The 144,179-nt window shown below is 41.5% G+C and overlaps 2 protein-coding genes across 5 annotated transcripts; both read left to right on the forward strand.

Annotated features, from left to right (window-relative positions):
• The first annotated feature begins 15,985 nt into the window (after nucleotides 1-15,985).
• Nucleotides 15,986-66,109, forward strand: CPEB4 (cytoplasmic polyadenylation element binding protein 4). Of its 2 annotated transcripts, XM_033927107.1 has the most exons (10): nucleotides 15,986-17,720; nucleotides 34,898-34,979; nucleotides 35,981-36,031; nucleotides 45,753-45,776; nucleotides 52,038-52,211; nucleotides 54,158-54,247; nucleotides 54,724-54,842; nucleotides 56,407-56,521; nucleotides 56,956-57,137; nucleotides 60,287-66,109. In XM_033927107.1, the coding sequence occupies exons 1-10, from the start codon at nucleotides 16,632-16,634 to the stop codon at nucleotides 60,512-60,514; spliced, it is 2,154 nt and encodes a 717-aa protein (XP_033782998.1). In that variant the 5' UTR covers nucleotides 15,986-16,631; the 3' UTR covers nucleotides 60,515-66,109. The 2 variants fall into 2 exon arrangements, with proteins under 2 accessions (XP_033782998.1, XP_033782999.1); XM_033927108.1 differs by lacking the exon at nucleotides 45,753-45,776 and having other exon boundaries at nucleotides 15,989-17,720.
• A 7,567-nt stretch (nucleotides 66,110-73,676) lies between these two features.
• NSG2 (neuronal vesicle trafficking associated 2) lies at nucleotides 73,677-111,988 on the forward strand. Of its 3 annotated transcripts, XM_033927523.1 has the most exons (6): nucleotides 73,692-73,794; nucleotides 78,471-78,550; nucleotides 86,292-86,439; nucleotides 99,298-99,417; nucleotides 108,326-108,436; nucleotides 110,708-111,988. In XM_033927523.1, exons 3-6 carry the CDS (start codon nucleotides 86,314-86,316, stop codon nucleotides 110,897-110,899), a joined length of 549 nt encoding a protein of 182 aa, XP_033783414.1. In that variant the 5' UTR covers nucleotides 73,692-73,794; nucleotides 78,471-78,550; nucleotides 86,292-86,313; the 3' UTR covers nucleotides 110,900-111,988. The 3 variants fall into 3 exon arrangements, with proteins under 3 accessions (XP_033783415.1, XP_033783414.1, XP_033783413.1); XM_033927524.1 differs by lacking the exon at nucleotides 78,471-78,550 and having other exon boundaries at nucleotides 73,677-73,794; XM_033927522.1 differs by lacking the exons at nucleotides 73,692-73,794; nucleotides 78,471-78,550 and adding an exon at nucleotides 85,618-85,745.
• The last annotated feature ends 32,191 nt before the right edge of the window (nucleotides 111,989-144,179 follow it).

Raw genomic sequence — 144,179 nt, forward strand, 5'->3', positions numbered from 1 at the left:
CATAACCACTGATCCTCAAGCCTTGCAATGAAGAATGGAAAGGGGAAAGGAAAGGGAATGGGACATGTATACCGCCTTTTCATGTATTTATAAAATCACACTCAAAGCGGTTTACATGCAGGTACTTCAAGCATTTTCCCTGTCTGTCCGAATGGGCTCACAATCTATCTAATGTATGTGGGGGGATTAAGTGATTTGCCTAGGGTCACAAGGAGGAGTGTGGGGGTGCTGAGGCTGTAGCTTTAACCGCTGCACCATACTGTCTTCCAATACAGTATCAGAAGTGAGCCAAGTATAGAACAATGAAGCCACTGTGACATCACTGATGAGGTTGGCTCTTATTGGTGGAATGAGGTATTATGACATCAGGGAAAGGGATTGGGACTTAAAATAAAAACTAACTTTGTTCAGATGGAGGATTACATCAAGGAATTGTTGTCTGGATGGGAACATCTGGAAGAAGTAGGAAAGCATTGGGCAAAACTGAAAGGAGCCATTGTAAGCGCAACAAACCCTTTTGTAAGGAAAGTAAGTGAAAGTAAGAGGAAAAGAAGGCCGTTTTGGTTCTCAAAAGTAGTAGCTGAGAAGGTAAGGAATAAGAAGTTAGCTTTCATAAGCTACAAAAGAGAGCAGAAAGAGGCAAAAATATCTGGAAAAGTTAAAAGAGGCAGGTCGAGTAGTCAGGAAAGCAAAGATGCAAATGGAAGAAAAAATAAATAGTTGGCATGGTAAAACGGGGGAACAAGACATTTTATAGGTATATTAGGGATAGGAAAAGGTACAAAAGTGGCATTGTGAGACTGAAAGATGAAGGGGAGAAATATACCGAAGATGATAAAGATCAGACTGAATTGCTTGACAAATATTTCTGTTTTGTGTTCACAGCTGAAGTGCCGGAAGCGGGACCGCAAAAGACAAATGCAAGTAGGGATGGAGCTGTGGTAGACTGATCAATTTTTAGAGGATTGTGTTCATGAGGATCTAGTTAAACTAAAAGTGGACAAAACGACGGGGCTGGATGGTGTGCACCCGAGGGTACTGAAGGAACTTAGGGAACATCTGGCAGCTCCACTGGCTGATCTTTTTAATGTTTCTCTAAAATTGGGAGTGGAACCAGAGGTGGGAGCAAAGAAAAAGCAGGGCCAGAAAGTCTGATTTTTGTGGCAAGTAAATTAATGGACATGTTTTTAAAACAGAGAATAGAGGATTACAGGTTCTGAGGCAATATGGGTTCACTTGTCAGACAAATCTGATTAATTTCTTTGACTGGATGACCAAAGAACTGGATAGAGGGAGTGCGCTAGATGTATTTAGATTTTAGCAAAGCCTTTGACAGTGTTCCATACAGACGTCTAATAAATAAACTGTGTGCCCTTGGGATGGGTCCCAAAGTGACGGGCTGGGTCAAGAACTGGTTGAGTGGAAGGCAACAGAGGGTAGTGGTCAATGGAGATCACTCTGAGGAGAGGGATGTTACTAGTGGTGTGCCTCGAGGTTTGGTTCTTGGGCCTGATCTTTTCAACATTTTTGTAAGCGATATTGCTGAAAAGCTATTGGGTAAAATTTGCCTCTTTGTGGATGATACCAAAATCTGCAAGAACAGACACCCCTGATGATGAGGAAGGATCTACCGAAGCATGAAGATTGGTCTGAAATCTGGTAGCTAAGTTTTAATGCTACGAAATGTAAGGTCATGCATTTGGGTTGCATAAACCTGAGAGAATGGTACAGTTTAAGGGGTGAAGAAATTTTGTGCATGAAAAAGGAGTGGCCAAGCAGGTGGGAAAGGTGACAGCGAAAGCTAGAAGGATGATAGGGAGCATAGGGAGAGATATGGCCAGTAGGAAAAAGGAGATATCGATGCCCATGTACAAGACTCTGGTAAGACCTCATTTAGAATATTGTGCACAATTCTGGAGACTGCATCTTCCAAAAGATATAAAAAGGATGGAGTTGGTCCAGAGGAAGACTACTAAAATGGTCAGTGGTCTTCATCATAAGGCATATGGGGACAGACTTAAAGATCTTAATATGTATACTTTGGAGGAAAGGCAGGAGAAGGGAGATAGTATGATAGAAAGATTTAAATACCTACATGGCATAAATACGTATGAGGCGAGTCTCTTTCATTTGAAAGGAAGCTCCGTAATGAGAGGACATAGGATGAAGTTAAGAGGCTCAGGAATTATCTAAGAAAATTCTTTTTTACAGAAAGGGTGGTAGATGCGTGGAATAGGCTCCCAGTAGAGCTGGTGGAGACAAAGTCAAGAAAGCGTGGGCCAGGCACTTAGTATCACTTAGGGAGGAGAGTGGATACTGCAGATGGGCAGACTGGATGGGCCATTTGGCTTTCATGTTTCTATGTGCAGTCCATGTCATTTAACTATAGAGTTAAAAGGTTAATAAAGATGTGCACATTAATGACAGTTTTAAACACTTTTGAAACAAAGATTCTGGTGAAATTTCCAGTGGAGTCATGTTCCAAAGAGTTGAGGCTACGAGAATGTTGTAGCCAAAATGTGAATTTATCTGGTGGTATTTAGGGACCTATAGCAACTGATGTTGATATAACACTAGTAAGCTGGTTAGAGAGTATGGGCTAAAGAGAAGTGAAGCAAGTCCCATGCGGAGAATCTGATAAAACAGAATTAAAGTTCTGAGAGTGAGGCAATGGTAAATAGGAAGCCAATGTTTGGCAATCATGAGGTGTAATATAGTCATGGTGTTTAGCAACATTTAGCAGTTTCATTGACATATTTTGTATAAGCTAAAGCCCCTGCACTTGGTATTGCGTCAGACCATGAAAGAGAGTTTCGGTAGTCCAATCTGGAGGTTACCAAGGAGTGGATCAGAAATTGTAGAGATTTAAAATAAAATATATATTTTTTTAAAGAGCAATCTTCCCAGGTCTGTTCAGAGTAAAGAAGGACCCCCCCCCCCACACACTTTTTAATAAAGATATGACCTGGAAATTTGAGACGGTTGTCAATTATAATCCCAAGGTCACCGAATATTCTCTTGAAGGACAATAATGAAGCGTTGCTCCATTCAAATGATCTGTAAAAACACTGTATGCGTGCTTGAATCACTATTTTAGAGCGAAAATAAGAACGTGCACTAAACCCCGAGTACAGAACACATGAAAAGTGCAATGACCTCTAAAGGAAATCTCACCCACTGTGTTGTGGCACACATATTACATAATTCCTCTTTATAATGGTCACAGACGTTGGCTCCCTGTCCCTTTGTTAGACACTGAATGCACCTTGTGGACAAAATCCCTTTGCATTCATTTTAGTGCTTGTGAAAGAGGGCAGACGAATCGGCGTTCAGGGAGGAATAATGCTGGAACTACCGTACCTTCCTTCCTCCCCCACTCTCAGGCCTCTGGGCCTCTCATGAGCAAATATTAACAAATGGGTCCAGCTTTTAATCGGCTCAAATGTTCACATGGCCAAGACCACTTTTCAGGATAGACGCTCTGTGGTTTATACAAGGAAAAACAGGACAGTTGCACACAGCAAGTACAGTAGTGTGCTTACTAAATTCAGTTCAGCTAAATTATTCACACTGGAGGGGCCGACAGCAAGACTTTGACTTTGATAACAGGTGACCACACAAATTGCTGTTTTGAAGTTTCCCTGCTAAGAGGCTGATGTACATGAAAACAACACACTAGGCTTCCATGCACGTCAAACAAGGCACTTTGATCTCTTGAATTGTTTTCTAACCACATTAGAGAAACAAATGCAGGGAAGACGTTTGGGTCTTTCTGTTCCATGTTGCTGGCTTTTGGACACGGTCCTTTGAGCAGTGGCCCAGAAGGATATGTACTAGTTTTCAGAAAGGCAAAACTCACCTCCTCCACATCAGCCAGAAACACATTAACAGCAGGGTTTGTCCTTTGCAGGGACCTAAAGGCAGAGTCAATGAAAGGAGAGAGGATGCCAACTTCGGCAGCCCTGTCTTGAGTTACAGGGATTCGCCCCTCAGTTTGAAACCTGTGCGAGAGGGTTTTAAATAATAATAATAATAATAACTTTATTTTTGTATACCGCCATACCCAGGGAGTTCTAGGCGGTTCACATCAATTAAACAGATTTACAAGAATTACAATTAATCAGATTTACAAGCAACAAAGTCATTGAGGTAAGCATGAAGGAGTTGTACAAGTCATTGGAGTTAGGTTGGGAGAAAACAATAAGAAGGAGTAAAGGGAGAGTTCAGATTGTTGGTGGGAGGGGTGAGAGAAGTGGGAGAAGGGGGGATTAGGGATTCTGTCCATGGAATAAATGAGTTTTGAGAAGTTTTCTGAGATCGAGGTAGGTGGGGGCCTCGAGCATAATTTGGGCTAGCCATGGGTTCTGTTTGGCCGCCTGGAAGGCGAAGGTTTTGTCGAAGAACCTTTTGAGGTGACATAGTTTTGGGGAGGGGAAGGCAAATAGATTGATTCTACGGGAGTTCTTTTTGTTGCAGTTCAGGTTGAAATGAGGGATGAGGTAGCTCGGAGATAGACCAAATAAAGTTTTGTAGCAAAAGCACGAAAACTTAATTAGGATTCTAGATTCAAAAGGTAGCCAGTGTAGTTTGTGGTAGAAAGGAGTGATGTATTCCCATTTGTTCAAGCCAAATATAAGGCGGACGGCAGTGTTCTGGATCAGTTTCAGTCTTCTGATGGTTTTCTTCGTGGAGCCCAAGTAAATGATATTGCAGTAGTCAAGGATGCTGAGAATGGAGGATTGTACTAGAAGGCAGAATGAGGTGTCGTCGAAGTATTTTTTTATGATGTGTAGTTTCCAGAGCACCGAGATGCATTTCCTGAGTGCAGTGTCCCCCGAAGAAGGTGTCTTCTAAACGCCAATACTGGGATCTTTGTTGGAACGTATTGTTCTGAATAAGGGACTCACTGTTTGAATGATGACTTATTTTGGTTGTTTAAGATATTCTCCTTGTCTTTCCTTGTTGTTTCGACCCGGAAGTGATGCCCGAGAGGGCCGACACCGATGTGGGCAGCAAATTCATGATGTGCCTGGCACCGGGAAAATGAAAGAGGTACAAGGGAAGGGACGTGCACATGCACGGAAAGGGGGGTTGGAAAGGAGTGGGGGGGGGCAGAGAGGAGCATGCGCCCGGGGCGGACCACCCCCCATTACTGTACACTATTGTCAATCATTGCACCCGTAGTTAGAATATATGTGGCGTGCTGTGCTTCTCGTTTGGCACCCTTGCTTCAAAATTCGCTTTTCCAAGATTTGCATCTGGAGCACTCTTTTCCCAAATTAGATTTCTGTATAGATTATAGACTCATCTTTTTTTTTTTTCTTTTCTTTCTTTTTTTCCTTTTTGTATTACCTACCAAATGTGTTCCCCGCTAAATGTTTTCTTTCTCTCTTCAAAGATTGTAGTTCATCCCTTTCACCTTCCGTATCAGTTATGTATTAGAATGGATAGAATTTGATTGTAATTATGTTAAAGAGTTTTGTTCTACCCCCCATTTTTAAAATGTTATACGCTTTGAAGCTTTTGATATTGCGTACATAACAAAAATTTAATAAACTTGAAATTTAAGGATGGACTCAGTCAGGGTTGGACTGGCATTTATCTGGACCCTTGGGCAATAAGGGTCATGGGCCCCTACCTACCCTACCCATCGAAACTGATTAAATTTAATGAAAGCTAGGGGAGAGTGCGCCCCCTACTGCTTTGGGCTCTTGGGCACTGTCCAATTGCGTCAATGGTCATTCCGCCCCTGGACTCAGCCAATTTGTTCCTCTCAGAGTTTGCTTGTAGGTGTTAGGGGGAGGGGATACTGGCTCTGGTGTATTATTTATTGCTTCTTATTGTTTTTATTTATTGGGATTTATGAATTTCCTTTATTAAGAGATTCACCTAAGGAGGGAGGTATACAGCAGGTAAATCTCGACCTGAAGCTTACAATTCTGTTTACAGAACAACAATATGGGAATGATCAAACAGAAACATAAATGCGATCAATTACTGTAGGTAAACCTGGGAGATGGCAAATTAAATCCTAGAAAGAGGAGTAACATGATACATGACTAATTTTATAAAACACTTTAATCCCGAGTGAATGGTAATCTATTAAAGCCTGCAAAACACAATAATAATCAACACAGAGCCCTCGTGCATGCCCCCAGCAGAAGACTGTCAGAGTTACAAATGAAGTCTCACGGTGGAAGATCCTGGCTCTGGCTGCAAATGAGCTGGAAGCCTTTGGGAGCAGGGGAGGATAGATTTTTGATTTAGCCCCTGCCTTTGTCAGTAGTATTTCAAAGTATCTGATTCTGGGGTGCATAGGGAGAGGTATGGCCAGTAGGAGAAAGGAGGTATTGAGGCCCCTGTATAAGACTCTGGTGAGACCTCATTTAGAATACTGTGTACAATTCTAGAGGCCGCACCTTCAAAAAGATATGGAGTCGGTCCAGAGGAAGGCTACTAAAATGGTGTGTGATCTTCGTGATAAGGTGAATGGGGACAGACTTAAAGATCTCAATCTCTATACTTTGGAGGAAAAGCAGGAGAGGGGAGATATGATAGAGATGTTTAAATACCTACGTGGCGTAAATGCGCATGAGTCGAGTCTCATTTGAAAAGAAGCTCTGGAACGAGAGGGCATAGGATGAAGTTAAGAGGTGATAGACTCAGGAGTAATCTAAGGAAATCCTTTTTTACAGAAAAGGTGGTAGATGCTTGGAACAGTCTTCCGTAAGAGGTGGTGGAGACAGAGACTGTCTGAATTCAAGAGGGCCTGGGATAGGCATGTGGGATCTCTCGGAGAGAAAAAGAGATAATGGTTACTGCGGATGGGCAGACTAGATGGGCCATTTGGCCTTTATCTGCCATCATGTTTCTATTTGGGTACAGATGGTATTTCCCTGTCTCTTGAGAGCTCAAAATCTAAGTTTGTACCTGAGGCAGTGGAAGGTAAAGTGATTTGCTCAAAATCTCAAGGAGTAACAGCAGGATTTGAACCTTGATGGTTCTCAGTCCATTGCTCAAACTGATTTTGAACACCATCCAAGGGGGATAAGCACAATTGCGTACCCTGTAGAGGCTAAAACCAATGTTAACATCTTATGATTTCAGGATGGTGGTACAAGGCTTAATCTTGTCAAAAATGGATCATTGCCATTCACTGTATCTTGGACTGACACAAGCAAAGAATAAGGCCTTGCAGTTGGTAATGGATTTGGCTGCTATCTGCTTACAAATACACCTAGAATGGAGCACATTTCATCTGCCTTGGCTCCCAATGAGGCAGAGAGTACAGCATAAAGTCCTCACGAAAGTACACCAGGTTCTATATAGGTCAGCCCCAGCATGTTTTAATATGTTGTGAGAGATCTATAAACCTGGAAAGACACTGAGATCGGGGGGGGGGGGGGGGGGGGAGGGAGGGGGATGAGTAACAGCTATTAAGGAAATAGGAATGTGATATGTGACTTAAAAAATGAAAATGTTTTGTATCTGTGGAACAATTCTCTGCCTGGATATCTGAGATTGTGCACAGAACATATTAACTTTAAGACATAAGAATAGCCCTGAGTCAGACCAATTGTCCATCAAGCCCAGTAGCCCGTTCTCAAGGTGGCCAATCCAGGTCACTAGTACCTGGCCAAAACGCAAAGAGTAGCAACATTCCATGCTACCGATCCAGGGCAAGCAGTGGCTTCCCCCCATGTCTTTCTCAATCACAGACTATGAGCTTTTCCTCCAAGAACTTGTCCAAACCTTTCTTAAAACCAGCTACGCTATCCGCTCTTACTACAACCTCTGACAATGTGTCCCAGAGCTTAACTATTCTCTGAGTGAAAAAATATTTCCTTCTATTGGTTTTAAAAGTATTTCCCTGCAATTTCATTGAGTGTCCCCAAGTCTTTGTAATTTTTGACGGAGTGAAAAATCGATCCACTTGTACCCGTTCTACTCCACTCAGGATTCTGTAGACTTCTATCATGTCTCCCCTCAGCCATCTCTTTTCCAAGCTGAAGAGCCCTAACCGTTTTAGTCTTTCCTCATACGAGAGGAGTTCCATCCACTTTACCATTTTGGTCGCTCTTCTTTGAACCTTTGAAACTATTGAAGACACAACTGTTGGTTGATGCCTATATGCAAGATGAAGAAATGATTCCAATGTGGTTTGGGGCATATTCCCGACATTTATGTTGTTTATGTCTATAATGAAAATTATGTTTGTGGATTTTATGGAATTTTATGACTGTTTTGATACTGGAAACCGCCTAGAATTGGACGGTATATAAATAAACCTTAGGCTGCTCCTCATCTTGAAGGTGCAAAACCAAACATACCAAGATGGCGTTTGCCAATAAGATTGAGTTTCTCAATAAATTTCTAACATGCCACCTAAATCTAACCATGCCATGCAAATAGATGGAATAAGGGTCCTTGCCCCCCCCTCCCCCCGGTGGGAAAATGAACCAAGTATATACTTACTAATAGTCTAAACTTAGGAGATAGTAAGGCACGCTAACCGATTTAGCGCACGCTGATTTAACACACGCTAAAAGGACCCCTGTATTTCAGGAATCATTTAAAATAATCATAAAAATATTGTGCCTTGCTAAATTTACATTTTATGCAGGCTGTTCTTTTTTTCTTTCTCCTTTGGACTTCCTGCTCAACTAGAACCCGCCCCAAATCAGGCTACAGAACAAAGAACCTTCATTCACAGCCCCCAGGTTCTGTTTTCTCACCTTTTCTCTCTAACACCCTCTCAGTAGAGGATCAGAGACCAGTGCATATGCACCCTGAATTCTACCAGCTCCGCTTTGACTTGGATTCTCCCCCCCCCCCCCCCCCCCGTGAAATCTGCTTCCACCTTCTTTCCCAGCAGCACAATGCCCAACAAAGACCTGAAAGAAGATCTACTTGGCCTGTTTATTCTTTTTAACTATCTCATTAACATGTTTCAATCGTAAGTTAGGGATTCTCCATGCAGCATATAAAAAGAGAACATATTTCAATTTAGATAATACGCAAAAGAGGCTGGATTTGTAATGACCTGCCTTTGCTGAATACAATCACCCTGGAAAGCTCTATTACAGGTTGTAAATAACGGCATCTTATTTTAATGATATTTCTGGCTTTGGGCCTCAGCTGTTCTGCACAAGGCACTCTGTGCTCTACGACCCACCAGTGTATGCTTTCACCAGTAATGAGAAAGAACCTATTTCCAAACATGGGGAAAAGTGGAAAGCATGTCTTCATTCTACTAATATAGCTAAAGCCTTTTTTTTTACTGCACTGAGGAAAGGGGGATCTTAAAATATACCGCCCATTTTACATTTCTGAATGATGAATGTGTTTCTTCAGATGCTATGCAGGCCCTAGGCATTTTCAAACCGTGTCTCTCGCAAGCAGCACATAAAAAAAAAAGAAAAATTATGTAAAGTCAATTAGAGTACTAAGAAATACAATGTGTATTTCTTATTAATAATATAGAATGTGTTTAAAATAGAACTTTGAGAGCACTGACTGTCTTGTAAAAATTTGAGGGCCGAGGACTCCATTAAAATGTTTTAGCACATAGGATGAAAACCTGCCAATAAGAGAGAACCTTAATGCGGTATCAGAAAACATATTGAGAGCTGTTCGCCAGATGAAGCCATCAACATGCCGAATGTGTTTTGCACAAGATTTAAATGGTTTCTGAGTTGAGGGAATTACACTTCTGTGCCTGGTGATGTGATCGAGTGCGACTCCATCATTTTCCACGCTAAGCATGCTGCGCTAATTTCATAAGTAGAACTGGAATGCCATATTTTCTCTGAAGGTTGGATAATAATAATAATAATAATAACTTTATTTTTCTATACCGCCATAGTCAGGTGACTTCTAGGCGGTTCACACTGTAAGAAGGCTGGACATTCAGCGAATAACAAGGTCACAATACAATACAATAAGTCAACATACAATACAAGACAAAACACAATACAATACAATACAATACAATACAATGAGTGTATACAACACAGTACAATATAATACAACGAGTCTAAATATAATACAATACAATAAGTCTAAAGACAACATCATACATAAGTCTAATACAATATCGTACAATGAGTCTAAATATAATACAATAGTGAAGAGGGGAAAGTTACAGATTGGGGTTCAATGGGTAATGAGTAACTGAGTATTTCTTTAGAACTTCCATTTGAATTGGAGTACTATGGATAGCGAATATCTGAGTACATGAGGGGCATCTTGAGAAAGAAAGAAAGGCGTTTAAAGGGAGGGGAGTCCTAGTGCGGGAGGGGACGATTTTAGTCCGTGAATTTTTCGAATAGGGCGGTTTTGATCGATTTGCGGTGTGCTATTTTAAATTCTCTTCGAAATCATTTTCCTCTAACTTTAGACTAAGGGCAGCTTTTCTTGGTTTGCTGGAAGCATTTCAACTGTTTAAAGCAAAGGGCCACAGATTAACAATCCATAGCAAATGTTTTGCAAAAGAACATATGGCAGATCTCTGTTCTGGTATATTTATTTGGGGTTGAACTTGATATACTGTGATTACAATTAAAGTGGTTTACATATTACTGTATATGCAAGAACTTATTTTATAGCTGGGGCAATAGAGGGTTAAGTGACTTGACCAGAGTCACAAGGAACTACAAGAGGAATTGAATCCAGTCACTGCATTAACCAATAGGGCTATTCTTCTGTGCAATTCACCCAAGGCAGTGCACAGCAAGAATAATCTGGTCATTGGCAATAAAGAAACATTCAAATGACAGTACACACTATAACATAGTACGAAGGGCGTTCAAGAATTTATTTATCTCAGTAGGAAAGAAGAGAGTTTTCAAAAAACGTTATTTTTCAATATAGTCCCCTGATAGCAGCTCCACTTTTCCTGCAATGACTTTAACCTCTTTGAAAATAATTCTTCTGTTTGACCTTCAAACCAGGATGTCAGAGCTTCCTTCAAGTGATGTCTTCATCACTTGAAAACAACTGTCCACGGAGAGATTTCTTCAAAACCCGGAAAAAGAAATAATCCGAGGGCGCTGGGTCAGGACTGTAGGATGGCTGGTTCAGCTGCTGAAACCCATGTTCTCAGATGACAGCCTGTGATTCTCGTGACATGTGCAGCAGCGCATTGTCGTGAAGAAGCAGCAGGCCTGTTGTTAAGTTTTTGTCTTTTCTCCTTGATTGACTCCTGCAAAGCGATCATTGTGTTGACATAACCCTCTACGGTTATGGTTGTCTCGTGTAACCCGAATTCCAGAAGCAAAAGTCCTTTATCATCCCTGAAGACAATTACCATGACTTTGCCTGCAAATACTTCTGTCTTGAACTTTTTTGGGGTGGGGATGACTTGTGCTTCCACTGCATTGACTCCATTTTGGACTCAGGATCTCTGTGATAGACCCAAGTCTCATCTCCAGTCACCAAATGATGAAAAAAATTTACTTGGGCTTTATGGAGCATCTCAAGTTCTCCTGACAGCTCTAGAGCCTCGTGGCTTTCTTACAAGGAGTCAACATTCTTGGAACCCATCTTGCACATGCCCAACTTTTCATGAATTCTTTCCCAAATTGTACCTGCCGAGATGCCCCTTTCTTCAGTTATTCAGGAAACCTTAATTTGTCTGTCTGACAAAATTAAATCCTTGACTTTCTTGCACATTTCTGTGGAAGTTGCTTCCACAGGACTTCCAGTGTGAGGGTCATCTTCAATGGACTCTCTACCTCACTGAAACTGCTTGCTCCAAAATTTTACTTTGTAGGATGATGGGGCAGACTGGCCAGAAACTGCAGTCATGCGTTCATGGATCTCCTTTGGCTTTCTCCCTTCTTGTGTGAGAATTTTTATCATTGAACGGTGCTCCAAATCTAGCAGTTTCTTACTTGATTCACAAGAGGACTCTCCTGACATCCTGTCTCTTGGAATAGTGGACTCGCAATGAGCTGCAACTGTGCATTAGTAACCTTGAGATATGTCACAACATGCACAGACAGACTTGTTTCAACATACTTGCTACTTTCTTTCAAACAGATAAATTTATTAAATGCTCCTCATGTTACTTCCAATGTCAACACAACACAACACACATAAAAACATTTTTACTAGACAGCACAGGGGGTGGCGGTGAAACATATAGACAAAATAGATAGGGAAATAGGACTGTTACTCCTGACAAAAACTGCTTACAACACATGCACCTTTTATGACTCCATGAGCAAGTCCTGTTGCAGTAAGTGTAGCCAACATTAGTCTTTGTATGTGTGACTAGTTAGTTGCTTAGTTCATCAAAGACTCAAAATAATTTCTGTCTGGCTTGATTTTGCCTACTGCTCTCTTCCTCCTCCTGAGCTGTAGAAATGTGTTTGTATGATGCATGCAAATTCCCTGCACATTATCCTAGCATCCTCTGACAGCATTTGCAAAACTCTTGTTTATTTAAGCTATCCACAGTCAAGTTTCAAGTTTTATTATTTTAAATATACCGACCATCAGCATGTATCTGGCCGGTATACAATGCTAAAAAAATAAAAAATAAAAGGTAAAATAATAATTATAGAAGGGGGAAAAAAAGGTGCCTGGAGGTTTCCAAGTGTAAAACATTCATAAAACTACATTATCAACATAAAATCCTAACCACAGTTTCAATCATGTCATAATAAGCACCTCCTGAATATAAATTAAAATGAAGGGATTTTGCATTTAGCTTGTGCCTCATTCAGCTGCAGCTCAAAGTGAATTACATTCAGATACAGAAGATCTTTTTTCCTGTCCCTGAAGAACTTACAGTGGGCCAAAGGAGGGTTAAGTGACTTGCTCAAGATCACAAGGAGCCACAGAGAGGTTAGAACCCTGATGTATCCTGGTTCTCAGGTTGCTGTTAGGCCACGCCTCCACTCCACACCCATTGACAAGGTATTTATTACCTCCCAAACTACCAAGGCAGTAAATAATGTCCTTTTCTAGAAAGGAGCATAACTTTCTATCAGTAAACACTGGTAACGATATGAAACCATGATAATACTACAGCAGAGAAAAAAGAATTGTGCAAATTCATGTACCTTGCAAAATACGGAAGAGAAAATGCAACCCAGCAATTAACTATTGGAAGACAACAATGTTTCCCAGATAAAGAACAACATTTTCTTGGCCACAGATGGGGTATTTTTGTAAGGAGCTGCCAGGTTTTAGGCAGTAAGAATGCTCACAAAAGCTGGTAATCTAGTTAAATATGGGTAAAAGTAATCAGATTTCAGCAACACACTTTTGAGAGGTATGAGCAATATTTCACAGCACTTATTCTACAGGTGGGCATTCACAGGGGAGGAGTTTGGGTAAAGGGTGGGCAGGATGCATACTTATGCATGTAATTATAGAACACTAGGATTATGTTTTTATGCAGGCATCTTATCAGTCACTTGTACCAGTGGTCTATAAGAAAAAGTAGGGTTCGACTTTATGAATAGCTTCAAATGGGCACTTTCCCAGTGCCTAAGTCTAGGATGATAGAATGACCCTCAAAAAATGCATACTCAGGAAGGATCTTTACAGCTCAGCTACCAACATAAGAATTTTAAAAAAAAATCCTGCTTAAACATTTACGTGACAAAAATAACCTAAATGGTTCACTGAGAAAAACAGGGTGTTAAAATAACAAACCAAAGTCCTGTGGTGTTAAAGATGGAAGGTGAGTTTTTGAACCCATGGTTCTTGCCTGAGATTGGTTTCTGACAAAAATGCTGGGGCTGTAGGTATAGTTGGGATCTGATGTGGACTTTAGCAGGACAACTCACCAGACAATATGAGCTAAACATATCTTACCCAGAGCAGTCCCAAGAGCTGTGTGAACAGTGCGGACTCACAAGGCACAACTGAGGTAGAGGTACAAAATTCACTCCCCATCCTGTCTCTCTTGTGACATAGGGGGTGAGGTGGGGGGCACTAGGAGGCATATTGCACAGGGCACGATTTGGGCTCAGGATGCTCCTGCTGTCTAACCTTTGAGCATGCTTGAGGCAAGGTCTCGAATGGTGTCCACCGTTTATTTGACAGTCTTTCCTTTTTATGGACTTCTTATTTGGAAAGGAAATATGGACCGGAGAACAAAGAGACCATTTTAGGGATTTTAAACGCAGACTGGTCCACAGTTCCCTCCTCTATGTATCTTTGCCATGAGGGAACTGAGTAGGAAGAGGGGTAGTGTGCAAGCTAATTCACACGAAATCATTTTGGAAAAGTGCTTTGTGATGGATGCTATGCTCTCTGCATACATTTAGATAGTACAAATGTATGAATGCCCTCTCAGTCTTACTGAAGAGCTGGAAATAAAGTAAAATCTGCACAGTGTAATGCAATTTTTTTGCTGAGGTTCCAATAAAGTCTTATCCTTGTCTTAAAAAAGACTGTAGAAAATCACCAGAGAGTAGTGGCTGTATCTTGCTGTTTATTTGTGCACTGCTGTCAATACATTATGAGTTGATTTTAAAAGGCCCGACATGGGCTGTGTTTCGGCCAACAAAGCCTTTCTCAAAGGTCCGGTCTATGCTTCAGCGGTCAGCTCTGCTCCGTTCTCCACATTGGAATTTGCGATTTGGAAACCAACTCCACAATATTAATGTATTATTTAACGACCTGACCCTTGAGAAAGGCTTTGTTAGCTGAAACACGGCCCGGCCAGGAAGTATTTCTTTACAGAAAGGGTTGTGGATCACTGGAACAAACTACCGGTGCAGGTGATCAAAGCCACTAGCGTGCTTGACTTTAAGAATAAATGGGACATCCACGTGGGATCTCTACGTGGGTCGAGCAGCACTCTGACTTAATGGGGTGGGACAGTAGAGTGAGCAGACTTGATGGGCTATAGCCCTTTTCTGCCGTCATCTTTCTATGTTTCCATTAGTTTTTAATACGGTTGATGTGGACATTATTTTTATCGCTGATTTATTGATTGAAGAAATAAAGGAAAGCCAAGAACATTGTGTTTCGTCCACAGTTTGTTTCATTGTTGGATTGCTCCTTTTTCTGTGGAACATTGGGTCTTCCTGTTTGTGATTTTAAAAGAGTTATTTATAAAAATAAGGGTCCATGTACACATGTAAATTGTGGCATATATAGGAATTTTACCATAGACAATGGCATACTTATATTTCAAGAAGGCCTATCAGGGCATTCAAAGTATATGGATTTTGTATTTCATTATGACAATACATGTAAATCTGGGGCAAATTCAGCTTCTGCATTCCCTTCAGCTGCTTTGTGTGACACACATTATCACCTGATGTTTTGTTTGGATAGCTTGCTGGAGCATTTGCTTGGCTATTTAGGGGAATAGGTATTAACATGTACTACAGTTAATAATTGTTATTTTACCACCAACCAGCGCTATTTTATACAATGAGACCTGGCATTGACAGAAAAATAACTTGTGCCAATCACGCTTTCTTTAACAACAAAAGACTTCTATTGTGCATCGAAATACACCTACGTTTTTCCATAGTATTTTGCAAAAAGCCACTGCATCAGCCTTTTGTAAACTGCGAGTTTTTAAGCACCTAACTTAGATGCCCTCTAGACTATAAATAACAGTTCCTATATTAACAAGGTTGCCAGCTCCCAAGAAAACAAGCCGCCCCTCCCTGTGAAAGCTGCAGTTTGCAACCAGCACCTCGCGCGCCCGTCGACGCGCCCACGTACGTCACACATTCCTCAGCTGACCTTGCTCCGTAGTGGCCGAGGAGAAGGGCGGAAGCAGCGGCCTTCCTGCCGACCTTCAGGGGCGGGGCCGGACCCTGCTGTTCGCCCGCGGCACGACGGGGCGGGGCCAGGCGATCCGCGCGACGACGTCACGCGCCAGGCGCGCGCCGGGGCCGGTGGGCGGGAGCTAGGGGGGGCCGCCCTCGCAACCGGAAGTGTCTCGCGAGCCAGCTGGTTGTCATTTTTGCTCCGCTCGGCGCTGAGGAGACGCGGCGGCGGCGTCGTGAGGAGAAACGGAACCAGAGGGCGCCGGGGGGGGGAGGGAAGGGGCTCGAGCTCTATATGTCTGCTTCCCGCCGAGAAGAAGCCGCCGCCGCCGCCGTTTGTGGCCGGGAGCGCGGGGCGTCCGCGTCGAGGGGCGTGAGGTAAAAACAAAAACACCCCCCAAATCGCCGCCGGGGCTCTATGAGGAAGCGGAGGGCGACGGCGCGTTGAGGCCGGGGACGGAGCCCCGCTTTCGAAGGCCTTTGCCGTCAACGGAGCCAGCGGCCGGCGTTTGAATGCCGCTGTCCTGAGGTGATTCTTGCGGAGGGAGGCCGCCGCCGCCATGGGGCCCTGCCGCGCTCTCGGGGCCAACTGATCGGGGCAGCCGACGTCATCGGCCCAGAGCGCTGTAAAAGGAGGAGTCCGAGAGGCCTCGGGGACGGGGGGGATTTTCTCTCTCTCGCGCGCGCGACGTCACGTTCCGCTGACCAAAAGCAGCGGCGTTGACACCGTTTCCCCCCCCCCAAAAAAAACTTTGCAGCGGATTTCTCCCCCCCCCTTTCAGCAGCTGTGATCTCGATGTAAGAAGTGAGGGGGGGAGAGAGTGACAAGTAAAAAAAACCCCCAAAAGACCCTGGGATCGACCCCCCCCCCATCTGTCCTCGATGGGGGATTACGGCTTTGGGGTGCTGGTGCAGAACAACGGCGGCAGCAAAGCCACTTTCCCGGTGCGCTTTCACCCGCATTTGCAGCAGCAGCAGCAGCAGAACGCCAGCCCCGGCCCGGCCGCTTTCCTCAACAGCACCGCGGCCGCCAATGGCGCTGGGGCCGGCTCGCCCTGGCTCTTCCCTGCCCCGGCGGCCCATAGCGTCCAGGAGGAGATCCTGGGCTCGGACAAGGCGAAAGCGGAGCAGCAGGACGCCCTAGAGAAGCAGCAGCTGTCGCCCGGGCAAAGCCCGGAAGCGGCGATGCTGCCCGAGGCCGAGAAGGCGAAGGCGGAAGAAAAGCCGGGCGAGCCTTCGGCGGAGAGCGGCGGGGGCAAGGAGAAACTGAGGCTCGACTCGCCGGGCTTGACCGCCTTCGACTACCAGGAGGCGGCCAACCCGCCGTTGACGTCGGCGGCCTCGTCCCTGACCGCTTTCAGTAACTGGTCGGCGGCGATCGCCCCGTCGTCTTCCGCCATCATCAACGAGGACGCCAGTTTCTTCCACCAGGGAGGGCTGCCCGCGCCTTCCGCCAACAACGGGGCTCTGCTCTTTCAGAATTTCCCCCACCACGTTAGCCCTGGCTTCGGGGGCAGCTTCTCGCCCCAGATTGGACCCCTCTCGCAACACCACCCTCATCACCCCCATTTCCCGCACCACCACAATCAGCAGCAGAGGAGGTCCCCTGCCAGCCCGCATCCGCCACCCTTCACGCACCGAAATCCTGCTTTCAGTCAGTTGCCTCATTTAGCAAACAATCTCAGCAAACCTCCTTCTCCGTGGAGCAGCTACCAAAGCCCCTCGCCTACACCTTCTTCTTCCTGGAGCCCTGGTGGTGGATATGGAGGGTGGGGAGGGTCCCAAGGTCGTGACCACCGCAGAGGACTCAATGGAGGAATAACGCCCCTCAACTCCATCTCGCCCCTGAAGAAGAATTTTGCGAGTAATCACATTCAACTTCAGAAGTACACCCGGCCCAGCTCGGCCTTCACACCAAAATCGTGGATAGATGACAGTTTAAACAGAGCTGACAACATGTTTCCTTTCCAGGTGAGCATCTAACATATTGTAAAAACATTTATTCAGCTCATGATTTAGCCTCATGATTTAGCCATTGATTTAGCCTCATGATTTAGCCATTGTTATATGAATCCTGCTTATACTGTATAACAGGTGAGTGAAATCCAGTTCCAGCCTTATCAATTTCCCAACACATATGGGCTATTGATATGATGAGTGTATGTGTGTGTAAGTGCAAATATAGAGATAGTGTTTTCTAATGAGTTTTTAAATACTGACAAGATTTGTGGCATTGAGTTTACTGTGCACCAAAAGGAATATTAAAATTATGTTAAAGTTAGTTGCTGTATGTATGTGGCTTACTTATAGCAGGATCCAGTTCTCTTTGATATCTTGACTTAATGTGATGCATAGACCTGTAAAGGTTGACATTTTTTCCATAATAATTACTGGTCTGATATGTGGATGATTAGAAGGCAATTTGTGCAGTGAGTGTTTTATGACTGATGATTGTCTGTTTACATAACCTTCTTGCTGTATTGTTTGGGGCTTGTAACCATTAAAATTCCTTTCAGTATGGGTCAGAGCAGTAGAATTATTTTTATTAAAAGTGGGCAGACTTGTGCTTCAGAAAGTTTCACGTGATAAATTGAGTGTGCCAAATATTTACAGTGCATTCCAGTCTTGGTGTGAATAGCAGAGTGATCTGCTTCCAATGAGAATCATGGGAAACAGAGATCTCGTTACCAGCTAAACCCAGTTCCCCAGGAGAGATGCATGCATCTTTTAACAACCTTTTAAAATTGCAGGTTGGCTAAATTTTTACCCCCTCCCCCTTTCTTAAATTATTTATTTCTCATTTGGCTGATCATTGGTATGCGTAGTTCTACAGATAAGAGAATAGCACCTAGCACTTGCAGAATTTTTTTTAGTTAGTGCAGAGTAATGTATGTTACAAGAGCCAGTGTACTGGGATAAATATTTAGATGAAAATAACCACTTCTTTTGACTGCCTTTGTGTGTGGTAATATGTCATATTCTATGCAAAACAGTTAGGTTTGAAACCTTCATTCATTACATAATTCTATGTAATGCATTTGAAATTTGAAAAATTAAAGGTGCTTATAGAGAGAGAACTGAAGTAGCATTAGATCACAATTTAATTTGTTCTTTATTCTGATATAATTATTGTAAAGTAGCAGCATGAGACCAACTGTGTCCTTGATATTTTCAAGGTCCAAATGCTTCAGCTCTGAGGGCAGGTTTACTCAGCAAATTGAAAAATTCATTAATGGAGCTTAAACAATTATATAATCTTTGGTTTATATTTAGACTTTGAATTTGGTTGACGTATTTGTACGTAGTATATTGCCTTTTGTTGGCATAGAAACAGGGCATACAGTCGGGTGAAGCTATCTGTCGAGACCAAGTTTGACAGAAAGGAAAGAGAACCGTTTTAGATGGAAATGCATTCCAACCTTTCTATACCATTTATATTCTGTACAGAAGAGAAAAGGGAAGGGAGCAGAATTCCAATACTTTAGATTTCAAAAGGATGCTTCTTAATATTAGAGCTTGAATAGATCTTATTCACTAAGGATTTGTGCCATAGTTACAAAATGGCAGAAATCCTGTCTTAGATAATGCCTTCAAGTCGATGTAAGGCCATGACCTTTTTTTTCCCCTGGATTGCTAAAACTTTGCTGTGGATGTTTTTATTTATCATTTGGTTCTATGCCTGAAAATAATAGGAGTGCTATATACGTAAGAACATAAGACTAGCCTTACTGGGTCAGACCAATGGTCCATCAAGCCCAGTAGCCTGTTCTCACGGTGCCAATCCAGGTCACTAGTACCTGGTCAAAACCCAAGGAGTAGCAATATTCAATGCTACAAATACAGTATTTATTTGGATAAGAGGAAAAATGATATATACTCATTTAGTGTGGACAGGTAGAGGACATATTCCCTTGTCCTCACAGAATGACAGCATTCAAAGTAGAATTTCTATGATAGTTTAGTTAATTAAGAACTGAATTCTCTTCCTCCACACACATTTACATGTAAACAACATTAATCAGTTCAAGTTGTCACTTCTGTTGAACTATTGCTAGTATTCGGTTTGTAACTTTCATAGGTATGAAACTAGCTAGAAGAGAGTAAAGAGGAGAAAAATGAGTTAAATGATCAGTGACTTTCTCCTGCATTTCAAAATCCAGAACCTGATTCAGGATTATTTTTTGCAATCTCTCTGTAGGAAAAGGGCTTGATTAATTGGACCCTTAGTAAAAGCTTTTTCCTCCAAATGAGAAATATATGTTGACCTTTAGAGAAAAACTTGAAGTAGAGTTTTATAAAGAGTTCCGTATCTTTAAGCGTGCACTATTCTGCAAGGAAAATTGATAGCCTGCGGTGAGCCATTTATTTTGTTTTTAACACTACATGTAAAAATAAGACTTGTAAGATGTGATCTCTGCTCTCTTTTGTCATTATTTCTATATACGGTAGTTAAGAAAAACTGCCTTGGCAAATACAGTACTTATGTTATATTTAGAAATAGAATAAATAGTTGCAAAATATAGTACTGTACTTTTACCAGCACAACAGAAGTTTGCAACATTTTCCCGTTATTTCCTAAACCAAGTACACACAGGTTTGTGTGATGGAAGTTTTTCATTCTAGGTTCATTTGTTGGCCCACATACATTAAATTTAGTAGTATCAAAATTCAGTTATCCTGTTAGAATTAGTTTGGATATTACTGAAAATAAACCCTAGCATGATTTTGGGGGTAAGTCTTAATATAAGCCCTAGTCGCCAGCAGAAGCAGCACTCCTCCCCCCCACCCGACCCATTTCTCCCTCCCATCTGAACCGCAAGACCGAAATAAATAACCTATAACAAACTGGCAGTGTCGGAAGCAATCTAGGCAGGCTGCTTCGCGGCCTTCTTTCTTCTGGGCATTCCTCTGCCGTGTTGCTGATGATGTCATGAAAGAGTTTCCTCCATACTGGAGTTGCTCTATACCTACTGGAACCTCAGAATCACTGTCAAAATTCATATACCATGACAATGATAAATCACACTCCAAGGTTTATAGATTATAATATCTGTCCTTCACGTCTGCTTCCTCCTACCACAGTACTTGCATTGTGCAACAGAGAACTCCCTTCTTGACTTATAAGATACAACACATACTGTATAGGCAGCCTATCTTTATATGCATTCTTAACTTAAAATGCTAAGCTTGTCTGTGGTGTTCTTTGCTCACACGTTTAAAGACAATAGACTGTTTTCAGTCCAATTCTTTATATGTGAGTTTGGAAACCATTGGACCCCTGAGGAAAGCGTGTTCGCTGAAACACGGACCGTGTAGGGTCCGGGTGGATTTTTATCACCATATTTTTTAGCATTGTGCTTTTTAAATTGAATTTTCAGTGTTTAATAAATTATCTCCAGAACATCTGTATCCACAGTTTTTGTTTTTGTTTGCACCTAGATAGAATACATCACTTCCTGTTGTTGATCTAATAGTAAAACAAATAGTTGAGACTATTTGTGAAATTCTCTGAGAAAAGGTGACTAAAGTCTTAGATCCAAAATGTTGAGAATAGGTGATTTTCATATCATGGACCCATAAACAGTCTTTAAAAAATTATATGTTTGAACTTCTGTAACTTTGCTTTCACGTTTAAAGGATGGAGTGTAGACTGTTGTTTACCAAATTGTGTGCTCTAACAAAATTCATTAATTTCATAGAAATGGTCATGTTTATCTGTCCTGGCAGTATCTGAATACGTTTCATGGTTTCAGAAGTAGATGAGTCATGGAAAGTTGTACATCGATTCTGCTACCACTAAGTTTGGCAGGGGATAGCACTACAAACCTTTAAGTATATTAGAAGCCAGGGACATAATTATGAAATTGCAACTGACCAGGAAGAACAGCTGATGGAGAAATGTGTTGCCATTCTTCTGGCATTCATTGGCATGGAAGCATATAAATTGTATGAGTCTCTGACCTTCAAGAGTGTGGTAAACAAAATTTTGCAGATTACATTATTGGAGAAACAAATGTGACTTACAAAAGGTGTGTCCTGAATAATAGGCTTTAAGATACCAATGAGTCTCTTGATATATATGTAGCGGAAGATAAACATTTAATAAAGTCATGAAGTATGAAGATTAGAAGACTTGATCACATATTATAGAATTATTTTTGGCATCAGGGACGATGCTATATAGCTGATGCTCCTCCAGATGAAGAGACTAAATCTGAATGACCTCAATAAGTCATACAAGATTGCCTCTAAGCACATGAAGGTTGTAATTGGCAAAAAAAAAGTACAGTGGCTCTCAGCACAGGTGCCAGGGTTTCAGGTGTCTTGAGATAGGCCAGAAGGGCATATGCTATTACTACTGTATAATGACAACCATGAAGCAAAGAAGGAAGCGTATCCTATATGTGGGAACTTTGCAGGCTCTCCATAAAAAAGAAACCCTTTGATATTGCATTCTGAATCCAGCTTAATGTACACTCCCTTTTATCCTTAATAAATAAAAACAAAAACCTGAGTAAGTTATACACATCCTTAGTTTGGAGAAAAGCTGGAGACGTTTCAGTTGGATACAGTGGCCATGATAAATCTTTTGCCAGAAGAGATGGCTAGAGAAGCTCTCAGATTTGGGATATGCTCCTTGAAGGTCTCCTGAAATTGTTTGACAACACAGAGCTACAAACAGATATGTTAATTGTCAAAGACATGGTTGTTTACCAAGTATCTGTACTAATATTCTATTTCAATCAATCTGAAATAACGTTGGTCTAATTAATATAACACCAGGATAGTCTCAGGACTCAAGGATCTCCTGTATGAGGAACAACTGGGTAAGTTGCAGCTGTACTCACTCGAGGAACACAGAGAGAGGGAAGACATGATTGAGACATTCAAATATGTCACGGGCTGTATCGAGGTGGAAGAGGATCTCTTTTTCCTTAAAGGACCCACGGCAACAAGAGGGCATCCGTTGAAAATCAGGGGTGGGAAATTTCATGGCGACACCAGAAAATATTTCTTCACCGAAAGGGTGGTTGACCGCTGGAATAATCTTCCACAACAGGTAATTGAAGCCAGCAGCGTGCCAGATTTTAAGAAAAGATGGGATTGGCATGTGGGATCTCTTCATGGAGATAGTTAGGGGGTGGGCCATTAGTGTGGGCAGACTAGATGGGCCATGGCCCTTTTCTGCCGTCATTTTCTATGTTTCTATGAGCTAAAAAGAGGACATGGTATATACGTACTCTGTTTAATATTTATTCTTGTGAAATAGGTGTATCATTCTGGACAGATGGGTAATATTCTCATGCTCATGAGCCATGTAGAAGAAATCCACACCAGTTTTTGAATCCCTCCTTCACTAGAGGGCTCTTCTGCCCCCTTCAGTTTTAAGAACATAAGAAATGCCTCTACTGGGTCAGGCCTGAGGTCCATCGTGCCCAGCAGTCCGCTCACGCGGTGGCCCAACAGGTCTAGGACCTGTGCAGTAATCCTCTATCTATACCCCTCTATTCCCTTTTCCAGCAGAAATTTGTCCAATTCCCTCTTGAACCCCAGTACCGTACTCTGCCCTATCACGCCCTCTGGAAGCGCATTCCAGGTGTCCACCACACGCTGGGTAAAGAAGAATTTCCTAGCATTCGTTCTGAATCTGTCCCCTTTCAACTTTTCTGAATGCCCTCTTGTTCTTTTATTTTTTGAAAGTGTGAAGAATCTGTCCCTCTCTACTCTCTCTATGCCCTTCATGATCTTTTAAGTCTCTATCATATCCCCTCTAAGTCTTCTCTTCCCCAGGGAAAAAAGTCCCAGTTTTTCCAATCTCTCAGCGTATGAAAGGTTTTCCATCCCTTTTATCAGACGTGTCGCTCTCCTCTGAACCCTCTCGAGTATCGCCATATCCTTCTTAAGGTACGGCGACCAATATTGGGCGCAGTACTCCAGATGCGGACGCACCATCGCTCGATACAATGGCAAGATAACTTCTTTCGTTCTGGTTGTAATACCCTTTTTGATGATGCCTAGCATTCTATTTGCCTTCTTAGCAGCCGCTGCGCACTGTGCCGTCGGCTTCATTGTCAAGTCCACCATCACCCCCAGGTCCCTTTCTTGGGTACTCTCATTTAAAAACATCCCTCCCATCGTATAGTTGTACCTCGGGTTTCTGTTTCCCACATGTAATACTTTACATTTCTCAACATTGAACTTCATCTGCCATCTCGTTGCCCATTCCCCTAGTTTGTTCAAGTCCCTTTGCAGTTTTTCACAGTCTTCTTTGGTCCGAGCTCTACTAAATAGTTTGGTGTCATCTGCAAATTATTATCTCACACTTCATCCCTTTTTCCAGATCATTTATGAATACATTAAATAGCAGCGGCCCTAGTACTGAGCCCTGCAGGACCCCACTCGTGACCTTCCTCCAGTCCAAGTAGTGGCCCTTCACTCCCACCCTCTGATATTTCTTTATTTTCTTTCGGCCTTTCTGGATTTTTGTTTTGTGAATCTGATGGCTTTCAGTGCTCAGAGCTCTCCTCCTCAAGGGTTTAGCCATTTGATTGGCATTGCAGAAGCAGAGTCTGGAGGGACAAGTGGTTGAGTCTTCTCAGACAATGTTATTGCAGTAGCTTATGTCAGTTGCATTTATTGTAAAGTAGAACTTCTGTCCAGTTAGGCCCAGATGCCTTTGACATCTGACATTTGGTATCAATGAGAGAGTTTTAAGTGGCTTTATAATAATTGGAGTTTCATGAGATTCTGGTTAAGATGTGGGAGGGGGGGGGGGGATATTGGCACTGCTGTTGTTCAGAAAACCTAATAGGAACATCAGATTATTTATAGACCCAAAACTATTCAATAGGGCTTGCTATCAAAACTATTACACTATGCTGCCTTGTTGCTAGGTGTCATTGACTTGTGTTTGAGTCCTATTGACTTGATGAATTGCAGATCTAAAAAGAAATTGGTTTTATGCTAGTCCAGAAAAGTCCTCTAGTGTCATCCCCATGATTGTTTTCAATGTGTCCAGCCATCTAATTGCAGGTTGAGGGTAGTGGTTAATGGAAGTCGCTCGGAGGAAGGAAAGGTGAGTAGTGGAGTCCCTCAGGGTTCGCTGCTGGGGCCGATCCTGTTCAATATGTTTGTGAGTGACATTGCTGAAGGATTAGAAGGAAAAGTGTGCCTTTTTGCAGATGATACCAAGATTTATAACAGAGTAGACACTGAAGAGGGAGTGGAAAATATGAAAAAGGATCTGCAAAAGTTAGAGGAATGGTCTAATGCCTGGCAACTAAAATTCAATGCAAAGAAATGCAGAGTAATGCATTTGGGGATTAATAATTGGAAGGAACCGTGTATGCTGGGAGGTGAGAAGCTGATATGCACGGACAGGGAGATGGACCTTGGGGTGATAGTGTCCGAAGATCTAAAGGCAAAAAAACAGTGTGACAAGGCAGTGGCTGCTGCCAGAAGGATGCTGGGCTGTATAAAGAGAGGCGTAGCCAGTAGAAGGAAGAAGGTGTTGATGCCCCTGTACAGGTCATTGGAGAATTGTGTTCAGTTTTGGAAACCGTATCTGGCGAAGGATGTAAGAAGACTTGAAGCGGTCCAGAGGAGGGTGACGAAAATGATAGGAGACTTGTGCCAGAAGACATATGAGGAGAGACTGGAAGCCCTGAATATGTATACCCTAGAGGAAAGGAGGGACAGGGGAGATATGATTCAGACGTTAAAATACTTGAAGGGTATTAACGTAGAACAAAATCTTTTCCAGAGAAAGGAAAATAGTAAAACCAGAGGACATAATTTGAGGTGAGGGGTGGTAGATTCAAGAGCAATGTTAGGAAATTCTACTTTACGGAGAGGGTGGTGGATGCCTGGAATGCGCTCCCGAGAGAGGTGATGGAGAGGAAAACGGTGACTGAGTTCAAAGAAGCGTGGGATGAACACAGAGAATCTAGAATCAGAAAATAATATTAAATATTGAACTAAGGCCAGTACTGGGCAGACTTGCACTGTCTGTGTCTGTATATGGTTGTTTGGGGGAGGATGGGCTGGAAAGGGCTTCAGTGGCTGGGAGGGTTAAGATGGGATGGAGTAGGTTTTAACGGAGATTTCGGCAGTTAGAACCCAAGCACAGTACCGGGTAGAGCTTTGAATTCTTGCCCAGAAATAGCTAAGAAGAAAAAATTAAAAAATTTTTAAATTGAATCAGGTTGGGCAGACTGGATGGATCATTCGGGTCTTTATCTGCTGTCATCTACTATGTTACTATGAGATAATTCCCCTAGATTTATATCACACTAAGATCTTTTTTTTCTGCTGTGAATCTACGAGAGGGTTCTGGCATGTGGTCCTAGATGAGCAGGAGAGCAAACTGTTTGAAACTCCTTTTAGGAAATATACATGGTGCAAACTTCCCTTACGAATATCTGTTCAACTGGAAGAATTTGAGGGGCCTTCACACTGTCTGGCCTTAAGAAGGGGTAGCCTGTATAGTATTGAGCATGCTCAGGTGGACTGTGTTCATAATCTCAAAACTCTTAGATGAAGGCAAAATTATATTAGTTTAAGCCTAGAGAAGTTGCATATGAACTGCAAGTTTGTAGAATTTATGGGACATGTGCTGTAGACAAAAGTATGAAAGTGCGACACAGAAAGGTGGTAAATCAGATCCAAGATGGCCGCACACTGGTAGTGCTGAGGAACGCTCCTCAGAATTTGCCCGATACAGAAAAATTTTGGCGAGTGAGATCAATGACAAAAAGACAAGGACGGAGTGCCGCTGCTGCCTCTCGGCACACCGGAGGAACTTTGACTGGTACTATAGACGAACTGCTGAGGAGGATGCAAAGTGCCCCATTGGCATCAGTAGTTAGCCCGCTGGAGACGCTGAGAGAAGGTGGGACCGCGGCGACTCTCCTTGGGCCGGATACCACTCTTAGCCCTGACGCAAGAGCACTGCCCTCAGCCTCGGACCACAAGCTATCCACGGAGTCAGGAGACCCCACGGATCGGATTGTCTCCTCCTCTGGATGCAAGTTTAACAGCAGAGAGCCTGGGAGATGGGGAATTTCGGCAGGAAAGCCCCATTATGGAGACTGAGGCAATATTAACGCTGAGTGATGGACATTCCCAGAGGGGAAAATGCCAAGCAGATTCAACTGACGGTGAGCATTTCTTCACTAAGCAAGGGGAAATTCCTATAATTAAACCTGCTGAAGTGACCCTGGAATCATTATGGGACCTTGTGGCTAACCTTGGTAAAGCCATAAGTCCCCACTTTCAATATATAGAAGGGAAACTAATTGAACAAACTAAAGAGATAAAAGACTTAAAAATGATATGCTCTCTTCTAAAAGAACTTAAAAATGATATGCTCTCTTCTAAAGTAACTAGTGGAAAAATGGAACAGGACTTGGTATCTTTCAAAAACATTCAAGAGACACTAATTAAAGATAATACAAATCTTAGAAGAAAAATTGAGTCTTTGGAAAATAACGCTCATGGTAACAATTTAAGATTGATTAATTTCCCAAGGATTGCTATGGTGTCCCCTAGAGAAATGATTAAACAATATTTACAGGAAATACTGGGAGTTTCAGAGGAATGTTTACCTCCACTCTCTCAGGTTTACTATTTGCCTACAAAAAATCAAGTTCAACGTCAAGCGATTAACAACTCAGAGGTATTAGATGTTTCAACTTTACTTGAGACATCAGATAAAGAAATGGCAATTCCAGCGACATTAATCTTAACGGTGGCTCTTCAGCCAGATAAAGCATGGATTTTGAGATTATTCTTCAAAAATAGACAAAAAGAATTTCATGGACTTAAAATTCAGATGTTTCCTGATCTCTCACTTGAGACGCAGAAGCGTCGATGTGAATTTCTTCTCTTGAAGCCAGGTGTTTTAGCTTTAAGGGCTACATTTTACTTAAGGCACCCTTGGAAGTGTATAGTGCATCATCGTGAAATTAAGTATGTTTTCTTTGAACCTTTTCAGCTAACTAATTTCTTGGCATCATCTCGTTTGAAGGAAGAACATCATTAGCTCTTTAGAATAATTTAGGCATTAGCTCTCAGCTCTACAGTTTTATATCCTTGACTATTTTCTTAATTTTCTCGCATTTTGTTAATCTTGGATCCTATTGTAGGACTTGAGTAAAGTTAACATATATATATTTTTTCTCTCTTTTCTGTTGTAATGTCAACTTGATGGAATTTGTTTAACTTCTTACTGTACAAGTTTATCTCATCGTTTAATCTATTACTTCAAAGTTGAAATGTAATTCTTGTTTTAGTTTGGATGTAATCCGTCTTGAACCGCAAGGTAATGGCGGAATAGAAATCACTAATGTAATAAGTTTGAAAATGATAAATAAATAAAAAAAGTATGAAAGTGCTCCAGTGCATAAACTATGACTAGAAGTTCTCTTTTAAATTTTGATATAGGTTTGCTCCACCTTTGTCAGTTTTCTCAAGATGAATATGCAAGTGGTTTCCATTGCATTCTGGCTAACATTGCATCACAAGATCATTGCTGGCATCATAGAGTCCCATCAAGAGCCTCTCTCAATAAGCACTTCAACTCATCTAGCGCTGTGCCATCTCTTGGGTTACCATATAAACCCTTTTGCTCACTCAATCAGTTTTCTAATGGGTGAACATACATATTTCAGAGAATCCAGGAAGAAACTCTGCTAGATATGTTACCATCTGAAATAATCTCGAGACCTCATGTTTACCTGTGGAAGCAAGCATATTGTCTATCACTTCTGCCTTCAAGGAACATAAGAATTGCCACTGCTGGGTCAGACCAGTGGTCCATCATGCCCAGCAGACCGGTCCCATGGCGGCCTCTAGGTCAAAGACCAGTGCCCTAACTAAGACCAGCCCTACCTGCATATGTTCGGTTCAGGAGGAACTTGTCTAACTTTGTCTTGAATCCCTGGAGGGTGTTTTCCCCTATAACAGAAGAGTGTTCCACCACTCTCTGGGTGAAGAAGAACTTCCTTACATTTGTACGGAATCTATCCCCTTTTAACTTTAGAGAGTGCCCTCTTGTTCTCCCTACCTTGGAGAGGGTGAACAACCTGTTTTTATCTACTAAGTCTATTCCCTTCAGTATCTTGAATGTTTCTATCATGTCCCCTCTCAGTCTCCTCTTTTCAAGGGAGAAGAGGCACAGTTTCTCCAATCTCTCACTGTACGGCAACTCCTCCAGCCCCTTAACCATTTTAGTCGCTCTTCTCTGGACCCTTTCAAGTAGTACCGTGTCCTTCTTCATGTACGGCGACCAATTCTGGACGCAGTACTCCAGGTGATAACCTTCTCCAATCTGTTCATGATCCCCTTCTTAATAATTCCCAGCATTATGTTCGCCCATTGCGTGGACGGCTTCATTGTTTCCTGGGGGGTCTCTCCAAGTACCGTCCCGGACATCCTGTATTCGTGTGTAAGATTTTTGTTACCGACATGCATCACCTTACATTTATCCACATTGAACCTCATTTGCCATGTCGCGGCCCATTTCTCGAGCATGTTTGTCACATTACAGGTCTTCGAAATCCTCCTGCATCTTCATTACTCTGAATAATTTCGTATCGTCTGCAAAATTTAATCACTTCACTCGTCGTACCAATTTCCAGATCGTTTATGAATATGTTGAAGAGCACGGGTCCAAGTACCAAATCCTGCGGCATTCCACTCATGATGCTTTTCCAGTATCCATCTTCCAGTATCCATCGTCAATAAATCCCTAGCCACAATGCATAAATGACTACAGAAAATGATACTTTGACTTAAGGCATATATCTTTGAATTACAATGTTAGGTGCCATCGACTGATCGAGTCCTAAGAATTGATGTTGAATTACAATACCTACCAGGAAAAGAGGTGGTCATTGCTGGCACATTAAGCTGGGATTTTCTATTTGCAGCCCAACACAGTTGTAGATTTTTATGGAAGAATTCCCCTTACTGATCTCAAAGTGTCTCGCCTGGAGATAGCGCTGGTCACAATGCCCAAAATGATAGATACTATTTGGCAAGTTGGAGAAAGATGGGTCCATTAGCCAAAAACATTTATTTCCATTGGTGGGCAAATTTCAGCACTTATGAATAGGTCTCATTGCATGTTGTTTATCCAGTATAAAAATATTTATTTGATAAGCAGTCTCCTGTTTCAGGATTCCATTTTTAGAGATGTGAGGTATGTATGATTGCAGAATTGTTGCAACTAGGCAAAGTGTAACAGCTGTATTTTTCAGCAAGGCTAAAAGGGTTAACATAAATGGCATTTATTCATTCCCCTCATCCAAAGAAGTGCATAGGGATATATTAATAGAACACAGGTGGAAAGCCATCCCAGTGGCTCTGTGCTTAGTGCAGTGTACTGCTATGTTTGGATATGAAATGACATGCATGTGACACACTCTTGCCAGCTAAAGACAGTTGTAGCATGGATTGTTCTATATCTTCTTGCAGCTGACTGTGGAGTGTTAATTGCAGTTCGGTACACTTCCTTCTAAAGGATAACTTTTTATACGAGAGTCATTTCATAAACAATGCACACTATTTTAAAATTTACATTTTTTTTCCAAGTATTTCTTTACAATCCTTCAATATAGTCTCCCTGCTTTGCAGTGACCGAGTCCCAACATCTGGGAAGCTTCTTTTTTTATTTTGAAATGTCAAATAATGTTTACAAAGAAACATAACAGGATATGGAAACATAACAAATCATTTTACATTATTATCATTACAAAATCAGAAATTCCATCTAGCCCTCATTAAAAGAAGAGGTGCACTATTTAATAACAGAAATCTATTTCAAAGGAAAATAAAAGGAAGAAAACATCTTCCTTCTATATAAGCATCTTTTTCAAATCAGGCTCCTCAATTTGAGAATAGCCATCTCAACCAAGAAAATATATAATCACCCATTATTTTTGATCGAGAAATTGTATTAACTGAGCCGGATCCCAAAAAATATAATCTATACTTTGAAAAGTCACCAAACACTTGCAAGGGAACTTCAGAAAAAATGTGATTGAGATACAACCTTTTTCAATAATCTCTCCATCCTCGTGTTAAGCATCCAAATTAGAGAATAACACGGTGACAAAATTCATCACCGTTCCCGTCCCCGCATCTTCTAGTGTCTATTTCAACCTCGGTCCTTCTACACCAGCATTCTTCAAAGCAGAGCTTGCGGGTCAGTGGTTGTGCCCAATTATACTCTGATTCTTCCCTCTCTCCTTAAAGAATGACATGAAGATGGTTTCCCGTAATTATCCGCGGGGACGGGAATGGTGATGAATTTTGTCACCGTGTCATTCTCTAATCCAAATATCTTTCACGTCTGGGAAGCTTCATTCAAGACACTGTTTTTGTTAATTTGCCAAATGGCTTGGGTACCGGCAGAAAAAAGCTCTTCCAGAGATGCAAAACAATGTCCATGCATAAGTTCTTTCAACTTTGGAAAAAGGTCGAAGTCTGGTGGAATCATGTCTGGACTGTAGGGAGCATGAGGTAACGCCTTCCAGCCGTATTTGCATAATTTTTCAATGACAACATTCCCGTTGTCGAGAAGAATGAGTGGCCTTGCCAAGAGCAACTGAGGTCAGGTTTTGTGCATTTTTCTGCACATTTTTTGCAAAAAAATCACGATAATACACTGCTGTGGCGCTTCTTCCACATGGAACTTTGTCTGTAATGATGATGCCTTCATGATCATAAGCAAAAATCATCCTTTATTTGACTTTTGAGCTTGTCAAAATTTTTTTGGCTGTGGGGAAGATGGAGCTCTCCACTCGTCATTGAAAAACTACACAAATACGGCTGGGAGGTGTTTCCTCATGCTCCCTACAGTCCAGATATGAGTCCACCAGACTTCGACCTTTTTCCAAAGTTGAAACAACCTATGCGTGGACATCATTTTGCATCTCTGGAAGAGCTTTTTTCCTCCGGTACCCGAGCCATTTGGCAACTGAACAAAAACGATGTCTTGGATGGAATAATGAAGTTTCCCGGATGTTGGGACTCAGTCATTGCAAAGTAGGGAGACTATATTGAAGGATTGTAAAGAATTACTTGAAAAAAAACAAAAACATAAATTTTAAAAATAGTGTGCATTATTTATGAAATGATCCTCGTACATTTGGTTGAAAATGTAATACTGACTTTAAATGGTGGGTCATAATTCATTAAATGGTGGGTCATAATTCATTAGTCTGCTTTTGTTCTTAAGTCAGCTATTCAGATTTGACTTGAGTTAGATAGCTTAGTAGGTCTGAAGATTGATTGTTTACGGTAGCTCTTCCAAAAAATGTGTTCTCTGTCACTGTGTACTCTAATGTTTAAAAATATTTCCACCAGTAGCATTTGTAGATAGAAATATTTAAGGTGTCACAGGAGGAGCAAGCTAGGTATTGGGGGGGGGGGAAGTGAGCTAATTTTTGCACATAAATCTTTTCTACCATTTGTAAATTAGCAATATAACATACCATGAGCTTCTATTTATTTATTTGGATTTAGAACACACATTTTTGAAGTAGATTGAACTGCAGGACACCTGTTCAGAAGTAATTGAATTGTTCAGTTTTCTTATTTTGTTAACCACCTAGAACTCTTTGGGTGTTGGCGGTATAGAAAAATAAAGTTGTTGTTATTATTAACTAGTTTATTTCCTTTGGGGTCTAGATATTAACCCCGTCATTCTAGAAAATTGTATGCCCAAATTGCTGACTAGAATGCAAAATTGCAAATGTAACTTATAGAATAAGGTCAGTTGTGGTGTAACTTTAAATAGATTAATTAGCCAATATTTGACACACCTAGTGCATTAGAAGGTCATTCTAAACAAACGGGTAATATCCCAGTTCTCACGAGCCGTGCAGAAGGCATCCACTTCACTATAGGGCTCTGCTGGTCCCCCTCAGTTTTCTGCATGTGAGCCGGAAGGTGACTTTTTGATCTGCTCTGATTATTTCTTTATTTTTGTTGGGGTGGGTTTTTTTTTTTTTTTGTCTTTTCACAGTTTTCTTTCATTTTGGTGCTAAGAGCTCCCATAGTTGAGGGTACAGCTCTGCCTGCAAGGAGAAACATAGAAATAGACGGCAGATAAGGGCCACGGCCCATCAAGTCTGCCCACCCCAATAACCCTCCCCTACCTTTCTCTGTGAAGAGATCCCACGTGACGATCCCATTTTGCCTTAAAATCAGGCACTCTGCTGGCCTCAATTACCTGTAGTGGAAGATTATTCCAGCGATCAACCACCCTTTCGGTGAAGAAGTATTTCCTGGTGTCACCGTGTAGTTTCTCGCCCCTGATTTTCCATGGATGCCCTCTTGTTGCCATGGGGCCTTTGAAAAAGAAGATATCCTCTTCCACCTCGATACAGCCCGTGATATATTTGAACGTCTCGATCATGTCTCCTCGAGTGAGTATAGCTGCAATCTTTTCAGCCGTTCCTCATACGGGAGACAGGTTGGAAATACTGGGGCTATTTTCCCTGGATAAGCGGAGACTTAGAGGAGACATGATAGAAACCTTCAAAATCCTGAAGGGCATAGAGAAGGTAGACAGGGTCAGATTCTTCAGACTGTGGGGAACCACAAGTACAAGGGGGCACTCAGAGAAATTGAAAGGGGACAGGAATGCTAGGAAGTTCTTTTTAACCCAGAGGGTGGTGGACACATGGAACATGCTTCCGGAGGTTGTGATAGTCCAGAGCACGCTACTGGGGTTCAAGGATGGTTTAGATAGGTTCCTAAAGGATAAGGGGATTGAGGGGTACAGATAGAAGTAGAGGTAGGTAATAAGAATAGTCAGGGATCACTTCACAGGTCATAGGCCTGATGGGCCGCCATGGGAGCGGACCGCTGGGCGTGATGGACCTCTGGTCTGACCCAGTGGAGGCAACTTCTTATGTTCTTATGGGAGATCCTTGAGTCCCGAGACCATCCGGGTGGCCATTCGCTGGACTGATTTAAGTCTCAGCACATCTTTGCGGTAATGCGGCCTCCAGAATTGTACACAGTATTCCAGATGGGATCTCACCATGGATCTATACATGAGGTCTGCAGCTAACAGACCAATCCCTTGTAGTACCTGTTGGCCAGCAGATCCTGGCAGGGCATGGCATTTTAATATTAAGCCCCCGTCTTATATTCAAGTCAACTATTTTTCCTCCTTTTGGGGGAGAAATGGGGGTCTCAACTTATATTTGAGTATATATGGTATTTGTTTAACAAGTTAGCTTTTTCCTCATCACTCTTCACATATTGAAACATATTCACAATTCCATTTATCTTCTTCCTTTCACTAATATATCTGAAAAAATTTTTGTCTCTCTTTTTTACATTCCTATCTATTTGCTTTCACCAGATGTATCTCTCTTGGCTTCTTTCAGTTTCACCTGTAGTCTTTTCTGTACTCCTCCTCTTGGGTATTTTTATATTTCACGAACGCCAGCTCTTTTGCCTTTATTTTCTCCACAACAAGTTTAGAGAATCTCTACTGCAGTTTAGTAACTGCTTAAAATATTTTTGAACCTATATTAGTAATGCAGTAGCAAAATCATTTTTCCAGTCCCTTTAGCCCTTTATTTACTGTTGTAGTTTAAAAAAGTTCCATGAACAAAGAAAACAGCAAAAGCTGATTATTCCTGCACAAGGAGGGTAGTATATGCTATCTGCTGCAGGGCCCATAGAAATAAAATGGACCCTTCCAGCACATAGCACACACTGTTAGTAAATAACCCACCGAATACTATTTTGATTATTCATACTATGATATCTGGAATATACTTGATGGTTGGCTTTAATTGAATTCTTTCAAAAAATGATTTTCATAAGAAGCAAGCCAAAATGACCAATGTGCATAGGACTGAAATTATGTAATAGTCCATATACGTGAGATAAAATTTTTTAAATAAAACACACCACTTTTGATTTACACATTCTAAACTTTGTTGCAAAGAAATGTATGAATTTCTACATTGCAGTTAGATAATCTGGAATGTTCATTAAATGTTTAATTTGTAGCTGGTTTTGTATGTTGAATTTCTCTACATCTGTCCTTTTTTGTGTATGTAATAAGATTGCAGAACATTACAGCATTAGACACTCATGTTAAATCTGATTGTTTGCAGGACCGTACAAGGACATTTGACATGAATTCACTGGAAAGCTCCCTGATTGATATAATGAGAGCAGAAAATGATTCACTTAAAGGTAAACTTTTGAAATTTTGTAATAGGTTTTCTTCAGGAAATATATAGACTCATGGTCTTGCTTAGAATGTTAAGCCCTTAGTCTACTAAAATATTATTTCCAGTGCAGTGGCGAGACATTCTAGACAAGTTTTCTCTGTGCCTCTTCTGTACTTCACTGAGCTCCTTAGCTCCACACACAGTTTATCCCTTCTTCATGCGTGCCTGCAGGATTGTTTGTGTCCGTTCTGCTTGCCACATTTTAATTTTTTTTTATTCAGTGTTTTTAGTCCTTTTTCTTCGGGATTCTTGTGCTTGGCATGTTTCTTTCGCTTTGCCTGCATTGAGAGTACACAGACTTTGTAGTTGACAGGTCAGTCCCAGTGGGTACCTGTTAGCCAACCTGCTTAGTTTCTTTGGAACTCAGGCCTGTCCATGAAGTTGTCTCACCTACTGTTGTTTCACCTACTGTTAAGCGTAGCCGAAAAATTGCTTATTTTAATGATGCAAGAAAGAAAAAGATTGGAGGATGTACAGTTACATACATTTTCTTCTCGATTGGGATGGGTGGATATCAGGGGTTCGGGGGGATGGTGGCAGTTGGGAGTGGGCATCCCTCCTAACATTTTGTGATGGGAGTGTGCCGGGTAGTGTTAGGCAGGAGGGATGCCCACTCCTACCTATCTCCATTGAGAGGTGCATGTTGGGGTCTTCTACTGCAGCTCGCTTAGATGATTGCGATAGGGATATTTCCCCCTGATCAGCTGAGCCGGCTGCATCTACTTTTAGGATGGAGAAAGGTTTCTAACCAGCACTGGTTAGAGAATTGTGTGTGTGTGTGTGTGGGGGGGTGTTGGTTGGTTAAGCATCCGCTGAGACTAGCGTCCTATACAGAATCGGGACCTAGATGCATAGAGTATATGTTATGAGAATATATTAGTAACAAAGTTATGAAATATATTTGAAGAATCTGTTCCATCTTTGAAAAGCAGCAATAATAATTTGCATATTTTTTACTTGCAGGTCGTCTAAATTATTCACATCCTGGATCTGATAGCTCTCTTTCAATTAATGGTAAGTGCTAATTGATTTAACACATGGAAATTTTTGTGGTGGAGAAAAGCATTTGTGCTGGCTGTGAGAGTCCCTGCTAAACTGTTGTGACTCAGATGAATGTGTTGCAGTTTGTCGTTAGCGTTATAAAGCAACATGAAGATAATAGATGTATCCATATTCATTTTGTTAGAGCACATACGTAAAACTTCCCCACAAAATTTAAATTGTAAACCAGAAAAACTAGATGAAAGCAGAACAGTATCTGTAAAACAAAGTAATGCTATCTTTACCCTTTTGTTGCATACATTACCTGTTTAGGATATGTCATATTTTCTTGCCTACAGAAAAAGAAATCTCAGGATGGTTGGGTAGCAGGGATTAAAAACAGAAAAACACCACCTGATCAACTTATTTGTGCATGCTGTTACAAATGGCTCCTATGTTATTTTCATTCTACTTCTTTAGAAAACTATACAAAAAACATAATATAACAAAATTAGAATCCTGCTAAAGCCTGGAACTAGTATTCTTGGAATTTATATTTTTTTGGAAAAGTTTGAAGATTTTATTAAGGATGCAAATGTTTAAATAGTTAATTTCAAACAACTGCAATTTAAACAAGAGCTATACTTGACTAGAGGCACATGCAGCTGTTGGGGGGGGGAGGAGGGGATTCATCAGTGTGCCCCTGTAACCCAACTGTTTGTTGTGCTTGCATGCTTCCTGGCTATCTCTTTTCCTCCAAAATGTCTTCTTTTGTATGTTAAAGCTTATTACATATGTCATAATATGGGGAGCCATACAATGTACTGTGAGAAACTTAGAAATAAGCCATACTATGACTCGAGCAAGTTTCCAAGTTTGTTAAAACTTTCTATCCTGCAAATTATGGTTAGACTTTCTAGGCGGTTTACAATTCTAAAGGATTAAAATAAATGGGGGAGTGCCTTAATACAAACTGGACAGCAAGAGCAAACAGCGGAAAGGGGAAAGGAAAACATAAGGTAATGTGCTAGTTTATCAGTTGTCACAATTCACTGATATGCATCTTCAAAGAGAGAAGTTTTTAAGTCCATTTTGAATTGTCCCAGATTAATTTGTAACCTTAATGTTTTGGTAGAGAGTTCAAAAGAATGGGTCCTTGTACTGAAAATGAAGAATTACATTTGCCTCTAATTAGCCAACATTTATCACCTTAAGATCTCGACAACTCTTTGGTAATTCTTATTACCCAACATTTATCACCTTAAGATCTTGACAACTCTTTGGTAATTCTTATGTAACTCTTATGACATCTCTTATGCTATTCCTGAAAACTTTTATGTAATCCGCCTTGAACCGCAAGGTATTAGTGGAATAGAAATCACTAATGTAATGTAATGTAATTTCTTGTACAACCCCACTCTGTTCCTGAACCTTCTCCGCCTGGAGAGTGTCTGAACTTCAGGCTTAGTGTAGAGATCCTTTTCTTAGAATTATGAATTCAAGCGTGACTTTGCGCACAGTTCCTTCTTTCTTGCCGAAAATGGTTTCTAGCTTCCAAATCAATCAACAAGTGTGCTTGCTAGACTACACACTCTCGGGTTCAAGAAAACAAGACATTGTGTTAAAATCTCTGGATGTCCACTTTTTTTGTTCCATTGGAAAAACATGGAAGAAAAAAAGTGGAAAATCGCTGGACTAAGTGTATAGCCCTCGATGGAGACTGCCCCAACTTTGTTGATTGGGCTGAGAACTTTTCAGCGGCCCCTCCTAAGTCTCCTGAGGCAAGCTTCATACCATAAGAATATAAGAATTGCTATACTGGGACATCAAGCCCAGTATCCTGTTTCTAACAGTGGCTAACTCAGGTCCCAAATACGTAACTAGATTCCAAGTAATAAAACATATTTTATGCTGCTTATCCTAAAAATAAGCATTGAATTTCCCCAAGCCATCTCAATGTACTTCCCTCTCTGAATCCGTGGTTTCAGCATCCACGGATTCGATCATTCGTGATTTTTTAACAAAAAAAAATATTTATTTTTTGGGCTATTTTAAGCCCTGTAAGCCCCCCTTAAGCCTTACCTGGTGGTCTAGCAGATTTTCGTGGCAGGAACGATCTTCCCATGCTCCTGCCCTGTGCAGATCGCTCATAGGAAATGGCTGCCTTGAGCTCCCGTAGTCTCTCGAGACTACGACGGGAGCTCAAGGCAGCCTTTTCCTATGAGTGATCTGTATGGGGTAGGAGCGTGGGAAGATCGCTCCTGCCACGAAAACCCGTTAGACCACCAGGTAAACATAGAAACATAGAAACATAGAAATAGACGGCAGATAAGGGCCCACGGCCCATCTAGTCTGCCCACCTTAATGTCCCTCCCCTACCTTTGCCCTGTGAATAGATCCCATGTGCCGATCCCATTTGGCCTTAAAATCAGGCACGCTGCTGGCCTCAATCACCTGTAGTGGAAGACTATTCCAACGATCAACCACTCTTTCAGTGAAAAAGAATTTCCTGGTGTCACCTCGTAGTTTCCCGCCCCTGATTTTCAACGGATGCCCTCTTGTTGTCGTGGGACCCTTGAAAAAGAAGATATCTTCCTCCGCCTCGATGCGGCCCGTAAGATACTTGAACGTCTCAATCATGTCTCCCCTCTCTCTGCGCTCCTCGAGCGAGTATAGCTGTAATTTGTCAAGCCGTTTTTCGTATGGTAGATCCTTGAGTCCCGAGACCATCCGGGTGGCCATTCTTTGCACCGATTCCAGTCTCAGCACATCCTTGCGATAATGCGGCCTCCAGAATTGCACACAGTATTCCAGGTGGGGCCTCACCATGGATCTATACAATGGCATAATGACTTCCGCCTTACGACTGACGAAACCCCTTCGTATGCAGCCCATGATTTGTCTTGCCTTGGACGAAGCCTGCTCCACTTGATTGGCAGACTTCATGTCCTCACTGACGATTACCCCCAAGTCTCGTTCTGCTACTGTTTTTGCTAGGATCTCGCCATTAAGGGTATAAGACTTGCATGGATTCTGGCTGCCCAGGTGCATAACTTTGCATTTTTTGGCATTGAAATTGAGTTGCCATGTCCTAGACCATCGCTCCAGTAGGAGTAGGTCGTGCATCATGTTGTCGGGCATTGAATCTTCGTCTGTTGTGCATTTGCCCACTACATTACTCAGTTTGGCGTCATCGGCGAATAATGTTATTTTACCTCGAAGCCCTTCTGTCAGGTCTCTTATAAAGGTAAGGCTTAAGAGGGGCTTACATGGCTTAAAATAGCTGGGGGGAGCGGGGGTTAGGGGTAGAACCAGCACAAATATTATTTGTGGGTTTTTTAAATATTCGCAGGCCGGCTTTGCCCCTAACCCCCATGTATATGGAGGAAGAAGTGTAATATTGACCACTTGATTCATATTGTATATAGATATTTCAACTGGAGATATTTGTGGAGAACATTTTGATGTTTCTTTATATAAGTGTTCTTTCGTATTTTTTTAAATTAATAAGTAATTTACTTAGCTTTCATATTTATGCTAATATTTCTGTTTTAGTGTTCAATTGTTTATAATTCCCACTGCTCTTGTTTGTCCATGTTGCTTGTGCAGTGGGGTTGCAAAACCCAGAAAAATGAAACAAATGAGCCAAGATGATGAAATAGAAAGGTAGAGAAAAACAAAAGGTTTGCAGTGATAGCAGAAGACAGACTAAAAAGAGCAGACAACAGATTAAATGAGGGCATTATTATGTATTATTTTTGTCAGGGCTTTGGAGTCGGTACACAAAACTTTCTGAGTCTGACTCATAAAAACATAAGAATTGCCATACTGGGACACCGAAGGCCAATCAAGCCCATTGTGCTGTTCCCAACAGCGGCCAACCCAGGTCCCAATTATCTATATAGATCCCAACACTCTAGACCGACATAGGTTAATCTTACAAGGGGTTATATCTCATCATGATCAGCAGGTGGAGACTGAGACAAAACTTTGGAACTGTACATATCATGTGACCCCTCCCTAATTACTTCAGTCTTCTCTCAGTCTCCAGCAGGTGTGGTGAGCTGTACCCATCTCCCTTGGTAGGGCTGTTGGAATTTGTTTAGGAGTTTTTGTCCCTTTTAGTTGCCGGACTGAGCTTGGGTGGACCCTGTTTGGGGGGGTGTAAATAGCAGCTTTCTGAAATGACTCATTACAAATGTAAAATGTGCTAGTTACCTATGCGTTTCTAAAATAATGGCCATAAAGGGCAATTCTGTAACCTGGTGTCTGTTACGCACCAAATATGCATGGACATTATAAAATACTATCTTTTGTGCCCATCATTGACACCAGTAATTGGCTTTTACATGCATAAGTGCTAAGCACAAATTTATAATTGCCAGAATTACTTAGCACTTCATAGCAAGAGGAGGTTTATAAATGAGCAGAGTATTGGCAGGCCATGGGTATGTTGCCAGGAGATGTGTACAACTTATATAATACTATTGGTTGTTCACTTTGCACGTGCGCCAACTTTGCACGTGCGCCAACGTAACATCAGCCATTGACCTGCCTGTAAATCAATAATGAGCATTTACACAAGTACTCTATAATGGCTTAGGTGTGCCTAGGTGCCGTTTTAGAATTGGTACAAAGCATGTCCCAAAGTGATTTAAGCTGGCAGGGGCCTCTCCTGCTGCTTAAATTGCTTCCTTAGTTGCATTTAACCAGAGTGCCACTGACCGCTTGACCAAAAGGTGGACAGGAGTTGCACTGAGAAACAGACTGGGATTATGCTGGTGCTGGTAGTATTCAGTGCTGGTACCCACATATCTAAGCAGCCTAATTTAGGAACTTGCAGCAACCATTTTGGAAGGGCACTGCAAGGAGCAGGAGTGAGGATGCTGTGTTCCTGCCGCCCCCTCCCCCTGTGAACACTGGTGGACCAGGGATTCAGGTAGGTCCAGGGGAGGACTTGGTTGGGGGGGGGGGTGTTCCGCAGGGGAGCTGTCTTATCTGCGAGTTGAGAGAAGGGGGATTTGTTGGGGGGATGTAAAGAGCTTTGAAGGGCTCAAATAATTAAAAATTATGTAGGTACCCAGCCCACATGTATTTAACCCCCAGTATTCAGTGCCGATGCCTGACATGACCTAGCATTTTATATTTGGGTTAATTTAGCTGTCGATGGTAAGCATTTAAAAAATCACTGACCTTTGCTGGCAGAATATCGGGGAGGGCAAGTTATAAATTGTCCTGGTAGTGATTTAAAATAATAAATGAAATCTGATAATGTCTCTTAATATGTACAAGTTTTATTTTGCAAAACCTATTGTTTCATGGATCACTGAATTGGTGAATGTAAAAACAATGATGAAGACAAAACACAACATAAGCATTATGAAAGCTTTATAAAATCATGTACAATGTGGAGGGGAGTTTTAGAATTAGCTGGGAACCGGATTATGGATGAGATGGTTTACAGCAAGCATAGAAAAAAACTGGTACAACAAAACATCTGTAGGTTCTGTGAGAAAGCTAGAAATGGTCACTGATCTAAAAGCTAGCTGCAAAGTTCTGATAACAGAAAATGCCTAAACAGAAGGCACAGCAAGGTGGCACATATTCATTGGAAATTTAAACAACTTCAACATTATTGTACTGGAATACCATTGGAACAATGTTCAAAGAGAATTATAGAGAACGAAGAGGTTATGATCCCCTGGGATATCCACAACCTGACCAATAAAAAGCTGAATGAAAGAAAACCAAAGTGGTGAGAGGAAAACTCTAAAAGGCATTGAATATAAAGGTCTCAGTCCCAAGTGATTACTCTGTGAATCGGGTTGAGAATGAAAAGATCCTGAAATACCAAGAAATGTCCATCTTCTAGAAAGATAAAGAATTCCAAGCACACTTGGCTAGGTTGTCATGAACTCCAAAAGAAAACTCTCTTTGACAAGATGCAAGTTCAAAAAATATTATGGTGGCTTTGTAACTCCTAAGTGCTAAGGAATCTTGAGACTGGAGTTCAATTAGGGTAATCACATTTGAAAAAGATGTAGCAGAATTAAACAAAATATAGTGACCAAAATGATAAAGGGGATTGAGCAGCTAGCTTCCCTTATGAGGAAAAGCTAAACTGATTAGGGCTCTTTAGGTTGGGAAGAGACTCCTGAGGTCTATAGAACCATAAGTGAATAGGTAAACTTGAATTGGTTGTCCTTTCAAAAAGTTCAAAGACTAGAATACATATCTTCAAGTTACTAAGTAGTACATTTAAGTCAAATCAGAGAAAATTATTTTTTTTCATGCAACACTTAATTAAGCTCTGGAATTTGTTGCTGGAGAAAGTGGTAAAATACTGTAGTGTAGCTTAGTTTGGCCAGGTTCCTGAAGGAAATGTCCATAAACAGATATTAATGTAGTTTTGGGGAATTCAACTGCTTAAGCTACATGTAATCTGTTTCCTTTTTTGGATCTACTACTACTATTACTACTACTACTCCTCTTAATTATTTCTATAGTGCTACCAGACGAACGTAGCACTGCACAGAGTTGCAAAGAATAAGAAAGTTCCTTCTCGAAAGAGCTTATAATCTAAATAGGCAAGACAGACAAACGGGATTTCATGGATACAGTGAAGAGGAATGGTCAATCAGCGGATTGGGTTGGAGGGTTGGTTCCTGGTTTGACAGTTGTTGGAAAAGGCTACTGGGGTTGATCCTTGGCTATTTTATATTCCTGTGTACTCAAAAGTGGTAGGGAACCAGAGAAGATGACTTTTGAGAACTGGATAAGGCAATTGGGCATTATCTGCTGTCATTGACTATATTACTATGGAAACACACAAGAAAATCAAAAAGCCAGGCTGTTCTAGTGGTGTAGGTGGCAATTCTCTAGATCAGGGATGTCAAAGTCCCTCCTCGAGGGCCGCAATCCAGTCGGGTTTTCAGGATTTCCCCAATGAATATGAATGAGATCTATTTGCATGCACTGCTTTCATTGTATGCTAATAGATCTCATGCATATTCATTGAGGAAATCCTGAAAACCCGACTGGATTGCAGCCCTCGAGGAGGGACTTTGACACCCCTGCTCTAGATTGATTCTTGCGTCGGCTTTTCTGCTCCTCTGTTTGGCTGTGGCAGGGATGCACAGAGACAGTTACCCCCTTCCCTCCTTGCTGTGGGGGTGGGAGGGTCAGGCTCTGGGATGTCTGATGTGGAATCATGGTCATTGCTGAAGGGTGACAGCTAGCTGTCAAATTCAGGGCCCATGATTGCAAGATTTCGGAAGGCCTGTCACTGCAATCACAAAACTAGGTATGCTGAAGGCACAGGGGATATATAAAAGCAGAAAAATCCATGGCAGCTGGGAATGAATGATCATGGCACCAAATCCTTGCCCCCTGTAAAATGCTAGAAAAGGTAATTGACTTTACATTAAACAATAGACATTGTAATAAAACAGCATTGCTAAAGTGGTATGGTTGTATTTAGTGTTGACACAACCTGCTTAACTAAAGTGTGTTGATATCTGTCTCACCGGACTATTTTATGGCTTGTTGCTGGCAGCTTGAATGGGAATATAAATTGAATGGGTGGCCTAATCTAGCTACCAGTAATGGGCAGAGTCTTTTCTTTACTGGTTGCATTTCATTTCAGTGAACTTAATATATGTTTTAAGTGTATATCCTTGTTCACAAAATACATAGACATAGAATTCTATTTCTGAAAGGTTGCAATTATTATTATTTTTTAAGTATGGCATTCTTAAAACTACTGCTTCCTTATGAGATTGATGTTACTAACTACCAAAAATGGTGATAGAAGACATTTCACAGAGTGTTCTAGAAGTTTGACTTCTCCAGTTCTTAGGAATGAGTTATCAACACATCTTATGTTTCATTAAAATTTTTGGTACAGCTACAACGTGAAAATTAAAGCTCCAGGCAACTCTTATTGGAAGACTTTGATAAAAGCTTAAAAGACAACCAGTCTTTCATTACTTAATGAATGTTAATTGCTATGAAGAACTGATGTTTCCCTAGGACACAAGACAAAACCACCTTTTACTAAGCTATAGTAAAAAGCCTCTCTAGTATATTGCTGCACAGGTTCTTCCTGAACACTAAGGCCATTTTTACTGCAGCCGGAAAATGTAGATTTCCTATTCTATTAATGGCCATGTGCAAATGTTGCCGTTAGTGTATAGACATTAAAAAGCATTAATGTGGGAACACTTGCACTTATTTTGTAGACAGCAAGGACGCATGCAGTACTCCTACACGAACCATTTAGCATGTGATAAATGCGGACATACTAACTGATTAGTGCAGGAATACCTACTCTCCGCCCTCCCAGATATGCCTCACCAAAAATCTAAAAATATTTTTAGTGCATGCAGATTTAGACATTACTGCAGGACACATATTAGTGCTTACCACATCTTAGTAAGAGGACCCCATAGATTCCACATCAAATAATCAGGATACACTCTAAAAATATATAATATATTTTAAACCTGCTTAGGAGGATGGATAGGTGACATAATGTAGACACTGTGTTTACCAATTACCATGTTTTTAACTGCAAATATTAGCATGCAGTAACTGTTGGGAGCATATACAACATGGCCTTTGCAGTTAACACCCTGACAATTGCTTTTTCTACACATTGACTTTTTGCAGTTAATGCAGAGGCACTTCCACTCATGCTACTTGCACAAATGACTATAGTACACTGTATTATAGTTCTAATGCATATATAGTACGATTGGCTAGACAAATTCTCATGACAAAAGTAAGGCAGCAACATTATTGCTGTTTGAATATTCTGGTTCTATTTTAAAATGCGTTTGATATAGCTATTCTTAGTTTTAGAACTTTCAATATTTCATAAACCATTGTCAAATTCAATGTTTTATATGGAGCTACCTGAAGACTGCCCACTGGTATTAAAATTTTGTATTGCATATGTATTAACTATGCATTAAATCAAACTCAAGTCACTGCTATTAAAAATATGTAAGATATGGTGAGTATATACACCCAAAGAAAGAAACAAACAAACAAAGATGATGATGAAACCCTTATAAAGCAATACTCGGTAAGAAAAAAAAGTAGGGGAGGACCAGACCAATTTCAATTCAAGGTTAAAAACACTTTTATTAGTTGGATTCAATGCAGATTTGTGTTTTGACACAGAGGCTTCAAATCAAACCAGGTGGGAATAGATAGCAGTGTGCAAAAGTTCACGCAGACACTTTACAAGATGTCTGAATAACAGTTTTCTTGGTAATACCAAATGTCAACCTAGTAAAATATTGTATGCTGGTATTGTATTGTAGGTGGAGATACCATAAATAAGAGTCTGAGTTGAAAGGTTTTGTGTACTGACTCCACAGCCCTGGTCTCCACACAGAAACGCAGATCTACATCTTGTCAGACAAGTGGTTTTTACCTTGAGTTGAATTTGGTCTGGTCCTCCCCTATTATCGTTTTTGCTCTGAGTACACACACAAATAATTTAGGGATTCTATTGCTTTTCAAATCCTGCTTGATTTTGGTGAAATATTTCATTATCTGCTGAAAGCAGCACTGGAGAGAGAGCACACACATGAAAGATGCATGGAGGCAAGATAGGAACAGAAAACAGGCCTACGTTCATTGGTTTAAGTTCAGAGATAATGGAGCAGTCCAGAAGAAGATGTTAGATTTTATAATCATTATAACAATGTTTGAAAGGTTCTTTTCTTTCTCTGTTGACATGCAGCGAGGACATATGGGCGAAGGCGAGGTAACAAAATTCACTGTTTTTGATGATTCTGATTATTTCAACTGTGTAGTGTAGCCATTCTTAGTTTTCACTAGCTGCAATGTTTCATAAACACAATTTGAATCTGAGACGAGTTCTCAGTATTTGACATAGCAAGCTGTAATTATTTTCATATAAAAATTTTCTACCTAAAATGTAGGTAGTACCGTATATACTCAAATATAGGGTGAGATTTTGGGTCTAAAAAAGTGGCCCAAAAATGGGAATCTTGTCCTATATTCGGGTCATCACCCAGTGACCACCCAACACTCTCCCGTCTCCCATCCCAGCCAATACTAACAATTTTTACCACCACTTCCCCCAATGTACCTTTCTTCGCATCCCTCCTGCCCGCGCTGAGCCCTCCCGTCCTGGTTGGTGTCGGGTGATCACTGAGTGATGATCCGAATATAGAATGAGACCCCCATTTTTGGGCCATTTTATTGGGAGGGGACACTGGGTTCAGATCCTAGCAGGGCATGGCACTTGAATATTAAGCCCCCGTTTTGTATTTGAGTCAACCATTTTTTCTTCTTTTTGGGGTGAAAAATGGGGGTCTCAACTTATATTCGAGTATATATGGTATATCAAGTTTTAATAAACTAAAAAATGTATTTATAGTAATAATTGGTATATAAATATAATATCCTATACAAACTTTGAGAAACAAATAAGTAAACAGAGCATATTGAGCTGTGTTTGTAAAGTTCCCACAATGCTGAAAACCAAAATTCTTTCTTGGGAAGCTGCCTGAGCCAGTGGGAGTTCAAAAGAAAGAACAAGTGGGTTATATGTCTTTAAAAACTTATTTAGAGAAAATAAAATAGCATCTTGATCCTCTAATTTCATTACGTTCCTTTGAGAAAAGCACGTTTGCTTGTTGTGTAGGAGGACATTAATTTCCATTTTAATTCTAAACAAAGATTTAGTATCTCGTTACTCAGAAGTTTATTCTTGAGGAGATTTTGCTTTTATACGTATTAGTTGATATAATTGCTGTGTTTTTTTCTCTCTTTCTCTAATTTTGTGGAGATAATTTGGGTACAACTTTGTGAAGTTAAACAGATTGTTTATAGCAGTTGTCTCAAACTCAAACCCTTTGCAGGGCCACATTTTGGATTTGTAGGTACTTGAAGGGCCGCAGAAAAAGTTAATGTCTTATTAAAGAAATGACAATTTTGCATGAGGTAAAACTCTTTATAATTTCTAAATCTTTCCTTTAACTGTATGCCGGGACGCCTGCATTCACATATCTGCTGAATAGGCAAAGGCAGGAGTCCTGGCATATGCGACGGCTGCAGGAAGTTGCAAGTCAGCTGATGCCGGCGCCTTCCTGCCTAGAGTATGAGATCAGGTACAAGACCACGGACCGCAAAATAGCACCTGGGGGGGCTGCGAGTTTGAGACCGCTGGTCAATAGCTTATTGTGTGAGAATTTGCTGATGATGCATGTGGAACTGGCAGTTGGACTTTGATATGCATAGTTAACATTGTGCTGGAGACATCTTAAAAACATGATTGAGAAGTTGTCTTGTGAAAATGCTGTATATTGGAGAAATCTGAGTCCAAGTTTGTTTTGATGTTGGATAGTTGACATGCTTTATAGATTATGAGGAAAACTTGGTGAAGCTTTTGTTTGACATAGTGAGTTTTATTGAGAATTGAGAGACCTGCTTTGGACCACTTGAATGGCTCAGATCACATAGTCATCCCTTTTGTCATGACTTAGAAGGGATGTGTGTATGGTGAGCATTCCTTGCATATATCATATTTGGATACTGCTTGCATTATGTAAAAGATGTCACAGCCTGCAAAAAATGTTTCTTCCCAGTATTGCATTGCATAATGTAATGATCTGAATTAGTTTTTCGCTTTTTCTGGATATGTTTTGTATTTTGAAATCAAGTAGTTGATGAGCCTCCACATAATAAACCACATTGTTTGCACAGCATATATTTTGGATTCAGAGAGTTAACAATCTATGGGACTGATCTATTAACTCACAGGCTTTCTTTCCTGCAAGGGTTGGCAGCTTTGGTCCTGCAAATGTTTTGACACAGATGTCAATAAGTTCCTTACCAGGAACTTATTGACATCTTTAACTATCCATGGTAGGATAGTTTTGTTTTTCTTTTCTTTTGTGAGAACGTGTGTATAATGAGGGTCTTAGGCTCATCATAGGATGCACTGGAAAGGAGAAGGCCCGTCATTTTGAAGAGGCGGACCTGCTGGCAAGAGGGAATGGGTATCCCTCCTGCTGATTTTCATCTGAAAGGTACAGGGGGGTTGTCCTCTGGCAGGGGGGGGGAGTCGGCATCCCTCCTGCAGATCATTGGGTGGGGGTTCTTGGGGCCAGTCTGGTATTTTTGAGGTAGAGGGGAGCTTGGCGGGAGGGGGGACTTTGGAGGGGCTCAGTTGACCTTTTTTTAATGAGCACAGCTGTTGTGCTCTGCTGATTCAGCAGGCAGGGAGAGCAGAGGCTGCTTTTTTTGACAGTTTGGGCATGCAGGAGGGGAGGAGCTGTGCTAGTGATTACTTTTCTGAGCAAGCACCAGGCACTGTTCCTCTCCCTTTCACCAGTGCTGTTCCACACAAATAGTATGTACATAATTTGCATGCTATTTGTGCTGAGCATCATCTGTTGGGGAAAAATCGTTCCTGCCACAGTAACTTTTTACCATGGCGTCTCAGCATTGTTCATCGGGCCCTTGGTGGGCAGTTATGAATTCAGCCTTTTGATTTACTGCACTGCAGGTGGGGTTGGTAGCCCTTTCAAAGAGAAGCACATTCTACTTGTGGTAGTTGTGAAAGCACCCTCCATACTTCACATTATCTAGGGTAAATCAAAGTTGACCTGCCACAATTTGAGATTCATCAATTTAGCAAATGAGCTCACAGGAAAAGTAACACTGATATCAAATAGCATACTACTGGCTGGCTTGCCTTAGCAAAATGGTCAAGGCTTCCCCAGCTGACCGAGCCCAGTCAGTGTCACCAGGCCCTCTTGAGCTGGTTAATTTAATACTGTAAGTCACTGGTCTTGTGCTTCACTGACCTTCTTGACCCAAAATATTAGTATTTCTGCAATTTTTTTACAGCTCTGATTTTTAGTTTCTTCTCTGAAATATTTGCATTGGTCAAAAATGCTTTATGTAGAACCAAAAGGAAACATTTTTCTAATTTTATATTCTGACATTCTTCCAAATTATGCCATAATTTGAAAGGCCACTACTGCATATTCAAGACTTTAAGTAAACACTTTATCTGCTGTGGGAGTGTGTAATTTTGAAAACAGTATGGGTTAAATTCTTTTGAAATATTTTTCAAAAATGAAAAGCATCTCTAAATATATATCTTATCAAAAACAACATGCAATACTAGAGAACCAGCCTCACAGGGAAGACCAGCAATGGAGAGTTTAAATTGCATTGGTTGCCAATCAAGGTTTGTGTGAAATTTAAATTTGGTTGCATTTGTTATAAGGTATTGTTCGGCCTTGTACCTAATTGTCTTGTGAATTCATTCATATTTGTAAACTCAAAGCACTCTCAACACATGCATGCTGCGTTCTTTCCTTTAGTCAAAGGTTGTCAATATAAAAAATATCATCGTCTTCTATTGTTTCAAGCTGCAATATGGGTTAAAGATTTGAATTTTCTAATAGCAACCTCTTGCTCATATCAGCATTTTTAGGAGTCAACTAAAAACGTATTTGTTTACAAGATTTTTAAGAAATTAATGTATTATGTTCAACTGTATATGTGCAGTTTTTAAATTCTGTTTTGTAAACCACCTAGAACTTAATGGTATTGCTGTATAGAAATTTTATGTTATGTTTGGATAAGATACTTACATTTCAGGGAGGAAAAGCGAATGACTGGCTGAGTAAGATTGTACCGCTGATTGAGTCTTAACATCTGTTTAGGAAATTATTGAAAACATATTTATTTGAAAAATTTATTAACCGATAGTAATCTGATCTTTTTGTATTTTCCTAAGATTTGTTTTCTCACTGATTGTCCAGTTCTCTTTGTTGTGGACCGCCTAGAACTTTGCGGTAGGGGTGGTATATAAAAATGATGTTTGTTATTATTATTAATATTTTTATTATGGTAGTGGGAACCTGGTTTTCAAGTTCATCCATATGAAAATGTATTAAAACTAAGGCCAAATTTTTTAAAAGATGTTTCCAAAAGCACAGCTTCCATATGGTAGGTAATAAAAGCAACAAAGTCTACAATCCAGCACACTATTATTCACCAAAATGAGCACACTCCAAAACTTGAATAATTGGTTAATTAATTGTACAAGGAAGGCACTCAACTTGTATTACACCTTTAAGTATTTATGCAACAAAGACCAAATGTCAGCATTAAAGCATATCCTTAGGAGACCTTTTTATTTTTCATCGGACCCCTTGGTGAGCACCAAAGTGAAAAATAAATAACCGTGCTACTTAAAAATGCAGGATCAAAATAATGTCATAAATTCAATATGCTGAAAAGTGCGTAGTCACTTATAATGAAGAATCCACTTGCAATCCTCCTAGTAAGCCTGACTCAACAGATTTCGTCCGGACTGACTGCCTCAGGGGTGCAAAAAATCCTGCTAGGTTACACAGAGCTTCTCTTGTTAAACTCCTGCTCACAAAAACAGCATGATGGCATTTACTTCAAACTGGCTCCTTTTAACCCCTGGAAGTGACATCAGAAGAAAAAACTTTATTGCTTCTCAAAATCATGACCAAATGTTCAATGGAAAAATTATTATAAAGAATAAATGAAAAATAAATAAAAACCAACTACCCTCTTCAATTAAAGGATTTCATAAATGTAATAATATTTAAATCAGGGGTGTCCAAACTTTTGGCTCCCTGGGCCACATTGGAAGAAAAAAAATTTGTCTGGGGCCGCACAAGCACTAACACTAGCTGATGAGCAAAAAAAAGTTAAACAGGTCTCAATTTTGCAATCACTAATATAGAAGATGTATGTATCTAATAATAAACCTTTATTAAAGGGACACTGTGGAGAGGAACCCAAAAATGCAGTAATACTTACCATGACTGACTGATACTCCACGTGCGCAGCTGACAGCGGAAGCCTGGTTCTCCCATTCACTTCTATTAAAGCTATGGTGAGCCTCTTCAGAGGCAAGCCTCAACAGAGCGGGGCTCTCCTGCTGATTTTACATTTTCTTCTTTCTCTGTGCTCACCATTCATCTTTCATCTCTGGTCTTCCCTTCCGCTGCCATATCCAACATTTCTTTTTCTTTCCTACTGTCTACTATATCTCTTTCTCTCTCTCCTTCTATGTCAGATCTCTCTCTCCCCCTCCATGCACCATCTCCCTCTTCTTCCATGATTAAAGCTACAGCATCAGCACTCCGAGGTTGTGGGTTCAAACCCACACTGCTCCTTGTGACCCTGGGCATGTCACTTAATCCCCCCCATTGCCCCAGGTACATTAGATAGATTGTGAGCCTACTGTTCTGAGCTCCCCTGGGAGAACGGTATAGAAAATTAAATAAATAAATAATTTGCAATTGTATCCTCTCTCCTCAACATGCATCTTCCCCCTTCGCCACCAACTTTTCTTCCTCTCCTCCCCTGTACGCCAAGGTTTGCTTCTTCAGGTTGCAGTATTGGCAGTGACTCTCACATTCTACCTGCCGCTAACCTGGAAGTCTTTCCTCTGCCGCGGAGAGGCTTCTGGATCAGTGGCAGGCAGCATGTGGGAATTGCATAAATACTTAGGGAGCAATACAAACTATCTGAGGGCCCTCCTTGTTAACCAGTTATTCAAGTTTTAGAGTGTATTCATTTTGGTGGACAGTTGCATGCTGGATTGTAGATTTTGTATCTTCAATATTCACCAGTACAATATAGAATTGGCAGATTAGGTAATAAAAGCAGTCATTTATGATGATGGTAATCCTTAGTTGAAGGCATTCAGCTCAAATGTTTCTGTATACACTACTTTAAAAGGATGGAGATTACTTTGAAATGACCAACAAGGAAAGGGCAACATAGAGGCGATAGCTGGCAAGTCCCCATTAGGAACACAACATAGAACACGAAACAGGTCTTATGTGTGCAAATGCTAGTATTACATACATAAGATGATATTTTCTTTATTCAATTTATGTATAGCTATTTGTATTCTGCCTAGTTGATAGGCGGAATAGACATTTTTTTAAATAAATAAATATTAATTCTTCTACTTGTGGTTATTTTCTTCTAGGTCAGTCTTCACTCTTCCCAATGGAAGATGGATTTTTGGATGATGGACGTGGGGACCAAGCTCTCCATAGTGGCTTAAGTTCACCTCACTGTTTTCCTCACCAAAATGGAGAAAGAGTGGAGCGGTATTCGCGCAAGGTTTTTGTTGGTGGATTGCCTCCAGATATTGATGAAGGTAGCTTGCAAAACAATTAATCTTAGTAGATGCATCCTGATGGGGTGTATGCGAGCGAGCTTTGTTGGATAGATATAGATGAGTATGGAATAATAAGGGCGGTAAATCTCAGGAATTTTCCTGTTTAAGAAAATCTTTTTTTCCTTACCATTCTGCTAGGCCAGTTTAGATTGATGGGCTATGTTGCTTTACTAGCTGATAGGAGGCAGATAATCTGAACTATTCCACTGGCATCACCAGTAAATGAAGTGGTGCAGCCTGGGACCTCTCAGAACTTCTCTGTCTCCAGATGGATTAGTACAGCAGGACTTCTGAACAGGCCTTTCTCTCTGACCTGTAACCCTTGAGGTTGAATCTGGCCTAAGCATTGCTCCCAGGGAATTTCCTCACTTGTTTTACATGGTAGCAGTACAGACATATATCAGTATAGATTCTTTTAATATCAAACATAGCTATAAATAGCTGTGTTTATGATGGTTACCAGAGCCTAAATTGGTAGGCTATACCTTAGTAAGAAGTGTAGATTTAAATCTCCTTTTGAAATATGCATACATGCAATGAAGAACATATATAAGCAAGTGTTGTAATTAGTGTATTTAATTGTAAACTACTTTTGTTATAAGTGAACATGTTGGCCCAAAGTTGGCCTTCCAACCAAGCTTCCTGAAAGTGATTTATTTTCATTTCTAATGTAATACAAAATTCATATACTTAAATTACTTAAAAAGCTAGTTTGAATTTTGAATTGGAAAGAGAGAAACTATGAGTAGAGTGATATATTGTGCAAGAATTTCATACAGCTTCTTATTCTCTGTGTTTGTTTCAGCTATTTCATAATCACATCCTGTAAAAGCTGGTCTGGGTTTAGTCATGATGGTTCAATCAAAAAGACCATCATATGTGATGCGAGCAAATAGATTTATTTTAGGTTTTTTTTCCCCTCTGATGCTTAATTTTTGACCACAGAGCAAAGTTGAGAGAGAGCTGATGATAGTTTAACAATCCAGATTCAGTTTTCATGGGAGAACACCTCCAGCTAGAATTGAAAAGCTTTAGTTAGTGCCTAATGCAATGTCAATATTATAAACCCTGTTTATAATGTTTAGACCTAAAAAAAAAAAAAAAAGACCTGCCATTTTTACTTGGGTGTTTTCTCCACCAATTTGTGCCAGAACCTGTTCTGACCTGACTGTGAACTAATATGCTGTCCACATTTTTATATGACCAGTTATTACTACTCATTTCTATAGCGCAGCTAGACATACTTTCTCTGTCCCTAGTGTGTTCACAATATAAGTTTTATGCCTGCGGCAATGGAGGATTAATTGAATTTATTTACTTACTATACCGCTACACACTGACTTGCAGAACTATGCAGTTTAAAATATTAAAAACTTATGGTGTTACATGATGTGAATGAGTAAATGAATAACTGTATCCTGTAATGTTTGTAACCTTTTGATAATAGTTGTTTATTGTAATATCGTATTACTTGGTGTAATCAATGCAAGTAATCAGTAACGATAGAAGTAATGTATGAAAAGAGATTTTATCAAAAAATGAACAAACCATACAAAGCTTTTTTAAAATAAAATATCCTGTTTTACAAAGACTTGACACAAGCTCATTGAATATCAATTTTGAATCTAATATGACTCCTAAATAACAAAATTATTATACAGGTATAACGTTCTTAATAGGTTAAGTAGCTCAATGGAAGATGGGCGATGACCTATAAGCCAACAGGCTGTGGTTTTATCTCAATTTAACACTAATTGATTTAATAAAAGCCATTGGGCAACTTTTTTCAAGACATTTTTGTCTTGCGTCACATAGAGTTGCTGCACAGATTGAACCTAGTTCTCCAGGATCTAAGTGTTGTGCACCAACCATTAGGCTAGTCCTCCACTGCTATAATTTTTTTTTTGTCTTTTTATGTTCTGCAGATGAGATCACAGCTAGTTTTCGTCGTTTTGGTCCTTTGATTGTAGATTGGCCACATAAAGCAGAAAGCAAATCCTATTTTCCTCCTAAAGGTAATGCTCTAATATGTACATTATATTGTATAATTTGAACAGGGTTTTTTATCTTTTGTGAATGACCACAGTTCTGCAAAAATAATCAACATTTTCAGAATAATATCCCCTAAGAATAAAACTTTTGAACTGTTCGTTCCTTTTACTATTTCAGAAGCATCTTTATTTGTTGTTAGAAATAGAAATAAAACAAAAATAAGAAAATAAGATATCTTCTCTATTTGACTAAACTTAACACATTATTTTGATTAGCTTTGGAAGGCAATACCTTCATCTGAAGAAAAGTGTTTTGCCTTCCAAAGCTAAACAAAAAATGTGCTAAATTAGCCCAATTAGTTTTATTTCAATTTATTACCGTTTAAAAGTAGACTAATAAAGTTATCACAATCATGTATTGTTGAAATTAGAACTATTAAGAGACTAAGAAAATTGAGAAAATCCTGTAAATCTGATATTTGTTCTTTTGCTTTATTTAGGATATGCATTTCTGCTTTTCCAGGACGAAAGCTCTGTGCAGGCTCTCATCGACGCTTGCATTGAAGAGGATGGGAAGCTCTACCTTTGTGTGTCAAGCCCCACTATTAAAGATAAACCAGTGAATATATTTCTACAGTACAGATCAATTGCAAGAGAGTTTTGCTGTTTAAACTTGAAATTGTTATTAACATAATCACTTTGCAAAATTCAAGCAGCCCATTGGGTCATCCTGTAGGCTCAGCGACAAGGCAGGCTAGCATGCAGAGAGACTCCCTCCAAAACTTCAATACCCCTTTACCTTTGTTGGCAAGAATGCCAAAGCCTGTCGGCTAAATAAATACAGTGCTGCTACTGACTTCTATCTTAAGGAAGCAGCTCAAGGAGGAGGGGGGTAGAGATACTGTATTTATTTGGCTGGTGGGGTCTTGGCATCCCTGGCAACAAAGGTATGTTTTGGTGCATGGGGAGGGGGAGAAGGAGGGAGTAGGGCATTGCCCCCACCCTTGGGCACCACCAAATTGGGGGCCAATGCAGAAACATAAGACTAGCCATACTGAGTCAGACCAATATTCTGTTTCCAATAGTGGCCAAACCAGGTCACAAGTACCTGGCAGAAACCCAAATAGCAGCAACATTCCATGCTACCGAAAGTATTCCCCTGTAACTTCATTATTATTTCTTAGTCTTTGTAATTTTTGATAAAGTAAAAAATCGATTCACTTCTACCTATTCTACACCACTCAGGATTTTGTAGACTTATTAATACCTCCCCTCAGCCATCTCTTTTCCAAGCTGTAGAGCCCTAACCTCTTTAGTCTCTCTTTGTACGAGGGGCGTTCAATCCCCTTTATCATCTTGGCCACTCTTCTTTGAGCCTTTTCTAATTTCGCTATATCTTTATTGAGATAATGGTGACCAGAATTGAATGTAATACTCACACCGTAGAGCGATAGAGGTTTTATAATAATCTTAGTCTTATTTATCATTCCTTTTCTAATAATGCCAAACATCTTGTTTGCTTTTTTTGGCTGTCACTACACATTGGGTGGAAGGCATCAGTGTATTATCTATAATGACACCTAGATCTTTTTCTTGGATGCTCACCCCTAAGGTGGATCCTAGTATCAGGCAACTATGATTTGGATTATTCTTTCCAATGTGCAAAACTTTGCGTTTGTCTATAATAAATTTAATCTGCCATTTAGATGCCCAATCTTCTAATTTCCTAAGGTCTTCCTGCAATTTTTCACAGTCCGCATGCGTTTTAACAACTTTGAGCAGTTTATTTTAAAATTTCTATTCTGCTTAGTGTTTAAGTGGATTGCAAAAAAACATATATCTTATCACATCAATAAAACATCAATACATCACAAACATTACAAAACTGCTACAGAACTGTTAGCTGCCAGAATATCCTTAATGTCGTCTACAAGTTTAATCACCTCACTTATCCCAATTTCCAGATCGTTTATAAATATATTAAATATCACTAGTCCCTGTGGCACTCCACTGTTTACCTTACTACACTGAGAAAAATAGGCACATTTTAGTGTGTTGTAAGCACACAGCTTCTAATGTGAATTTAACATGAAAATGTTGCTTTCTGATGTTGCTGTTCAGACAAGTGCTTTTGTATATTGATCTGTTAAACTGTTTTACAATATCACTTTTTCACTTCCCAGGTTCAGATTCGACCATGGAACCTCAGTGACAGTGATTTTGTGATGGATGGCTCACAGCCTCTGGATCCAAGAAAAACCATTTTTGTTGGTGGTGTTCCTCGACCACTGCGAGCAGGTTTGTAAAGTCTGACACAGTATATTGGCTTGCTTAACAGAAGTCTGCTATTGTATATTTCAGCAATTATTTTAATAAGGTTATTTGAAAATAAAATAATTTGACTAAAAGGTGTGATTTTAAGGGTGGATTTTTAAAGGAAAACCTGTGTAACATGCCTTAAGTTACAGCAAGGTGTAAAAAAAAATAACTGTTGCACTGAATCTTCACAGAGAGAGATGAAAATATTTTAGCTGCCAATAAATTTCAAGAATAGCTAAAACTGAATTTGTGAACACATTTTTTTTTTTTTTTTAAATATAGTTGTGTATATTGAAAACTGAAAATATTGGGAAGGGCATTCATGGGCAAGTCATTTGATACAAGCGAAGGTGTCTCTCCTGAAATATAAATTTGGCTAATTATAAGTGTGCCTGTGCTCTTTCTTGCTTTAGTGGAGCTTGCAATGATAATGGACCGTTTGTATGGAGGAGTGTGCTATGCCGGTATTGACACAGATCCTGAGCTGAAGTACCCAAAAGGAGCTGGGAGAGTTGCATTTTCTAATCAACAGAGTTACATAGCTGCTATCAGTGCCCGCTTTGTTCAGCTGCAGCATGGAGAGATAGATAAACGGGTAAGAGAAGATATTCTGTTTACATTTTTTTTTTTTAATTGTTTGTCATAAAATACCAAATAACGTCATAGACCATGGAAACAAACCAATTCAGCCCTCCATGTAACTAACAAAAGGACCCCTTTAATCAAGCTGTGCTAGAAGTTTGTAGCGCAAGCCGGTGTAAATGCATGAGCGTTGGAGCACTTAACTCACCAGCCCGCGCTAAAATCCTCTAGCACAGCACGCTAAAAGGTTGAAAAATTTCTGTCCATTGTCGCCATCCAACAAGTGTAACCCCATACTATTAATTCTCCCTTTTTTATACAATTCTTCCCATACATTGACGACATCCCTTTACTCTACCAACTCAACCCAAGAGGCCAGTAGTGTCTCTTCACTAACTCCTCAGGGCTTTCATGCTTCTGTTAAGGAACAAGTATTCTCTTTTTCACATTCTATACATATCTTACCCTTTCTTTGACTAATTCTGCCCATCTCTTAATTTTGGTTTACATTTTTATCTAGAAAATTATTATTTTCTGTGTCACCTGCTAGACCAGTTTAGTTATTCTGTATATATCTCACTATGACCAGCAGGTGGAGACTGAGACAAAAACTTGTAGTATATTAGCTGAGGCTCTCTGTAGCAATCCAGTCTATCTCGGTCTCCAACAAGTAGAGGTAGGAAAAATCTGGCTCCCTCTGTTAGGCTGTTGGAATTTGTTTTAGGACTCCTGGTTCCCCTTTCAGTGCCGGATGGAGCTTGGACAGGTCTTGTTTGGGGATCTATCTGACCTCGGGGGTGTCAAACCCGACGGGTCTCGTGCTGGGACCCTCCTCCCCCTTCTTCCACCTCCCCACATTTTTGTAGAGGTGCCTCAGCCGGCAGCCTGGCCCCCCTGGTTGTTCGGGCTTCCAGCTTTGAGAACCGTGGAGTCTGTTCTGAAAAAATAAAAAATTCTGAGGCTGTGCCGGTCTAAAGGGTTCTTTCCCATTAAAAGTACTGTATTTTACTGTTTTTTTTTCTGTTAACCGGCACTTTAATTCTGGTTAGGTTGCGTCTGGAGCAATGAGCACTTTTGCAAGGGGTAAAGTGCTCATTGTAATCCAGCTGCGAGGCAGGCTGCTGCAAAGGGGAATCCATGTCGGCATCGGGTTCCAGCAGCCAGGGATCCCCTTTTCAAGTACCTCTCGGCCGGCGATGGAGGCGCGTTTTTCGGCCTCCTCTTCTGTTCAGGTCCGAGGAGACTGTTGGAGCTCACGCATGTGATGGACCCCTTGCTTTAGGGGCTCCGCCCTGTTTCCCACTCTTTCCCTAAGCATCAGGATATTCGGGATATTATGCTCGCATAGTGGCAAGTGCCGGTGGTGGACGCGATGGTCTCGGCCATCTTGAAATGGTTTACCGTGCCTGTGGAGGGCGGTTTTGCCTTGAGGGACCCGAAGAACGTAAGTTAGAGTCTCTCCTCAAACAGAATTTTGATGTGACAGCTCTGGCATGTTTTTTGTTGGGCTGTGCGTGTCCTTGACAGTGAGTCTGATAATTGGGACATAGTAGAGCAAGAAGTAGCCAGAATTGAAATGGGTGCTTATTATCTCTCAGATACCTTGTATGATCTCTTGCGTGCTTCTACTAAGCCTATGGCTTTTGGAGTGGCAGCATGCCGTACCTTGTGGCTTTAAGCATGGTCTGTGGATGCAGTGTCCAAAGCTAAGCTGATGAAATTCCCCTTTAGGGGGTCTTTCTTGTTTGGTGAGGATCTGGACAAGTTGGTTCAGACCTTAACAGATTCTAAAGTGCCTCGTTTGCCTGAAGATAGAGCTATGCCACTGGCACAGGGTGGTACTGCTCTTGGGCGTGATTTCTGCGGTCTCTGCCCTGGGTGAGGGGACTCTTCTTTTCAGACCCCTGGGCTTTCCAACACATGCAGTCCTTTCGATGGGCCCGCCGGGGTGCTGTTGTGCCCCCACCAGTTCCCCTGCAGCCTGTCCTGCCCAATGACTCCTTCCTGGTGCTTGCTCTAATTCCGGTAGACGTCCGGCTGCGTGATTTTAATCTACAGTGGGTAGAGCTCATGGCCGATCAGTGAGTACTGGAGGTGATTCGGGACGGTTACGCTCTGGAGTTCGCCCATTCAGTGCCAGATCATTTTTCGCTTCTCCCTATCAGGCAGCATGGGAGGAGCAGTGGTCTTCCTGGTGTTGGGTAGTTGGGAGGAATTTTCTGAGCAGAAACAGTTGCTCAAGTTGGATGTCAGTCGGGTCCTTCACGCTTATGTTCAAAGGAGATCAAGAAGTCAGATCATCTTTGTCCTTCTGGCAGGTCTTCGACAGGGGGATGGTGCTTCCAAGGCTACCATTGCGCACTGGATCATGGAGACTATTGCTTCTGCTTCTTGAGCTGAGTCTTCTCTTGTGCCTTCGGTGGATATTTGGAGGACTGCAGTTTAGTTTTCTCTGCATTCCTTTGTCAGACACTATCATGTGGATGTTAAAGCGCGTTGGGACATGGTATTCGGTAAACGTGTTCTGGCGTCGGCCCTTCGGGGGTCCCACCCTTAATGAGTACTGCTTTGGTACGTCCCATTCGTAAGGATTATATCAGTCTGCCAGGCGCTACAGAAGGAGAAATTAGGTTCTTACCTGCCAATTTTCTTTCTGTTAGCCTGTAGACTGGTTTAGTCTGTCTTTGTGCAGTGATTGCGGGTTTTTGTTTTGCTTTCGTGCAGATTTTGTTTTTTCTGCAGGTTCTAGAATTTTTCTAGGGCTGGGGAGAATTAAGAACAGCGGCTATGGCTCAGCTGGCTTAGCTGTGGGGATATTTTCTATACCAGGGTTTAGTTCTACACATGTTCCAACAGTTGTTTACCAGTGTTTATTGTTTTTACACTCGTGTTTTACTGTTTTCAGTTGAAGCCTTTCCTAGGTTCTGCTTGGCTATTCAGCAGACTGGATTGCAAGAGGGGAAGCTATCCTGATATACAAGTTTGTTCTCAGTCTCCACCTGCTGGTAGCAGTGAGGTATATAACCCATTCATAAGGACTATACCAGTCTACAGGCTAACAGAAAGAAAATTAGCAGGTAAGAACCTAATTTCTCCTTCATCTTTAAATGCTTCATAAATTACAGGAGAATATTACCTTTGTTTGTCTCTTTTTGGTTTTAGGTGGAAGTTAAGCCATATGTTTTGGATGATCAGTTATGTGATGAATGTCAGGGGGCCCGTTGTGGTGGAAAGTTCGCTCCATTTTTCTGTGCTAATGTTACCTGTCTGCAGTATTACTGTGAATATTGCTGGGCTGCTATCCATTCTCGTGCTGGCAGGGAGTTCCACAAGCCCCTGGTAAAGGAAGGAGGTGATCGCCCAAGACATATCTCATTCCGCTGGAACTAACGACTGCTGCAAGGCTCATATGCAGGCATCCCCAAAATAAGTGCACTCTTCTGGTATTCTCAAGCTTGCCTCCCCCAACATCTCTGACATAGCATGTCCTTTTGTAGTAGTCTGTATTTTAATAATAGTATAATGGAAGAATGACCTATAACAGGTATTTTGTAGATTCTGGTGTCATTGGAACTCCTTTTCATATTGATATCATTCTGTTGCATGTGAGTTTCACTCTGACTTTATTTAAACCAAGAGAGCAGAGAGACTTCTTGCAATACTTTCTTCTAAAAGAGGAGAGCAAAAACAAGTATAAAAACAGAGGAAGAGAAATGAAACAAAGTATTTTGTTTGTGATTTAGTTAAAAATTATTAACAAAGAAAAGTACACAAGAAAGTGTATATTAAAATAACCATACACAGCACCACCAGAATAACACTATGGGGTAGTTTCAGGCAGCAGGAAAGTGCATAAATCGCAGTATTCTAGTGATTTACACAGATGGGTACTTGCACATGGAAATGAACTCTTATAGAATACCAACTTGCAGAAAGGAATGTATCATGCTTTTCTATTATGCACTTTGCCAGTGGGTGGAATTTGGGTGGAGAACACATGTAAATAAATGCCTGCAACTGAATATGTGCACATATACCAGCTATAGGCCTGGTTTAAGTGATCACACCTAGATATATATGCATGTTCTCTGCTGCTTCTCTAAAGGAAAGTAGGCGCTTGCTTTTCTTTATAGAATAGGCTTAAAATAAACACCATAATCAGCGCCCTGTTAATAGAACTACAGCCCCCCCCCCCCCCCCAAATCTGTCTAATGTGATACAGTTTTGCCCTGGGAAGATTTCATTTACTATTCTTTTCTTTTTTTCTGTTTACTCAAAAATGAAATTAGTGAGAATTTCCTGTTAGAGTGACAGTGAGCAGATGAGCATGGTTAAGGGAGCATTGTAAATGAGCTACTACTTGGGGTTTAGTTTGCTTTCATTTTCAATGGATTCTGAGAAAAGTAGTTTCAGCATGCCTCCAAAATATAACCCTCAATATAAGAGAATCAAACAATTACTAATCTAGTTAGAGCTTAAAATATTTTAATGAAAATAATTACATTATAAAAGTCCTTTGAAGAATGTAAGCATTGTGTAAAGATACTACTGAAAGGAGAGCACTTGTTTATTTTTTAAAAAGGTAAAAAGAACTAAGTTACGCAGTTATAATCCCTGAGATCCTACCAAAGTTAGAATAATTAGATTGACTAGTAGAAGACTGGCGATTTTCTCTCCTAAGGAACAGATGTATAAATTTTATTTTTGATGTTTATATATCAATATATCTATATCTATCATATATTTTATATATATATATATATATATATATAAAATATGTGTGTGTATATATCCTAATTTACTAACCTCCATCAGGTGTCAGCCTTTGCTCTCCATTTTGACATCTAAAACCTATAGATACCTCAAGGATAATATCTTGATTTTATTAAAGTCCAGTAATCCACTGTAACAATAACAATGGACATAAAAATTGGCTGCTAATTTATTTACTACTTAGTGTTATGTCAGCTTTGTAATCTCTCATCATCTTGTCCAGTAGACAACTCAATAGAAAAAAAAGTTAAGTAGTCTGAAGGCATTTTTTTTGCACCATCTCTTGGAGCTCAAAATATTTGCAAATCTGCATATGTATAGTTTACTCTTCCTATAGAAAACAAGAAACCTTGTTTTGAAAACTTAGCATGGGACAGTGAACAGCAAGTGTCAGATGGGCTAAGCAAATGCAAAAATAAACTGTAGCTCGACGACCATAGCACAGTCCATTCAACTGCTTCATGAGAACACTATTCAGAATGATCAATGGAAGCCCTTGTTAAAGTACACTTGCTTGCTTTCTTCCTCCATGCAAAATAATAACCTTTATGGATGCATCTGTACAGATCTGCATATATGTTATGAGTAAAGTGAAAAGTTAGCAAATGTGAACAGTAACTGAAGACTAGTGAAGAGTTACCAGTTTCTGGATAATATTCACATTATCCAAATTCCCCACTTTGCTCATATATTTTGGATATTCTGATGTGCATTTTCTTAATAATGTCCCTTCCATTTTAAAGCAATTGTGTAGCAGTGTCCCAAATTAAATCCATTTGATGGGTCAGTCTTCTAAACTACCATACCACTACCATCTCAGGCTGTGGGAAACCAAAGACTTGCCTCAGCAGTGTTGATGGTGATATCTCTTTTGTGGCCCACTACAGTTTATTTTTCTCCTTTCAATACAGGCTTTAATGAACTATGCTTTGTAAGTTCCAAAGGTCAAAATGGAGACATTTGCTGTCAAATAGTCCAGTAGAGAAAGGGACCTGCTCTTAACTGAAATTCCTGAGGGCACTGAAGCAAGTGGAGGATGCTCTTCCGTAGCTTGTCAGGGATTTATTTTCTGAAGTACATAATTCTAGCTCAGTGGTTCCCAACCCTGTCCTGGAGGAACACCAGGCCAATTGGGTTTTCAGGCTAGCCCTAATGAATATGCATGAAGCAAATTTGCATGCCTATCACTTCCATCATATGCAAATCTCTCTCATGCATATTCATTAGGGCTAGCCTGAAAACCCGATTGGCCTGGTGTTCCAACAGGACAGGGTTGTGAATCACTGTTCTAGCTGATATGTTAATTCAAAGAATTTATTTTAAACTATTTTGTTTTCAAAATGCTTGTAGGTGGCTTGGAATGTGCTACATTTGCCATTTCTAGCGGTAAACAGGTATGATAACATTACAAGAAAATAACACTGTTTAAGAACTAGCATTGGAAGAAGAATTTTTCCTTTGTACATGACCTGCTGAATTTCGGTACAGTGTTTTTGTAGCTAACTTATTTTGTCATGCACATAATGTATATTTGTTATGCACTACTTTTGTATATCTTGTTTTTCCAACAGTGAGCATTTTTAGGCACACTTTTCACTGACGGATATCTCTTTATGCAATACCTCAATTTTTCATATTGCAGAGAGTAGCTTTTTGTACTTTTATTACTAAGAGATCTTCATATAGTTCATTTTTTAATATAAATAATTTTAATAAATTTTATTTTCTTATATTCTGCTTTTATACATTTCAGTGCTCTGCATACATTTTGAATTATGGATGTTGGGCACTGGTGATGCTCTTTTAGAATCTGCAGAGAAAAGGAAGCATGTTACTTAAACATCTTCATCCAGCACTGGCTATTTGGTGGGTGTTTAATTTTAAGAAGTAGTACTGCTAATGTACAGTTAAAAAAAAAAAAGCATGAAAGCAACAAATTACAGTTTCATTAGCCCCTTAATTACAGTACATAAATGTAGAATAACGAAGAAAATGTTGACTGCTTCTTATTACATTTTTAAACAACAAAAACATACATACACAGTTACAGATGTTTTTGGTAAGTGTTTAGCCATTTTTAAATATTAACTAAATTGATGTTAGGTGTTTGGAGAAAATGTCTACTCTTTTAAGAATTAAATTATTAATAACAAAGTAAAGAGAATGGCCAAGTGCCTGATGTGTAATGTTAGTATGCATGACTAATGTAAGAAAATTGTTATTCTGCTAATATTCACTTGTGGTTGTGTAACAAGCGTTTTTACAAACTGGTAACACTGATATTTACTGGGCAGAAACAGACATGCATTACTCTGAACTTAACATGACTCTTTGATGACATTGACGCTGTCCTGTAACTCAAAGTGAATCCCTCTAGTAGTGCACACTGCTGTGATCATTTCACTCTTAAGAGTGAGTCTTGATTCTTTCTGTTTTAATGAAGAGCTGCCTTTATGTTGGGCACGTAGCAGGCAGAACGGGTGATTTGTCTTCGCTCCTCAGCTTACAATTCCATTTCACATTCTGCCCTTCATTTGTAAATATTATGCCTAAGAGTATAATTAAGACTCTGCATTGGATGGTGTTGCTCCTAACTGGGAATTTTCCCCTTCAGTCTCCCTTTCCTGGGGAAGTATGCACCACTCCGTTTGTGTGATTGTGGCCTCTTGTAGATGTCATTTCATTATACAAATGCACCACTATCCACCAAATGCCAGGCTCTAAACAATAGTTAAAAATTGCACTCTTCAAGTGATATAGAAATGATGTGACTAGATGTGTTGAGTATGTATTTCACTTGATACAGCTTAGGTGAAGGGTGATAAGGACACAGGAGGGAAATAATTGGAGGGTCTGTGATGACACAGTACAAAGGGAAAACAGAACAGACTTGGTGAGCAAAAAGCTCTATCTTCAAACAACTGCTGTGTTACCATGACATGAATCTCCCCTATTGTAGACCAAGCTTTCTTGAGACTGAGCTCATTGTAAGAGGGTTCTGATGTGGTGTATTTCACATGTAGTCTGTGACTTTCAGATTTCATGATGGCAGTGCTTATAAGGTGGAAATGAACTTCAAATATCTCATTTTTGGATGTGTATTTGGCATATAGTTACAGAGTAAATACAGGGTTAGTTTTGCACTGTAAAGTAGTGTTACTGATTATTTTATATGTAATGGAACCCCACTGCCTCATGCTTTGGTGTAGTATACTCTTCTCCATACACAGACCTCTGCAGAACACAAATTAAAACTTGCAGTGATTGAATTTAGCATTTTATAAGGATGCTGTTGGAAAGACTTGATAATTCACCATTTTTATTTTAGTTTTTGTTTTGAAGAGTTAAGCCTTCTGTTAAAAGGTGATTTAAAACTTGAATGTGATAAATTGTGGCAAGTTTAACTTCAAGTTCTTATGTGCAATACTTATTTTTGACTTTTGGAAGATCTTTGCAGTGTAATTCTTTATCATTTTTAATTACAGACATTTAAAAATGTCGGTTTTCTACTGTTCTAGTACTCCTCTTTCTTGCTGGTGTTTCTAAAGAAAAGAATCAGAAATCAAACTTTCTACTAATATAAAACTGAGATTATTTTTAAAAAATGGAATAAAAGAGGTTTTGGTCATTTGCTTTATTTTATTACCTTATTTTAAAGCTACTGTGATTGATAGCATTGTAAGAATTGGGACAATATTGTATTCAGCTGTTTTATTTTTTATATTTTAAAATTTAAATTTAAAATTAGTTTTTATAATTTTCATCAGATTTTTGTTATATTTTTTTGGAAGTGAAACTTTTAACAAGTGGGTGTCTGGTTTTTACTAATCCCTAATTTTTTTCCAATGTATTGCTTATATTATCAGAAGGAAAAGTTATTTATGTCATTTATTAATTGTACTATGTGGCTGAATTTCCATTTAGTTTTTACTGTGTATGGGGAGGTTATAGTATTTATTATAGCATTTTAAATAAAGATAATTCATTTTTTTATTAAAGTCATTTTCACGTTTTAAGTTCATATTTTTGTATGTTCTACTCTAATTAAGTTATGTAACACAAAAGTTCATTTTTTAAAGAGTTAATTTGTTGAAGTGCTAGTGGAAAATTAATGTTATTAAATAGTTTGCAAATGACTATTTATACCAGTATGCATATAATTTTTAAATATTTGTAATGTGAGATGTTGAATGAATAAAACTTTTAACGCAGGATTCTTTTAAATGTTTTTTTTATTGTGAAAGCACTGATATCCCTAATATGCTTTCATTTCATTTTGGGCCTTATTCACTGAAGCACTGCTTCCATTCTGTGTCAATCGGATATGAGCTTAGTGAATCAGGCCTACTATGGGCTCCTTTTACTAAGCCTTTTAGCGCTAAACGCTAAGGCCTGCATGTTAGTCTATGGACACGTTAGCATGTGCGTAGATTTAGCAAACACTAAAACACATAACACACCTTGGTAAAACAGGGGGTATGTATTTTAAATACTAGATACTATGACCCTTATCCCTTGTGTATTTCATTACCATATTCTTCATTGGCAGTGTGCTTTGAAAACAGAGGCAATACATTCAGAGGTTTGCCAGCATTATGCTCCAAGAGATACATGCAAACATAATGGGCTGATTTTATAAAAAGATGTGTATGTGAGAAGTCCAGTAAGATGCTGAGATCCTTGAAGGTTCCTAGGCCAGAAACGCTTTCTTTGATCTTCATATTTTTAGACTGGGCCTCAGCAATGTGGACTAGATATCACAGAATCAGCACTGAGGCTTGTGCCAGTAGCCAGGGTCCTCATCCCTGCAGATGATAGATAAATATGGAATGTGCTGAGCTTTGAGAACAATTTCCTCCTGATGCACACAGCCAACTTTCAGCCTATTCAGCATTCTAGTCTCTGAATTCTGTGCAATTTCCTCGGTATAACCAGTGCTCTTCTTCTGTTAATTGCTCAGTACAGAAGATATTGCATGGAGGGGGTTCCTTCCACAATTTTTTCTTCTAGTCATCATACATTTTCTTTCTTGGTATGGGCTCTACAACACCGTTCTCATTTGGCATAATTCTAAATCTACCAGTATTCTGATCCTCCCAGACTCTCTCTGGTTTTCTTTCTACATTCGGAAGAAATGACTTAAGTTCCATTCAGTCACCTGGATCCACTTATTCCTTGAGTATGCCAGAATAGTTTGAAAAACATTAATGCAAAAGTGGGCTGAAACTGTAGATGCAGCGTAGCCTTTTAAAAAGGACATGCAAATTGAAAGAGATGGCAAGGGTCAGGAGGCCTCAAGTTACGCTAGTATTTTTAGAACAGGATCTGCCAACACAGAGCCTGTTCCAAAATATTTGCAGAAATAAAAGTTTGTGATGGCAGTGTCTATTTCTGAACCATAAAAGTCCAAAATATCAACAGGAGCAAAACAGGCAGATAACACGTGTATGTTCTGAAATAGCAACATACACAGATATATATTAAGAATTTATAAACCACACTATCTCGCAATCCTGCACATACACATTTGCCAACCAATTTAGAAACAAATGTATTTTTCCTTATGCTATCAAAGAGCCTGCTCTTGCTAGTTTTCCTTTGAGGGGAAACAAACCACAGGGGGATTAAGGATGTGACCTCCCCTAACCTTCCAGTGAAGTACTGCTCAATATGAGAATTTTTCTGGAACCTATATGTCCTGTGTAGCAGGTGTAAATCCTGACTCTGATCTATATTGGCATTTTGAAATTAGAAATTCAAATTTACTTTAGTCCTGCCCAGATCATGCCTCCTTGCAAAATGCACATTTTTGAGTTTGATGATGTATAAGACAGGCTTAATCAGGTCAGAATTATTTCATTTAATGAAAATAGGGCTCAAGTAGGGATTTTCATTGTGTCAATGTACTCATTATATTTCAACAGCAAACAAACCTCAAGAAATACAATGGACAGCGTATATGTGACCTTGGCATCTGTTTCCAGTTGTTGGAAAAATTGTGCCCATAGAAAACAATACTGGGAAAGCTCTGATCATGCTTAGCTGAACTAGATTTAACTACATATGTGCCAATGGGGCTGCCTGGCAAAAGATGCCCAAAGAATGAGTCTCCTTATTGACAGCATGAAAAGATCCAGACTGCTTTACAACCTGATTCTCTAAAAACCCTTAACTCTCCCATCCCCTCCCAAGCACAACTTGACAGAATGACTGGTGGCAGAGAGAGTATATAAAAAAAATCCCAGTGATGGCATGGTTGTATCTACTGCTGAAAGATAAGTGGGATTTTGCTGATTTTTTATTTAACCTGAAATTTAATTCTTTGCATACTATGTTCCACTGATTCTATGAAGAATTAGTTCATTTTACAAATGCAGAAAATTGTTCTTAGTTTCTGGTCTCGAAGCTGCATATTTTTTAAAATTCTTAAGAGCAGAAAAAGATAAACCATTAAGGTACAACTTGAGGAAATCCAGTGATTATCCCTTGGGGTAAGCTGCGTGGAATCTATCTTTGGGGGATCCTTCCACATATCTGTTATCTAGATTGGTCACTCTTGGAACCAAGATACTACTTTAGTACAATTTATTTATTTATTTTAAAATTTTCTATACCGTTAAAGCCTAAACAGTTTACATAATATCACATACATAAATTTATAAAACAAAATAAAAAAAACAGAAACATAAATGAATGAACAGGTTCTCAAAATATCAGCAACAGGAAAATTAATTCCGAAAAGGCCTATGCAAACAATTACATACAGAATTTCAAAATGTCTGAAGTCAAGAAGAATCAAAGTCTAGAAAAAGGCATTTACAAATAATTGTGTTTTAAGCAATTTCCTAAATGTGCCTTTTTCACATTTCCGTAATTGCCCCACAAGCGACTTCCACAGTTTCCAATGTGAAAAATGTTTTGTTTTTATGTAACGTAGGCAGGACAAACACACTGAATGATGCAGTTCTAGCAACCCTATTGGTCCTGGAGAAAAAAACTGGAACTGTGTGGTCTCAAAAGCTTAAGCATGTTTCAAGTTTATTTTGGTTTGATATACTGCTTAAGTAAAACAATCCTAAGCGATGTACAGAAAAAACATACTCGTAGTCTAAAAAAATAATCTAAAACATGGGGAACTAACATGGATGAATTAAGAAAACGAGGGGTCAACATAGGATATGAAAGGAAAACAGCAAGGATTACATCATTTCATAAAAACCAAAAGGGAGTCAAGTAAACTGAAATCAGTATCCATATTTAGGTCCCATAAAGAGAGGTTTTGAGGCTTACTTTAATTTGGCAGCATTAGATTCTTGTCTGATATTTTAAGGGAGGGAGTTCCATAATGTGGGTGCCATTACCGAGAAAATGGTTTTGCGTGTCGTACTGTAGACTATCTGGCGGATGGAAGGAATAGCAAGGAGATTTTGTTGTGATGATCAAAGAACCCTAGAAGTTGTGTACAGAATTAGCAGTCTTATCTATGAAAGCTGGTGAGCGATCCGTTTTTACTGGCTCCCAATACAAGCAAGAGTCCACTTCAAATTCTATTGCCTACTATTCAAAGCTTTAAACGGAGACAGCCCAACCTACTGGAACAACCGACTAAACTCAATCCACCTCAACCAGACACAGAACCCACTCACTATTCACACACCCGCCAACCAAAAATGTCAAATGAAGAAAACTATATGACAACCTAATGGCCACCAGAGCAGCAAAACTAGATAGACAACTCACCAATCTGCTGTCTTCCACCACAGATTAGAAAACCTTCAAAAAAGAAACAAAAACCCTACTCTTCAAAAAATACATAAAACCTATTTAACACGACCAGATCCATCCCAAACTTCACCTACTATACTATCTACTCCTTATCAAATCTAAAATGTTCAAATTACCCATTATGTATGACCTAATTTTGCGACAATTCTTATGTAATCTGCCTTGAACCGCAAGGTAATGGCGGAATAGAAATCAGTAATGTAATAATATTGTCCAACCAATGGCCTGCAAATTAAATTGTTCATAAATTATGCTCATAGTATCTTGATTTACTATGTCCCCCCCCCCCTTTCTATAGACAGAGAATGGGAAAAAGACCTTAGTAAATCAAGCTTTATTTTGGACACAGAAGTGAAAGATAGAGGGTAAAGTTATGCAATGACGTGACATTTTCTGTCTTTCTAATGTATTCCTCTAGTTCTGTAGCAACATCTATTTTTTCTGTTTTGTTTTTAAAGCAAGTAAGACTGCCATCTAATGGAATATTTAAGAACAATAACAGCTTAATTCTCTAGTCTTAACATCTACTTTATCTACTTAAGAGTAAGGCCCATACCATGTATACTCAAATATAAAACGAGGTAAACTTTTTCCTCCCCCCTCAAAAAAAAAAAAAAAAAAAGTGACGCGAGTATAAACAGAGATTAGAAATTAGGGTGATCCTGGTGAGCCAGTGTACAAAAAATTGAGAATATCCACTTCTTTGTTCTAGGCTAAGCAGCATAAAATCTGTTTTATTTTTTGGGGATCTTCCCAGATAATTGTGACCTGGATTGGCCACTGCTGGAAACAGGATATTGGGCTTGAGAGACCTTCAGTCTGTCCCAGTATGGCAACTCTTATGTTCTTAATTAAGAGAATAGGCAACAAGATCTGATGTCTCTTTCTATGTATTAAAATTAGTCCAATAAAAAGGATCACCTTATTTAAATTTTCTATTTATTAACGTTTATTAACACAGCTACAGTACTACTTTATTCTAAAGCAAAATAAATATAAATTATTTTTTTACCTTTGCTTGGTTTCTGCTTTCTTCATCTTTTCATCATTCTCTTCCTTCCATCCACTGTCTGCCCTCTCTATGCATCTTCCTTATGGCATCTGCTCTATTTCTATGCCTCTTTCAGAAACTGTCTGCCTCTCCCTCCCATCTCCTCTCCCCCCCCCAACATTGGCCTGGCATCCATCTTCTTCTCTCTGCTCCCCCCATGGTCTGGCATCTGTCTTTTTCCCTTCCATCTCTCCCTCCCTCCCCAGGTGGGTTTTAACATCTCTCTCCTCCCCTCAGATCTGATATCAGTCTCCTCCCATGGTCTAGCATCTCCCTCTCTCTTCCCTGGTCTTCCTTCTCAATTTATTTTCTGCCTCTGTCTAAATTATTTCTTACTATCCAGTCCTCAATTTCCCTCTTTTCATTTTGTCTACCTATAAGCTTGTCACCTCTTTCCCTCACCCCTTCCAATACCTAACTCTATTCTCTTCCCCCATTCCAGCATGTGCCCTTTTATGTTCTCCTTCCAGTATGTGCTCTCTCCTCTCCACTTCCTTCTAGTGTCTGCTCTCCCCTCTCCTCTCCATGCCCTTCCAGCGACTGCTCCCCCTCTCTCCACTTCCATTCAGCATCTGTTCTCTCATTCCCTCCCCCTGTCTTTCATCCAGCATCTGTTGTCATCCCCATTTTCTCTACACAATAAGCCTGAAGCTCAACTCAACCTTTTCCCCTTGTCGGGCCATCTCCCTCCCTTCATCTTCACAGCGCTTTTAAAAACCAAAGTTTTTGCCTTGAGGGCACCAGACATAGCTACCCCGATGCTTCTTCTCTGACATGATGCCCCCTGTGATGAACCTCAAAGCCGCTATCCTCTGTGCATGTAAACTCCCAACGCTCTCCTCCATACACACCCCACTCCCTGACATCATGCTTACCATTAGCACTAGAAACATGCTGCCGCCGTCAATCCTGTATTCTGATCCGGTGCGGGGTCTTGAGCATCTGCACATGCTCCCGCCTTCTCTGAAAATCTCAGAGGGGGGTGGGAGCGTGCAGGCTTTAAGCAGCATCGGATCAAAATACAACATTGATGGCGGCAGCAGGTTTCCAGTGCTAATGGTAAGCGTGATGTCAGGGAGTGGGGTGTGCATGGAAGAGGGCGGCTTCAAGATTCATCACGGGATGGGGGGGGCTGCACCATCGGTTGGGTGGTGGCTCAAATATAAACAGAGACTGTATTTTTTGGCCAAAAAAATCTGTTTATATTCGAGTATATATGACTCCTTAAGTTAGGCGCCTAACTTAAGTTTAAAATGCCATTAAAAATACATATATTGTATTCTAATATGTCCCATATAGCTAAAGCTGTGAAGCTGCTACTCAAATACCACCTATATATAGCTTCCTACTCAAATTTAGCAAAATTATTATATCAGGACCTTCAGCTATTTACTTTTGTCTGATTATAAATGCTAGTTAGCATAGATCCGATGTACATCGTCATTGGCCTGTTTTTTTCTTTTTATTATTTTCTACCTTTTCATAGCTTCTTAATCTCAATTTCAGTCAAAAATATTTTCTTTTTTTAAAATAAATATTAATAATTACTTATCTTTTCAGATATATTCATTTTCTACCAGCATTTTACATGTCCACACAGCAAGCCTTCGACCTAATGCTGTTTCGCCACTCCGGCTGCTACAGGAAGGCATGTTGCTTTACTTTCTTTTTTAAAATCATTTTATTTATGCTTTAACAAATAAATTCACAAGCATCCAACTTGTCTGAGAAATATAGTGAACAAAAAAAAAATTACAAAAGAACAACAATGAAAATAAATAATTTTTTAAAAATAATTATTAGACCACACTGTTGTGAAAGGGAGATTAAAAAAAGAGAGACAAGGAGATCTCTGAAACAGGAAACTTGACTTAGGTGCTCATAGAATTTTGTGTGTACTAAATTGGTCAGCGCACCTTACTAAAAGGACCCCTTTAATTAGGAAACAGGCTTAATGTGTGACATTATCTTTTCCTTATATCAACACTATGCATTCTGGATTAACTTCTTAGTAGCTAGAAAAACTCAGTAGCAAAACAGATGTATTTTATCTCTGCATATCTAAGCAGACATTTGCAAGGGTAGCTTAATAGGAAAGTGGCTGCTAAGCTTTTAACCTCTTGTCTCATATTCAAAAAGAGTTTCCTACTGTTCTTGAGTTGTCTGTGCCACATCAGGGAACACCCAAACTCTTTGCCTATAAAACAGGGCTTGTGAAAAAAAGAAAAAACTGCGTTCAAAGGAGGAGACTCGGTTTCTACTACTGAGCTTTCACCTAACTCTTATGTGTTCTGAAGTGCTGAGGAGGTTTCAGGTTTACTTAATTTCCCGCTGTTTCCTTTTATTCAGCAGCAACAGAAGTGGTTTTTAATCTTTATGCAATTGAGCCTGACCTTTAGTGGTTAGTGAGTTACATTCTTAACCCATTTTCCAAGCCCTGGCTGCCCCTAGAACTCTTCCCCACCATTCAGTCTAAAGCAGCGTTCTTCAACCACCGGTCCACAGAAATTTCCTGCCTGTCCACAGGGCCAGCACATGCATCAGGCCCAAAACAGTGTTCTTCAACTGCCGGTCCATGGTGCGATCGATGCGGCGTTATCTTCAAGCCAGCTCCCTCTTCCTCACTGATTCAGTGCACAAAACCATGGACAGTGGCTCCTACGGGCATCCTGCGCCTGAACCGGAAGCCTTCTCTCTGACGTTGCAACGTCAGCGGGAAGGCTTCCAGATGAGGCACGGGATGTGCAAGATGCAATTAGTACTATTATGGGGGCGGGGTCTGGCCCATGACTTAGCCCAGTGTTCTTCAACTGCCGGTCCACAAAATAATTCTTTTATTTCTGCCGTCCTTAGGTGTAAAAAGGTTGAAAAACACTGGTCTAAAGGACATGTGCAAGAGAACTGCCTGAGCGCTTGCACTTCCGGGCCACCTCCACTGTTCCGGGGCAAATCACGCCCTGGGCTCCTACATTCTATAGGGGCGTCCGAAAGTCAAGCTTCCCCCCTCGGAGACGTGAAACAAACGAAGCTGCCAACGTCTTCGTAGATGGTGGCAACACAGGTTAGAAAGCAAAGTATCCCGGGCTTTTCTTTTTTGCCTTTCAATTCCGCCGCTTGGCCACCCCTCTCCTAGTCCGCGACTTGGGATAGTCCAGATAGCAGACGCCCCGCCCCCGCGCGTAGCCGACGTCAACGTACCGAGGGGCGGAGCTTACGCGTCGTTATCGACGGTCCCTATCGCCGAGGCGTTATTTCTTCTCTTTCTTTCCCTGACGTTTGGGAAAGGAGCGCGACTCCCTCCTCCCGCTATGAAAGTCACACGAAGGGAACCGTTCAGGGCCGTCTACGTCAACCGCTTCGGCGCTCACTGCTGCGGTAGCGTCATCCAATATGGCGGCGGCAGCGAGAGGCAGCGGGCGGGGTTGAAGTCTCTGCGCATGTGCCGCGATCACGCCCGATCCACGTGGGCTGAGGCGGCTTGCCAGGCTGGAAGCAGCAGGGCACAGCTCGGCCGGCAGGGGGCGAGCAGGGGCGGGGGACAAGAGCGGGGGAAGGTAGGAGCCGGGTATGCTCAGAGCAGCACCAGGGAAGAGGAAAGGGAAAAGCAAGGTGAAGGCAAGGCAGAGGTTAGCAAAATGCAGAGGACGACCTGCAAACCAGGAGCAGGGCTTTCATCAGCTCCAGGGACCCCCCTGTTGCAGAGTGCAAAGGGCAAGTGTGCTGCTTCCTGGAGGAAGGGTATGCAGTGTCCAGTGACCATTTACTACAACAAAGGGAAGAAGCATTCCAAATCCTATGAGCAGTACACATATATAACAATCACATTACATATAAAGGATGAGATTCTGAAAATGGAGTCCCAAAAAAAACGAGTGTCGATTGCCATTCTACAAACGCCATGCCTAGTTGGGCGCCGCATATACAATGGACCTTACCGGCAGGATTGGCATCTACTATTGGGGGGTGAGGATTTACACCAACTGAGACCTGGTGTGAATCCTCATGCCTAAATTAGGATCCCTCTGAGTCTACAAAAATAAACGTACCTTTAGTGAATGTCCCTGAAAGGTCCATGCCCCTTCCATGGCTGCTCCTTCTTTTCAGTTCCATGCAAAGAATTTACACGCACATCTGTAGAATACCGCCTAGCGAGATGTGTGTTTGTAAATTCAAATAGTTACCAATTAGCACTGATAATATAACACCCAATTATTGGTGCAGATTGGCTTATTATTCAGTTACATTGTGTGTGCAACTTTGAGCAATACTTATAGAATTTGGGTAAAGTGTAAAACCCTCAACTGTCTATATTCTACCAAAACAGCTAATAATTTCCAGCTGAATTTAGACCATCACAGTCTGTGCCCCCATCCAGAGGAATAGTTGTTTTACTAAACTGTATTACGGTTTTAGTTCATGCTCTCTGTTAGTACATTTGAAATAGAGAGCCACACGGGAACGGGGTCAGTGGTAATCCCACAGGGATCCTCCCCAAGTCTGAGGGAATCCCCTTAGACTCATGGGGATCCTGTGGGGATTGAGGATAGTCCTTGGGGGCTTGCGTGGGAGTGTACCTGGCCAGCCCGCCTGCCTCCATTACCACTTCAATACCGCACCGACAGCAGTTCCTCCTATGCACTGATGAGCTTTCAAAGGTAACCCTTCTTCCCCGTACTCATTGAAACGCTGTCCTTGCTTGGGTTTCCAGACTCTGTTATTTCATGGTTTTCTTCTTATCTTTCCCATCACACCTTAGCGTAAGCTATGGAGGATTCTCCTCCACTGCCTTTCTGCTATCAGTTGGCGTACCTCAGGGATCTGTCCTGGGACCTCCTTCTTTTCTCCATCTACACTTCTTCTCTTGGTGCTCTAATTTTATCCCATGGTTTCCTGTAGTACCTCTATATGCTGACAACTCACAAATCTACCTCTCCACACCTGAAATTTCTATGGGAATCCAGGCCCGAGTCTCAGTCTGCCTCTCTGATGTTGCTACCTGGATGTCTCGCTGCCATCTAAAATTAAACATGGCCAAGACTGAGCTTATCTTTCCTCCTAAACCTGCCTCTACCCTTCTCCCATTCTCTTTAGCGGTGAATAACACTCTCATCCTCCTTGTCTCGTCAGCTCACAACCTCGGGGTCATCTTCAACTCATCGCTCTTCTCCTCTTGTATCCAACAGACTGCCAAAACTTGTCATTTCTTTCTCTATAATATTGCTAAAATCTTTCCTTTCTGAGCACGCTGCCAAAACCCTCATCCACGCCCTTGTCACCTCTTGTCTGGATTATTGCAATGTTCTTCTCACCGGTCTGCTATGCCATATCTCTCCAATCTGTTCAGAACACTGCTGCGCTCCTCATATTCCGCCAGGGTTGTTATACACACATTGCTCCTCTGTTCAGGTCACTTCATTGGCTCCCAGTCTGTCTTGGCATACGATTCAAACTCCTCTTGCTGACGTTCAAGTGTACTCACTGCAGCTCCTCAGTATCTCTCCTCTCTTGTTACCTCCTGTACTCCCCTCCGGAAACTCAACTCATCAGACAAGTCCCTCCTCTCTATACCCTTCTCCTCTACCGCCAACCCCCATCTCTGTCCCTTCTTCCTTGGCGCACCGCATGCTTGGAACAACCTGCCTGGCTCACTGCATCAGGCTTCATCTCTGGCAGTATTCAAAGCCAGATTTATTTGAAGCTACATTTAAATACTCACCTGACTAACACATCTGTCTGTCATTCCCTTATAGTCCCCTACCACCGTTTAGCCCTCCTCTGTGTGTCTGTCATAATTAGCTCTTGTGAGTAGGGACCGTCTCTTGCATCCACAATGTACAACGCTGCGTGCATCTGGTAGCGCTATAGAAATAATAATTTGTTGTTGTACTATACTGCAACAACCATTGAGAGCATTCCAAGTATTTGTCTTTATAGGTCCAGTTACATTAGCACGCGATATTCTGGAGTTAGTGCAGAAGCATTTAGGGGGAAATTCTATGAGAGACACTTAAATAAATAGGCGCCAAAAGTTAATCAGGAAATTGGCATCAATTAGGAGCTCATAATTGAAAAAATTAATTGGATGATAGGCGCCTATCTTCTTAGGTACAATTCTACAAAAGATAGGCACTTATCGCAAGGCGCCTAACTTTTTAGGCGCATGTTTAGGGGCAGAGAAGGATTTAGGTGCTACTAGGTGTGATTCTTTAAATGACGTAGGTGCCATCGACTTGTGCTCAAGTCCTAGCAACTTGAATTCCGAATCTAAAAAGAAATCAGTTATGTACTAGTCCGGAAAGGTCCTCCAGCGTCATTCCCATGGTTGTTTTCAACGAGTCCAGCCATCTGATTGCAGGTCGCCCTCTTCGCCTGGTTCTTTCGATCTTCCCAAACATGATGTCCGGAAAGGTCCTCCAGCGTCATTCCCATGGTTGTTTTCAACGTGTCCAGCCATCGGATTGCAGGTCGCCCTCTTCACCTGGTTCTTTCGATCTTCCCAAACATGATGTCCGGAAAGGTCCTCCAGCGTCATTCCCATGGTTGTTTTCAACGTGTCCAGCCATCTGATTGCAGGTCGCCCTCTTCGCCTGGTTCCTTCGATCTCCCCAAACATGATCTTCTTATCCAAAGATCTTTCTCTTCTGACAGTATTCCCAAAGCAAGACAGTCATAACTTCATCATTTGGGCTTTGAGTGATATAGAATCGATTTGTTAGTTTTTCTGGTGGTCCACAGCACGCATAAGCTCCTTCTCCAGCACCAAAGCTCAAATGAGTCAATCTTTTTTTCAGGTGCCTAAGTTATACGCATTTCTGTAAAAGGCGCCTAAGTGTGATTGACAAGAGATAGGCGCCTATCTTTTTAAACGTCAATTACAGAATTTCCCCCTTAGTGTTTCCAATATACAGTAGGAGATAGTAAGTGGTTCCATGTTAACTGTACATTAGTGCCTGGTATTTGCAGTGCGCAAACCACAAAACACTTTCCATACTCGTTCTCTGTCCATGACATGCCTCCTCACACAAAATGCATTGAACGTGCAGTTTATCACATGCTAAGTGCAAAACTACCGCAAATCCCCTTAATGTGGTTCTGTGCTAGCCGTGTGTTAAGTGCTTAACGTGGTTTAGTTAAAAACCTCTTTTTTTTTTTTTTATCTTTATTTATTAGATTATTCATTACAATATCTTTGTAACAAACATGCATGAATGAACACAAAAAATACAAATGTAAATTCCCTAACGGGAATTAACATAATATAAGGAAACAATTTCAACCATATCCTAGTCCACATTAAAGCTGATCGCCAGTACAAATAAAACATCAAAGCAAATCTTTCTATCTACTATCTAGGAACAGGCAAATGGCTATTATATGTATTATACGTCATCCTCCTAAAATAAACTGAATATTAGGAATTAAACTTTCAACAAAGGTTTCTCTTTGATAAAATCTTCTACCTGGGCTGGATCAAAGAACACATATTTATCATTTCCATATGATATCAGGCATTTACATGGAAATTTTAAGAAGAAAGTAGCTCCGACTGCCAAAACCTTTGGCTTTAGCTGAAGGAACTGTTTCCTCTTAAACTGGGTTTGTCTAGAGACATCTGGAAAAATTATCACCCGTTGACCACAAAAAAAAAAACCTCTTTAAGGGGCTTCGCATTTGACCTCTAGTTAGACATAGCTCACTACAGTATGTGCTTTGCTCACTTTTGCACTATTGTTGTAGGTGTTTTACCTGTGGCCAAGTTCAGCATCTTTGGATTTCCTGCCAGTGGCCCGAGACTTAGAAAAAGAAAACAGAAAAAGGTATTACCACGTGTAATTTGCATTTAGCGAAATGTTATTGGCTCTTAGGGATCATTTTACAACTTGCAGATTCTCAGAAAGATTGGCACGTGAACACACTTACGCCCCCAGTTAAAGGATAACACCTAAGTGTGTCCGTGTGCAACAGCAAAGAGGGTCTTCCCCATGGGAGGGACATGGGCAGGATGAGGCGTTCCAGAAATTTGTGCTCAGTATTATGGAATACCAAAGAAAGTCCTGCACATAAAGCATTTGCTTTTTGCTTGGACATGAGTTTTAAAAATTGCTCTCTATACATTACATACAGGAGTTATGTGAAGAAGTACAAATGTATTTCACTGGTAGTTTGTTTCTCCTGCAGACAATATAATCGTAATCAGTTGCAGTAGCTTTAGTTGAAGAAAATCAGATATTAAAAAAATATATATTATATTCTGCATATCCTACAATTCTATGTGGATTACAAATTATTCAGTTACTCAAGCATTTTTCCATAACTGTCACGGTAGACTCCCACTCTATCTAATGTACCTGGTGCAATTGGGATTAAGTGACTTGCCTAGGGTTACAAGAAGCAGTGTGGGATTTGAACCCGCTACCTCAGGGTACTGAGGCTGTAGCTTTAACCAATGCACCACATACTCCCACAATTGATAAGATCTTCTAATAACATAGAAGTCTTTCAGCCCACATAGGTTCTTTTTTTCAGATACGAAGAGTTCACGTAACATAATAGCATAAAAAATAATGACAAAGACCAAATGGACCATTGTGTGCCTAGTTGAGATTTCTCCATTTTGGCTTGATGCATGTATAAATTTCCATATGCAGTCCAAAAAGGAACCTCTCCCATCTTTTTTGCCTGACTTCTTAATCCTGTTCCTACCACTGCTTTACCCAGCATGCCCAGAATCTGTTATTGTGATGTCCTCCATTACGTTTCCCAGAAGGCCATTTTAGACCTTGCTACCTTCAGCTTTGTTTCTGACAAAACTATAACTTAAACTAACACTCAAATACTAATTTTTGCAATAATACCAACAACCTTCAAGGTCTGATTGCCTTGTGCTGATCAGAGATCAGGCTTTAGCTTCTTCATCTGAAGCTTTGCATCTTTCTTGGAAGTATGAAGTTCTTGCAGGTTACCTTGATGCTTTCTGGGAGGCCTGATGCAATCATATCACAATCACGGTGTTATACTGCAGCTGTTTAGGGTGTATCTGCCACTGTGCAAAGGTTCCCCTTATCTTACAAGCACCATGTTTTCATACCACTGCTTTTTTGAGCTGTAACCTATTCTGTTTTTTAAGAACATAAGAGTTGCTGCTGCTGGGTCAGACCGGTGGTCCATCCTGCCCAGCAGTCCGCTCACGCGGTGGCCCCCAGGTCAAGACCAGTGCTCTGAATGAGTCCAGCCTCACCTGTGTACGTCCCAGTTTAGCAGGAACTTGTGTCCAGCTTAGTCTTGAATCCCTGGAGGGTGTTTTCCCCTACAACAGCCTCTGGAAGAGCGTTCCAGCTCTCCACCACTCTCTGGGTGAAGAAGAACTTCCTTACGTTTGTACGGAATCTATCCCCTCTGTATATAGCCCATAATATTTTAAGTCTTTGATTTTTTTTCCTTTTCTCTCTACCACCTTTTCACTGAAAACATGAAACTGTTTATGTAGTATCAGGGCTGGATTTTTCTTACTCTTTGAGATAAACTTGTATTTATGTTGGTGTGACAGAAAATATTAGTGTTCTAGAAAGCTGGGAATGAATCTAACACTCAGATTGTTCTCTTATTGCTTAAACACCCGGATATGGATGGTTTGCCAGAAATACGTCTGCTTGCTAGCTGCCCAACCATGTAGGCGTTTTCAACTCCTTCATCCTGATCGCTGGCTCTATCTTATTTTAATATATTAACCCAGTGGTTCCCAACCCTGTCCTGGAGGAACACCAGGCCAATTGGGTTTTCAGGCTAGCCCTAATGAATATGCATGAAGCAAATTTGCATGCCTATCACTTCCATCATATGCAAATCTCTCTCATGCATATTCATTAGGGCTAGCCTGAAAACCCGATTGGCCTGGTGTTCCTCCAGGACAGGGTTGGGAATCACTGTATTAACCTGTTATGTTTAAACTAGCACTTCATGTAAAAAGAAAGAAAAGATTGTAACTCTTACCATATAAGATTTGATTTTAAGTCCACAGGCAGTCATAAGGTGTTAAAAGTAATTTCAAGAATGCTTGAAGAAAATGAAAAGCTTAGAACCAGACTGCTCACATGCAGCCAGATATATAATGAAGGTAGGTAATGCAGCAGCGGAGTATTAAAATTTCCAGTTGAGGAGTTTGGTGAATGAGATCATAGTTTGCATATAAACAGGAAAAGCTGCAATTCTTCCAAATGAATGCTGTGAGTCTGATTGACGAAGATTATTTTCCCATTTCTTGTCAATGGGAAAAGTCTTCAGTAAGTCGAAAGTGGAGGAGTCCAGCAATATGAGGCCTTTTGAGAACAGCTGAAGAGATAGCGGAGTAGGATAATTTGTGTGTCACGATTGTTGTGTTTGTTTGTATTATTATGTATGTTTTATTGGGAGCTGCTTAGGCCATAAATAAAATGGCCTGTGCATCAGAGAACTCAAGTTCAAATCCATTGCAACTCCTCATGATCTTGGGCAAATCAGTTCACGCTCCATTAACTCAGCACATCCCAATTTGAATAATACTCTGGCTTGTATTGGGAACCGGTGTCATTTCTGGTTGCTCACATTTTTTCAGATTAAATATCAGACACAGTGCAGAATTTTGGATACTTTTATCACTTTTGGAAATTTTTATAGGAACCTGCTAAGTATGTGATATTGCAATAATCTAGGATATTTAATAAAAGAGATTGCACCAATAGTTGAAACAGATAAGGTTTAAAATAAGAACAAATGGACCTTAACTTCCATAGCATTAAAATTCATTTTCGAACTACTGAATCTTTTTGTGATTTCATTTTTGTCAGAATAATGATGTAATGAATCCCATTTAATTGTAACTTTTTTCATCTGTCTTGTTATTAGAAGCCAAGAAAACTCTATTTTTTTTCTTTATTTAATTTTAACTTAAAACTGGCCATCCAATCATGTATCAACAGTAAAACATTTTCTATCCATCTTCATTGAGCTTACGTTCTATGAAAGGGATCTGCTCAAGGTCATAATGAGAGTCTCTGGCAAAACAAAATTTGAGCCCTGCTGTCGAGGGGCTTCACTGTTGGAGTACTGTCTAGATGGTTTCTAAGTATGTGTAAAGCCATTTTCGATAGTGTGTCTAAGTCCGACTTTGGATGTTTCCCCCAAGACGTCTAAGAGTAGAGGAGGAGAAATATCCATTTTCAAAACTGCTGGATATCCAAATTTATTTTTCTAAAATCGCCTACTTAGACATTTTGGCAGTCAGGACATCCAGTCTTAGGATGCATAACTGTTTTGACACACGGAAATGCCAACAGAGCAGTGGGACACCTTTAGAAGGCACTGCTGTGAACTTCACATAAAAGGTACCAGATGTAAATCTCTTCATAACCCACACTTATACTTTATGATGAGCCCTCCAAAACTCCCCCCAGACCTGTATAGCCCTTATGGTTGCAGGTGGTACCTATATGGCAGTATAGTAGGGTTTTGGGGGGGCTCACATTTTTCAAAATAAATATAGTGATTATGGGCCTGGCTCCTCCTCTTCATTAGTCCACCCACCAGCCTACTTAAGACACCCGTGTGATGCTTTACTAGGCTTTCCAGAGACAGGTATGTTCTGTTTCATTCAGATTTTTTTTTTTTGGGGGGGGTGAGAGGAGTAGGAGGGGTCAGTGAACACTGGGGGAGTGTGGGGGTGTCATTACTTAATCTCTCCAGTGGTCATCTGATCAGTTTGGGTACCTTGTTGGCACTTAGATGCTCTTAAACAAGTCTATCACAAAATGTCTAAGTTCTGTCCAGGATCTCTTGGGAAAGATTTGATTATCGCCTCAAGATATCCAAGTCTAAGCCCACCCATAACATGCCTCCAACATGCCTCCCTTGAATTTTGGATGCACAGCAGCTAAGAAGCCTAGTACCATGTTTCCCCGAAAATAAGACAGTGTCTTATATTAATTTGGGGCCCAAAAAAAGCACTAGGTCTTATTTTTGGGATATGTACATGATCATCTCTCCCTTCATCTCCTTCACCCCAATTCTTCCTTTTTCCTTTCTCCCACATTTGCAGCATCTTTCCTCCCCTCCCTCCCTCCCATCCCCCTGTGCAGCAGAAGTTTGCCCAGCTTCTTCCCTCCCTCCCATCCCTTGTGCAGTATAACCCTTGCCCAGCTTCTATCCTTCCCTCCCTCCCATCCCTTGTGCAGCAGAACCCTTGAGCACCCCCACCCCACAGCAGCCAAACCCATGCTGACCCTCCATCCTTCCCTCCCCGCCGACTGCGAGTGAGCCCTACCTTCATCCGAAGCAGCGTTGGGCCAGTCGCACTCTAAACAGGCTGCTTCGGCCTTGTCTGTCGGGGATTTCACTCTGCCGCGTTACTGATGAAAATTTATGGAGATCTAACATTTAAAATACTTCTCTTTGCTAAGTGGTTTAATTGTGTGTGTGTTTTAAAATTTTATACAAGATGGTAACTCTGGTATTTTTGATCACTATTTTCCTTTAGAGTGAATCTTTGGATGGATATAGGAAAGAATGAGACTTCAACTGAGAGACATTTTAAAAGTCTTCAACTGAAAGACATTTTAAAAGTATATTTTCAGAAAAGTTTGTTGTTAAGGCTTAAGTATTGTTGTTTGATACAATCTACATTATTGCAATTCAGGGGATAATATTCAACAGTAGCGCTAAGTGGTGCTTTAACAAAAAATCCAATCTCAAGAAATATATCAATGTTATTAGCCTAGTGGTGAAGATACCCACGGAAGCATCTGATAAGCATTTTTTAATGCAGTTGAGGTTTTTTGCTCCACTATTAATAAATGTGCTTCACCACTAGGCCAATACCATTGATATATTTTTTTGAGATTATATTCAATGCTTTGCCATGTCCTGGTACGGGCATTAAATATTTGGAAATGTGCGGATGGCCAACACTTAACCAGAGAAGTGCCAGTATTCAGTTGTTGACCAGTTCAGTTAAACTGGCCAAACCTAGAAATGCTAAATATATGGTCTTGTTTGGTTGGTTAACTTAATTAAAAACTAGATATTGGTGCTTATCTAGTTAAGTGCTGGCTCCGCCTCTGGATCACCCACACAATAGCCAGTTTTGACTTTTGCAATTAGAGGGGATATTCAGTGATACTAACTGGGTAAATATGGCTTAATATTCCCTCAAGGTCTGATCAGCACCAGTTAACTAGACCAAAGGTTTTCTTACCAGGTTAACTAGCTTTGAATATTGACCCCTTTGTTTTTACATTATCACAAAGCGTTCTGTTTTGGATTAAGAAAGATACCCCCCACACACACATACTTTTACTAAACCGCAATAGTGGTTATCAGCGCAGGTTTCCACGCTAAATGCTGTGTGCTATGAGCGTCGGAAGCAGTGTGACTCCCTGCGCTAATCATTGTTTGGTTAAAAAAAAAAAAGGAGGGGGGGGAATAGTTATTTCTGAATGCCATCTCAAGCAAACACTGCACTGTTGAAAGACTGGAAGTAGTTAAACTGACCACCTTACTTCTCAGACCAAGCTTGTAAGAAATTGTTAACAAATCTGTAAATGGCAAAGACCAGCCATGTCAAACTGTTATGACCTCATGCTTATGTTCCTTGTTCAGCATTTCAGGATTAAATTATTTTTAGCAATACTTTCCTTCTGGCGTTGTAGATAAGAAGATACCTTATTCTTTCTGCAGGATTTGCTCTGTATTACACTGATCATTTCTAAAACCAGCCTGTACTGCTTGTAACTTATAAAATAAAATAAAAAAACAGGAATTAAATGTTTTTCCTTTGTGCATTAAGTATTTGGAGAAAAAAAGCTAGAGTGCACAAGACTTCAGATAGGTTAGTTGCTCACGTACAAATGTCTCAGCGTTTGCAGACCCGTGACTAGAGGTTCTGCGATGCTGAGCTGTAAGCTTTAGTGGTGATTATGTCATCCAGCATCAAAGCCCCGGCCTAGACGGCTGAAACTTCTTTCTGGCACAGTGAAGCAGCCCCAGATAACTGGTATGTACTTATTAGTCTTTAAATATGCACATTTTGTTGTGAGAAAATAAATATAACATGAGCCGATGGTTATAAGTTCCTTGTCATATATGTGATAAGCTCTTTTTGAAGTTTATGCATAAAAATACAATGTAACACAACAAAGAAAAATGGGGAGACCCGATGATCCATCGATGGAAACAAAAACTGTGGCTACAGATGTTCTGGAGATAATTTATTAAACACTGACATATAAAACCATGAAAATTCAATTTAAAAGGTACAATGATAGAAAATGCTGTGGTAAAAATCCACCCGGACCCTACACGGTCTGTGTTTCGGCGAACATGCCTTCCTCAATGGTTTGCAACCTCATATATAAAGAATTGGACTGACAACAGTATTGTCTTTAAACATGTGAGCAAAGAACACTGCAGACAAGCTGAAGTAGCAAAAAAAAAAAGTGCCTTTAAATTTGGCGGCAGAGGGTTTCCATTTTTTTTTCCTGAACAAATGCCTGTATTTGATTATTTTCGTGTTTTTTTTCCAGCTGATACCAGAGAGTACTTTCAATATAATTCTAAAATAATTTCTTTTGAAGAAACACGTCAACAATTGAAAAGACCACATTAAAAAAAAATATGGCTGTGTTGTTGCATTTAGAAGCCGTATTCTCCAATTCGCTGGCTTTGCTTGTATGTTGTGGGGTAGGTTTCCCATTTGCTTTGCCACTACGGGCTCCAGGTGGCGTTGCTCGGGGGCTTTTGTTTGTGAGCGTTGTGGCCAGGCGTCTGAAACAGCAGGTGGTGCTAAGCCGTCGGATGCGAGGTTGAGAAGCCGATCTGGGCGCTGGGAGTCGCTCAGCTCCGCCGCTCGCCTTCAGTAGCTCTGGGAAGCCGCCGACTGCAGACGCGCAGAGATTTCAGCACCACAGACAGCGACCAGCGCGGCTCCCTCTTCCTTCCCCTTCGCCTGGCCCAAGTCTGGCCTTAGAAACCGCGTCTTCAACAGTAAGTAGGCGGCCCCCATAGCACTATGCTTTCATTTGGGGGCAGGATTTTCCGTCACCTCCATGGCAGATTTTTGTGCAGGAATTAATTACGGTTCCGGGGAACGGATGCATTGCGATGCTCGCCGATTGTCTTTTGCAGATTTTTTTTTTTTTCATTTTTCTTTTAACGTTCATTCAAAAACTTCTTTGGACAATACTATGTAACAATAATCCAAAACAATTGATTAATGGATCCATGAATTGCATTATTTTTAGCTTTATGTAGTTGAAAAATATCTCACAGGGAGGGTGCAAAACAGTCGGACATTTGTGGTTTGTTGTTCAGCTGCTCTTAGTTTTTCTTTTTGCACATAAATTCTTCAGACTGGATTGTCTGAACATGAAAAGAAAAGTTCATTAGTATTCATATCTTGTGCACCTAAATCTGGCAGATAAAGCAGGACGGGGAGTGATATGCATAACTGAATCTTCAGACGATCAAATCGTTTCCTGTGCTTCCCGTTTCGTTTTGCAACCTTTCTGACTTCCATTGTTTTGATTTTAGGTCTGGAAAGTGAGGTACAAGAATGGTGAAGCTGGGGAGTAATTTGAGTGACAAGAACAAACAACCTCCTAAGGAGGATGGGTTTCAGACGGTTCCTCTGATCACACCCTTGGACGTGAATCATCTGCAGTTCCCAGCTCCGGAAAAGGTGAAGGATAGAGCGTTGCAAGACCAGTGTTTCTGCTGGATTATTGTTTTCTTTGGTACCAAATGTATTAGATGTTGAGATGATAATAAACAATGCAGCTAATCAAAAGTAAAATGGATGGAAAAGTGGTACATCAGATATAAAGAAAGGGAATGGGGACTTCTATATATAGGAACTGGAATTTTGTTTGATAATTGCTCTATAAAATAATGAAAATAGAAGCAAGTTATCCTTTCACAGATTTTTGGCCTAATGGCTTCTTCCTGGTTCCTTAGGTGACAGTTAGAGCTGGGAATTGGATTTGGCACCGCGAGCCTTCACTCACAAATACCTGGGAATTTTTACCCCCTTCCTGCTTACGTGACATCCCTCAGCAGGGACCCACACATCAAGAGTCACTGCAGAGCACTGCAAGCGTAGGCCCTAATTCGAGGCACTAGGTACTGACGTTGCAGAATGACTGAGACTCCCCCTTCTCCCCCTCCGTTACATTCCCAGCTGCTTGCGGAATGGGAGACCTGTCCTGGAAGTTGATCTTTTAAGTCCTTTGCATGGAACAGAGTGCAGCACTGGCACCGAGTCACCACCCTAATTTTAGAAACTATTGCCAGGAATAATTGTAGGGTTGACGTTTCCTGGGTTTTGAGAGGGAAAGGATAAAAGGATTTGTACTTTGCCTTCAGGCCAATGATGTGTAACTTTGAAGTGCAAAATCCTTTTAGTAGCTTCACTAATCGGATATATTTGGGCGGTATTTACAATGCCATCTTCCATCTGTCTTTACTCTCCAAATCCATGCATCAGTAATTTCATCTCATGCGGTTCTTCTATAATGAATTTAAATTGAAATGACTTAATAGATAAGGAAATTCTAATATAAAGTCACAATACAAGCCTCATTGGATTGCAGAAACCATACCGTTAATTTACTCATTACCATGGTCAGAGTAACTGACCCCATTTGTGTAGGATGGATAAAATATTTCTGTCCTTTCCTAAACACTCAAGTCATGTTGGGGGTAATTTTGTTAAAAGCTGTGTAATTAAGTGATGTATTATAAATATAGGCTAGTGTGAAAATATATGCGTAAGTTTTATGATCTATAATTTCACTGTGGGTGTGCACAGAAGGGGAGCATGGGCGGAGTCTGCACTTACACTCATAGGGTCTGATATTGAACTGTGGGAGGAAGCTCAGCTGCCTCATATGGTCAACAGTGCTTCCAGCTAATCAATTCTGGGGTCATTGGCATTGAATATCCAGGGCAAAGGTTGGCGGCTTCCACTTAGCTTACAAAGCCTATTTTCATTGTCTGGCTGGCTAAGGCTAATGGCCAAAGATAGACCCATTTTTAAATGGCATTGTCCAGCTGTGTTGCACAACTTAGTCAGCCACTGAGCTGATCGGTGAGCCCGATATTCAGTGGATAGCCAGTCAAATGGGACTTAGCCGGCCAGGAGCCATTCCTGGATGGCTAAGTCCCACTGAATATCAAGGGGAAAGATTATAAAATGCCTTCATTTTCATGAATACTGAATGTGCCATTATCGAGATGGCTTGGGGAAATTCACTGCTTTTTCCTCACAGCATAAAACCTGTTTTACTACTCGGGATCTAGCTAGGTACTTGGGACCTGGGTTGGCCACTGTTGGAAACAGGATACTGGACTTGATGGACCTTTGGTCTGTCCCAGTATAGCAGCTCTTATGTTCTTATGTGAACCAAGTTCAGGACAATCAAGCCATTGTGACATCACTGCTGAGGTTGGCTCTTAGGCACTGGTGGAATGAGGCATTATGACATCACAATCTCAAGTCTGGAATGTTGCTATTATTTGAGTTTCTGTTGGGTTGGCCACTGTTGGAAACAGGATGCTGGGCCTGATGGACCTTGGGTCTGCCCCAATATGACAGTTCTTATGTTCTTAAGATTTACACCATCCCTGGAGCTGGTGTAAGTGCTGATGCCTACCTATATAAATGTAAAATAGTAGCATAGGTGAGAGAGTACCTATGTAGGTGTGTGCTCAATTTATAAAACAGGTGTAACATAGGTGCCTGAAAACATGCATTAACTTGTTGCGACTTTAAATGTCTAAATAGGTTAGACTATGTAAACAGCCTATTTCACAAGATTGGGTTGCCATGAAGAATTGTGAAGGTTCATGGTGCATTACTTTGGCTATTGTCTTGGTATCTGATGACCACATACGTAGATTAGAATTGTTTTTGCCATAACTTGTGCATGGTGGATGTCCATATGTTAAGGTGTAAATTTTAAGCTTTTATTCCTGGTTTCTTCATTATGCTGGTATATTTAACCGTGTGTGCTTTCTATGGTTGTGTTTGTATAATAAATCTTTGCTGTTTTGCTTGGTTGCAAGATCTCTTGAAATCAAATTAGTTTACTTAGATGTCTTGTTGTTCCTTAGACTTGATCCTTACTCTTTCCCACCCAGTTTTCATCAGATTTGTAGTCTGTGAAGCTTCTATTTTTTTTTTTTTTTTTTTTTTTGGGGGGGGGTTTCCCTTGCGTTCCTTTCTATACACAGAGTAAGACAAATCCCATATCAGCTGCTTGTGGACAAGAAAATAGGATTCAGTTACCTTCAAAATTGCTCTAATTTGCCACTAGGTGTCATCACAAGAGCAGCATTTGACTGAACCTTTCTCCCTGAGCCTTCCATTATCTAGCATTATTTTGAGAGTCAAATCAAGATGTCCTTTTTGACAGTGTGTGCACCTAACCAGTAAGTCTTGGGCTGTTCCTAATTAATATTGAGGATATTTTTATGAGGTGGGGGTGGGAGGGTTGGATTTAGTTCATGCCTTTTCAATTGTAGCTCCAAGGTGAGTTGCATTCAAGTATTGTAGATGTTTTCCTATCCTCAGAGGATGTACAATTTATGTTTCTACCTGAAGCAATGAATGGTTAAATGACTTGCCCAAGATCACACCTACAATGTCAGTAGGATTTGAACCCTGGCTTCCCTGGTTCTCGACTCACTGCTCTAACTACTAGGTTACTTTATGAAACTGATATTTTCTCTTGCTTTGAAAAGTTCTTTGAATTTCTGCTCTTGGACTGCCACATAGAAGACAATCCATTAAGAAGTGGACACACTCCTTCTGAATTTAAATCGTTTGCCCTTCCCTTTTACACTCATCTGTGTTACATGAGAGAAGGCAGTGTCGCAGCTGTGCGCAAAGAGAGAATCGAAGGCAATGCATTAAAGTGTGGTAAAACATGATAACGTTAAGATGGGTCATGCCAATTTTTCTGTGGGTAAGTGAGTTGGCATCAGTCAATCTAATGGGGCCATGACAGTTAGTACCATAGTAACCTATGGTAAATCAGTATGGCTCATATTTCCATTGTTACTTCACTGTAGTGGATATGACTTAATTTATTTGATTGATGCTTCATTCTTTGCAAATTTGTGGGTGTAAATTTACTATGCAGTAGCAAAGTGGTAATGTACAGACATTCACTCATGTTTTCAAATTACTTTGGGTTGAATGGCTGCAGCCGTTGGCACAAGACTACAGAGCTTTTCACCTCAGGAATACGGAGCCTTCTTGATTCTCTTCTGCACCGTCTCTTCCTTCCTCAACGGAAGAGCCTTGGCACGATCATTCCAAAGCAATAGAGCCTCTGGTTTGATTATCATTTGAATTCTGCCCCCCCCCCCCCGACAAAAAAAAAAAAAGCCTTCACCAAATTGCATCAAAACAAAAGCCAATAGTAAACTCAGCATAACTTTAAAGCAAGGTAAAATACTATGTAATACATTTAAAATAAATGAGGACCACCACAATAGGGGAATTTTTTGCAGGATTTCTTTCTGCACTAAGCCAAACATTCAAATGTAAGAAGAGCCATTCTGAGTCAGACCAATGCTCCATCCAGCCCAGTGTCCTCCTTCCAACAGTGGCAAATCCAGGTCACAAGTACTTGGTGGAAACTCAAATAGTAGCGACATTCTAGAATCCCAAAGAGTATCAGCATTCCATGCTATTGATCCCAGGGCAAGCACTTATTCCTTCCCTGTATCCATCATAGGTCCCAATAGACTAATTTTTATATATCGTTCCAAGAATTGCCGCTGCTGGGTCAGACCATTGGTCCATCGTGCCCAGCAATCTGCTCATGTGGTGGCCCCTAGGTCAAAGACCAGTGCCCTAACTGAGACCTGCATATGTTCTGGTTCAGCAGAAACGTGTATAATTTTGTCTTGAATCCCTGGAGGGTGTTTTCCCCTATAACAGCCTCCGGAAGAGCGTTCCAGTTTTCCACCACTTTCTGGTTGAAGAAGAACTTCCTTACTTTGTCCAGAATCTATCCCCTTTTAACTTTAGAGAGTGCTTTCTCGTTCTCTCTACCTTGGAGAGGGTGAACAACCTGTCTTTATCTACTAAGTCTATTCCCTTCATTATCTTGAACGTTTTGATCATGTCCCCTCTCAGTCTCCTCTTTTCAAGGGAGAAGAGGTGTACTTATCTCTAAGTCACAATGCCATCACAGTTTCTTTGGATTTGGGCATGCTAACTTTTGCTGTGCCTTGTATGTGAATCCATCAAGGCAACTTGTTATTAAGGAAAGTATAATTGCTTACATGTCATGTGTCCGTTGTTTTTTTAATGCAACCCAGGGGATGCACTTAGATCATCTACCTTCCTTTACAATATTGTACATTATGCTCTCACTTTAAGATTTTGGAAAACAAAAAAAGAAAGATTTCAAGTTTGTTGCTAACAGAAACTGCTTGGTTGCTTAGCAACCAGTCCAAAGGCTTCTATCATCTTGGGAAGCTGCTTTGCGGCACGTGGCGGAATCCACCTGACTCATGCATGAACCTGCTGAGCTGCTGCTGTCAGAGTTATGGACAAGGGATTTTATGGGGAGAACTCAGTGTACCCTGTTTTTGATTCTTCCACGATGACTTCTGAGTCCTGCTGACGCTTCAGGTTTTATTTTTAAAGATTGTATTCCCAACACTGGCGTGATACCTAGTGGACTTATAATCACACCCCTGAGGCAGATCATGTGGGGTCATCTGTTGAATCCCTCCAACATAGGACATTTCAATTATGGGACTTTTTATCGATATGGTTTAATATGTATTATAATTTGAAGAAATAAAGATCGTTTGTCTCAAGGTTGACGCATTCTATTCCACTCCCCACTTGTTTTTCTTTTGTTTGATTTTACCTGGGGTTTCTGTTCCCTCTCTTTTTTCAAGAAATGATACTTACATTTTGGTAAGAGAGTATTGTACTTTTTCATTCTTTCAAGCTCCTATGAGCTTCCTGATCAACTGGAACTAGACTAACTTGGACTGTGGTGCCTTAAAGACATCATTTGCCAGCCTATACCACTACCACTCACCCAGATCAAGGAGAACTCAGAACCTATTCACCTTCCCCCCTCATAATGGTACCCGACGTAAGAAACTTTTCGACAGCCTTCTAGCGACACAGGCAGAGAAAATTGACCCCACCATCACCAAACTGATGATCAAAACAACAGACATCAAAGTGTTTCAAAAAGAAATCAAAACATTTCTATTCAAAAAACACGTCCCCACTAACTAATCTCCTCCCCTTCGCACAAGCTCTCCCTCTCGTGAATAACACATTAGTCATCTCCTAGAACCATACCCACCAAAAATATTCTGATTCCTAAATAGCATCTACCTTCAGTATCCACCAAACTTCTTCCTTCATTGTTAGGTAACTTTTCTTCTGTAACCCGTATACACTGATATTCTCCACTGTATCCTGTAAACACTTGATTCTTTGCTATGTAATTCTTTCAGAAAAATCCAGAAATCTTATAATTTGTAACTCTCTACCTTATCATGTAAAGTACATGAATCATTGTTACATAATTCTCTCGGTAATGTCCAGATCTCTTCTAATCTGTAATCCGCCTAGAACCGCAAGGCACAGGCGGAATAGAAATCACTAATGTAATGTAATGTAATGCACTCAGTTCAGACCAGCTATTCTAACAATGGCTCTTGACTGACTCCCCTCAAAACTCAACCAATGCGGACCTTAAGGGCTTGATCCTCTAAGGCAGACCTTGAGAAATGTTTTGGTCTGGGCTTTGGGAAAATTTTTTCCCAAAGTCGGGCTAACAGAAATCACCGTTGAGCGATGCTGAGATTCACTCCTTTCCCTTCCAGAAGCTGTGAAAAGGTTCCAGACAGCCTAGGGACCAATTCATGTCCCTGAACTGAGCATCTAAGTAGCTGTGTCTCCAGAAGGCCCCAACTCTGGATGCTTAACTTTGCCCACATAACAATTTATGCATATATAGGACTTTTTATTTATTTATTTAATATTTAAAACATTTCTAACCCGCTTAAACTTAAGCGATTCACAGGATACATACATTATCATCAATATAACAATACAGCAACTGTAGTTAAAGGTATATTGAAAGACACATTATCAGTGGCGTAGCGAGGGTGAGAGGCACCCTTCCCCGACACCCCCCCATGCCGTGCATGCCCCCTTCCCTTTCCCCGTACCTCTAGTTGATCACCGTGCAAACAACAAGTTCAATGTGCTCCTCGAGACTGTGTCGGCCCTCCCTATGACATTACTTCCTATGAGCGGCACCCAGAAGTGACAGCGGGAGCTGATGTGGTTGCGAAGAGCACGTTGAAGTTGTTGCTCGAGGCGGTGAACAGCTAGAGGTATGGGGAAAGGGAAGTGGGACATGCGTGGCAGGGGAGCAGAGAGGAGGGGTGCCAGCGCCCTCACCATGATGATGTCCGGGGTGGACCATCTCCCCCTCCCCTTACTACACTACTGGCTTCAATGGCTGGGAGGGTGTAGATGGGCTGGAGTAGGTTTTAATGGAGCTTTTGGCAGTAGGAACCCAAGCACAGTACCGGGTAGAGCTTTGGATTCTTGTCCAGAAATAGCTAAGAAGAAAAAATTTAAAAAAAAATTTAAATTGAATCAGGTTGGGCAGACTGGATGGACCATTCGGGTCTTTATCTGCCGTCATCTACTATGTTACTATGTTACTGCACCTCAAGTTTCTACCCAAGGAAATGGAAGATTAACCCCCTCATTTACGAAACTGCGATAGCAGTTTCTAGCGCGGGGAGCCGCGCTGAATGGCCTGCGCTGCTCCCAATGCTCATAGGAACTCAACGAGCATTGGGGTCAGCGCGGGCCATTGAGCGTGGCTCCCTCCGCTCGAGACTGCTATCACAGTTTCGTAAAAGGAGGCCTGCGTGGCATGTGCCGGGTTACAAAGGGCCACGGTGGGATTTAAACTGGGCCTCCCTGGTTTTCAGCCCAGTACTCTAGCATAGAGCATAGAAAGAACAGGATCATAGCATCCAGAACCAGCTCACTTTGGGGCTCATGTTCAAAGCACTTAGACCCACAAAGTACCACAGGTTTCTCTGATTCTTTGTGTGTCTGAGTGATTTGAAAATGAGTTTCCATGTACGCAGTTTTGAATAATGACTTTACCTTCTCTAACGGCGCAGTCCATCAGATGGTTTGCTTTATCACTCATAAGTCTGGGTGGTAAAGAGTAGAGGTGGTATCCTCCCTCCCTTTATCCCTCTTTCTTGGAATTCCTCAAACCCTAATACTACCAGATCCTCCCACAAATTAAAACTATCCTTCCCCTCGCTAAAAGGCATTTTCCACACAGGAAAGCTAGGGACCTCCCTCCACTTCAAAATCACTGAGCTCTGGAACAACCTTACCTCCCCTCTTCGGAACTTGAGCTCTCTCCAAGTTTTCCGCAAACATCTGAAAACCTGGCTTTTCTCAAAAAATGTAAGTCTCCCTCCAACTTAGGAATCAAAGAAACTCTTATATCTTGGCATCCCAAGTCCTCTAAAATTTCTTCACACTTCTACCTCTATCCCTCTGTTGTAGTTCCTTCCTATTTCTCCTACTGTAAACCGCGTTGAGCTCTACGAACGTGGAGATGATGTGGTATACAAACCTAAGGATTAGATTAGATTAGGTGGCAGAAGGGCTGGAATTGATTCGTAGGCACCCAAAGCAGTAGGGGAAGGGGGGAGGGGGAGCTCCCTTCCTCCTGCTCAGATCCTCCCCTCCCCTTCATGTCTGCACATTTACCACCTCTTTCACTAAGGTTTGCTAAATGCTAACGCGTCTATAGACTAACATGCCCGCATTAGCGTTTAGTGCGTGCTAATTGGTTAACGGACCTTAGTAAAAGAGGGCCTTAACTCTGACGACGTCCCTCCCTGGGAACTCCAATCATCAGTCACTTTCTCTTCTTTATTGATTGATTAACCACATTTATGAAGAGATTCACCCAAGGCGGTATATGATTCACTTCTAATATCTCCTTTATCACCAGCTTCATTCCATTCCTGAGTCGGTGCTAAAAGCCCACCTCTTTCAGGTTGCTTTTAACTCTTAATCTTCTGTTCAGTCTTCATGTTTGTTTTAATCATTGCTACAATTGAGTAATTCTCTAACCTCTCATTTGTCCCGTTTGTCTCTCTTGGACAGAGGGATTGTCTCAAATGTGTTTTGACTTCAGCGCTCAATACATCTGGTGACGCTATAGAAATGTTTATAGTAGTAGAAGAAGCAAACTTGAATGGAAGTATAGCAACAGCAGCAATATTTCAGTACCTATCAAAATTAGGCACTAGACAGAGCTACCTCTATTGCATATTGAGGCCCAGATTAGAGAATGACAAGGGGACAAAGTTTTCCCCGTCCCCGTGAGTTTTCTCGATGTCCCATTCCTGTAAGCTCTGCTTTAACTGCACAAGCCTCGAATACTTATGATTTGAAAGCATTTGAGGCTTCTGCAGATGAGGACGGAGCTTAGGCATTGGTGGAATGAGGCATTATGACATCACAATCTGAGCTCTAGAATGTTGCTACTTAGGATTTTAAAGTGTTTGAGGCTTTTGCAGATGAGGACGGAGCTTAGGCATTGGTGGAATGAGGCATTATGACATCACAATCTGAGCTCTATAATGTTGCTACTTAGGATGTTAAAGAGTTTGAGGCTTGTGCAGATGAGGACGGAGCTTAGGCATTGGTGGAATGAGGCATTATGACATCACAATCTCAGCTCTAGAATGTTGCTACTTAGGATTTTAAAGGATTTGAGGCTCGTGCAGATGAGGACGGAGCTTAGGCATTGGTGGAATGGGGCATTATGACATCACAATCTGAGCTCTAGAATGTTGCTACTTAGGATTTTAAAGTGTTTGAGGCTCGTGCAGATGAGGACGGAGCTTAGGCATTGGTGGAATGGGGCATTATGACATCACAGTCTGAGCTCTAGAATGTTGCTACTTAGGATGTTAAAGGGTTTGAGGCTTGTGCAGATGAGGAGGGAGCTCAGGCATTGGTGGAATGAGGCATTATGACATCACAGTCTGAGCTCTAGAATGTTACCATATGACACCACAATCTGAGCTCTAGAATGTTGCTACTTTTGATTTTAAAGGGTTTGAGGCTTGTGCAGGTGAGGACGGAGCTCCCAGGAATGGGGCAGGGACAGGAAAAGAACTTGCTGGGATGGGAAAATGAGTTCCCGTGGGGACGGGGAAGAATTTGTCCCAGTGTCATTCTCTAGCCTAGATCAGTGGTTCTTAAATCTGTCCTGGGCAACCACCCGCCAGCTGGGTTTTCAGGACATCCTTAATGAGAGAGATTTGCATATAATAGAGGTGACAAACATGCAGATTTGCCTCATGCATATTCATTAGGGCTATACTGAAAACCCATCTGGTTTGTGGTCCTCCAGGACAGGTTTGAAAAGCACTGGTGTACTCCAGACTAGAGAGTTGCGCGGGGACAGAAATCCCACCCGTCCCCACCCGTCCCCGCCAAAATCCCACCCATCCCCACCCGTCCCCGTGAGGAATCCCTCCGTCCCCACCCGTCCCCGTGAGGAATCCCTCCGTCCCCACCCGTCCCCGCGAGGAATCCCCTCCGTCCCCACCCGTCCCCGTGAGGAATCCCCTCCGTCCCCACCCGTCCCCGCGAGGAATCCCCTCCGTCACCATCCTTCCCTATAAACTTCAGAAATAGTTATTTTATTTAATTATGCTACTGAATTAAAGGCTCTGGTAGAGACCCATTTACAAATAAGCAAAGAGACTATTAATTTGGAAATATTAATTGGGAAGAATACATACTTTGTAAATGGGTTTCTACCAGAACCTCTAATGTAAATATAAAATATAAATACTCAGCTGATGAGAACCCACAAACTGTCAGCTGAGGACTTCCTTTGCAGTTGGCCTGGGGTCCCTTTTGCCAAGCTTGGCAGGCAGCAGTAGCGTCCCTGAGTCACAGATGCTGGCACCTCAGTGGCTCATGGATGCTGCCAGCGACTGCTGCGCTTGGTGGAGGGGAGTTCTGACCATCTCTAGAGGAGGTCCTCTGCTGGCGGTGCTTGGGGATCCCCACCAGTCACAGCAAGGGCCAACAAGTACTTCAACACTGTAGAAATAAAACCAGAAATGCATTTCCTTTTCTTTTGAACACAAAACAAAGATATCTGCCATATACATTTCCAAAGGCAGATGACTCTATGCAATGTCACCTCGGTAACAAAATACAAAAATAGACAAATACACCCCCTCCCTTTTTACTAAACCACAATAGTAGGTTTTAGCACAGGGAGTTACGCTGAATGCCTCGCGCTGCTCTCAATGCTCATAGGCTCCCTGCGCTAAAAAACAATATTGCGGTTTAGTAAAAGGGAGCCATAGTGCAAAATATAGACAGCAGATATAAATTCTCAAAACAGACACATTTTGATCACTAAATTGAAAATAAAATCATTTTTCCTACCTTTGCTGTTTGGTGATTTCATGAGTCTCTGGTTGCACTTTCTTCTTCTGACTGTGCATCCAATCTTTCTTCCTTTCTTTCAGCCTCCTGTATGTTTCCTCTCCTCCAGACCTCATTCTCTCCCCCAACTTTTTCTTTCTGTCTCCCTGTTCCCCCTTCTTTCTGTCTCTCTGTCTGCCCCCTTTCTTTCTTTCTCCGTGCCCTCCCCCAAGCCACTCGGTTTGCTGCCACCGCCATCGGGGAATAGTCCCCAAGCCACCGCTGTCCCAAGCTTTCCCTGCAGAAGCGTCGCGCTGACCAGCATTCCGCTCCCTGACGTCAATTCTGACGTAGGAGAGGAAGTTCCGGGCCAACAAGGCATTTCTCCTCATTCCATCCAGCCTGAGCCCCATCTCTCCTTGATCCAGCATTTCCCTTCTGTGTCTGTCAGAATTACCATTCCACCTATTTTCCAGCATCACACTTCTTTGTGTCCATCTCACCTATATCCCTATCTCACCACTTTTTCAGAATCTTCATTTGTCTCTGTCCTTGTCTTTACCCCATATTCACCATTTGCCCTTTCAATGTCTTTATCTCCCCCCCCCCCACACACACTTTTTCAGCATTACTTCTATGTCTCTATTTCACCTCCTCTTCATGTCCCCTCTGTATCTCTATCCTTATTCAGAAGGTCCTGCTTACCCTTTCTCTTCTTTGTGTCACTATCTCCATTTTCAGCTTTCCCCCTTTTTCCTTTGTTAATGCACCCTGTAGCCAGAATCTTTCCACCCTCTCTCCACTCCGGCCCAGCCCAGTATGAAATATTTCCTTTTGTTTCTCTCCCCTCTCTCTTCTCCTCCCTCACCCACGAGTCCTGCATCTGGCCCTCTCCCTTCTACCTGCACCTGGCAACACCCCCCTGCTCCGCGGCTCTCTTAAGCAACTCGTCAGCAGCGGTGATCAAGACAAGCTGCCGACATCGAGGCCTTCCCTCTACGAGTCCCACCTTTGTGGAAAAAGGAAGTTGAAACAAGCGGGACTCGCAGAGGGTAGGCCCCGACGCCAGAAGCTTGTGTCGATCGTTGCTGCTAAGTTGCCGAAGAGAGCCGCAGGTAGAAGGGAGAGGGAGATAGGAAGGCTGTAGAAGCTCCGGAGCATGACACCGAACCCGGCCAGGATGATTTCTTTTTCAGGCTGCTGCTGCCGCTGCCATCCCCCACCCGAAATGACAAAAAACAGCCTAATGCCCGCGTCGGGAAATAGCCATGCTGAGCAGTGAGCTCAGCACGTACACAGATGAAAGCCTTGCTTGCTGATTGGTCCGGCGGCACGGTGGGGCGGGGCCGCCGGACCAATCAGCAAGCAAGGCTTTCATCTGTGTACGTGCTGAGCTCACTGCTCAACATGGCTATTTCCCGACGCGACGCCAGACTTGCATCGCCAGAATTTAGGTAGGTTGTTTTCATCCCCGTGGGAGTCCCGTGGGCAAGGGGGCGTCCCCGTGGGAGTCCCGTGGGTCAGGGGGGCATCCCCGTGGGAGTCCCGTGGGCCAGGGGGCGTCCCCGTGGGAGTCCCGTGGGCCAGGGGGGGAACCCGCGGGATCCCCGCGGGACCCGCGGGATCCCCGCGATCCCCGTTCCCGTGCAGACCTCTACTCCAGACGACAGTCCCTGCATTAAAATATGAAAAACAATGACCACATGTAATGGTAAAAGGGCTCTTTCTGTGCCAAGTTTATCAACAAGCATAAATTTGTAGTTTGTTGCAGTGTATTTGGGAAAAAAGTTATAAACATCCTTATTTTAGTAGCCAGACATTTACACATACACCCTTTTACCAAACCGTAGCGTGGGTTTTTGCGCCGGCTCTCAGGAAAAGGGGAGGGGGGTTAGTTTTACGTAAGTCAGGTCTTGTGGGTTTAAGAATGAAAAGATTTTCATGGCAGCCACTTCAGATATTGTTTGCTGGTGTGTTGAATTCTTGACATGAATAAAAGGCACTAGACCGAGTCAACATTTTGCTCTTTTATTGTTGCAGGTGGTGGTTAAAACAAGAACAGAATATAAATCTGACCAAAAAAACAAAGGGAAACTCAGAGTGCCAAAGATCGCTGAGTTTACTGTTAGCTTCACGGATGGCGTAACAGAAAGATTAAAGGTAAGAAAGTGGCCGTATGGGCGACTGCGTTAGGCACCACTAGGCATCCTAAGTTCGGGATCCACGCTGAACTTAATTTTTTTTAAATTGGCTTAATCGGCCTGGTAATTGACCGTGCTGGTTTTCAGCCAATCAAAAAACCCCCAACATTAATAAGCACATAAGCATATAAGCAATGCCTCTGCCGGGTCAGACCTGAGGTCCATCGTGCCCAGCAGTCCGCTCACGCGGCGGCCCAACAGGTCCAGAACCTGCACAATAATCCTCTATCTATATCCCTCTATCCCCTTTTCCATCAGGAAACCGTCCAATCCTTTCTTAAACCCCAGTACCGTACTCTGCCCTATTACATCCTCTGGAAGCGCATTCCAGGTGTCCACCACCCGCTGAGTAAAGAAAAACTTGTAGGATGCCTGGCAATGCCGCGCCGAGCCACACCTATAACTTAGACGTCATCTGTAGAATCCGGGCCTATGAGCTTATTTCTAAAGGACTCTTTTGGTTTCTATGCCGATTGTCTGTAAATTTTATATTTCATCACACTGGCCCCCTAATTCTATAGCTGGCACTCACAATTCCATGCACTAATTTGGTCACGCACCCAATTTGTATATGCAATTTAATCGCCAACTGAGCCAATTAGCGCTAATAAAATCAATTCTCAGTGCTAATTAGCATTATTTTAAGTTTATGTCCACGCGTAAATTGTGCATGCGGATCTGAAAAGGGGGGGGTGTCTTTGGGAGGGGCATGGGCAGATCTAGGGCATCCCTGTCATTGGCAACCAGTGTTACAGAATAAGGGAGATTCGTGCCTAATTTAGGCCCAAGAATTTACACCAGGTTTCAGTTGGTGTAGATCCTCGTACCCAAAATTGGGTGCGGCTATTCACGTCCAGCTCTGACAACTGTTTATAGAATAGTGTCTAGCATTAGTTTTAATTGGCGCCAATTTTTTGGCGTAGATTTAGGCTCCGATGCTCAAAACTTACCGTGCCTTTAAGGTGCGTTTAAAACTAGTTACAGCTGGACTATAGTAGAAGCATGTCATTCTTCCATTGCACAGTCTTTTCCGTGCCCCATAGCAACCTCTGAGAATATATTACAATGAGCGCATAAAAAATGGCCGCTCTGGACAATGGCCAGACATTTCTGGGTGATGCATAGCATTTAGAGCAGACTTCTAATGATGAAAAATTAACGGTAGATCTAGAGGCGGTCGTAGCAGTGAACGTGCAAGTGTTATAGGCGCAGCTCATAAGTGTCCTGAAGTATCAGCAGCATGGCAGGGGGGTCAAAATAAAAAAGGAATATCCTTTTTTCTATGCTTCGACTTTTTTACTTTCCAATGGGTGGGGGCTTTTCTCCGGAAAAGTGGTGCAATCTGAGGCAGGCAGAAAAAAAAGAATATTTGAGCCACTTTCATAATATATGGTTGGCCTGTCTCCCTGCCCCCTCCTTCCAGCTATCGATGCCTATGGCTCACACCTATGACGCACGCTTTTAATGGGTTTTCTGGACACATGTGCATATGGATGCCTCCATCCAGAAAATTATTGTATGCCTGTGTGAGCTACTTTCTCCAACGGGACTGCAGTGGCACACATGATTTTAACAGGGGCTTTTGAGCATTGAAGTCTCAGTCCCTAATGCACTTAGGTGTTTAATTGTTAATCACTGATGCCTCTGATGCACCCAAGTGGTACAGACATGTAAGCACCAGCAGTCTCAAAAGCATGGTATGATTTATTTCAATTCTTCTCAATCCAAGCAATCTACTTAAACTTGAGAACTCTCAGGCAATAACTCCATTCCAGCCTCTCGGAAGAGGTGGTGGAGACAGTGACTGTGTCTGAATTCAAGAGGGCCTGGGATTGGCACGTGGGATCTCTCAGAGAGAGAAAGAGATAATGGTTACTGCGGATGGGCAGACTGGATGGGCCATTTGGCCTTTATCTGCCGCCTTGTTTCTATATTTCCAAATAATCCCAAGTGTATTCGTTTCCAGCTCCAGAACTTCAGCGGTAACCTCTAAGGTCTGTGCCCTGAAAATGACAAGGACTAATCAAGATCAAGTGTACAGATGCAGTGTTACAGCATACCTTATGCTATGGGCTTATCTTGTTGAGAGACTGGATAGACCATACAGGTCTTTATCTGCCATCTGCTTTCATGCACATAGCCTGTGAAATAATTTCATAGAGCCCTTTATCTGCCAAAACTCCTTTATAAATTTACCCCCAAAGTGTGTGCGTGTGTGAAACTTTGGTGAATTACATGAAAAAACATCTCAAATATTGTTTGAAAATCAGTAGAACTGGAAGGTTTCTCACTGCGTGCAGTTCTGTTTGATGTGCTACATGTAGAGAGAACAGCCTTCTCTCTTGTTGATAATTAAAATTTGGCCTTGATGATATGATAATGTTCTCATGCAATGTTCAAAAATAATCCAAGTGGAAAAATGTATAGATAGTAAAAAGCACAATGGCAGGATAATTGACTAAAGTTTCCCAAAGAGAAATGGGCTTAAGCCTCATGTAGAACTGATTGCTCTCTTAGAAATGCTGGAATGATTCGCATTATCTAAAGGAAAAAATATGCAAAAGAGTGAGATTGAGAAAGAGAGAGAGATTGAGAGAGATAAAAAGTGAGAGAGATTGAGAAAGAGAGAGAGAGAAAAAAAAATGAGAGAGAGAGAGAGAAAAAAAAAATGAGAGAGAGAGAGAAAAAAAAAGTGAGAGAGATTGAGAGAGAGAGAGAAAAAAAAAGTGAGAGAAAGAGAGATTGAGAGAAAATGAAAAGTTTAGAACAGCCCACACATAACATTTTCAATTGATTTTGCAGTCCACCAGGGCAGGCTGTGGAGAAACATTTTTATATATAAGCTGCAGCATTTTATTTGATTCTGTTTCAAGCTAAGTGGAAAAACCTCGACAAAAAAATGGATTTTATGCCATTAATAGAAAACAAATTTTGATGTGTTTTCTCGGTGGAACTGCCAACTCCCGACTCTGTCCCTTTTGCGCCGTATGCTTGGAACAAGCTGCCCGAATCCCGACGGTGGGCTTCGTCTCTGGCAATGTTCAAGGCCCAGTTAAAAGCCCACCTCATTGAGAGTGCTTTCGACTCCTCACTCCTCTCACCTTGGGTTCTGCATCCCCAGCCTTATATGTCATATCTGTCTGTCCATGTTATATTGTAAGCTCTTCCGAGCAGGGACCGTCTATAAATATCAGCTCATTGGTCTGACCCAGTAAGGCTAGTCTTATGTTCTTATGGATACTTAGCAATGCATTCTAAGTTGGAGCTTTTCTTAGGTCTAGATTTGACATCATCGTGAAGAACACATTATTGCTCACGCAGCCATGAGAAGTGATCTTAGTTGGTGGAAACGCAGCAGGATGATTTTGCTTTTCAGTTGTCATGCCATAATTCATTCTCTGAAATATGATGTGAATTCATGGTCCTTCGGCAGCTTTGGGACTCCATCCTTCATGGGAGGAACCATACAGGTTTGATGTAGTGAAGTCTTCATCACCAAACAAGCAAAGAAATATATGGAAGGCTCAATCGGAGTGCAAATATTCTCTCGTTCTGCTGGAGTTTCCTGGCATTTGATGAAACATGGGCCATACGCAACACAGTGGGCTCTGGTTCCAAACAGTCTTATGACAACGGACCAATGGGTTGAACTGGAAACATATACATTTATCGATTTCAAAAATTTCTATACCGTTTTATTCCAAAACGGTTTACAATAAAAGTTACATACATAAAATATTGGAACAGGTCAGAACAGATAAAAGCAAAAGCAGAAAGATTCAATCCTTGCAATAGGTCAAATGCTCAAAGAAATGCATCAAGAAATAATTGCAATGCCGACTTGCTTTCTGGGTTCAGAACTTCATCTATCCCTCTGTCCAGGGCCATATTTTAACCCCAGGTCTGTAGCCTTCTAGCATGTTACTATGCTATTCAATATTTGGGTCCTTTTACTAAGGTGCGTTAGTGTGCACTAAACACTAACCCGTCCATTATAATCTATGGATGCGTTAGTATTTAGCATGCGCTAAATCGGCTAAAAGGACCAGTTAGTATGCGCTAAATGCTAAGGCATCCATTATATCCTCTGGGCATCTTAGCATTTCGTGTGCGCGCCAAATCGGTTGGCGCACCTTAATAAAAGGAGCCCTGGATTAGGAAATATTTTTAGTCTTCTTGTTTCCTTTTCCTTCTGGCGCTGTTTCTTCTCCTCGCTGCTAAGACACGTAATGAGATTTTTTTTTTTTTTTTAACCAATGCGAGGTGGGTTTTTTTTTTTTTTTTTCAATTCAAGAATCTCACAAAGGCAAAATAATTCCCTTTCTTCCTCTTAATACACCCGTCTTATAGAGGCTTTGAGCTTGACTGATTAAAAAGTCAACTGTGAAAATGTCTTTCATGGATCTAAAGAGATAAAACACAGCACGATATGCCCAGGAGAGAACCCCCCCCCCCACATTTTAATGAAAGGAATTTTCTTTATAGACTGAATGACTGAAGAGAATCGATATACTGTTATATAACCTTTCACCTCCAGTTCACCAGTTCCAATCCAGTTGAGGTCAGCAGAGATTAAAATTAAAGAGGAGTTGGTTGGTCTCCATCCGGCTCCCAGGGGAAAAGTATCTACCATGGAAATTTGGCATTAATAAGTGCTGGTGGAAATGCTGGTGTCCAACTGATGGCAGTTAGATGCACAAATACAGGGTTAACTGCAGTATTTTGGATTATTCATAACTTCGTTAGGTTTTTTTCTTAGTATTTGCTGAGTATCTAGTCAAATTTAGGCAAGCATGCTATAGAATAAGGCAGCGTTTCTCAACACGCGGTACGTATACCCTTAGGGGTACGTGACCCGCTTGTTGTGGGTATGTGGGTCTCCCACCCCCTTCCTCCTTAATGGCTGCCGCTGGGGATCCCATGCCCCCCTTCCTGCCCACCCCATCCGCCAAAGCTGCCACTGCCGGGGATCCATGCCCCCCTTAGTTGAAGCCAACCCGGAAGGTTCCGATGAGCTGATGTCGGAGGGAAGCCTTCCGGGTCAGCAGGGGATCCCAGTTACCTCCTTCAGGGCCATCCATCTGGGCTGCTGTTTCTGGCCTTCAGCTGCATGCGGGCAGCAGCTCTTACTACATGTGGCTGACCCGGAAGTCTTCTCTCCAGCGTCATATAGTTTATGGGTACTTATTTGGAGGTGGGGGGGGGGTCTTTTTTCCCTTTTCTTCTTTTGTAATTTGTTAGTTTATTATAATTGATGTTTTTCCTTTAAAGGGGGTTAATGGTTAAGAATATAGATATATAGACTTTATTTTTAGATTTGTTTCAGCTGGATTGTACCTTTTTTGTTTTTCATTTATTTTCGTCCTCTCGGCATCCTTTTCTGTTGTGGACTGTAACATTTATATTTTATTTCCTATGGATTTTGGGTAATATTTTATGTTTCTTTATATTCCATTTCTGTTTCTTTTCAAAGTTTGATTGTTTGTTTGTTAAATGTAAAAGAAAGCTTGGGACAAGTACATTAGGTTTCTAAGGGACAGGAAGGTGTCGTAGATGGTAGGATGGGAAGACCAGATAGGCCTGTAATAGGGCTGGGTAGGATTTCTAGGAGCGGTCTGCACACACATGGCCATATGAACAAAAGAAGTTTTATTTTCCTCTCCAGCCTGACCCTATTATTTCACAGACTCAGGAAACAAGTTATACTTTTCAAGGAACAGAAATAAAGTAACTTCTGTGTTAACACACAAGGTAGCATAATCCATCGAGCACAGAATCTAGCTCTAGCCAGACCTGGAATAAAAGTACCAAACTTCAATATATCCGTGGCTTACCTCAGCCAAGCAAAGAACACGCCTTTCACTTAGTCTTCCCAGGGCTCTGCTTCAGCCCACTGCTAGGGAAATCTGGAGGTCTCTCAATCCTGGGGACCTCTCTGACTCACTGCACTCTGGAGCATTTACACTCCTGCCTGCCTGAGACCCACCCAGCAGGATTGCCCTTTTATACTACAGTGTTTACTATGGGGCTAGCACCCCCTTTTGTCCAGGGGCCTAACTGCAGTCTTAGTGAGAGAGAACCCCTTACTCCCTCACAAGGCCATATTGTCTTTATCTGCCTTCATTCTCAATGTTTCTATTATTCTGTATACATTGTACAATCTTATACTCTATCCCCCTAATTCTGTAAATTTGTATGCACAAGTAATTAGCATGATAATCCAGGAATGTAAAACCTTTGAGATCAAAAAGATAAAATATTTTGATACCTATCAGACAGGCCTTAACAAAGATCTTGGGTTTCTTTCCCATTACAAGCTATAAAATTATACTGCTTTGTCACTTTTTTTTTTCATCACCCATCCATATCTCTGTCTCTCGCCCACTCAACCCTCCCTGTTTCTCACCTTGCCCATCCCTCCCTCTTCCTGTGAGACTGTCATTGGAATGGATCTTAGTTTTCTCATCACGAGGAAAGATTGGTTTATTATTGATTGCAAGTGGCTCTTCATGGATAGGTAGTTTATCAATTTCTACTCCTAACATTCGGGATTGTAGTTCTAATAGAACGTCTGTGTCATCTACTCTAATCCTTGGACTGTAGCATGGGTCACTTGAGGGTCCCAGCCAAAAGAATTTATAAGATTACTTTCAGACAGCTCATAGCATTCCTGGATCTATGCAGCACATTGATTTTATTTTAATAAGTGCTGAAATAAAACTCTATTATATTGAAACCACATTAGAGTAATATAAATAAGATGTTCATTTGACAGCAACTTCGTGCTCAGAACAAACAGCTTTTCGTGACTATATAATTAATCATGACGGCTCTCTCCTGCCACATATTACAATGCTTCATAGTTTCCATCTTATAAATAGTTTGGGGTTCTGGTGAAAAACTCTTAATGTAGAAACATGATGGCAGATAAAGGCCAAATGGCCCATCCACAGCATCCACTATCTCCTCCTCTCCCTATCTCCTCTTCCTATTGGCTAAGGCTCTTTACAGCTGCATTGTGATGTCATAGAACTTTATGGTTATAGAAACATTGTAACATGATGTTAGATAAAGGCCAAATGGCCCATCCACAATCTCCTCCTCTCCCTATTGGCTAAGGCTCTTAACATTTGCATCACCTCTTCCTATTGGCTAAGGCTCTTTACAGCTGCATTGTGATGTCATAGAACTTTATGGTTATAGAAACATTGTAAAACGAAAAAGCATTAACAGTGCCCAATATTAGATTTTTAAAGAATATTCACAGACTGAATAAGAATAAAAATTCATTTATCATTCAAAATTCATCCCTAGAAAAATTCAGATATAACTACCAATGCTACAAAGTCCCAGTTCATAGTTAATGATTTGTTGAGTAACTTTATCTAAATCTCAATTCAAATCCTAATTCATTCCCGATTCAAATCATAATTCATTCAAAAGAATTCAATTTAATATACAGTACTTCAATATAGTTCAATGGCCCCAAAAAAAGGATCACAATTCAGCTCTAATTCAGGTCAAATCTCCCCCCTCGACATCCTCCCAACATCTGTGATCAACAGGAGGGATGCCCACTCCCTCTCCTTAATCTCCCAACACTCCACATCTGTGATCAGCAGGAGGGATGCCCACTCCCTCTCCTTAATCTCCCGACACTCCACATCTGTGATCGGCAGGAGGGATGCCCACTCCCTCTCCTTAATCTCCCGACACTCCACATCTGTGATCGGCAAGAGGGATGCCCACTCCCTCTCCTTAATCTCCCGACACTCCACATCTGTGATCGGCAAGAGGGATGCCCACTCCCTCTCCTTAATCTCCCAACACTCCACATCTGTGATCGGCAGGAGGGATGCCCACTCCCTCCTGCCTAACACCCCTCGATCCACCGACACCCATAGCTGCGGTTGTGGGAACTCCTGCCGGCTCAGCTGATCGGAGATTCCCATTCTGCAATCAGTTCAGATGGCCGCGTCTACTTTTCTAATTGAAATGTAGGCCAGCATTTTGCAGGTCTACATTTGAGGTATTTGTTGCAATTCTAGGGAGACGCATAGGGACACTTAAACTTTCCCAAGTCCACTTCCAGGCAAAACCACGCCCATGCTCCACCTTGGTTGAGCCTAAGTATCTCCCTAGACCAGTAACAAATGCCTATATGCGTCCTTCCTGGCCTGAGAGATTTTCTAAAAACATGCATCCCAATTGGCTTCCAGACGCCGGTAGGACGCTCACCGTTACCTACAATCAAGACATCCGTTTGTAGAATCAGCCCTTAAATGATTTTTTGTGCAAATTTGAATGCATAGGCTGAAGAGAGGGAGGGAACACGTGGTGCTAACTTTGGGGAATCCCTATCCATCTTACTCCTTGCCTATAAAGTTAGACAAGGCCACACTCCAGCATTCCTTAGGTTCCTATATGGACTCTTTGTTCTAGCCAACAAAATCTCCTAATTGTACCCTCCACTCATTACATTACCTACGATACCACTCGTAGAATCCTATTTTCTGTAACAGCCCCTGCCCTCCGATCATATTTTCGCCACAAAACCTCTCTAGGCACATTCAACTCCAGCCTGAAAGACGCATACGATGTGCTAACCCCCTGCCCTCTTTCCCCATGTTATTTCCCTTGTTTTCTTCCCTCTCAAGATATTGTACTTCCTCCCCTCATCCCTCTGTGTCCTTCTTAAGCTCCTCTGTGTATTTTGCATCTCTTTTTCTTTCGCTCCTTTTGATTTCATATGTCCCCTATGGCTTTTTTTGGGTTTTTTTTAATTGTACACCGTTCAGACATTTGATGTGTGGCATATCAAGATTAAAATGAACTTGAAAACTTAAATAAACTCTGGTCTTTCACAGGTCACAATCCTTATCAGCCTGGCTCTTGCATTTCTGGCTTGTATAGTGTTCCTTGTGGTGTACAAAGCGTTCACATATGATCACAGTTGCCCTGATGGATTCGTTTATAAGGTAAGGATGGCGGATGCCCATTTATATAAATAGAACAAGGGTGCGTCTGACGTGCAAAAGTGCCGAACAGACACCAGTTACGCATGTGCTTGTCCTTGCCCAAAGTGTGGCATAGTGTGCAATTAAAATAAGGCCATTAAGAGGAGGAGCATGGGTGGGAGCGGTGGCGTTAGGACCAGGAAGTGACATCAGATGGAGAGCCAACCCTGGTGCGAGCACCAGCTTGGAGTTGGTGCTCATGCTGATGAAGAGCTAGAGGTAAGGTGGGGGGAGGGGGTGTAGAGAAGAGGATGAGTGCTGGTGCCTTCACCAAGACGGCGCCCGGGGAGGACCACCCCACCCCCCTTTCTATGCCACTGGGTCTAGGATTCACTTTCAATGTACCTGCCTAACATTCAAGATCCTACATGGCATTCTTCCTCCCCTGATCCCACTCTCCTGGAATTCTTCGAGACCTGACACTACCAGATCCGCCCACAAACTCAAGGCGTCAAGTATGCAGGGAAATTAGGGAAATCCCTTTTCTTCAAATTCACTGAGCTTTGGAATAACCTCCCTGCCCCACTGCGCAACCTAGGCTCATTCCAATTATTCCGAAAGCATCTGAAAACCTGGCTTTTCTCCAAAACGTAAAGCTATCTATTGAAAATGTAAAGCTAGCTATCCTCTTTATAACCTCTAATTTCTTATTATGTCCTTCCCTCATTTATTGAATTACCTGTAAACCGTGCCGAGCTCTATCTTTATGGAGATGATGCGGTATACAAACTTAAGGTTTAGTTTAGTTTAGTTTAGGGGGGAGTGTCAGACATGAATGTGTGCATCTTATAAAATACCAACAGATGTGCATGTTAATTTGGCAGATTTAGATGTGCCCTCCTATGCCTGCCATTGACTTTGGCATAAGCAAGCACACCCTCTTTTGAGAAGATAAGAATTGCCGCCGCTGGGTCAGACCAGTGGTCCATCATGCCCAGCAGTCAGCTCACGCGGCGGCCCCCAGGTCAAAGACCAGAGCCCTAACTGAGACTAGCCTTATTTGCATACGTTCTGGTTCAGCAGGAACTTGTCTAACTTTGTCTTGAATCCCTGGAGGGTGTTTTCCCCTATGACAGCCTCCGGAAGAGCGTTCCGGTTTTCCACCACTCTCTGGGTGAAGAAGAACTTCCTTACGTTTGTACGGAGTCTATCCCCTTTTAACTTTAGAGAGTGCCCTGGAGGAGAGTGTGGCGCAGTGCTTAGAGCTACAGCCTCAACCCCCGAGGTTGTGTGTTGCTCCCTGTGACCCTAGGCAAGTCACTTAAATCTTCCCATTGCCCCAACTACATTAGATAGACTGTGAGCCCACTGGGACAGATAGGGAAATTGCTTGAAGTACAGTACCTGTATGTAAACTACAAGTCCCAATCCCTTTCCCTGAAGTCACAATGCCTCATTCCACCAATAAGAGTCAACCTCATCAATGATGTCATAATAGCTCGATTGTAAAGAGTAAAGGACTCGATGTACCACTTTTTCTGTGTGGTTACGATCAAAGCAGTTTCTTGCCCATTTCATTTGTTTTGAATATTGGCTGGACAATTAATACACAATATTAATTAAAATCAAAATGGAGCAAACACTAACCATTGTAGTAAATATAATTGATTAATGTATCTTATAGAACAGTGTTTTTCAACCTTTTTACACCTATGGACCGGCAGAAATAAAAGAATTATTCTGTGGACCGGCATCGGTCCGTGGACCGACGGTTGACGAACACTGGGCTAAGTCATGGGCCAGATCCCACCCATCTCTACCCAATGTCCACCCCAGACCCCACCTCCATAATAGTACTAATAGCACGTCCCGTGCCTCATCTGGAAGCCTTCCCTCTGATGTTGCAACGTCAGAGAGAAGGCTTCTGGTTCAGGCGCAGGATTGCCAGTAGGAGCCACTGCCTGTGGCTTTGTGCACTGAATCAGTGAGGAAGAGGGAGCTGGTTTGAAGATAACGCCGCATCGATCGCACCATGGACCGGTGGTTGAAGAACACTGTTTTGGGCCTGATGCACGTGCTGGCCCTGTGGACAGGCAGGAAATTTCTGTGGACCGGCGCTCTTGTTCATTACGTCTGATCTAATCTCCATTTTTCTTTATTCTCCCATTGCTTCAGGGAGGGATCTCAGGAGTCCCAAATATATATTTTTGCTTAGTAGAGCTGTTCTTGCTACTCGACCTGCCTGTTGCATGTCTTGAAACTAACTCTTTGTGTTCTTGCATTCCTTTGCAGCATAAGCGCTGTATCCCAGCCTCTCTGGACGCTTACTATAATGCACAAGATTCCAATTCCCGGGGAAGATTCTACACGGTCATCAGCCATTACAGCATGGCCAAGCAGACAAGCTCCCGGTCCGTGTCGCCATGGCTTTCTTCAAGCTCTGTGAACCAGGATGTCAAGGCCAGCAAAAGCGAAGGCCATTAGGCCCATTGCAAGAGGCCAGCCCTGTTCAGGCCTCCTTGTTTCCAGGAGACCTTGTGCTGGTGATGCAATCACAATAATAATAATAATAAAAAAAAACTTGCAGGAGTCATTTTAAATCTATATTTCTTTTTGTGCTATGTTCATTGTTGATTTGTAACGGAGTCCAGCTCTTGTACAAAGGCATGTTTGATGTTGATTGCTAGGTTATTATGTAAAAAAACCAAAAACCACCAAACAAGCACTCCAGAAACAACCTGATCTTTTTTTTGTTCTGGCTTAAATTTTCATGGAAAATGAAAAGAGAAATGACAGAAAAAATTCTGAGCAATGAGAAGAAATCCAATTTAAGAAATGATCTTGCGAATGAAGAAGTATTCGTAAGCCCATTTAGGAGGGAAAAACATTTCCAGTTCTGTTTTGCTTGGCATTCAGTTTTTTGTGGCTTGAAGTTAACCCCATCAAACATGCCCTTGTGTTGAAACACCATTTGCAAAGTCTACACTGTTTAGCTTTTGTTAGGGAGAAAATTGATTGATTAAATAAAGACAGCTAAAGACCATCATTTTTGAAAGGGAGCCAGAGAACAGGGCATTTTGGAGTTCACTGGTTAGTTGGATTCTAAGTGGAAGTTGTAGCGTTTTTTTTTTTGTTTTTTTTTTAAACACCATCCTACAGGTTCAGCTGTAATACTTAAAAACTCGGGTGCTGGAACTAGAGAGGTTTGTGATATTTCTAGCGTTATTCTGACAGGCATGAGGACAGGATTAGCAGGAACTGTTTCAAAATGGATAATGATCAGCTTTATCTATTGGAATTTGTTTCTGCATTCCAGAAAAGTTTGTGATTGGACACCTAAATCCAATCAGAAAATTTTCTTGAGTCTCAGGGATGAGATGTTAGGCCAAATTTCTACAGATGGGGGTAAATATAAGCGAACTCCATAGTGCCAAATACACCTGTATTTTTTTTTTTTATTATTAAATCTGTCTCATCTGTAAATTCATTGATTCTTGAAACATATAAAACAAAGCAACCAGCTTTCTGAACAGTTTATAACTCTATGGTGTACTTTTGTCAGTAGGTAGCAAAGACTGGAGTATTTTTGGTGTAATTCTTGAACTTTTTCTGACAGGAAAAAAAAATAAAGTTAGATGTGTCTCAGAGACTAGAATGGGCTATAATTATTTCTCGAACACAAGAAAAAAGGGGAAAAAAAATCCACACAAAAAAGTGGATAAAAGCATGAGGTACTTGGATGATTACAAGATGGGCAAAAAGGCTTTAAGGTTTAAAAAAAACAACCTATAATAATCTCTTAAAAAATGAAAAAAAATGAACAAGAGATATAACATCGGGAGGACCCGACATAGTCTGTATTTCGGCAATATGTCTTCCTCAGGAGTCCATTTAACTTGACATTATACAGAGATACAGGCTAATTATATAAAGAAACCAGAAAAACAGAGTGAAATAACAACGAAGATCAGAACATAACATAATAACATAGTAGATGATGGCAGATAAAGACCCGAATGGTCCATCCAGTCTGCCCAATCTTACCCACTCTTTAAATTACCGATTTAATTTAAATTTTCCTTCTTCTTAGCTATTGTTGGGCCAGAACCCAAAGCTCTGCCCAGTACTGTGTTTAGGTTCCATCTACTGAAGTCTCCATCAAGCTCACTCCAGCCCATCCAAGCCATCGAAGCCCTCCCCAGCCCATCCTCAACAAAACGGCCATATACGGATATAAACCGTGCAAGTCTGCCCAGTATTGGCCTTCATTTTTTCTGATTTGAGATCCTCTGTGTTCATCCTACGTTTTTTGAACTCTGTCACCGTTTTCCTCTCCACCACCTCCCTCAGGAGCGCATTACAGGCATCCACCACCCTCTCTGTACAGAAGAATGACACAAAGCTAGAGCACACAACTTGCGTGTCCCAACTGTAGTATGCCTCATATTTTTATCCACTTTTCTGTCTATAATTACTTCTCACCTGTACGGCACGGACTCACCAGTACGCGGTAAAATCAATCACCAAATTGCATATGGATGGCATCTGAAAGTTTTGCGCTTCAGCTTCTAGTTTTCAATTTTCTATGAGATGGAATTCGAGCCAAAACAGGTGGGGAGGGGCGAAAAGTACTGATATCTGGGAAATTCATTTATTCTCTTATCACCGTATTGCTGTTTCATCTTAACGAGAGAGTAACTGACCCCAATGTCTTGATTTTGCCGAGTCAGTTTTCTGAATTATTCACAAGAACCCACCCTAGTTTTGGAACTGGATTTTGTGTGGTAAACAGGGTTAGATCCAAATGATGAATCGGAGTGAGCCAGGATTTAAGATTTAAAGGCAACCTGAAAAAGATGGAGTTTTAGCCCTGAAAGGTTATTTATTTAATTCGATTTATGTCCCAGAACGGGTTACAAGGTAACATTGTACATAATAATTAAATAAACGAGATACAGACAAGATAATAACGAGTTGTTTATCCTAAATTGGAGTTACAGAACAAGGATTTATAACTTATGTATAGTTCGTTTTACATTAATAATTTCACAGATATGTTAGTCTCCTTTTTTTTATAAATCTTTATTCATTTTTAAAACTTTCAACAAGTGTAACATAAGATACAATCATTATATCCTTTAACATCAATTAATATACCATCAAATTTTAACTCACATAAAATATCCCCCTCCCTTATACCCAACAATTGTTCTTAAGCATAAGAAATCATAAAATATTCCCTCCCCCCCCTCCCCACCCTGGACGTGTATGAACAAAGGAAGAAAATAATATTCATTCTGTACAATATTTTGTTAATGGCTCCCAAAATCCCTAAATTTCTTAAAATTCCTCTGCTGTATAGCTATTACCTATGGATAGTTCATGTTACATTAATAATTTCAGAGATATGTTAGTTTCACATATACACTTCTCCCTCCTTAGTCGCGGTTTCAGCATTCGCGGTTTTGATTATTCACGGTTTTAGATTGCTGACTCCTCCCCCCAAATTACATCAGCTTGCATAGAGAAATCGCTGATTCCAAGCGTTTACAGAAAAAAATCGCTGATTCCCAGCACTTTCTTCACCGTGTGTTTTGCCTCTCCTTCAGGAACAGACCAGGTCTCCCACCGTGTTATTCGTGGTTTCACTATATTCACGATGGTTTTTAATAGAAAATAGCGAATAACATTTGAAAAAGCTATTCACGGGTTTTCTGTATTTGCGGTTCTGTTAATCCCCTATCACAGCGGATACGGAGGGAGAAGTGTAGTTCACTTATCGTTGGATTGTTGAAAGCTAGTTTTGCTTAGAACTGGATCGTTTTGGGGCATGCATCGAGAGAGTCTAGTTAACAGATGTGAGGAATACATTAGTTTGTATGGCTGAAGGAGGAAGATATTGCAGAGTAATGCATTTGGGGATTAATAATAGGAAGGAACCGTATATGCTGGGAGGAGAGAAGCTTATATGCACGGACGGGGAGAGGGACCTTGGGGTGATAGTGTCCGAAGATCTAAAGGCGAAAAAACAGTGTGACAAGGCAGTGGCTGCTGCCAGAAGGATTCTGGGCTGTATAAAGAAAGGCGTAGTCAGTAGAAGGAAGAAGGTGTTGATGCCCCTGTACAGGTCATTGGTGAGGCCCCACTTGGAGTATTGTGTTCAGTTTTGGAGACCATATCTGGCGAAAGACGTAAGAAGACTTGAGGTTGTCCAGAGGAGGGCGACGAAAATGATAGGAGGCTTGCGCCAGAAGACGTATGAGGAGAGACTGGAAGCCCTGAATATGTATACCCTAGAGGAAAGGAGAGACAGGGGAGATATGATTCAGACGTTCAAATACTTAAAGGGTATTAACGTAGAACAAAATCTTTTCCAGAGAAAGGAAAATGGTAAAACCAGAGGACATAATTTGAGGTTGAGGGGTGGTAGATTCAGGGGCAATGTTAGGAAATTCTACTTTACGGAGAGGGTGGTGGATGCCTGGAATGCGCTCCCGAGAGAGGTGGTGGAGAGTAAAACTGTGACTGAGTTCAAAGAAGCGTGGGATGAACACAGAAGATTTAGAATCAGAAAATAATATTAAAGATTGAACTAGGCCAGTTACTGGGCAGACTTGTACGGTCTGTGTCTGTGTATGGCCGTTTGGAGGAGGATGGGCAGGGGAGGGCTTCAATGGCTGGGAGGGTGTAGATGGGCTGGAGTAAGTCTTAACAGAGATTTCGGCAGTTGGAACCCAAGCACAGTACCGGGTAAACCTTTGGATTCTCGCCCAGAAATAGCTAAGAAGAAAAATAAAAAAAAATAAAAATAATTTAAATTGAATCAGATTGGGCAGACTGGATGGACCATTCGGGTCTTTATCTGCTGTCATCTACTATGTTACTATGTTACTATGTATATTCCAGCTACATGCTCCTGTAAAGTTGCTTGCACAGAGTTTGGAGGTGGCATTGAAGGAGAAGGGCACAAATAAGATCAGCAATCTGCCAAAGTTTGGGTTTTGGGAGAAGGGTTGTATTGCGAAGATGCTGCAGGATATAGACTTTGTAAAGGAGTGTGGGACGCTTAAAATGTGTGGCACAGATGGAGAGTCACCGTAGGGGGTTGAGATAAAGAGTGAGATGGTCAGTCATCTCAGTGAAGGAAAATAAACCCTGAAAGTGAACATTACAGTCCAGGGATAAATGACACCATAGTTTAGCGTTAGACTAAACCATTGAGAACTGAATCACTGCGGTCTGGCTTCTCTTTGCAAAAGAACTGGAAAATCTCTTCTGTGGTGGCTTTTCTGAAGGAGAACTATCTTTTTTCACGGCTATGAAAGTGTGCAAGGAAGCAGAAACCTGACTTTACAGTTAAATTGTGCATTGGTAACATGATAACATGACTGGCTTTGTCCAGTGCGAGCGGCCTGGAGACTTGAATTTCTTTGTTTAAGCAGTAAAGTCATCAGCGACATTCGATGACTAATGTATGTATTAGTCTATAAAAGCAGCAGTAGTTTTCGAACTGAACTGTCAATATGCACCTGTCTTGCGCTTTGTTAAAATGAAATGCAGATAAAGTGAGGCAAAATGTGTGTCATTGATGACATAAGACTTGCTGAGGTTTACCGGTCTGTACGGTTTTGAAAACCCATCTGGACACCCAGGTAGTCCTCAAAAGGAGGGAGTGCTGAAAATTTCTCAGCTCAACCAAGAAGAGAATGACGTGGATATGGTTCAATCAATGATCTGAAACAATGTCGAAAACAGAGAATTTTGTTTCTGCAGATTGGCACTTAACGAAATAAGAGAACACTCTTTTTAGCTTTCGTGGCAAAATAATGCTCACAATTTAGGAAGTTGGCTGGTTGGACTGAGAACTTTTCAGCACCTCCTTGTACAATATTGCAGCCTTCCAAAAAAAAAAAAAAAAAAAATGTTGCTTTTAACACTGAGACCCCTCTAAGAGGGAGCCTTCCTCATGGAAACTGTCTTTTAATGACATGCTCTGCTGTGTAATTAATGCAGTGGGAAGAAATGGACTGAAAGGGTACAAACCAGTAATTAAGAAGCACTTAAAATGTTCTGCATCCCATTTCGCAATTGTAAATTTTGTAAGTGACTAATCAATTGTAGCTCAGGGGAACAGTCACAGCATTTCAGTCCCTGCCCTTCCGACCATCAATTTGGATCCCAGCTGAGGCGACCCGTGTGAAATGAGAAGGTGCTTTCAGTCCAGTTTCAAGGAGCACAGCAGAAGTGTTCACATCGCAGCTTCTGTCAGAGCCCTATGAATTTCTGAATTCAAGCCTCAGAGTTGGGACAAGATCTGGCAAATGTTTCCAAGATGGAGTTTCCAAGATGGAGCTTTGAGTTGGAAGGATTTTTACAATAAAACCACTCTGTTTTGGAGGGTGCATCTTGAAATAGTGTGTGGGCCTTTATTCACTGAACATTCAGAGGTGTGCAGTAGAGAATGACACGGTGAAAAAATTCATCACCGTTCCCGTCCCCGCGGATAACCACGGGAAACCATCTTCATGTCATTCTTTGAGGAGAGAGGGAAGAATCAGAGTATAATTGGGCACAACCACTGACCCGCACGCTTTGCTTTGAAGAATGCTGGTGTTGAAGGACCGAGGTTGAAACAGACATTACAGAATGACAGTCTCTGGTATCCAGAGCAGAGATTGTGATGTCATAATGCCTCATTCCACCAGTGCCTAAGAGCCAATCACATCAGTGATGTCACAATGGCTTCATTATCCTTGGCTTACATAAGAATCAGAGTATGAATGGCCACAATCACTGACCCACAAGCTTTGCTTTGAAGAATGCTGGTGTAGAAGGACTGAGGTTGAAACAGACACTACAGAATGACAGTCTCTGGTATCCAGAGCAGATATTGTGATGTCATAATGCCTCATTCCACCAGTGCCTAAGAGCCAATCACATCAGTGATGTCACAATGGCTTCATTATCCTTGGTTCCCATAAGAATCAGAGTATGAATGGCCACAACCACTGACCCACAAGCTTTGCTTTGAAGAATGCTGGTGTAGAAGGACCGAGGTTGAAATAGACACTAGAAAATGACATGGGATTATTTCCCGCGGTTATCCGCGGGGACGGGAACGGTGATGAATTTTGTCACCGTGTCATTCTCTAGTGTGTAGTTCTTCACACAGGGGGCTATATCTCCAAGGGGCTATCCTACCATAAGAAAAAACTGTGCATGTGTTTATGTGTGTGTGTGTGGGGGGGGGGGACGGACATCTGGAGATATGTAATTGGAGCAATCTGATTTGCCTAGGAACAAACCCAAAATATCCTCCATCCCTGTATGTTCCTTTGTAAGAACATAAGAATAGGTTTATTTATTTATAACCCACTTTATACAGAGCGGTTCACAAAATCGAACATAAACATACACTCAATAAGTCTTTGACATCCAAACAAAAGCAACCGGTGCTCAGACCTTACAAATGATCAGTTTCCATATTTCATACTGCAAAAACAAATATCTCTTCAATAACTTCTTTAAAACACCTAGGGCTCTTTTAACAAAGGTACGCTGGTGTTTTTAGTGCACGCTACCCGAAAAACTACCGCCTGCTCAAGAGGAGGCGGTTTAGCTTGTGCTATTCCGCGTGTTAAGGCCCTTTGTAAAAGGAGCCCCAAGGTTCCCCTGCTGTCAAATATACTTAAGTTTCAGTTTCATGAACCAGTAAGTCCAGTGTATTCTTCATCCTTCATAACAAGAAAGATCACGAGACAACCACAAATTCCAGAATTCAAGTCTCTTATTCACATTTTACAACTGTAAAATTCAGGTCATTTTTGCCTCTGAATAATTAGAAGAATTGTCCCTTTGACCCGCCTCTACTTTAAATTCCATATTCAGGAGGACACAGTTCGAAGAAGAAAAGCCCTAAATTTATAATTAAAAAAATCAAACTCCAAATGCTAGAGAATACAGCCAATGGAGGAGGGCTGCAGTCCGGCCATCGGACCAACGGTCGGCTTGGGGGCCCGTTCCAGCGGGGCACCCGACACTGTCTTCGCTCCTCCCCCATTCCAGCAGGGGAGAGCCGACAGAGGAGGGCTGCAGTCCGGCCATCGGACCAACGGTTGGCTCGGGGGCCCATTCAAGCTAGACTTCAGTTTTGACTGTTTTGATTTTATTTTCAATTCTTTTTAGTTTATGATATATTTTTTAATCTCACTTATTGTTTTACCACTTATTTTGTTTTATTTTATCATTCAAATTTCATTTAAATTTCCCCAGAATTCTATTGCTTCAACGGTTCTCCCTCTGCATCTATTCTTATCTTCCCTCTTTTTTCAACCTTTCAAAGTCCTTTAGATCATTGTAGTCTTATTAGAATGTTTATTTTCTTATTTTTCTCATCTATTCTCTATTTTATTTCTTCATTACTCTACTAATTGTCATTTTTCCAGGTACTTTAGTTAGATTGTGAGCCTTCGGGACAGTAAGGGAATTTCTAAGTACCTATTTTACTTATAATTTTAATGCACCCTATTGTCTATTTTTCTGTAAACCGCTTAGAATCCTAACGGAGTTTAGCAGTATATAAGAAATAAATTACATTACATTAGATTGAAGAAAACTGATAACATTACACCTTATTTACGTGAATTACAATAGCTACCTAGAGAAGGGAAAATACTTTATAAATTCTATTGCATTCTATTTAAAATACGTCTCGGAGAAACTCCTGATTATACGCCACATCTCGTTAAATTTTCTAATTATCATTGTTTCTTTTCGGTATCCCGTCACTAGGAACATTAGATACATAAGAACATAACAATAGCCTCACTGGGTCAGACCAAAGGTCCATCAAGCCCAGTAGCCCGTTCTCACGGTGACCAATCCAGGTCACTAGTACCTGACCAAAACCCAAGAAGTAGCAATATTCCAAGCTACCGATCCAGGGCAATAGAACTTTTAACTCCACATAGGCATATCGAGCATTTCAAACTAATGTTAACCAGCAATCTAATTTTAAATGTTTCAAAAAAGACCTAAAGGCCTATTTATTCCATGAATTTGTTATTAATAATTCCTAAATATTGTTAACACTAGTTTTTAATTTGTATCACCATAATTACTTATGTAAACCGCTGTGAACTTCATGGAGGTATTGGCAATATACAAATAAAGATTGTATTGTATTATCCCTGAAACCAGCAACTGTAGATTTCCTGGGGATCAGAATTCATGAATAGCCCATAAGTGCGGTTTGGAGTGGAAATGGGGGGTGCCTCCCCTCAAATTCTATGCGTGCTAATGATGAAATGGTCCTCCTTTCCCCTATGAATGTGACTCCCTTACCCTTTGCCCCCCCCTCTCCAAAGTAACCAGGCAAACTACACTTTTGTGATACATTGATCACTGCAACATTTTAGGCCGTGACATTGGTCAATATCTAATTCATATTTCTTTGCTGCTAGATGAGTGGAATAGTCTCCAGGCAGAGGTGCTGGAGACATAGACTGTCTCTGAATTCAAGAAAGATTGGGACAGGCATGTGGGATCTCTTAGGGAAAGGAGGAGATTGTGGATGGACAAATTGGATGGGCCATTTGGCCTTTATCTAGTGTCATGTTTCTATAATCATAAAACTCTATGACCTCACAATGCAAGTGTAAAGAGCCTTAGCCAATAGGGAGAGGAGGAGATAGTGGATGCTGCGGATGGGCCATTTGGCCTTTATCTGCCGTCATGTTTCTATGTTATTTCAGGAAAATTCACAATTGTAAGCATTAACATTGTTATTAGAAGAAAAACAAAGTGATAGAAAAATTTAAGTGATAGCTTTGCTGAATATGGTCAGACAGATCTCTCATTTTTTGTGGACCTTTCCCTATCTAAGAAACACTTGTCTGACACCCTCTTACCTTATGAGAAATATCATGGTACGGTACATCTCTGAGCCCCTTCCCTGGCCTCGGCAATGGAGGAATAGATGTCCATGGCTTCTCCTGCTCCCTCACAAGAGAGGCTGCCACTGGTCCCCCAATGCTCAACTAAGTACCCACTGCCGGATATGTGAATTCACATGGCCAAACCTGTGACTGCTCTAGTGAAGCACTCCTAGAAATGACCTAGCTGACAGGAGAAGCTATTAAGATCTATTCTGGATGAGAACTTCCTGAGTTCTATTAAAATTGTTGGAATGCTCCATCACATAGCCGGCAGAAATGATTAAAGTGACCTGCTTTCACCTGTAGATGAAATAAAAAAAGGCCATCTTGTCCATTTGCTGATTGTAGAGGAACCAAGAGGGGAGCTATGTTGCACGAATTCAGGTGCCTGAGGACGAATGGTGAGAGACTATTGTATAATGGAGGCACCTTGTGTGAAATAGCTAACAGCCCTGAAGGAGAGATTAAGTCTCGAAACATGATATTCTGTCACCTGTTGGATTACTATATTGAAGATAAGACTGCCAGATGCTACTGAATGTTCCAGATAAGTAAAATTGAAATATTGGATTAAACACCGAGATATTCACAAAGAATCACTTTCGTGCTATATAGACACTTTCAGTTTGGACTGATATCTTTCTATATATGCTCACATACAGAGGCTTTGCTCTTGCGGTGTGTTCTTACATACAAAGGCCCTTAAAATGGCTAGTGTATTAGATATTAAATTCTTTGAGATAAATTGAGCTTTTTTGTTGGATGCAGAATACAAATGACGCACTTGAATTGACATGAACAACAATCAAATAACACACGTTATATGAACAAAGTGACTACGTGATATAGTAACATCTTAATAGACAGCTGAGGGGAAAAGTGCATTGAAGTTCATGTGGGATCCAAACTTTATTCAATCAATCAATTCAAAGTTAGATTAAAGGCCTTCATAAACATTAACTATCAATCCCTCCACCTATAGGTGCGAGGCTTGAGTTTTCTAGACATGTACTGGCAAATTCTATAAAATCTGCATAAAGTTAGACACCTAGCTTAATTGAATAATAGGTTAATTGGCGCTGACTGATGCTTAACACCTCATAATCGGCTTTAATTGGACTTAATTGAGAGGAGCCTAACTCAAAAATCAAAATGCTATCAAAAGCAGTTGCCTAGTCCAAAGCACCTACCTAGTGGATCGTGGGTGTGTTTTCGAGTTAGGCGCCTTTTTATAATTCAAGCGCTGAACTTAGGCACGGTTCATAGACAACGGCGCGAAAGACAAAAGTGCACGCCGACAATTGAGCGCAGCGCGCACCGCCGCGCCGCTCTAAATTACAGTTTTTAGGGGCTCCGACGGGGGTTTTTGTTGGGGAACGGGGTGTGTGGGGGGGAACCCCCCCCAGTTTACTTAATAGACATCGCGCCGGCGTTATGGGGGGTTTGGGGGGTTGTAACCTCCACATTTTACTGTAAACTGAACTTTTTCCCTAAAAACAGGGAAAAAGTTCAGTTTTCAGTAAAATGTGGGGGGGTTACAACCCCCCACACCCCCCACAACGCGGCGCGATGTCTATTAAGTAAAGTGGGGGGGTTCCCCCCCACGCCCCCCCGTCGGAGCACTAAAAACAGTAATTTAGAGCGGCACGGTGGCGCGCGCTGCGCTCAATTGTCTGGGCGCATCTTTGTCCTGGCGCGCTTTTGACCTGACACCCTTAGGCACAGGTATTTAAGCAAAGAAACCCTGGCATAAATTGGGTGCACCTGAAGTTAGGTTGCCTGGTGGCACTAAGCATCAACCTGCATAGTGTGCCTAACCTTTATAGAATTGCTCATAATGCTGTATTAGCTGGCACTGAATTTTTTAGGGAGAATATGTAAAATTGGGCTTGTAGGGTTAAGGCCATAAGAACTGCCATCCTTGGACAGTCCATCAAGCCCAGTATCCTGTTTCCAGCAGTGGCCAACCCAGGTCCGAAGTACCTAGCTAAATCCCATATGCATGGTACCTTCCATCCACACTAAGAGCTGAACCTTCATACAAAAAGTGTCATTCAGGCATGCAAACTCATCTTTCAGCATTACTTTGAGACTGGATTGAGACTGGATGGGCCACACAGGTCTTTATCTGCCATTATTTACTGTTACTATGCTACTATGATGTTCAAGTGGTCTGTTAGGAGACTTCCTTTCACTCACTTATTCCTTCCCGTTCTCACTATTTCCATTATACCCCTCGGTTCTGTATTATCATTTAATGGACTTCCTTTTCTTTTCTGTTACTTTTGTGAATACATAAACCATTTTGCTGTTTTATGAAACGTGGTAAAGCAAATATGCCCAAATGTATAGCTAATATAACCCAAAGCACAAACGTTGGAACGGAGGAGGCTACAGGAGCCATGGCATCTCCAAAAATTGATAGTCGGAGTCAGTTATGACTCTACTTCCCCACCCACTTCCTCCACGTGGTTGCAATTCTAAATCTACTGGCAGTTGCCATGCAGCGTCTTTGCAGAACGAAGACTTCTGGGGCAGGCCTGCTCATTGACACTGCATGGCGGATGGCGGAAGATTTAAAATTACAGTAACCAGGGAAGGTAGGCTGGGGAGTCAGGAGATGGAGAGAAAGGTCATGTCACAAGATCCTGCTGGGGCTAGGGAGGAGCCTTTGGGTCTCCCCAAATGAAAAAGTGTTCCACTGCCTATGAACCAAAGGTAAGACTGTCCGATCTCGCAGCTTAAGCAATTGCATTGCTAGTTATTGACCAATGTATCTCCTTTGTTGCAGGGAATCACCTGGTCTGGTGGCTGCCAACTGGGCGAGGCTAAGGAACTTTTCAATCAAGTCAGTATATTAGTTTGCACATTGAGAGACATTTTTGGCAAGGACCATGACAAAATAATTTCTATGATATTGAATCTAATCTAATCTAAACCTTAAGTTTATATACCGCATCATCTCCACGAATATGGAGCTCGACACGGTTTACAAGAACTTAAATAATAGGTAGAGAAGGGTAAAGGTTTACATGAAACTTATGTGTAGAGGGAGGAGGAAAAGGGGGGAGGATAGAGTTACAATTTGGTAAAAAGTCAAGGTTTCAGTTGTTTGCGGAATAATTGGAGGGAGCCCAGGTTCCGCAACGGGATGGTGAGGTCATTCTAAAGTCCTGTGATTTTGAAAAGAAGGGATTTTCCCAGTTTGCCTGCATAGTGAATGCCGCGTAGAGAGGGGAAGGCTAGTTTATACCTTTGGGCGGTTCTGGAAGAGTCGGGACTGGAGGAGTTGAAAGATAGTGGGATAAGGGGAGGAAGGATGCCGTGAATGATCTTAATTTATCCATCTCCCTCGCCTTTATACCTATTGGAAAAATCTTGCCACTGTTCTTGGCAAAAATTGTTGATACAACATATTCGAAACAGCTTGCCAGAGGTGGTCTTAATAAAACACTTCCTTTCCAATACGGTACGGGCTCCAGTTTGAGCTACTGGTGATAAATACAATTCTTTCTTGTTATAGAAGTACTTTCCAATATTTTGACTAATCAAAAATGAAACAAGGTGACAGGAAGAGAAATTATTTAATTATCTCCGTTTGTCCTCTACTAGCAGCAGGTTAGGTTATGAAAGAATGAAATTTTTTCAATTAACAAGATGAATTGTTCCATGGAGTGCTGATGGGTTTTTTTTTTAGCCTGTGTTTTACTTTCCTTTAAATGAGATATATATATATTTTTTAAGGTTTATGTGCAATAATTGAATTCAAGTGACTCAAAGCACTTTCAGTTCATTTTTCTCAAAGCAGTTGAGTTTGAAAAAGAAATTTAGGAAGATTAGAGTTGCCTGGTCACCTGTGGCTGAGGAACACAAGGGAAAAGAAAGTGAACTACAATTTGCTTTGACTGGTCTTTGTTAATCTTAGAACATATTAATTAAGCATGCTCATATCTGACACATATTATAAATTTGTGGCTGCCACATTTCTGGGATTCACTCAAAGGGACAAATTTTCCACAGCTTTCCCCCCTTTTTTTAGTTTTTATTTAATTATTGTAAACCGAGTCGAGCTTCTGTAGGTTGATGACCCGGTATATAAAGTTAAGCTTTAGTTTAGTTTAATACTATTCAAATGTGTGGCTGTATCATACCAGGGAATGTCATCATCTACTGTATATCAGTGGTTCTTAATTCTGTCTTGGGAGACCCCCAGTCAGTTGAGTTTTCAAGATATCCCCTAATGAATATGCATGCGAGAAATTTGCTTGCCTAATATTGCCTAACTTTATAGGCAAATCTCGCTCATGCATATTCATTTGGATATCTTGAAAACCCCCCAGGACAGGTTTAAGAACTACCGACCTATATTCTAACCTAACCCTCCCAAATGACTTTTAAGCAGTTTAGCAGACAATGTAAAAGGTTCTAAACTCTCAATATCACCAAACATTTATTTAACAATCATCTATAATTTCTGAAAGAGAGTATTCCTGTTCCAGAAATACCTAAACAATTGACCCGCTCTCCCTCTCCCTCCCCCCTCCCTATTCCACCTGAACTTACAGCACTGTTATAAATATAATCTGTTATCTTCATCTTATCGTAACTTTACGTTGCTATTTATCCCCAACAGGTCCTGTCGGACATTACCTACTAAAATGTACATATTACATTTTCGCTCAGCAAATTGTATACTATTGACTCCTGAGGTCTCTGATCTCTGTATTTCCTCTGAATATCTACTTATTGTATTTCGCTGAATGTCCAGCACTCTTGATTGTAAACCGCCTAGAAGTCGCAAGATTGTGGCAGTATAGAAGAATAAAATTATTATTATTATTATTAGACTCAGTAATGGGAGGGGCTCCAATTATTTATTTATTCTGTTCTCTATACCGTTCTCCCAAAGCATAGTTTAGTCAGTGGTAATACTTTATTTTCATCTAGTCAGGTTTCAGGGAGCTCAGAATGGTTGGTTTACATGAATTTATTCAGGTACTGAAGCATTTTCCATGTCTGTCCTGGTGGGCTCACAATCTATCGAATGTACCTGGGGCAATGGGGGGATTAAGTGACTTGATCAGGATCACAAGGAGCAGCGTGGGTGCTGAGGCTGTAGCTTTAACACTGTGCCACACTCTTATTCAGGTGGGGCCCGTCTACAAGTGAAGCCCCAGAGTTTGGAATGTTTACATTGTGACTGAATGATTGGGAAATATTGAAACCGTCAGAGACATCTTTAGGAGTGGGCATTCTGTGCGGACGCATGGGGCACGGCCACTTCTGTGCCCTCCACCCAGGCACAGAAGCAGGGTACAGTGGTGGCTTTGCATGGGCCTCACTGCTCACGACGCTGTAGGGCAGAGACCTTCTGGGTGGTCCGCACACCTATCTGGAGTCCCCTTCCCCCAGCAAAATCTGGTGCTTGCTCACCATTCTCGTTCGCAGCAGCGCCGCTCATACTCTTTGGGCCGCCAGCTGCACGAATGAAGTAAACATGCTGCCTTCGGCGACCTGGAAGTTTTCCCTCTGCTACTACTTCCTGTCCCTACATAGGTCAGAGGCATGAACAAAACTCTCATGGTGACTTGATGACTTGGTCTTGCACATTTATCTGTTAAGCATGCTGTTCATCTCATCTAAGTTACTTCGTTATAGCATTTGGAAGGGAAGACAAACTCAACGAGTGCTGTGGAACTCAGAGTAATTATCAGTGCCAGGGTAAATTAGCATCCTTTGCCTAGCTAAAAGCACGCGTAGGCTTGCACAGTGTGCATATCTCAAGCTGGGTAAAAAAAAGAGATGTGCTTATAGGCAAGTTTTGTTTTGAAGAGTAAAAGAGCCCTTGATTTCAAATGTGCTTCTTTTCTCTCACTTGGCCACCTGTACAAATACCATTTGTGAAGTGTGTGGCAGCTTATGGGAACTCAGCAGTTGCTAATTGTCAGAGGGAAAGAACATGGGCTGATAGGACTAGAATTAATGACTCCAAATCATTAATGTCTACATTTCTCACACTATTATTCACATAAGAACATAAGAATAGCCACTGGGTCAAACCAATGGTCTATCTAGCCCAGTAGCTCATCTTCACAGTGGCTAATCCAGGTCACAAGTACAGAGATGGCTGAAGGGAGACAGGGTTGAAGTCTACAAAATCCTGAGTGGAGTAGAACAGGTACAAGTGGATCGATTTTTCACTCCATCAAAAATTGCAAAGACTAAGGGACACTTGATGAGTTCCTGCTGGAACAGAACATACGCAGGTAAGGTTAGACTCAAGTAGGGCACTGGTCTTTGACCTAAGGAGAGGGGTCACATGAGCGTAGCAAGGTTGGTAGAAGATGAGTTGCGCAGCAGAATTTTGCACAGATTGCAAGGGGGAGAGGCAACACTGAGGGATACCAGTTAGGAGTAGATTGCAGTAATCTAAGTGTGAGGTTATGAGAGATTGGACTAGGGTCCGGGTAGTGTGTTCAGAGAGAAAGGGGTGAATTTTGGTGATACTGAAGAGATAGAAGTGACAGCTCTTAGCAGCATGTTGGATATATATAGAAAATGAGATAACGCAGCATCATGACCGCACCATGGACCGGCGGTTGAAGAACACTGCTTTGGGCATGATGCACGTGCTGGCCCTGTGGACCGGCCGGAAATTTCTGTGGACCGGCACTGGTCCATGAACCGGTGGTTGAAGAACAGTGTCCTAGACGACATCACCATATTAGACTCTCCTTCAGTAAGATTGTTAAGACAAAACATTTCTTGAAGATGAACATTTTGGAGAAGGCCAGGATTTCCTTAATCATACTGGGATTTCATACCATGATCACTCTGTAAAGATAGAACAGAGAAAAATCCTAACCAGCGGAGCTTGCTTTGTCTTTGTACAAAGCTGAGCAATGTGAAGGGTCCGGACTGGAAAGAGAAAGGTTTTTAATGGTAACTATGGTTACCTGTGTCACTGCAATCACTGGGGCAGACTGTTCCAGAGCAGCCATGAGATCAATTCAGTCAACTGAACCCTGTGTCATCCTGAGATGAAAGGATTTGTTTTACACAGAAAGGACAGAAGGACTAGCTTTTAAATTGGAGTGGCTTTGGAGGTAAGTGTATGCTGAGCCAGATGCACTACCTCAAATATCGTGACCAGGCGTGGCCAAGCTGGGCTCAGCAAGGGACCTAAGCCAGTGCACACAAACCTCGGCCGGGCGGTTTGCGAGGTTGTTTGGTAGCTTGTACTGCTTTAATAAAGAGTTCAACACCCTGCTGCAATTTAGTTGGGGTAAAGTTTCTTGTTCCAACATCACAAACACAACTTTAAAAAAAAAAAATGGTTTCCAGGTTTGTATCTTTCTCTGCTTATTTTACAGCACTCACAAACCAAAACAAATCAATTCCAGTTCAAGCCAAAAAATGCAAAAGCCTTAATTAACATGAAAGCTTTTCTTTAACAGGCAAAAACTCCTTGGGGCTTTAGGCCACGCCAATAATTTCCCTCAATGGATCAGCTTGGAAGATCCCCTCCCTAGATCCCAAAACAAAATGGCTGCCTGTGGCTTGTATTCTAAGGTTCAAAACAAAACTCCAGCATTTTCAATAAACTTTTCCCTCCAGCTCCCTTATGTCCATCCCTTCAGAGCTGGGCAATTTAGTACCTTCTATTTCCATCACATAGGTATTGTCATTATCAGCCATTGTACTATCTTGCACAAAAGCAGAATTAATATTATCATTGTCCTCTTCCTCACAAACTTCTACCTCAGTTTGTTGCCTTGAGTTAGCCTGCTGCTTTCCCTTTGCTGTGTGGCTCTGGGTTGCTGCAACTCCCTGTGTGTGAGAGTTACACCCTTTTCTTTCCCTGAAGGGAGCTCATGAGCACTCACTGCAGGTGAATTTGAGTAACCTGCCCTCTGAGACCTTCTAATCTGGTTTAAACCAGTCTCAGCCTGATTGGGAGTGGCTTGTGTTCCAGCCCTGCTTTTCTCCTTTCCTAGCCCCGTGGCTGCTGGGACATGTAGTTTTTCTGGTGGTTTTCTTACAGCTGGCTTGGGAACAGCTAAACCAGTCCTAGTTGTTTTAAGTGTGGCTTGAGGAAGTTTTATTACAGGAAGACTTTGTTTTTGGATATTCCTGGGTGCTGCTTTAGGAGTTGGACAAGCAGGCTTAGGAATATTCGTACTGTTTTTAATTCCTCACTAGGAACAAGGCCAGCCATGTGACAATATATATTTTTTAAATAATAATTTATATTCCGCATATCCTGCAATTAGAAACATAGAAACATAACGACAGATAAAGGCCAAATGGCCCATCCATTCTGTCCATGGTATATTTTCCCAGGCTGCTTCCGCTTCCATCTTCTGGTACCATTTACCAGTCTCTCCGCCAGTTGACACCGGTCCCTCCTGATTCTAGATTTTAATGGAGAGAGCAACAAACAGACACATTGAAAGAAGAATATTATTGGACTGGTCAAAGGATTACAGTCACCTCCAGTTCAATAGTCAAAGGGGCCACGAGACTCTATTCAAATTGCTAGATTGGATTTCTGCATCTGGAATATAAGGAGTTAAATTTCCATCAGTAATAGACCCTTGACACCTGCCTGCACCCAGTGATCTCAACTCCACTTTTTGTTCAGTTCTTTCTGATTTTTTTCTTAAACCACCTTTTTCCTATCTATCAAAAAGTCTCTGGGTGCTACTGCTTTTTCCAGTGTACTTTGGTTTTCTGCCTTCCTGCCTTCCTTCCCTTCTCATTTCTTCTCTTCCTTTCTTTCTCTTACTCTTTTTATGGGTTGTTTTTTCCATTTCTTCTCTGCTTTCTTTACTTCACTTTCTTGTTCCCTCTCCTTTGCTTACTGTCACTTCTTTCTCTTGCCTTCTTTCATTATTCTCCTTTCCATCATTCACCCTCCCTCCTGCTCAGGGTATTGATTTTCAGAAATGCTGTGAAAATGAAATCAATATTCTACTGGATGGAAGTGAGTGACTTTTCTGTAGCCTCTTGAGCCAATGTAGGGAAAAGGCAGCCAGGAACTGTAAAATGAGAAACTGCCTGCAAATTTGTGTTATTGGTTGCAGGAGGGCAAAGTTCCAGGCTTTACAGGCTATCATAATTATGTGAGCATTTGAATTAGAAGCTGACATGTGTTCTTATCCTGTCATGTGGAACATTATAATTATAAAGGGGAATTTTCCAAGTGACATGCAAATAAGAAGATCAGAGTTGCATGTTTTGTTGCAGTAAGCATGCATTAGTGCTTGCTGCAGCTTTCCAAACATAAGAACATAAAAGATGCCGCGACCCAGCAGTCCTCTCACGCGGCAGCCCTTTTGGTCAAAGACCATTGCCCTAACTGAGACTAGCCCTACCAGCGTACGTCCTTGTTCAGTAGGAACTTGTCGAGCTTGGTCTTGAATCCTTGGAGGGTGTTTTCCCCTATAACAGCCTCTGGAAGAGCGTTCCAGTTTTCCACCACTCTCTGGGTGAAGAGAACTTCCTTACGTTCGTACGGAATCTATCCCCTTTCAATTTTAGAGAGTGCCCTCTCGTTCTCCCTACCTTGGAGAGGGTGAACAACCTGTCTTTATCTACTTTGTCTTGAATCCCTGGAGGGGACAGACTCCAGAAGAGAGTTCCAGTTTTCCACCACTCTCTGGGTGAAGAAGAACTTCCTTACGTTCGTACGGAATCTATCCCCTTTCAATTTTAGAGAGTGCCCTCTCGTTCTCCCTACCTTGGAGAGGGTGAACAACCTGTCTTTATCTACTTTGTCTTGAATCCCTGGAGGGGACAGACTCCAGAAGAGAGTTCCAGTTTTCCACCACTCTCTGGGTGAAGAAGAACTTCCTTACGTTCGTACGGAATCTATCCCCTTTCAATTTTAGAGAGTGCCCTCTCGTTCTCCCTACCTTGGAGAGGGTGAACAACCTGTCTTTATCTACTTTGTCTTGAATCCCTGGAGGGGACAGACTCCAGAAGAGAGTTCCAGTTTTCCACCACTCTCTGGGTGAAGAAGAACTTCCTTACGTTCGTACGGAATCTATCCCCTTTCAATTTTAGAGAGTGCCCTCTCGTTCTCCCTACCTTGGAGAGGGTGAACAACCTGTCTTTATCTACTTTGTCTTGAATCCTTGGAGGGTGTTTTCCCCTATAACAGCCTCTGGAAGAGCGTTCCAGTTTTCCACCACTCTCTGGGTGAAGAAGAACTTCCTTACGTTTGTACGGAATCGATCCCCTTTTAACTTTAGAGAGTGTCCTCTCGTTCTCCCTACCTTGGAGAGGGTGAACAACCTGTCCTTATCTACTAAGTCTATCCCCTTCAGTACCTTGAATGTTTCGATCATGTCCCCTCTCAATCTCCTCTGTTCGAGAGAGAAGAGGCCCAGTTTCTCTAATCTTTCGCTGTACGGCAGCTACTCCAAACCCCTAACCATCTTTGTCACTCTTCTCTGGACCCTTTCGAGTAGTACCGTGTCCTTCTTAGATTATAAACCCTACTGGGGACAAGGAACCATGTAACTCATCTTGAGCTACAGTAAATCCCAAACTCCCTGTCCCTCCTCTCCCTTCTTAAATTGTTTATCTAGCTTTTGCACACATGGATAAAGCCTCCCCAGGGCTGGAAGGAGGAAATGCACATGCAGACATGGCATTTTCAGATCTTTCTAAGTACTTTTCAAGTTTGAGAGACCCTTGGGGATGAGTTTGAGAGTGAAAACACACATGACTCTGATGACTAATGCAGCGCCTGGAGTTAAAACTTGTGTGGTTTGAAAATTGCCTGAACCACTTGATCAAAATTTGACCCCATTTCTCTGACTGTTAATACACGTTAGGTTGTTATCATACAGCAAAGAGGAAATGACATTCTCAACCTTATTAGGATTCTAATCTGTGTCTACTTCTGGACAGAGCGGAGAACAGGAGAAAATGATTATACAAATAAAATTTAGGAAGCAGCCAAGTTAATAGATGTTGCAAGCAATGAATTCCTCTGGCACAGTTAAAATAGATCCTCTGTACTTAGCCACATTCACTATATAACACAGAGAATGACACGGGGACAAATTTGTCCCCATTCCCGCAGGAACTCAATTTCCCCATCTCTTCCCCATGAGTTTTGTTGCTGTCACTGCCCCATTCCTGTAAGCTCTGCCTTAATCGCAGAAGTTTCGAACACTTATGATTTTCAAGTGTTTGAGGCTTGTGCAGATGAGGACGCAGCTTAGGCATTGGTGGAATGAGGCATTATGACATCACAATCTGAGCTCTAGAATGTTGCTACTTAGGATTATCATGTGGGATCTCCAGGGGGTTAAAATCAAGGGAGGGGGGAAGGTCATTGGAGTGGGCAGACTTGATGGGCTATGGCCCTTTTCTGCCGTCATCTTCTATGTTTCTATGTTCTATATTTCTAATTAGCATGTTAGTGTTTAGCATACACTAAAGCGGGTAGAGGCCTTAGTAAAAGGACCCCTAAATTGTTAATGCTTCATCTTATCGTCACTTTATGAAACTATTGAAAACGTATTTATTCATTAAATTCTTGAAAGATTAAGCATTGTAATTCCTGTATTTCAACACTCACGTCTTCCTCAGGGGTCCCTGCTAGGCCTAGGGTGGAAGATGCGTGGAAAAGCTAAACAATCCAGACGTTCTAATGCGTAGAAGCTCCGCGTGAGACGCGCTTCAGATGAATTGTTTTCTGATCTGGTTCCTGAAGCGCATCTCACGCGGAGCTTCTACGCATTAGAACGTCTGGATTGTTTAGCTTTTCCACGCATCTTCCACCCTAGGACTAGCAGGGACCCCTGCGGAAGACGTCAAAACACAGATTATGTTGGGTCCAATGTTCTCAGCGTACTGGGTCCTTATGGTTTTTAGGTGGATTGCTATGTTGATTTTTTAATAAAGTCCATATTGGGAACATCGTCTCTCCACAGTGTTTCTTTGGTTTGTCTTAGCTATTTTACAATCAGCATATTTTGGAAAATATTTTGAAAAGATCAGAAATTTTTTTTACAATTTTTGAATGTTTATATATATAAAATAAGCAGACTGTTAATGTGAGTAATCAATATTAGTCCTTCCAAAGGAAAAGGCAGCCTCCACAGGAAATATAATTGTCTCTCATCGCAATTCCCTAATCTCTGTATATGAATTTGAAGTCCCAGGGAACCATCAATGACTCAGTCGCTCAGTGGCAGAATTTGAGGGAAAAGGATGGCAGATTAGAGCAACACGTTCACTTCCACGAAAACCTTCTTGTCCTGTGATGAATGGGTCACTGCTTGTACCAGAGGGTCAGATGGAATTCAGACATAAATTGCTACAGTAGTAGAACCTAAGAAAACACATGGAAATTGCTCACGGAGTATATTTTCTCTCCGCTTTGAGTGTTGACATACTTCCTCAGGTAATTTAGCAAATTAGCAGCATATAATAAGCATCTTCAGATGTGAAATAAGACAGGCTTGATTAAAAGATCTTGTCTCCAGGATAACATAATACTCTTCTCCCCAAAGATTCCTCAAATTTCAGGAAACAAACAAGTTCACAGTTCAAATGTATTTAATGTACAGCAAATCATATCAGCTAAGCGGTTTAGAATTATATAATAATACAAAAATCTATACAGAAATGAGAAAGACCTTCTTTCCCTTGACAGGGTCCTACATAGAAATGTGTTTAGAACCGACCTTTATCCTGTGGCCGACCCATCCTTAAGTTGTCAAGTCCGAATCACATGTGGTCTGCTACAATTAAATTCTCATTCACCTATTCCTGAAATACCTAGACAGCTGACCCACTTCCCTCTTTCCCCTCTCTTGCTCTTTCTCCCCATTGTTCCCACATCCCTTAAGTTAACTCAACTTGTACGTCAACTCAACTTGTACTCCACTAATCTTTTGTAAACCGCATAGAACTTAACGGTATTGCGGTATATAAACTGTTATTATTATTATTATTCAGTCACTGGATCATCGTCTTGACTAGATCTCAAAGTCTGCAGTGGCAGACCTCACCCCCTCTCTCCCCCCCCCCCCCGCAAGCTCTCTCAAATGAGTTTGTCATGCTATTGGTTCCATCTGCCATTTGCACCCCTTCTGACAGTTACGACTCTTTATCAGTTTGACCCCATTTTCAAATTAACCTACGACCTTGCCTCGGCAGCAGACTGCGTGAGCAACTCCTGAGCCCGACTTTTACTGCATTTAGATTTGTCATTAGTTCTGTGTGACAACCCCGTGAACATTCAGCGTGAAGGCTATTACTTTTTCTTTGACTGCGACAGGCTTTCAACAAATATTAGCCTACAGCATTCCCTCAGGGTACATTTCAACAGGCAGCGGTTTTCAAGGGAGCGCTGGGGAAGCTTGCTAGTCTGCATCAGAAGTATACTCCGAGCCTCCACAACATACTGGTCTTTGTTGGACCTTTACCTAGCCTGTCTCCAGAAGGTGATGGAAACTGGCGTTCGGATTTACTGAATTCAGCTCACTTCATCAAGGAGGAAGGCTCTCTGGATTGTTTTCTCAATCATCCTTTAGACCAGTGTTCTTCAACCTTTTGACACCTATGGACCGGCGGAAATAAAATAATTATTTTGCGGACCGGCAGTTGAAGAACACTGGGCTAAGTCGTGGGCCAGACCCCGCCCATCTCCGCCCCAGACCCCGCCCCCATAATAGTACTAATTGTAACACCATTTTTTCCATTCATTTTTCATATATACACACAATATAATCGTATTAACAACGCATAATGGTTAACCACAAAATTAAAATGCACTCAGTCTATAATATAGAAAAGCTTAGGGCCCCAGAACAATTCATCAGAATTTAAATGATCTGCTGTTCGATTTGTAAATCATTTACAAATCGAACAGCAGATCATTTAAATTCTGATGAATTGTTCTGGGGCCCTAAGCTTTTCCATATTATAGACTGAGTGCCATGAGATAATTCTGATTTTTCTTATCCTCTGTTGATACTCTCCATCACTTACTATTTCAACGCCAATACAGTAGAGCAGTTTATCCAGAATGGTCTAGAACAGGGTCATTCCAGATAATGGAAGCTCTCAATGCTAGTGGGCTTCTGGTAAAATTATTCTGGATAATGGGAATTCTTATATTCTTATGTACATGAGTGGAGCATGTGCAGGGCTCACACGCATCAGTGATGTACGTTCCTGCTTCATTTACTTACCTGCAGTTATGTCAGATCTATGTTATAAATAGATACCTATAGTACTTTCCTGTCTAGGATATGTACCTATCACATGCCCTCTGGGTGCAGTTACCCTCATAGTGGATGTATATTCTTATTACGTTGAATACCAGCGCGGGCATTTATCTTAAACTAGTCTCCAGGATAGCTCAAAATCCATCTCAGTAGAGAAGCCAGTCTAATCTAATTGAATCGAATTAAATTCTTCATTTTATATACCGCATCATCCCTGCAAAGGAGGGCTCGATGTGGTTTACATTAAGATTTTGCACAGTATATTAATTAAGAAAAAAAAAAACCCTAATCCGAAATAGCAGAAAACAAGAAAGTCTTTCATCTTTTTCGAAAGGTTTGATAGGTAGTGGATGATTGCACACTGATGGGTAATTCATTCCATAAAGTAGTAAATAGGGAAGAGCAAGAACAGAAGACTTGGCTCCTTGACTGAACATCTTTATACGGTGGAAAAGGCAGCTTATATGGCAGTCCTAAAGGCAATGATACAACTCAGTCACCTAATTGCCCATAAAATTAAAAAACCTGATAGGCACATTTGAACTTGACTCTTAACTGAATTGAAATGTAGTGATCTCAAGAGAGGTGTGACATGTTCAAACTCATTTTTGTTAAAAATCAGCTGAGCTGCAGGATTCGGTATCAGTTGTAGACGGTTTAAACGACCTTTACTACAATAAACCGAAGTACAATAGTCCAAGTGAGCTAATACAGTCGACTGAACATATCATGGCAAAATGATGTTGATAAAATAGGACGCATACTGACTTTAGGTGGCGTAAATTTAGACATTTTCTAACTAGATGAACGTAGAATCTACTGTAACAACCAATATTCTGGATGATTTTTCAATAGACAAAGCTTTTCCAGAGTCTAAAAAACAAAACAAAAAACAATGACCCCCATTTCAGGTTGAAGATTTTGGGTCAGTCCTGGTGCACGATGGAATTTGCGGCACTGATTTCAATGGACAGGATCAGACGCTACAAATCCCACATGGCATTGAGATGTAAGTTCAAAACCAGGACTGGCCAAATATCTCCATCCTGAAACTGAGCAACTTGGCTTCTGTGTCTCGGCTATTTTAGGATGGGGAACAGGACGGATGTCCAGGCCACTGTATAGGATTTTCTGCCCGCCACATTGCATTTTTATCCAGTTGCATACCGAATGGTTCACTAGAATGAGGTTTTAATACCTTTAGGACCGCTGAGGAAGAAGCGTTTTTCGAAACATGAACCATGTCGGGTCACGGGGGACTATATTGTTTGGATACAAACTGTATATTGATCCAGATTAAAGACTTGGTATTTTGTACATCATCTCTGCAGGATATTTTTGTTGTTGTTTGCTGTTTGACATAATACTGTAGTATTCTTGGATTTTTGGGGGCTTGTGTTTACCCTGCAAAGAAGCCATGGAGGAGGTACAGGCCCAGCCAGAGCTAAGGGTGCAAGCTTCAAGGCAAAAGGCCTTTGCAGTGGAAATGACAAAGCGAAACAGCACTGGAAACACTACGACATCTGGTTGAAGAAGAAAATAATAGTGCTCGTCAGAACTGTACAGTGGGAGAGGATTCTTTCAGAAGAAAACATGGACTTCAAGCATTGCTTTTGCTTTATATGACAGCGTCAGATGGGAAGAGCTGGACCCTGTTGCTAGGTTACCAGGCTGTGCAATGTGCGTCCCTTGTGACTCTCGGTTTAACATCAGATGTTTTATGCCATATTGGGCAATTTGTGGATGAAAAGAGAATTGATCTCGCGCTTCTGCTTGAATCTTGTGATATTCTGCCCCAGGTTTTTGCTCTTCAAGAGGGAGAGAAAGAAATGTTTTACTCGGTTGCGCTGTTGGGTGAAAATGTAAACCTCCACAGACTATTCATAATTTAGAGCTGTCAGGCCTAGTTTTGGATATATTAGACACATTGCATAATAGAACATAGCATATTGGAAACAGGACCTGGCCCTTTTTTTTGTTGTTGCTGTTCATTCATGCAGGAGTCTCTTCCGGCCAGATGGCAATGTGCTTCCCAGTGATAGCGTCTCGCAGACGCATAAGCAGGCGCTTCTGAACGGGCCAGTGTTTGGGAACGTGACAAACGGGACAGCCTCTGATACAGAGAATGAACGATGGTTTTCATTATTCTGCTATCACAGAAGGGTAAACTCGAGATACCACGAATTGATGGACGTCCAGTTGATTTAGATTCCATAGTGGCAAAGCAGGAATTGATTCTCATGGTTCCGGGTGGTTCTCAATCACCACCAGCCACACTATATCTACCATTCTTAATAATGTTGACGTATTGCTTAGAACAGTTTGCCTCGCTTCGGTCCTGGGGTACCCCCCTTGCCAGTCAGGTTTTCAGAATGCCCACAATGAATAAATCAGGCATTGAAACAGTAGAAAAATGTTGGTGGTAGACCACCAGTGTGGCAGAAGACAGTTCATTGAATAACGGTAATGCGACACGGTCACTTTTTGGGTAACCCATTGTTGAATAATCTTTCTTCTGTTATACTGGTGGCCAACTGCTGTCATTTTTTCTTCTATCTCAACAACTGATTGGATTTCTTTTGCCTCTCCTTTGGACTACCCACCATGAATATGCATAAGATAAATTTGTATAGTAGCAGCAATGCATGCAAATTTATCTCATGAATATTCATTGAAACCCACCTAGCTCCTCTTTTAATCGAGATACACTATAGTTCCAAAAGTATAGCTTCAAATCAATTAAATCTCTTAATAATGAGGACAAATACTTTCACATTTAAATTTAGAAATCATATAATCATTATGAGTTAATATTAGAATCCAAAATTTTTAATGTTACAAATATAAATATAAACACATCTCCCATTTAGTACCACCAAACCCCTTAACCCGCCCTTCCACACGAGTCTCTATTCACAGTCCATCAAATCTCAGTTTGTAAACACACCACGCGTTTTTCAGATGGTTGATAAGGATGTGCTGAGGCTGGAATCGGTCCAGAGAATGGCCACCCGGATGGTCTCGGGACTGAAGGATCTCCCGTACGAAGAACGGTTAGATAAATTACAGCTATACTCGCTCGAGGAGCGCAGAGAGAGGGGAGACATGATCGAGACGTTCAAGTATCTCACGGGCCGCATCGATGCAGAGGAGGATATCTTCTTTTTCAAGGGTCCCACGGCAACAAGAGGACATCCGTGGAAAATCAGAGGCGGGAAACTGCGCGGTGACACCAGGAAATTATTTTTCACTGAAAGGGTGGTTGATCGCTGGAATGTTCTTCCACTTCAGGTGATTGAGGCCAGCAGCGTGCCTGATTTTAAGGCCAAATGGGATCGACACGTGGGATCTATTCGCAAAGTAAAGGCAGGGGGGGGTCATTAGGGTGGGCAGACTGGATGGGCCGTGGCCCTTATCTGCTGTCAATTTCTATGTTTCTATGTTTCTATGATAGGCTGTGTTGACCAACGGCCCACTTTCTCAAGTCCACTGCTGAATATTAAATTCTCGCTGCACGGCAGTCTGTTATTCCAGCGCTACACAGAACTGCGTTTCGCAATAAAGGCGCCTTCAGGGGCTTCTACCTGGATGGGGCTCCAATTCTACTGTACATAGTTATCATAACACAGTAACACGGGAGATGTTACTACACGGAGCACCATTCCTACGTTCCACTCCACCCCCTAACCACACCCACTGTGGCATAAGGCACCATTAGGCATCTGTAGGGTTACCAGATGTCTGGATTTCCCCCGACAAATTCTCCTTTTCGATGACATGTCTGGGGGTCCGGATGGCTTTTCAAAACCCAGCACTTTGGCCGGGTTTTGGAAAGCTTCTGACGTTGGAACGTTGCATCCACGCATATGCAGATGCCATTCCAATGCACGAACAGGTTAAGGGGGTGGGGCCTGGGAGCAGAATGGGGCGGGCCTGGGGGTGTGGCCAAGGGTCCGGATTTTTCTTCGGGAAAATCTGGTAACCATAGGCATCCTGCTGTAGATGCGATTCCAGCGCCTACCTTGTAGATGCCTCCTTATTTTACTGAGGTTTTTTAATTGGCTTTAAACAACATGGTCAATTAATGCACTGATTAAATCCAATTAGAACAATTAACCCCCCCCCCTTTTGCAAAACTGCCCAAGAGGTTTTTAATGACGGTCGGTGCACGAAATGCTCTGCGCTCTCGGACGGTTATAGAGTTTCTATGAGTGTCGGAGCAGGACAGAGCATTCAGTGTACCAACCGGTGCTAAAAATCTCTTGCACAGTGTATAGAATATGACCCTGTGCGTAGTGTTATTTCAATATTTTTTTTACTGCTTTAATAGTGTATTGTCTATGCCTAAGTTATTTTTGCCGTAGGCAGCCTTGGATAAATTCTTTAAAAAAGAGGTAAATCAGTTTTAATACGGACATAAAATAAAGGCCTAGCTTTGAAAACTGCATCTGTAAATTGAATGGTAAACTTGTCTCTCGTATGCCTCACCTTGCCACACCGGGCCATCTACTTAAAAGAGGTCTCCCGCATGCTCCCAGAATAATACAAAATTACGAAAAGCACCGAGACCTGGAGAAATAGGGACGGTTGCTGTTATAATTACAAGCAGAGCCTGTCCTGGCTGAGAGAGTGACCGTGGTTCATTGTTCAAGGCAAATTGAGAACAGATTTTTTGGTTAAAACGGTTTTGATCGGAGACTCTTCTGGAATTGCATCTCCTCTGCTAGCTCTTAATGGAAAACTACGAATGAAGGCAGCATCTCTGCTGATGATGTTATCGCCCTAGAAAGAGTCACAGATGCTGGCAATAAATTAGTTCCTCACACATCTGCCTCTGAATCATTCTTACCTTGGCAGAAGCTGAACGCGGCTCCAAATTTGTCAGTAGAATCTCCCCTCTCCCAGCCTCTGCTAAATGTAGTAATTCAAAATGAAAATATGCAAAACCCACAGCAGGTTCATCGGGACAACACCTGGCATTTACAACACAGAAGAGTAGGGGGGGAGTGAGGGGGGGATAGGACTTTTTGTGGCTAGTGCATAGTTAACTTACAGTTGACTGTGTTAACCTGGGTGGACATAATATATTTGGACTTCCAGAAGGCGTTCGACAAAGTTCCACATGAAAGACTTCTCAGGAAACTACAAAGCCATGGTATAGAGGGAGATATACACAGGTGGATAGGCAAATGGCTGGAAAACAGAAAGCAGAGAGTGGGCATAAATGGGAAGTTCTCAGACTGGGAGAAAGTGACTAGTGGTGTGCCCCAGGGCTCGGTTCTTGGGCCGATCCTATTTAATATTTACATCAATGACCTGGAAGAAGGAGTATCCAGTGAGATCATTAAATTTGCAGACGACACAAAGCTATGCCGGGCAATCAGATCGCAGGAGGATAGCGAGGAACTCCAGAGCGACTTATATCAGTTAGAGAAATGGGCAGAGCAATGGCAGATGAAGTTCAACGTGGAGAAATGCAAAGTAATGCATTTAGGTAGTAAGAATAAGGAACACGAGTATAGAATGTCAGGCGCAACTCTGGTTAAGAGCAAACAAGAAAAGGACCTGGGTGTACTGATAGATAGGACCCTGAAGCCGTCGGCACAATGTGCGGCAGCGGCAAAGAAAGCAAACAGAATGTTGGGCATGATAAAGAAAGGAATCACGAGTAGATCGGAGAAAGTCATAATGCCGCTTTATAGAGCAATGGTCAGACCACACTTGGAATACTGTGTCCAACATTGGTCTCCCAACCTAAAGAAGGATATAAAACTGCTTGAGAGGGTGCAGAGACGAGCAACGAAGCTAATAAGAGGTATGGAGAACTTGGAATATGAGGAACGACTCAAGAAACTGGGACTGTTCTCCCTTGAGAAGAGGAGGCTGCGAGGGGGACATGATCGAGACGTTCAAAATGCTGAAAGGCATCGATAAAATAGAGCAGGAAAATAAATTATTTACATTGTCCAACGCGACACGGACAAGAGGACATGGTTTGAAGCTAAGGGGGGACAAGTCCAGGACAAATGCCAGGAAGTTCTGCTTTACACAGCGAGTGGTAGACGCCTGGAATGCTCTCCCAAAGGAGGTTATTAAGGAATCCACTGTGCTAGGATTCAAAGGCAAATTAGATGCACATCTCCTTACGAGAGGCATAGAGGGATATGGGTGACTAAAACTACATCAGGTGTATACCTGACTGGGCCTCCGCGTGTGCGGATCGCCGGACTCGATGGACCATGGGTCTGTTCCGGAGATGGCAGTTCTTATGTTCTTATGAATGAAGAAGTTACGTGAATCATCTCGTCTGTGGTTGCAACTGAAAATGTATCCCAGATTACTTCTGAGGGACCGACTAAATGTGAATTCTCAGTATCAGCAAATGATGCATTTATGGTCATCAATTGATTTGTCAACATATCTGTAAGAACCCCCTCACCAGTCATTTTTGATGAATTGCTAACATTCGGTTCTGTAGTCAGTCCGTTTTCAACCTTAAACAATTCAGATGTCAAGTTCATAACAGGATGAATTTGCTTGTTAAAAATATCATTGCATATATAATGACCTAACTAATCATTTTGTGCAATCAATGTGAAAGTGTCAGGATAAGCTCTTTTTGGCTCAGTTGACCTCTTTGCCAATGCTCAACTGTTGGGTAAACCATGGTGCAAATATCACTTCATTCTGAGCCATGAGCTTCTTGGGTGCTAAGTCACAAATGCAGAGCAGCATTTAGAGCCTGATTCTGGAAGCAGCACCTTCTACAGCAAGTGCTTGCAAGACAGGTGCCTGCCACCTGTCAACCAACAGTAGGTGCCTTGTCCAAAATCGCGTCTTTTTTATATATATATATATATATAGGCGCCCCAAATGTAGGCCGACATTTTACAAGCCGAAACCGTGCCTGCAAAGGCGCATGGGGACACCTACGGATGCCTAATGCCACTTCTGGCGTAAACCATGCCCATGCCAGCCTTAGGCATCCATAGGTATCCCTATGCGCCTCCGTAGGCACGAGATAGGCACCTAAGAATGACGCCTGCATATTTTTAAAGAAAATGTGTGTCCCAATTGATTCATTAGATGGTGGAAAGGACGCCTACCGCTACCTAACTTCGGAACTTCATTTGGAGAATTTGGCCTTCAGGATGTTCAAATTGGAATTGAGATGTTCAGGTCGGGACATCTCAATTTTCACTAGTATTTTAGAACAAGATCTGCCTTGGCTCTGTAATATGTTAGATATCTAGTTTCGTCTCACGCAGAAGGTGAAACGGGTGATATTATTCCTTAAAAACCTGGTGTTAATCATTAGCAGTGTGATGGAATCAGCAGAATAATGAAGATGTTTGCACTTGAGCTGAGAAGAGGCTTTTTTAAAAAAACTTTATTTAGATCAACTTGAAACAAATGACAAGCAGTGGCAACATACCACAACACAAGGTTCTGTACTTGTTGCTGTGTCTGTACAATGCTTTCAGAAGAGGCATTTAAAGGAGCAGAAACCAACACTCGTCTCGTCTGAGAGGCCCTACAATGAGGGGAAATCAGTCCATGCCACTTTCTCCCTAGAATAAAAGATATGTGTATAAAGAGGAAAGACTGGGGCAAAGGGTGGCAAGAGGTTATACATTATGCAGCAAATAATTCAGTCACTGAATGTATAACTAACAGGGATAATTTTAGAAAGCGTTTCTCTTCCTGAAGCAGCATTTAATGCACAGAAATAGGCCTTTATAAAGCTGCCCTCCTCCACATACTCATGCACTGACTAGATAAACATTTAGGGACAGATTCTCCAAATATCACCAGAATCAGCGGTCACTTACAAAAGCGACGCTGATCACTTGTCAACCACGCAACGGCGCCATTTGGAGAATCATGGCTATGTGAAAGGTAGTCACGAGAAATGTAGGCGAGGGTTTTAATGGCCTAAATTCCCGTCATCTACCCTTGACGAGACTCACGTCTAGAGAGGCATCTAATGCAGTAACATAGCAGGGGATGAGCGACACCTGGGCCGGTAGTGCCTCTCTCCTGCCCTCTTTCTCACCCCCACTGCTCTATCATTGAACATGAGCCATTATAGATATTAATTGGTACTAATTTGGATTTGCATGAGGATCTGGCTGTGTGTGATTCTACTTTATATTGATTTGCCTTCTTAAAATTTTTTTTAATAGCTGATAATTCTTGAATGATTGTTTTGACATTTACATGTGGCCATTCAATTGGCTCATCTATAGTGGGTGTGCAAGAGGCCCTGGGTACAATGCCCTCAAGCTTTTAAGATCTATCTGCACTGTCAGATCTGTTTAATATAATATTCCATAGGTCCTTGCTGACATTGGTTAGGCCAACAGAAAATGCTGACAGCTAGCAATGTAAGACTGATATTGACTTTTCCATTTCTTCCTCAAAAGCTCTTTATTTATTTATTCATTCAAATTTCTATTCCATTCTCCCAGGGGAGCTCAGAATGGTTTACATGAATCAATTCAGGTAGTCCAGCATTTTCCCCCTCACAATCTGTCTAAAGTACCTGGGGCAAGAGGGGGACCAAATGACCTGTCCAAGGCCACAAGGAACAGCGCATGCCAGAACCCACATGCTCAGGGTGCCAAGGCTGCTGTTCCAACCCCTGTGCCTCACTCTCAGACATAGTATGGTAGGGGATAGCATGCTTCAAGTGTTCAGAATTATAGCCAGGGCTGGGAGATTGTATCATGTGATGTCCATTCTTCACAAGCTACAGTACACTAGTTCCAGTAATGTGTTGGCTGTGGTTTAAGATCTTTCGCTGGATTTTTATGGCACTGCATCATGAGCTCCTTTGAGCATTAGAGCTGTTTTGAGAATTTATTGTTTGCCTCCTGTGGGTTTTTGTTTCCCTGTCTTTGTCCTTCATCGAGAATTTATAGACCAGCTTGGATGTTTAGATCTGCCAATATGAACCTTTTGGATGCACCTTCCTTTCATAATGTTTATCTTGACGAAATTCTGGCCCATAGTTTTGCTGCTGGTGGACTGAAACTTCAGAACTCTTTCCCAGCGGAGTTGAGGACTCTTTTGTGTACAGCGATGTTCTGCTTTGTAGAGGAAACGAGCTGTGGAATTTTGAAGTGTCTGCAAACGGCATAGATTTATTGACGTAATACCACAGTAAACTGCACTACAGTAATCTATTCTTGATAGAACAAAGGCGTGGACAAAAGTATGCAATGTACGAAAATCCAGGACAGAACTAAAGAGTCTAATTCGCTGAAGCCAATAATAGCCTTTTGCGATCACCTGTGAAATCTGGAAACCAAAGCAAAGCGCAGAATCAAAGTAGACTCCAAGATAGTGAAAACATGTTGCGGGGGTCAGGTCACTGTCAAATAGATGAATATCAATCTTTGGTACTGAAAGTGAATCAAAGTGTATCCTTTTTTCACTGGCCTTTTTATAGTCTTCGGCATGGTGTTTTTTTCATACTTTATTGACCATAGAGTTGATGAGATGGCCTGAAAGTATAATCATGGGTGCAAGAGGGACATAACGTGCTTTCATGCAATGTCTGCTCTCTAA

This window comes from Geotrypetes seraphini, chromosome 18, assembly GCF_902459505.1.
Source record: "Geotrypetes seraphini chromosome 18, aGeoSer1.1, whole genome shotgun sequence".
Classification (NCBI taxonomy): Eukaryota; Metazoa; Chordata; class Amphibia; order Gymnophiona; family Dermophiidae; genus Geotrypetes; species Geotrypetes seraphini.

Excerpts from the sequence above, each read along its gene's own strand:
- CPEB4 (XM_033927107.1), top strand. The coding sequence starts at position 16,632 with ATGGGGGATTACGGCTTTGGGGTGCTGGTGCAGAACAACGGCGGCAGC. Across the intron at positions 54,248-54,723 it reads ATCCTATTTTCCTCCTAAAG|GATATGCATTTCTGCTTTTC; the intron begins GTAATGCTCTAA and ends TGCTTTATTTAG. Across the intron at positions 57,138-60,286 it reads ATGGAGAGATAGATAAACGG|GTGGAAGTTAAGCCATATGT; the intron begins GTAAGAGAAGAT and ends TTTTGGTTTTAG.
- NSG2 (XM_033927524.1), top strand. The coding sequence starts at position 86,314 with ATGGTGAAGCTGGGGAGTAATTTGAGTGACAAGAACAAACAACCTCCT. Across the intron at positions 86,440-99,297 it reads AGTTCCCAGCTCCGGAAAAG|GTGGTGGTTAAAACAAGAAC; the intron begins GTGAAGGATAGA and ends TTATTGTTGCAG. Across the intron at positions 99,418-108,325 it reads GCGTAACAGAAAGATTAAAG|GTCACAATCCTTATCAGCCT; the intron begins GTAAGAAAGTGG and ends GGTCTTTCACAG.